General features: G+C 34.3%; 9 protein-coding genes and 3 long non-coding RNA genes across 17 annotated transcripts; 2 read left to right on the top strand and 10 right to left on the bottom strand.

Annotated features, from left to right (window-relative positions):
- Window positions 1-315: 315 nt before the first annotated feature.
- LOC143459633 (sodium-dependent neutral amino acid transporter B(0)AT3-like) lies at window positions 316-13,052 on the bottom strand. The gene is made up of 15 exons (XM_076956850.1): window positions 12,293-13,052; window positions 11,502-11,597; window positions 11,165-11,377; window positions 10,281-10,419; window positions 10,012-10,193; window positions 4,819-4,929; window positions 4,489-4,730; window positions 4,243-4,399; window positions 4,098-4,151; window positions 3,670-3,865; window positions 3,285-3,444; window positions 2,610-2,776; window positions 2,374-2,484; window positions 2,122-2,214; window positions 316-1,563 (listed from the first exon to the last, which is right to left on the bottom strand). Exons 1-14 carry the CDS (start codon window positions 12,377-12,379, stop codon window positions 2,147-2,149), a joined length of 1,983 nt encoding a protein of 660 aa, XP_076812965.1. The 5' UTR covers window positions 12,380-13,052; the 3' UTR covers window positions 316-1,563; window positions 2,122-2,146.
- Window positions 13,053-16,388: 3,336 nt separating this feature from the next.
- Window positions 16,389-18,497, top strand: LOC143459659 (uncharacterized). Its single transcript, XR_013117768.1, has 4 exons — window positions 16,389-16,755; window positions 16,864-16,941; window positions 17,051-17,117; window positions 18,234-18,497. It is a non-coding gene; the product is annotated as an uncharacterized LOC143459659 (long non-coding RNA).
- A 37-nt stretch (window positions 18,498-18,534) lies between these two features.
- LOC143459651 (beta-parvin-like) lies at window positions 18,535-25,817 on the bottom strand. The gene is made up of 10 exons (XM_076956874.1): window positions 25,561-25,817; window positions 22,887-23,044; window positions 21,061-21,189; window positions 20,653-20,770; window positions 20,442-20,542; window positions 20,272-20,345; window positions 20,163-20,185; window positions 19,911-20,041; window positions 19,529-19,703; window positions 18,535-19,264 (listed from the first exon to the last, which is right to left on the bottom strand). The coding sequence occupies exons 1-10, from the start codon at window positions 25,649-25,651 to the stop codon at window positions 19,191-19,193; spliced, it is 1,074 nt and encodes a 357-aa protein (XP_076812989.1). The 5' UTR covers window positions 25,652-25,817; the 3' UTR covers window positions 18,535-19,190.
- Window positions 25,818-26,941: 1,124 nt separating this feature from the next.
- LOC143459668 (uncharacterized) lies at window positions 26,942-27,202 on the bottom strand. Its single transcript, XR_013117769.1, has 2 exons — window positions 27,090-27,202; window positions 26,942-27,014 (listed from the first exon to the last, which is right to left on the bottom strand). It is a non-coding gene; the product is annotated as an uncharacterized LOC143459668 (long non-coding RNA).
- A 1,737-nt stretch (window positions 27,203-28,939) lies between these two features.
- LOC143459676 (uncharacterized) lies at window positions 28,940-30,831 on the top strand. Its single transcript, XR_013117770.1, has 2 exons — window positions 28,940-29,545; window positions 30,638-30,831. It is a non-coding gene; the product is annotated as an uncharacterized LOC143459676 (long non-coding RNA).
- Window positions 30,818-34,725, bottom strand: LOC143459642 (serine/threonine-protein kinase Chk2-like). Its single transcript, XM_076956862.1, has one exon. It carries the CDS (start codon window positions 33,108-33,110, stop codon window positions 31,356-31,358), a length of 1,755 nt encoding a protein of 584 aa, XP_076812977.1. The 5' UTR covers window positions 33,111-34,725; the 3' UTR covers window positions 30,818-31,355.
- Window positions 34,726-40,594: 5,869 nt separating this feature from the next.
- On the bottom strand, window positions 40,595-61,683 carry LOC143469850 (uncharacterized). Its single transcript, XM_076967707.1, has 78 exons — window positions 61,677-61,683; window positions 61,337-61,497; window positions 60,774-60,915; window positions 60,569-60,658; window positions 60,198-60,340; window positions 60,032-60,077; window positions 59,759-59,868; window positions 59,611-59,685; window positions 59,464-59,509; window positions 59,235-59,321; window positions 59,016-59,161; window positions 58,842-58,875; window positions 57,970-58,094; window positions 57,647-57,739; window positions 57,387-57,432; window positions 57,194-57,280; window positions 56,852-57,075; window positions 56,666-56,711; window positions 56,321-56,398; window positions 56,086-56,175; window positions 55,863-56,008; window positions 55,636-55,669; window positions 55,394-55,552; window positions 55,156-55,289; window positions 54,939-54,984; window positions 54,652-54,746; window positions 54,449-54,526; window positions 54,239-54,284; window positions 53,856-53,936; window positions 53,486-53,632; window positions 53,061-53,194; window positions 52,881-52,949; window positions 52,727-52,772; window positions 52,453-52,584; window positions 52,198-52,304; window positions 51,874-52,015; window positions 51,671-51,760; window positions 51,281-51,429; window positions 51,114-51,159; window positions 50,798-50,907; window positions 50,650-50,724; window positions 50,520-50,565; window positions 50,193-50,282; window positions 49,965-50,110; window positions 49,743-49,776; window positions 49,497-49,658; window positions 49,267-49,406; window positions 48,972-49,052; window positions 48,790-48,835; window positions 48,501-48,581; window positions 48,179-48,307; window positions 47,764-47,897; window positions 47,592-47,654; window positions 47,433-47,478; window positions 47,198-47,307; window positions 47,055-47,115; window positions 46,833-46,936; window positions 46,527-46,644; window positions 46,324-46,413; window positions 45,967-46,121; window positions 45,791-45,836; window positions 45,480-45,589; window positions 45,334-45,408; window positions 45,187-45,232; window positions 44,939-45,028; window positions 44,710-44,855; window positions 44,476-44,509; window positions 44,235-44,396; window positions 44,000-44,148; window positions 43,760-43,805; window positions 43,280-43,372; window positions 43,085-43,191; window positions 42,822-42,870; window positions 42,636-42,727; window positions 42,316-42,361; window positions 41,935-42,065; window positions 41,007-41,251; window positions 40,595-40,845 (listed from the first exon to the last, which is right to left on the bottom strand). Exons 2-77 carry the CDS (start codon window positions 61,442-61,444, stop codon window positions 41,021-41,023), a joined length of 7,371 nt encoding a protein of 2,456 aa, XP_076823822.1. The 5' UTR covers window positions 61,445-61,497; window positions 61,677-61,683; the 3' UTR covers window positions 40,595-40,845; window positions 41,007-41,020.
- A 325-nt stretch (window positions 61,684-62,008) lies between these two features.
- LOC143449304 (uncharacterized) lies at window positions 62,009-75,061 on the bottom strand. The gene is made up of 42 exons (XM_076949450.1): window positions 74,822-75,061; window positions 73,993-74,109; window positions 72,633-72,832; window positions 72,340-72,546; window positions 72,005-72,138; window positions 71,680-71,804; window positions 71,481-71,526; window positions 71,257-71,328; window positions 71,016-71,138; window positions 70,754-70,840; window positions 70,554-70,669; window positions 69,395-69,529; window positions 69,246-69,291; window positions 68,964-69,118; window positions 68,426-68,590; window positions 68,226-68,274; window positions 67,997-68,112; window positions 67,802-67,906; window positions 67,641-67,686; window positions 67,430-67,530; window positions 67,302-67,347; window positions 67,071-67,151; window positions 66,833-66,957; window positions 66,609-66,695; window positions 66,370-66,418; window positions 66,204-66,295; window positions 65,950-65,995; window positions 65,727-65,813; window positions 65,549-65,632; window positions 65,206-65,354; window positions 64,343-64,388; window positions 64,160-64,240; window positions 63,974-64,054; window positions 63,788-63,894; window positions 63,582-63,680; window positions 63,419-63,461; window positions 63,243-63,346; window positions 63,129-63,179; window positions 62,945-62,990; window positions 62,472-62,596; window positions 62,293-62,341; window positions 62,009-62,133 (listed from the first exon to the last, which is right to left on the bottom strand). The coding sequence occupies exons 1-42, from the start codon at window positions 75,014-75,016 to the stop codon at window positions 62,009-62,011; spliced, it is 4,143 nt and encodes a 1,380-aa protein (XP_076805565.1). The 5' UTR covers window positions 75,017-75,061.
- A 3,228-nt stretch (window positions 75,062-78,289) lies between these two features.
- Window positions 78,290-83,962, bottom strand: LOC143468971 (UDP-GlcNAc:betaGal beta-1,3-N-acetylglucosaminyltransferase 7-like). The gene is made up of 2 exons (XM_076966471.1): window positions 80,469-83,962; window positions 78,290-80,094 (listed from the first exon to the last, which is right to left on the bottom strand). The coding sequence occupies exons 1-2, from the start codon at window positions 80,623-80,625 to the stop codon at window positions 78,809-78,811; spliced, it is 1,443 nt and encodes a 480-aa protein (XP_076822586.1). The 5' UTR covers window positions 80,626-83,962; the 3' UTR covers window positions 78,290-78,808.
- A 3,647-nt stretch (window positions 83,963-87,609) lies between these two features.
- LOC143452097 (protein Aster-C-like) lies at window positions 87,610-113,332 on the bottom strand. 6 transcript variants are annotated; one of them, XM_076952970.1, is made up of 23 exons: window positions 113,194-113,332; window positions 101,092-101,205; window positions 99,275-99,404; window positions 98,905-99,004; window positions 98,555-98,748; window positions 97,746-97,859; window positions 96,590-96,613; window positions 92,662-92,746; window positions 92,421-92,524; window positions 92,002-92,181; window positions 91,718-91,826; window positions 91,570-91,640; window positions 91,234-91,362; window positions 91,047-91,128; window positions 90,654-90,797; window positions 90,381-90,508; window positions 90,140-90,279; window positions 89,855-89,958; window positions 89,461-89,634; window positions 88,976-89,168; window positions 88,775-88,894; window positions 88,502-88,664; window positions 87,610-88,360 (listed from the first exon to the last, which is right to left on the bottom strand). In XM_076952970.1, exons 1-23 carry the CDS (start codon window positions 113,217-113,219, stop codon window positions 88,316-88,318), a joined length of 2,673 nt encoding a protein of 890 aa, XP_076809085.1. In that variant the 5' UTR covers window positions 113,220-113,332; the 3' UTR covers window positions 87,610-88,315. The 6 variants fall into 6 exon arrangements, 5 of the variants coding, with proteins under 5 accessions (XP_076809085.1, XP_076809064.1, XP_076809057.1 ...); XM_076952949.1 differs by lacking the exon at window positions 113,194-113,332 and adding an exon at window positions 107,242-108,331 and having other exon boundaries at window positions 98,905-99,001; XM_076952942.1 differs by lacking the exon at window positions 113,194-113,332 and adding an exon at window positions 107,242-108,329.
- A 950-nt stretch (window positions 113,333-114,282) lies between these two features.
- On the bottom strand, window positions 114,283-116,013 carry LOC143452240 (protein FAM200C-like). The gene is made up of 2 exons (XM_076953131.1): window positions 115,565-116,013; window positions 114,283-115,503 (listed from the first exon to the last, which is right to left on the bottom strand). The coding sequence occupies exons 1-2, from the start codon at window positions 115,753-115,755 to the stop codon at window positions 115,374-115,376; spliced, it is 321 nt and encodes a 106-aa protein (XP_076809246.1). The 5' UTR covers window positions 115,756-116,013; the 3' UTR covers window positions 114,283-115,373.
- Window positions 114,396-115,122, bottom strand: LOC143449311 (SCAN domain-containing protein 3-like). The gene is made up of 2 exons (XM_076949463.1): window positions 115,038-115,122; window positions 114,396-114,838 (listed from the first exon to the last, which is right to left on the bottom strand). Exons 1-2 carry the CDS (start codon window positions 115,120-115,122, stop codon window positions 114,396-114,398), a joined length of 528 nt encoding a protein of 175 aa, XP_076805578.1.
- Window positions 116,014-119,198: the final 3,185 nt, after the last annotated feature.

A 119,198-nucleotide genomic window follows, 5' to 3' on the forward strand; every position in this document is an offset into this window, starting at 1 on the left:
TAGAAAGTTTAGTTGCAACATCCCACCAAGTGAGAAGTGTTAGCCACCAAAAATTACATGATCACAGTTTAATCTAAGAGCAAGACTAGTTTGCTTCGAACCATTTATCTCTGGGTTATGGACTCATGGCATTCTTTGTCTCTCGGCGTTATTTCGCTGCCTGCAATGCCAATAGTCTACACTTGTTGTGCGATAGAATAACCTGTGACAATTTGATTAATTAGAAAAATAAACTGATTCAGCAAACATGTTTTCGTTTTTAATATTTACATTACGTACCCTTTGTTCTGCTGTAAATCTAATACTGTACGTAACTGTGTGACATACATTTTATATTTTTTGCATGTCATCCAATTATGCATTCACCAGGAAAAGCGAAGAAAGCTACACAACAACAAATGTTCAGCGAGAATTAAACATGAAATGAGCTGTAGAGAAAGCAAGTGACCACTAATAGCATATGAGCAGAGAGCCATTACGAACAAAAACCAGCAAACACAATAAAAAATATTCCTCATTAAAGTTGAAACGTGAAAAGGTGCTTAAAACTGATCAATTAAATAAAGTCGTTTTTAACCAGGCGGCTCCATTAACCACACAGACTATATGACTGGTGAGCAACGTTCATTTCACTCACAAATCATAGAGAGGGTTAATGCGAATCGTGATATTCGATGAAGGTAAATGAGTTTAATACGGTAAAATGTCGAAACTTTTTATGAGCTGTTTTTTAAGGATAATGTTGAGGAAATTTATGAGGACTAGAATACAGGGCACATAGTCGGATCGACGGCTTGCATTTCAGCAGGGCTAAATCGAAAAAGCTTATTTTGAGAAAATAGCAAATACGCATCGGATAACCCTATGTTGAGGTGCGAATCACAACAATAAACCTATACGTAGTTAAATAATAAATAGCAAACAAAAGACAAAAGAAAACTAATAAACAACGCAAGCAAACAAAAAAGCAGCAAATAAATAATAAATATTCAAAACCATTACCAAAAATTTTGGCGTACGTGAATTTGCAAAACGCCATAGTATCGTGACAAAGCAGGATTTACGTGAAACTGGATGAAACAAAGTGAAACTGAAAAAGTTTGTGAGGTATTAAAAATGAAAATAACGCCAATATGCACAGATATTAAGTTTACATGATAGCAGCATGTACATAGTTTTAAAATGTTTTCTATACTAACATTCTGTAGCTGCAATTAAGATCTTCAAATAAATTACGAGCTTTCAAAAAGAACATATTTTATGCTTCTTTTATACTTTGCATCTTATATACAAAACCACAATGCAACTTATTTTGCAGTCATTCGGATCACGTCATGGACACTACTTCCAACAACGAAGAGCGAAAAAGGCGCATTGATGAGATAAGCATATACTACCAAAGTAGGCTACTAACCAGGCTCAACAGAACAAGCGTCTGTGGCAACACAATTAAAAGGGGACATTTGTCCTGCAGAATAAAAGTTAAATCTATGTGTCGTTATACCTTTTTTTATAATAAAGATGATAATTTCATTCGAAGTTATGAACGAAACAATGAAACACTTAACCCTATTCTAACTAGGCTTGGCTTCTCCCGCACACTGTCATAGCAAAACGTGGCGTACAGTTGCATTGTTTGCTGTAGAAACTTGAAATTTGGTGACTTTTCCTAAAAAATGTTCAGCTATCTGTCCATGTTTGTTTGATAAAGTTAGATTTTGTAATTTTTAAGATATTGCGATATTTTCATAATTTTCCTCTGCTTTGCTCTGCTCTCCGCATTGAAGCGTATTACTCATTTACGCACCAATAACTCGACTAACTATTCTCTTTCGTTCTCTTCTCGCGGTCAGCTGGTTTTCAGCACAGCGGGGGCGCGGCGTAACAAGAAGAATTTCTAGAAATGTGTCACTTTTAGAAATACTTAATTTACACTAAATTCACTTTCTTTAGTTTTACAATTATGATGTATACAGGAAGCCAGATGATTTTTCTACTAACCTGTCAAAATCCGATCAGTTTACGACGTATAGTTTTCTAGTAATTAACGATTGAAAATGTGTGTGCGGGGTCGGCCACACCTAGTTTTTTAGTAAACTCGCGAGCCTGGTTAGGATAGGGTTAAAACAGAAGAGAAATACATATTTTATGCATATGATTTATTGGTAGGATGTGCTTTCGACGACGAATCAGCAGGAACATATTTTAGATAACCTGTTTAAAAAAATGAATACTGTAATGAAAGTGAACGTATTTATGTGAGGCTAACCGCATAAAACACATAAACTAAGCCATAGCAATAAATATATATAAGCTTTAAAAATCTTAGTAAATTCTTCTGTGCATATTTTATTAATGAAAGTGAAGTCTTACCTTTCCATCGCAAAAAAGCTATGATTGGAATCCATGATATACTGAGAAGTATCAAAAAGATGATGAAAGCTATTGCCCATGCTGGATAATCGACTTTCTCGTCTCCACTTGCTGCACAAACAAGGTTATACTATTATACCCAGTATAACTTGCCTATATTTATACAAAAACGGTGACGATAACGAAAAGGTTGACGTTAAAGATAAAAACTATAACTAAAATTATTTTAACTGTACCTTCTTCCGCATTGTAGTGTTTGTACTGTGGTGTTTTAATGACAAGTTGTACAATTGAAGCAATAAAGAGCACAGCCATAAGCAGAGGGGATATGAAGCACCACGTAATTCTCCAGAAAGGACCCGGGCCGCTTTCATCTAACATGTAAGAGATGTCCTTCGAGAACCTAAAAGGCAACAAAAAATTTAATATTAGTCTGGCATAACCTGTTTATATTTTTGCTAAAATGTAGTTGCAAAAAAAGATATTCCTATCATGTAGAACGAAAAGCAAGCAACAAGCCAGCGATGGAAGCGGACCTGTAGGGTTCAAAGGTTTTAGTTCCAAACTGAAAACATAGCTCAAACCAGGCCCAAAAAATCAGAACGTTACATTTAAGAAACCAGCCAAAGACATACAATGCAACGTAACGAAATCCTTCAATTGACTACCCGCTGTGATAGAAGTCAAAAAATGCATCACCTATAGTCCTATACTATACCTATACTGTGGCTTTTTTGTTTGCAATAAATAATATGTGGTTGCAGAGCCGAAACGTTTGCATATAATCTTTGCAAACAAACTTATAGTTTTTCGCAGATAAGATTTCACAGATTTTAAGATCGACCCCGAGCCCGGTCCGACTTCCATTTTTGCAACAAACAAAAAACTTTAGTTCAATGGTAGACGCTTACTTGGAAAATTTGTACACCCACGCAACTCCCACTGTTTCAAAGAAAGCAATCATGAGAAGTGGCAGTGTTCCAGCGTACGTATCGAAAATATCTAGAATGTACATGCCTGACCTCAGGGTGAAAATTTGACCCACTCCCAGCGAAACCAGGCACAAAATGGCTGCAAACATAGTACACAAGCAATCATATAACGCACCGAAAAATAAAAAAGACTTAAAAAATAGTTGTTCAAAATCAGCATGTAAGACGTTTTACGGGTAAGATTGGTTATTTAATTAAAGCAACATATCTGGACCTTTTTGGGCAGAAAACAGCGTAAAGATGTTGAATTACTGGTATGTATTGTTGTATTGTATAATGTGCTGATGTCACAAGTTATGCTTACCAACAATGGCTTCTTTTGGAATCTTTAATCCCAGGTCTCGTAAAGGTGTTACTATTCCTTCCAAGGTACCAAACATGGAGCCAAGACCGAGATTTATCAACATAGCAAAAAACATTACACTCCAGAATGGACCTCCAGGCATATGAATCATAGCTTCAGTAAAAGCGATGAAAGCAAGGCCAGGGCCGGATACAGCCTGTTCACACAAGCATTACAATAAATTTCAAACGTGGCAATCTAATAGTTAGTCGGTAATTTTAAAATTAAAATTTCAAACTTCGCTTTTACAATATTTTAAATTTGCTTTGAAAAAGCCCTTGTATTCTACAGTATACTATGATTTAAAACATGATTCGTAACATTTAGCAAAACATGAGCCACTCGTTTAGCTATTTCATTAATAAGAGCATTGCTAATTTGCTATTCACCTCCTTCAATTCTTCTTCGATCGTACAATTTGAAAGGTTGACACTTTTCCAATTCTGTAGAACGATATTTTGAGTTAATAATAATTCAATGAAAACAAACAGACAGATTTTCAAATTAAGTTCATATAAAATCTTCTATGCTCACTTCTAAAATTGAAGGTTGTGTTTCATTATGGTTTATTAGCGTGATATTAATGCCATCCAAATAAGGATAATAATTCTTTCGATCCATGTTTGTAACAAAATGTATGACGTCATGATCAGGATAGTCATTGAAAAAGCCGTGAATTTTTTCAATATTCCTGAAAACACATAAATTATTGCTTTAACATTGAATTCTTGGTTAATCAAATCCAACCTACTTCATAACTTTTAGACTCAGTAAAATTACCTGTCAATGCAGATCTGAGATTTGTGATGTGCCTTGAAGCCCAGCACGCAGAAAATTACCAAGGAGGCAAACAAGCTGCTGGCACAGTTAATGATGGAAACAGTTATGGCATCTTTCTTGCAGTTGTTTTTCACATCATTATAAGATGAGTAAGCGATTACTCCACCAAATCCCAAGCCAAGGGAAAAGAATATCTGTGTCGCTGCATCTCTCCACACATTTGGGTCAGCTAATTTAGACATCTTGAAAAAGATGATAATTTGCATGAAAAAGTTAAACTGAGTAAAATCGAGTAAAAAAATCACAAACGTCGTGCCCTATATAACTTACATCTGGTGTGAACATGAATGCCAATCCGTCAACAGCACCATCCAATGTTATTCCACGAAAAAAATAAATTACTAAGACCAAATAAGGAAAGGTTGCACTAAAATAGATAATCTGCAAAAGAATGAAATGCTTGGTTCAGATCCCAAATGCACAGTTGAATATCGCCTTGTAGATACTTGAAACTACTTTACTATCTGTTTCCATAAATCAAACTTGGATACTCAATATAGTAAAGGCAGTGATGCTTTGTTATGTTATCCACGTTTATCCTACCGTCATAAGTTATTTTAAATAGTACTGTATAAAAACTATTGAATTTTAAGTAACCTAAGTATAATACAAGGCTATATCTATATATAACTGCAGTGTAAAGCTGCATGTTCTATATATTTTAATTGCCTGAGAGGTGAAAACAAATCCTACTAGGCTAATGTACAGTGGCCATCGAGGTATGGTATGGCATAAAAGTTTTCATAGTTCATAGACCATTAGGACGGGAGAAATGTCTTTGCACGACTTAAACTCATGATAATTTCGCAATAAGAGCATCTTGTTGTAACCATCTTGATTTTTTAGTTTTAATGTGTTGTTGTTCGAAAGGTTCGAAATTGTTGCTATTTTGAACAATTAAACGCATGTGTACACTGTACAGTGAAAAAAAACAAGCTTGTCCATATAAAGAAGACCCTTTCTTGACAGCTTCCTGTGTTAAGGTGTAACTTGCCATGGAAATAATTTTTACAACTTTTTCAAGCAAGATCGGATTACTGACTTCCTGTTTCGAAAAAGATAACGTATAATGAAGACACACGACCACGTGACTACTCTAGCGGGAAGGTTAGCACGTGGTTGATCTAGGATACCATGGCGATCGTAGTAGATTGCTTGTTTTATGTGGGACAGGGCCAATAACAATGCTTCAACAACAGTTTAATGACATGGTTAGTCAACGCATAGCACAAAGAATACCATAAAGTGATATCATCAGGGGTGAATTCAAACATGAGCAATCTTTTGAAATTTAAATGAAGTGAATTCCTTTCATTGTGACTTCAGTATAAGTGTTATAAAAGCCAATGTTTATACGGCAACGCCCCATTACTATCGTCTTTAGACATGTCATAACCACAATTTCCTCTCTTGAGACTACATTTCTGGAATGTTTGTCTAAGCAACTACAGTACACATAGAAAGAGTAAAATTTGGCTAGTTCAACTAGTTTCATAATGCCATATTTCTGTATATTTCATATTTCAAAATGGAAATCTGTAAATATACTGCGTTAGTGTGTAGCCAATTCAAGGTTTTCCAGAAACAAATCGCGCTTTACTTTATAACGTCAAGAGGATTAAGGGATTATCGAAATTATGGGAAGCGAATTCCAGTTAGGTACTTTCCATATCGAAGAGGGGCGCCAGATACTTAAGCTTTGTATTGGTATCACCACGTGCTTAAAAAGAACAATTGGTAGTAGAAAGCTTAACTGAATGACAGGAAGCTTTACTTCCAAAATATTGCCTTCTACTCACCATCTACCAGAAAAGAAATTGGCATAGCGCAATAACACACTGTGAAAAATAAATTATATTTATCTTTAATTTTGGTTTATGTCATCTGTTTCATTCAAGAATGATCAGAATGTTACACACAAAGACAAACGTGAAGCGTGAAGGGACGATCGTTGTTCAAGCGTTGCTGGCATTGCCACCTGAACCTTACCCTACAACACAGTTTATTTTTACTCGATCAGCAAATAACCAGTAATAAATCACAACCACAACACAACACAATCACAACAGCCACAAACGATTAACGATTCTGACCACAAGATAGGTCGAACAACAAGAGACCTAGCAAGATTTACATAGTGTGGGAACAATTACCTTTCTTATACAAGAAAAAAGATTTTCTGTTACTAATATTAAAGAGAAAGTTCTCGACCATACGTTCAACTTGCTGTGTGCGTCATGATGTTAGACGTCATTGGAATATTTTCAACCAGGTCACCATACAAATATGCAGCCTATAGTTATTTTAGGAGCTACTCATTTTTTCCATCCTAGGCCAATACAAAATAAATGTATAACATCGCACAACTTCGTGTAGTTCTGAATGATTTTCCACGCCTCAGAGCTACTATATAGAAAGAGGTGGGTCGCCGAGAATATTCCCAACGATTTATTTACAAGCACAACGAAAAGTAAAATACTCAGGAAAATCAGAGGTCAACACCTCACAGTAGCCTACAGCACGTACATACTTTCACAAAAAATTATGGCAAACCATGGCATCATCACGTTGTGGTAGGCTATGTGCTGTATTTGGTGATGAAGATATCCGCAGGGTAAGCGAAGCTGGCACCGTACTTGGCCTGTTAGATTGTGCTAAAAACGATTTGCAACGTAGCCCAGGGGATTATACTGGTCAACGGCGTCCAGAATAAAGGACAGGATTAAATAAAAATAACTGCCAAATGAAAAATGATCACTTTGTGATTGTGATAACCTAACTTGTCACGTGACTGATTGGTGTCATTGTACGATAACACGAAGCTTATCAGTTTTAAATACTTACAAGATAATACGATATTCATAACTGTCGAGGATCCATATGAAAGCAAACGTACGTGCTTTTATTTAGAAGAAAGTCTTTATAACATTTCCAGAGACGTCCAAAGTTTACATTCGATTTGACTGTACGCATTCGGTATGGTGAGTCAGAAAAATCACTACGAAGGTCCATCGCTTTTAAAGTTATGTAATTTTGCACATTCTTTTGCATGTAAAGAAAGTGACGTCATTTAAACTTAAACATGCTTGTATAATTGTTAACTATTAGTCTTCTCGAAGGAGGCAATTTATCAAGATTTACTGCGGAAATAGCTTGGCGGGAGGTGGAAAATTGTTGAACCCTTTTATCAATCCGGCGAACAAATAGTGTTTTCTACGACTGAGCTACTGTGTACTACTTCTTTCACAACTCCATTTGAGAAAGAAGTACAGAACATTGTTCTGAAAACAATTTTGCGTTCTTGTATTTGTCACGTGATTTATTGAAAAGATTCAAAGAAAGCCTGCTTCAATCATTTCAATAAAAAATCCGGCGTGTTGTATTTAATAATGGCTAACAGAACTTCGGTTTAAACTATAAAGTATCAAGTTGCAAACCGTTCGTAAGCTACCTGTGACATAAAGACAAAAAAATTACTAAAAGATCATAAATGCAAAGCGTTTTTATTATGATATACGTACAGTAAAATAGGCGTGATATGAGCAGGGTACAGCAAACGGACTAGCAGGTTTAAACTTTGATTAAAAATGTTTTCTTCCTTATTTGAATATTAGACTGTTGATAAAGTTATGAATTGCAATGAATCAAAAAATATACAGTACTGAGAACTTGCACTTGAACTCCTTAATTGTTGTACAGGTTACACGTTTAAATGCAAATTATCATGTCGTAATCATGCAGTACAACGGGGAGTTTCTTCGAAATCAACACTCTGCTTTCTAGCTTATTTAAATAAAACTACTGAGAAACTACAGCCACAGCGTCTACACAACTGTTGTACTGACAGGAATACATGAGTTTGAGCATTACTGATGACATTTCTATTCTTTTTACGTAAAAATTAGGAAGAAAGTCGGGCATGCAACCGTTTCTTTTAAAGCATAAGGTCTACGAACACTATTTGTTCCCATCAAACCTAATCAGTTCAGAAATTGACGCTTCCGACAGACAAGCAGGACCGCTGTTTGGAAGCGCAGTTGATTTGGGTCTTCCGCACAACATGATATCGGCAAAAAGGTTGGAAACCATACCAATGTACTGTAGTTCCAAGTTTAAAAAGACCGCAGACAGACAAAGATGAATTCGCAATACCATAACTGGATAATTTATTAACGCAGACCATACCGAACCGTTTTCACCTTTGATAAAGTAATTAGAATGATTGAAAATGATGACTGTTATAATTGGTTGACTGAAATTGGTACTGTACTTCTGAAAATTACTACGTTATTGCCAAATACCTTTGCATAACAGATAAAAAACATTTTCTGCGTTTTAACTGTAATTGAAGTCCATGTTTGCGGGTTGTCTTGATTTGATTCGTTCAAATCGGTTATGGCATGAAGTAATTTACGAATAGCGTGAGCAAAAACTCAATCAAGTCTAGTCTGTCAGCCCGGGGGAAAATGCCATCACGTCAGTTTTAAGAAGTTTGTGGCGCAAAAGCTTCTTGATTCTCTCGGCCAAGCACGATGTGAATTGGTACAAAATTTTCTTTCATTTACTTACTGTTTGTACTTCTGGGAGGTCGTTGAATTACAGTAGGTATTTGAATTGTTTTGTTACCTCGCATGTTTACAAAGGCTTCTTGTATCGTAGTTTTTTGAAGAGTAACAACTGTTGCCAATCAAGACATAAAAATCTTATACACAACAATCGAACTTAAAAAAGCACAACCAGGTAAAACTAGTATCGAAACTTCGCCATATCCCTGAACCCTGTCCCTTTGTTACAAGCCATCCTAGTGGTGTTTGAAACGTTTGTATAGCTCGGGTTTACTATTTCTGAGGTGAGATGTAGTGAAGCATGACACTGACAAAAGAATACCATAACGGAAAAAAACAGGTTCGTAAATGTACTTATGTTTGGAAGTGGACCAGCGTAATAATAACACAAACGCCATCGTCAAATGCCATTAAAGCGCTAACAATTTAAAAGAATTTGAAGTGTGAGACAGTGAGACAAAACTGTGTGCAATATTCCACGAATCAGGCAAGTACGGGAATAGCACGAAACTAAACAAACCACTGTATACCTATTTTTGTTACGACCCATACAAGCAAAGCTATGTCGATGTGACGAACAAGCATAGCAACGATCGCTTGTAATCCTGGATACGATACTCAGCGGTCAAATTTAAACACAACAAATAGGTTCATCGAGTGGGCCATGTAGATTTACACATCCTGTTCTATTGTTATCTATTCAACGCCTAACGATCGGTTCGATAGGGTAAATCATATCAAACGAACGCATTGAAGGGCTGAAGTGGTCCCAAGAACGAAACATGACAGTCAGGCATCAGGTAGAAATTTTAAAACAAAAGTAGCTTACAGATTAATGCGTAAACCATAGCAATTGTATAATTGATCGGACTGCTTCACTATACGGAATCTAACTCACTTTTCCCGACGACTTAATTCCTTTGAACATCCCAATGAACACGACCAGCCAAGCCACGACAAGAACTAGTGACAGTCTCCACACCACATTACCAGGTTCTTCAATGGACGACGAAATATCAAGAGTATCGCGATACCAAAAGTACGATGTCGCACTAGACTTTGAACATTCTTCCAATGGAACTGCAGATTAAATTGAGTTGTTACTGTTAAACTTGAAAGGGGTAAATTCAGCTGCAATATATTTCGTTCAAATGATTTTTCGTTTACCTGATTTGTTATTCGTGTCAGTTAGGTTAGGATAAGATGGACAATCCGACCACGGTAGTGAACTTTGAAAAGAGTTGAAAAAATAGTATAAAGCCCAAGCTATGATCATATTGTAATAGAGAGCGATGAGAAAGCAGACCTGTAACAGGATAATTTTGGATGGCTGTAAATACATAACATAGCAACGCCCATTCATTGTATCCGGGATCGCAGCTGAGTGTTGACGAACAAAAGTACTATTCACAAGTAATGATGACACAAGCACGTTTGTGATCTTGAGAAAACTTTTATGAATGAGCGTTTCAATCATTGCAGATTTCAAACAAACGAGTTAGGTTATAAAGGCAAAACGAGAACCAAAATAGGTTAACGTGAGCATACAAAAAAACTTTGCCATAATGACTCAACAAAACAAAATCGATCGGGAATCAAGTTTACATCATGATGATTTGCGAAATTTTTAATTTTCAAATAGTCTTAAAACTGGCCTTAAAACCAGTTTAACCCTCTATTGAAAACAGTTAAGTTGTTTATAGGAAGACATCGTGCATGACTCATAAGTACCACAAAAATACTAAACATTAGCCTTAAATATATTTGCAAACCGTTGCAGTTACAACCATGTTGATGTTGTCTGAACTGTGTTAACCAAATTTTTAAAGTAAAATAAGAAACAGGTTATACTTTGGCACCATTTCACAGAACAACTGAAGAAGCAAGCTTCTGCTTGCGAAAGCTCATGTCAAAAAATATAAAGGTAACCTTAAGAGTGTCAAAACTATATCCTGTTTCTTATTTTAGTTACAACCATGTACGAGGTGGTCTGCACTAATACTACATCAACGAATAACAGCTCCAGGGAAAACTGTTATTAACTTACTTACCACCATACTAGCGACACCGACTCCCCCAAGATAAGGATGGATGTGGTTCCAAACTCCTACGCTCCCACGTTTCAAACGTTGACCGATTGCAATTTCCATATAAAAGAGAGGAATACCTTCCAAGATTAACATGATAAAATAAGGAATAAGAAATGCCCCCCCTCCATTCTTCTGACATAGATAGGGAAAACGCCAAACATTTCCAAGACCAACCTTCAAACACAAAGGTCGATTTTATTCAACTAATTAGTTCAAATCTTGCATATTATATTGTTGGTACTCTATAGTCCATGCGTACATTTCTTACAACATATATAATAGATCGCTTTCGACCTACCGCAAAACCGATTTGGGCCAGAATATATTGAACTTTGTTATCCCAACCGTCTCGCTTCTCAACAACGTCTTCAGATGAAGAATTCGAATCATCATCCTGTGACGACAAAAAGAATTAAAATTAACAATCTACTTCAATAATAGAATTAGGAGAGCACGTAACGGGGATAAATTTGAAGCACATCAACTATTTCTTTGTGAGTTGATATATCAAAGGCACAACATATACTTATAGGTAACAAAGAGTTGCATGAAGTTTGATCGAAAAAATTCCGGCTAAACGCGACATTAACTTTTTGCCTGGTTTGGTGTTTTACTGTAAATGACCAGGAAAGAGAGCAGAATAATAATTAGCTAAATGTAATTAACCCGCTCTAATGGGGCAGTGTACAAATATCTGTGCTGGAATAAACAGACACGACAGAAAAAATGGCATCGAAATTCAAATTACTCTAGCTTTGGTGACAGTTAAGAATAAAACCCAAGTAATTGGTACAATTGCGTTCAGGAAAGATTGTTGTTATATAGCTGGTTTTGGGTTTTCTACAGACTCTTTTTCTTAGCTTACTTTGTGTAGCCTGCGGTCAAAAACGACGCCAAACATCAAACCATCAATAAAAATTACATTATGTCTAAAGACGACGTCATCTGGCTTACTATGCTGGAAAAATTTGGACTCAGACAAAATGAATAATTAAAGAACGTTAATAGACGTCACTGGCAATTTAAGCATTTGAAGTTTGGCCTATACGAAGCACACAACCAAGATACAAACCTATTTGCTTGACTTACGTTCATATTCCTCGCTTCTTCAGCATTTTCCATTCGGTTTACCAGCGTAGCGGAAGATTCTGTTCCTATCGGTTCTGTTTCATCCATTTTTTCAAAACAAGAATGTCGTTGTAAACGGTATGCTCTTAAAGCTAAGCTTTATCAAAACACACCAGCCTATAAACTACATGTAATGCGGCAATGGAGAAATTGTAAAAAATAATTATTAGCGAAATTAAAATATGACATATTATATTTCTCAAGATATCAAAACGCTATACACAGCCAACAGAATTACGTGGGACGGTTTGTGCTGGCAATATGTTCAACACAAATTTGTGAATGAATTGCATGTACGCTTTACTAGTTTAGTTTGTTTGATACCCAACCAGACAGGCTCTACTACCGATTTCCTGCCGTATAATGGCGGGAAAGAGACGACGAGTAAAATTGTAAGTTACACTACTCATGTTTTTAACACGTATTGCCTTGCATATAACGAGTAAGTGCGAAACTGAGTACGAAGTGTGTGACCATCTTAAGGCAAAATGTAAAGAATTACTTAAAACTAAGCATGTTTTTAATTAAATATTAAAAGCAGGCTAACCACATCTGCCTTCACACAACTTGTCTTTTATTAACTTGATGAAGTCTTACTCGAAAACGAAAAATTAAGCGAAAAGCAAACGTTCAACATCAAACCAATACAAACAACAAACTCCTAATTCCAGTCAAAACACGATGAAGGAACTACTATACCGCCTGACTCACGTTTTTGTATACATATTATCGATTGGTGTACTGTAGTAAACTGGGAGCACAATATAACAGCTGCCCTCTTTTTTCTGTTTTTATTGCGAGGAGAAAATGCTCTCCTCCTCTTAGTGTTTTCTTTCTAATTCTTATCCATTGCTCTTTCTCTCTCCTCTCTGTGTCTCTTTCTCTCTGTCTGGTTCTCCCTTTTATCTCTTAATGTAACCTAGTACTTTAGTCAATGTAAAATTGCTCAAGTGTCTCGTCGAAGACGACTCGTCACATAGTTGGAATCGAAAATTACGTGCCGTCGCCTGTTGGCCGTAGGGCATACTTAAGGTTACAAGAGCTATCCATAGAAAACGTGTATTGCAGGTAATTTTCCATTCTTTCTTTTCAATCAATCAATCCATATCGGAAGCTAAACAGGAGTATAAGAGCAAACAAACACACAAATAAAAACTAAAAAATCCCATAATCAAAAGCAAATCATCTTTAAATTTTGACTTCTATACATTAAAACTTTTCATACACACAAAGCTTTTACTTACTCTTAAAAAGTAAGTGTAACGCTAAAGCGAGTATATCTTAAAGTATAGGCACAGTTAATTTTTCCACTCTGGTTTATTCAAAAACTAACGCAAATAGCAGGCAACAAAACAATTAAGAAACTTTTCACTCTCTGCACCATGATTGTTCACGTAGCCCGCCAGGTACTTTCCAGTGTGAATAGAATTAACGTTCGGGTCACTCAGGTGGAAAATTTCTGTTATATGACGTCAAAGTTTTGGTGGAGCGTGTGGAAACTTCAGTGTTTATATTCATACTACAAAAATGCGTGAATATATTCACTACACATATAGGCTTCTATTTTTTGGAAAACTTAGCGTTGCACTTGCACTATGTCTATAATATTGTCTATTACTATATTGCGTAACATTATAACACTACACAATTACTATTGCCTCTATTCGTCATATTTCCTCTGGTTTAGCTTTAAAAACCGAACCAGACCACACTATGTAAGGATTCTAAACATCGCGTGAAGCAACGTGTGTAACTCTACTACTAAGTACTGAGTTGAACTGAGTCTACAGCGTCTTATATATAGTAAACAATAAACAACTTTATTTTAAGACCATAGCATCCGTTTTCGTGCTATTGAACCACAATTGATACTTGTATAGGACTGAAAGTTGAAAAAATGAAGGGGACGGGGTTGATCGTCGATTAGTACTCGTAAATTTGACCTGACATATTATAGGCTCCACTCGCAGTGGGTATATGAGTGACGTCATTCCGGGTAAAATCTGCTCCAGAGTTAATCTATTTTTGCATAGTATCAAAGAAAAATATGTTTTTACAGTATAAATGAATACCTGGTTATTAAAAGTAGAAAAAAATCAAGGAAAAGAAAAAACCTATAACACTATACAATAAATAGCAATCAGCTCCTGTTTGCCATTGTTATTTATGAAATCAGGTGCTGGTTGAAACTGTATGTCCTTGAATGATGTTCAGGTGATCTAATCTAAAATATATTTGTAAACATCTCAGTCCATATTTAATCACATCACTTAAACACTCCTTCCTGACACTCCTTAATTCGCAGGTCTCTGATTGGCCAATTAGGAAGGCGAATACATTGCCCTTTTTGGCTACTTCCTTACAACAACACTTCGTTAATGCTTATGTTAAATATCGTTAATAACAAAAAACGGCGATAAAAAATCACACTATCTCAAATTCAAACCAATTTTTAATTTTGGAGCATGAGAAAATGGTCGTTTATGTCACTGTTTTAAGGAAATAGCGGAAATGGTGCTTGTTTACTAACTTCGGCTACACACTTTGACAGTTTCATAGAACTATTTCAATACAGGCTAGCTTGAATAAAACAAAGAAAACATAGGACGCACCAAACTGCCTTTTCATTCATTTAGTTCTGCTTACAAACTCAGGCTGCAACCTTTTTTCCAAGATGTAAACAAATGGAGTAGTCAAGGAAGTATACCAGCATTTTACTCCACGTGGAGTGGACTTAAACTGGTATGGAATTTTGCAATTACGTCACCATATAAGGTTTTGGAGTTTTCGTTCTAGTGTTTGCTTAATATACAGCCTAGCTATTACCTTTGCCTTATAAAGATGATGCAACTTCGCGTAATAAACTAGTGGTTTATTTTTTATATATATTTGAAAATATACTTTGTTAAAAGCAAATCCCAAAAATAATTTCGCAAAAAACACCTTATGACGTGAAAAAAAGTAGTTAAACATCTTTAAGGTATTTAAAAAGTTACCTGGCTGCTTGTTTGAAATCGACGTTTTCAAATTTCCATATGTAAAACCTACTGATAATTAATTGGGGTTGATTTTCTGCAAGTAGCTGAAGCTGAAAACAGAGGTTAACCGAAGCTTTAATTTTTGTTGGTTGCAGAAAATATGAGCAAAAGCAGGTGATGTTTCCAAGTGTGCATTACAAGTCTCAAATATTGTGATGCTTTTAGATCATTTATTATGCTATATCACATAGAAATCCTTACGCAGGAATTTTTTCGTCAACCTGTTTATAATTTCTTGTGTATTCATGATTTATTGGCTCTGTCTCTGCGATCTACTGTAATTTTTACACCACGGTCGATATGAGACGCTTAGCCAAACATGGGTATCGCAGCACACAAACTAACAGCAGCGTGGAGCGGAAAACCAGGAAGTAGTCAATAGTAGGTCTATAGAACTGGAACTGCTACATGGGATGCCTCATTTCCGGTTTATGGATATTCTCAACAGCTAACAACGAGAATAAAAGAGTGACGTATCGTTTTGTTATTATTTACGTTAGACTTTTTACTATATGCGTACAGTCTGCATGTGTAGGTGAAAAGATTTGCGTACATGGGTACGGACTGTATATGTACATGGGCAAAATGAAAACATTGCCAACCTCATGTTAACATTTTTCTAGTTTATTAACCCGAGGTTATCACCTCTTTGAATGTGAGAATGGCAAGGTAACAAATAGGACACCAATCTGTGTTTTCCATCATTTAAAATGGTAATGTAAAGCAACATTTTAGGCACCCTTCATATTAGGAATTGTTATGATATATTGAAAAGCATTTATCTTTACTGATTTGTCTACGTTTCGTGTTGTATGCAATTTTTCATGTAAATAAAATGACTAATCACAAACCAGTAAAGAGCGGAAAATTAAATCAAACTTCTCTCTATAAACATTCAAAAACTTCTTAAGGAACTAATAAAGGCTATAAAAAAGCATAAGCGTTTTTTGAAATTAGCTTCAGGAGTACCCGCAGAATATTCGAAATGGAACGAACTAAATTTTTTTGTGCCAGTAAATGATACAATTGTATTATCAACCTTGTAGCCAGGGACGTCGATTTTATTTTGAAAGCTTGGTTTGACATTTACACGTTTGCCTACAGCCCCCAAAATGTACCAACAAAATTTTGGTTTTTTATGGTTGAAAACGCTTTACAACGTCTCAAAAAGAAATGTGTTCTCATATTTTACGTACAGTAGCTGCAAATTTATAGTTTACATTTTAGAAACGCGGTAGGTATAAACATTTTTCTAACTCTGTATACCCGTTCGTTATTTGTTTTCCTATATGTGACAGCCGAAAAGTTGTCGCAAGCAAACAAGATAATGCGATGAATGAAAAGAAATAAAGACGTATAAAAAGACCTATGGACCCCAAAAAATGGGTTAGTGAGAGGGGTCATTTCCCAATGAGCACCCTATATGCTAGTAGTTTTAATTATTAAGTATTATTGTACAATAAAACCTCTTGATTTCATACATTTTTCATTTAGGTTAGCCAGAATAAATAGCAATCAAATGGAACGAGTACGGTAGCGCAATACATTTGTAATGGAAGTTATACAAACAAGGTACTGTAGTTACGAATGACGTATTCCGTCAGAGGTGATCAATATGACTCTGAAACCAACATTGTGACAGCCTGAAAGTTTTCAAATGTAATTGAGGGTATACTTTCAGAAAAGAGAGCTGAAAAATGGTACTGTACGTGTATGCGCTGTGTGGATCCATGATCATTCTTTATAAGGTAATAATCTAAACCAGGTATTGTAGGCCTATATTGAAAATTTATTTACCTTAACAGTAACAGTTTTAATCTCAAAATTAATTCGAACTCTCAAAATTATAGGTTTATTGACAAATTGTAATTTGTAATTGTAAGTAATGCTTTTCATTAAATCGTTTTTGCATTCCTATTTCTTCTAGCACACTGTGGGATTTTTCGCTGCAAGACAATTTACGTGCTCCATGTCAAATTATAACAGTTAGGTATCTGGGTACTCGCTGCACTGTCAGTAAAATGGAGTCGTTCTTGCTGGACGTTCCTATCTTCATAATACTTTTAGAGTCTGAGAGTACAGCTTACGCAACGCTTTCGCTGGCTTTTACTATAGAACAAATTTTTTGTTAAAGCTGTACTTTTCATGCGTCATACTGACGTTTTTATACAAAATCTCAAAACGGTTGGCATTTGCTAAACCCACAAATGCGTCGTTGGTTTCCAAGACCATCTATTGTTAATAACGATTTAGAAAAATGTTTACTTTGTTCCCACAATTTCACCTACGTGTGTTAATAAGCTTATGAAAAACACTGCAACAACTGTCATCTCTTAGCCAAACCAAAAGGAAAGTATTAACCTTTCATCTATTCTAAACCAACAACACGTAAATTAGTCCAAAAAACACTCACATAACCAAAGAAACAAATTTGTTCTATATTGACTGTTTCTAGCATAAGCCGACTGCATGTTCGATTGATCTGGCTCAACATTTTTCACAGATAACCTTCTTGATTGCGGGTTATAATTCTTATCGAAGCACAACTTTAACCTTTAGATACAGCAAACACATTGGGTTTTAAAAGCTGAAGCATAAATATATTAACTTCGGTGTAAATATAAATGTTAGTTACAGGCTACTGTCAATACTACACGATGATAGCCTATATCCGGTTTAATTTAATATGTACATCAAATACTCTTCAAACTGCTAACACATAACTTGGCCATAGAATTAGAACTTCAGTTTAGCTACCATACCTAAGATACCTCGCCTTACAGGTTTACGTTTTAATAGGAAAGGTGTGAAAAAACGCATAACGCTTGAACTCGTAATAATAACATGAATTTATTTGAATGCAGAATACACTGTTGGAAGACCAAGTCAAGCTTTCCACAACAGTCTCGACCAATCTTTTGATCACTGAAGCATTGAAAATGACCTTGGTCATTTTTCAATTTTTAGATTTAAGTTTTCCCAGCTTTACTCTGTAACCATAAACATTACACTGCCTTATGATTCTAGCAAAAGCACTCCACCGCAATGTGAACCTGTTCTACGTACGCTAAAAGCATTAATCGAAATGTAACATAACAGGAAACTAGTTCTTTATCAATGCTTTCACATATCAGTATGCAGTGTAAATACCAGATGCATTCGCTATCACATGCAAATAGGTTTATTGCAGGGTTAGTATTGCGATAAATATAATGTATTGAATACAAACCTATACACTGAATACACAAAACAACAGAAAAAGCTATGTGGTACATTTATCTGTATGTCAAATGACTGATAACAACGTTGAAGTGTCAATTAGTTAATACAATGCAACTTCTTCTAGCATTTTATTTTTATTTAGCATTTTAATCTTCAGCGTTTTACGGGGCCTAAATACGACCAAAGTACTAGTAATTTTATACAAATTTTATTTCCATGGTAATTGTTTGCAGCTTATTTGCACTTAAGATTCGTAAAAAATTTCCGCATACTATTTGCTGTCAACTAATATTATGATAAGATGTATAAGGTTACACAACAAAATCAATTATAACACGATAAGAACAGGAGGCGCATAGGTTAAGTCATACACTAACTCTAACCGTGCTTAAATACTAAAAATGCAAAACAAAATTTCATATTTTACGTGACCACAACCTAAAACCAACAAAATGGTTTATGTGAGTAGTATTTGGTGAATAGCTAGTTGGTCTATCGATTGAGCGTTCTTCACAAGTAGGCAGTCTAGACTTACAAGGCAGCCTTAGAAAACGCAATGGTTAGTTTGGGAGGTCGACGTTAAATGGTGACTGAGACCTTTACACCCGCTTGTACTTCGTAAAAAGGTTATACAGGACTCTCAAGGTTGACTTCAGCTCACAATTAGCCACATCTAAAAATGTACAAAAATTCCAAAAAAATTAAAAGCATACTTAAGGTAAGCAACTTGCTGCTTGCAGTTAACACTTTTATTCGCTTTCTGTGTGGTTTGCTTTATTTCTCTGTCATACCAAACTTCAAATTATAGCCAACTTGCAAGTTCTAAAGCCTATCAAAAATGAATGTATAGCAGTCGGCACAATGTTCATAATTGTGCCCGTTGGAATCGAAACAAACATTTTTTTAAAAAAGTATATGCACCAGCTTACATTCTCACCTTCAGGCCTCGCTTTTGGCTTGGGTAAGCCAGCATCCTGCATTAGTTCAAATGCAAACTGTATATTGTGGACTTTGTCCTCAAAAGTCTCTGGGGTAAGACTGAAACTGTACAATGGAACAAAATAGCCTTCTAACAAGCCCATTAATAGGACAAGATACACTCCATCAGCAAACTAGAAAAACATAATAAAATCATTGAGGAAGGTTTAATTAAATAGGTCCAATATATATCAGTAAACAGCACAATGCTCAATTTCTCAAACTATAACAACACTTCATTAGAAATGAATATAAGTTGTATTTAAAAAAAACATCGCTAGATATGAAGCAATACAAGTTATTTAACATAACAGATAACAAAAACAAAAGGACACACGGACCTGGGTATCTAGATCGGTCACTGTTAAATTAACTTTTTCCAGGTGGCGATTGGCAAACTCTATTAATGATCTTTTCACAATACTCAATTTATCAGGAGCATGATCAAATAACGTGTCAAAGGCATCTCGCTCTGCAAAAGAAAATTAATTTTAAAACCGGCACATATGAACATATAAATCATTCCAACACAGTCCATAGCAAGAGCCATTCATCATTAATTAATACATGAAGTATCACTGCCTAGTGCATACCAAATCTTCCTCCTGTCATCTCCCTGCAAAAATGAAACTGATGAGACTTAGCTTCCAAAAACGTTAAACATAGTTGTGGTAATGGTTCAATGCTTTCAAACACACTTACTCTAGGGTGGTCGTAATTTCTTCACCGACAATTTTGTGATCCAACTTTCCATCTCTTTTTGTGATGACAATAACCTAAATAAAAGAAAAACGACAGCTGAAAAAAGTTTTAAGGAACAAAACTGTATACAACTATCCTGTGTTTTGAGACAAAAAGGTACATCAATCAACCTTTAAGGAAACTCTTTCTGGCAAACGTATGGGAGCTCGGTAATGGGTTGCCATGGCAACAAGGAGATGCAATATCGCAGTAAGGTTTTTGGTGTGGATACCTATGAAATATATGCATAGATAAATTACGAAAATTTTGCTAAATATCGGTAAACGTCATTAACCCAATTGACTTAACCTAGCACTTTTAGCATAATCTTAACAAGCTTACTGTCAACACTCCATTTTGATTCATCCCATCTTGGAAGCTGTAACTGTTCACTGACTTTGTTCAGAACTGCCCTGAGTTTGTCTTTTTGACCCTGAGCAGTTTGAGTTACTTCTGGAACCTGGGCGAAAACAGTAAAATAGTAGCAGAAAGCCACCAACTTTGTACTTTGTTACATGAGATTGACTTTGATACTCAAATTTTGGTTCCGTTAAAAAAATGTTTTTCGGTTGCTACGATCCATGCAAAAAAACTTAGTGAATTAAACTTTTTTACCATATTCAGCAAAGTTAGAAAACAATTGTTCGAATGAAAGCGATTTGCCAGGAAATGTATATGGCTCAAACTAGCACTTAAACTGTCCAGGCAGTTTCATTTGATGTTTCAAAAAAGGACTGATTTCATAGTCACCTGAAGCTTGACATCACCGAGCTTTTCTAACAACTTCTGCAATACTTGACCATCAAAGAGATCTTCCTGTATGTCTTTCACTATAATACGTTGTTCCACCAAAACATTATTTATCCAATCCATTAAAACCTAAAAGATGGAAAACAGATTAGCATTCAATTTCTACTTCATAAGTATTAACCAAGGTTAACAGAACAGATTTTTTTTTAAATACACAACAGATTAGATTGGGTATTTCCATTTAATGTCATCTCAATCTCAAAAGGCGCTTATTTCTTGGTTACCACAGTGCATTGTTATGGTTTGTAACAAAAATGTTGACCCAAAGGAGGAGTTAGGACCATCTATTGAAATGATTTTAGCCAAATTGCACTGTCTGTGCTTAATTAAGGGTTATTTTGTTGTTACTCCTTTATTCTGGCATTAGTCTTTTAATACAGCACTTTTAGAAACAATTCAATTTACAGTCACAGTGATACAATAACTAATGGCATTTCATGACATTTTTTCTCAGATAAACAATCACATTCTACTCCATATTCCGGCAAAAAGACCTTTTTTTGCTCTTGGTGGACTCATTGCTTATTTAAAAAATTCAATCTTTGAAAAATGATTAATGCTGTAATCAATTTTACATGTAATGCATTTAACTAACATTTGCATATCACTAAAATACTACTAACAACTGCGTATCATACTTGCAACTATTAGTGATGGTTTAATCAGAAGTGGTAATGAAGTAGGTTGTGAAGACTTTTTATGTTTCAAGTTTATATCGTGGTTGAGAAAGAACAGCATGGGTTAACTATTAACCCTTTGTACTTAATGGACTTTCTGGTTATGCGGTAACGTATGCATTAAATGGCAGTGTCGTTGGCTAAGAAATGTTTTCTGTTTTCATCATTTTCAGTTTTCACATTTTACAGAAATCGATGAAAAAACAAAAAAAAATGAAAGAAGCAAATTCGATTAACGGTACAAAGGAGCAATCTGCAAGTTACATAAAATCACCTGTGCAACCTGTAGAAAGGTGCGCTTAAGCACTAACAAGCATTTCTGTTCTTCTGATAATGATAGATGTAGGGGAGACCAGGGAAAATTGGAATACAAAAATGGAATCCAGTTATTTTCTAGACCAGGGTTTACCCCTGGGGGGACACGAGCAGATGTCTCACCAGTGAACTATAGTGTAGTAGAAGGGGAAGACGAGGCAAGAACACAAATTTCTCACGTTTTTGTGCTTTTTATGCAAAATTAGCGGTGCGAAGACTAACTGCACACACAGTAGTGAAGTAAAAAGTTTTTTGCAATCAAAAATCTGCATTTTTTATTGATGAGCAGGGGGCATGGATTTTGGGGGTCACGAACCATAAAAGGTTGAAAGTCATTGTTGTACACTTTGCATTAAAGCATGGTGACTTATAGGATTGTTTCTTGATCATCAAAAAAACAAAATTGATACTAGCTTCCAGAAAAACAAAGACCGTTTGAGAGATAACACTTCGAACAGGTCATTTATTACCACAAGGATAATCAAAGATACAAAATTGGTGGTATAAGGCGTTTGCAAATCGTAGACTACAGATTACTAGTACCAGACGTTTTTTACACTAAGGAGCAAGTTAGCATTTTTAATAGTTACTGCAGTTTGAAATAAACCACTTTTTTTTAAATAATATAACCAATTGCTTGAAACATGATATGGTAGGTTGGGTCTTTTCACCAAGACTTTAAATCCTAAAAAATTAAGTTTGCCCTAGAAAAGGTTAAGAACTATTAAATATACATATAGATATTTACAAATTTTCCAGAAATTTAGTACTAACTCTTTGGAGCTCTTTAACTTTTGGATCTTCTAGCGAAATTTTATCTATCATCGACCTTTCTTCGTTTTCTTCCAAATGGAAACTACTGGGATCATAATCGACTGGAGCACTGGAACCACCATCAATGGCATCTCTCCCTTCTTGCTCCAAATCACTCACTAAAACCATGTGCAAAGTTGTAATAAGGATACACATTAAAGGTGAAATAACATTTTCAAATAAAGATAATTTGATTAAAGTTAATCTATAGTTATAACTTAAATAATGGTGTTTAAAATGAAACAAGATTCTTTCATACGGTACAAAAATCCAAGTTTAACAAAGTTGTACAAGATTAAAACGACTAATCCTATCAATGAAAACCCGAGGAAAACAATATCTTTTTTAAATACAGTAATAATAATAAAAATTGCAGGATAAAACCTTGCAAGCTGCAACACACAATTTTTGTGGCTGGAAAAACTAAAAAAAAGTGAAAGATAAATGCCAATAAAAAATATTTTCAACCTGCTGCTATAGCAGATATCTAGCAAATCGGAAATTTGCTTATGAAGTCACCAAAACTCTTTTAAATATAGCTTGTTGAAATAACGTTTGAACGTACCTAGCTTAATTTTGTGAAAATGTGTACATATGCTACATTATACCATGAAATATATCTACACATACTTATCCCATAGCATATATTTAAGGATTGAGTCATAATAACGTATATACTGTATAAATACCACATAGGCACATACACTTTACACAACTTACAAATTCCTATCAAAAGACATTCAACAAGTTGGAAATGTTGCCACGTATTGACGAGAAATTGTGCAAGCAAAGGCACAAATTTTGGCCTGACAATGTGCACCAAGTTTTTTAATTATTTATAATTAAATGGCACTCAAGCAACCAGCGTTTAATAGTTTGTACGATATATTATAAATCGGTGTTAATATGGAAAAAGCTAGGTCTACATGTTGATGAGTCGCATACATGCATGTGCAACACTTTCCATAATGAGAGAGGAATAAAACACATACAATATTTTTAAAGAAACTACACATTAGTTTCATCCTGTTGTTGCTTGCCGACACAAATCATGTGAAGTTTATGATAGCTGGACACCTTTGTGAGCAATTAACAAAGTTAAAAAATTTCTGGATATATCTGAGGAACACCACATTAATTTATTGAAAGTGATAAGTTGTGGAAAAAGATAGAAGCAGAGGAGGGTATGAGCTCTCAAGTTTCAGCATGCTCCGTTTTTAGGAGAAATTTTGAGAATGGCACTTTTTTCAAATTAGGAGTGGAACCACGTGTGAACTCTTTTCAAAGGATTATCCGCTCATTGCTTTCTCTTTTTTTTCAAACAATGAGCACTTCGAATGCACAAAATAGATAAAAGCGTTTGGATAAAAAGAATCTTGAGTTTTATGACTTCTTTGAAACTAATTTTTTTGTGACAACAATCATTAGACATTTTACTAGAGCTGGTAATTTTCTTCGCGCTGCCATTACTTTTATTACTTTCAGAAGTGATTTAAGTCTTGGAAGTGAATAATTTTAAATTAAGGAATGTGCAAGTATTTAAAATTCCAGAAGGTTGTTAATATTCACTCCTCTATTGATCATTCGTTGCAGATGTAACCAAAATAAACTCTTCGATATTGGTTCCCTTGAAACTTCATAACATTTACTAGGTTGCCAGCTAGACGTAAGTTCTATTAGGCAAATTTGCAACATATGAACGCGATTGGTTTGGAATGCACCATCGTAAAAATATTTTTGCATTTTTGAAAAAGAGTGAGAGGGAGCGTTAAAACGAGCAAGCTCGTTTTTCATAGAAGAGCGAAAGCACAAGAAACATATTTCTCACCGAGGAGTGTAAGCAATGCTTATTTTATGAGCTATAACTTAAAATAATACAAAAAACAAATAAAAAATGTGCCTCGGTCGAAACTTGCACAAAAGATAAGCTCAATATGCACGTTCAAGGGGTAAGGAGCTTGATTGGAAAGCATGGCAGTTTTTGAAGAGAAATCATACATGCAAAGACCCTGTTGGAAATTTGGTATGATGAGCCGAAGCTGCTCCTATCTTCTAGCACTGATTTGCACTATTTTCTGACGTTGATATGACGCAAATTATGTTTATTGGCACATTTAGCCAGCGCACTAAAGGCAAACTTTCTTGTTAGGTGTATATGAGGTGTTAGGTATATGTAATAAGCCTTAGTTCTTATTTTATTTATTATAAATTGGCGTGCAAACAAGAAATAAAAAAACAGCTGCTACACTTTCCACTATGAGTGAGGGGTCGCAGAGTTTAATTCGTGTAAAGATGTTTCTCAGTCCGATAATAAGGATTGTGATATCATACCGGCATACCATAACAAAAAAATTTAGAAAACAATCAAGTACAGTACTGAAGTAATTTGAAAGTTTTAATTACATTCAAGAACCTTTTTGGCTGGTATGGTATGACTATAATTTAAAAGGACGTGATTATGACGTAATTTAAAAACATACGAAAGTGTAATAACTTTATAATAATACCTCAAAAACCTTAATAATAATCTTATAAAACAGCCTCTTAGAATAGCTTGGTTACGAAAATGCATTGGCTATATCCTAGGTTATGTAAGCCTAGGCATACACGGCTTATGCTCGGTAGCATACAGTACCTTCTTTAAGCTTTTTCTTTCTGCCAAGGGTTAATGAGAAAAAACCCTCTTTGTTATCAGTGGCTTTTGGTGATCGTGGATATCCAGCCATAGTCAACGTTTAACTTAAAAGTTGGTCATACAACGCAATAACTTCAGTTGTTAACTACTTTTCAACCCGGGGATGGAACTTAATTCCTCACCTAATATAGATCTACAGTAGGCCCAAAAGTGGATGCAAACTTTTAGTTTGGTGATTCCCCTTTTAAAGTCTTGTGACGTTTTGATGAGAACTTAATTAGAACATCATATCATAGATTAAGCTTAAAGTAATAATCAAAGCTTCTATATATACAAACTTGGACAATAACAGCATAGCGGATAACCAGTCAGATCCGCCTGACCCGTCACGCTTCAGTTACTGTATAAAAAATGACGTCTCTCGGCACCTGGACTTGATGATCACGTTGTCGAAACGTCATCAAACCGTGAAGTTTGAATACGTTTACGGCTATTTTTCGATACTAACGAATCTTATCTCAAGACGTGATTATTACTGATTAGTTATTGTCCTGGGAATGATTTGCATATGGTCAGAAAAACACATATTAATTTTCCTGTTGTTTTGTTTGTTCGACCGTCGGATCTAAAAGCTCGACATATAAACGTGGTCAATGCGATTACTATATCTTGAATTGACTGTTTAAAATTTCCATCTAAATACGGGCATCGTAACGTAATTAAAGCAATCATTGTAACGGCTACATCGCACTTGAAGGCCAAAGAAATAAACACAAAAATATCTCCGGTATTTTGTTTTTTGAAAAATAAGCAAATTTTATCCATTCTACGTCATTTTAGACTATGTAACTTCAAAATTTTCGGCGGAGCATTCCCCCGGACGCCCTTTGGGTAGATTGTTTTACGTTTCTCGCACTTTGAGTTTACTGCAATAATTTCCACTCGGCAGTCATAGACAATGAAACTTTTTTCAGTAGAAAAGTATTGAATCTAAATTACTCTGAATTAGACCATTTGACTTTTCGATAATATCATACAGGCTATTTCTTTGAAGCCAAGTTGGTCACCCTAAATTAAATGTTAAATAAATGACTGTAGACAGCGACGTTATATAAATTGGAGAAAGGGAGCATGGATACCGATCATATATGAAAAGTGACATAAGTGAGTCATGCTCAAAAAAGGGTTGGGAACCAAGTTTGAGTGCAGGCATGTGTAGAGAGTTTTAATAATTACAGTGCAAGTTATTGGTACTGCACTTTTCATTGCATAAAAATGTGAAAGTTGGCAATTGGCAGCTCTATAAGACATTTGTAGGACTACCATAACTTTGGGGCCACTCAAACTTATATAGCAAAATAAATGAATAAATTGTCATACTTCAGTCACGCGATACCTCGTCTGGAGCTCCCAAAACCAAGGCAAGGCACAGCATGTCCCTCCAATATTTGTCACTATAAATAAGTTTGGAAGTCGGAACATATTGTAAATTACGACTTAGGCTATCTCATTTAATTAAAATGCTTTACCTAAAATAAGTCAGCATATTAGTTGCACTTGCGAGTCTTTTGATGAGAGTAGGACAACCTTCTTGGGAACTGAAGTAACTTTTCAATCCCTCATACATTTCAAGTATTATTTGCAAAGCTGGTAGCAAAGAGAGAAATCTGGTAGGCCTATTTCCTTGTTGCAAGATTCGCTGATATTCAATTTCAACAAACTCACAAAACTTTTTGAGCTCAGTAACTCAAACGGTGTAGGCTTATACATGTGGAAAAATTTGTAGATTTTCACAACAAGACATTCGACGCATACGGGGAGAGTATCCACAGCATGTTGGAGGCAGTTGTGAACAATATAAGCTGCACATCATATCCCTGTCAGATCTCTTTCAATCTTTTCTTTCACTTTGAAGAAAACATTATTTTGCCCTCTTCTTTCACACCTCCGAAATTAGTGTTGCAGTTGTCAGAGCAAAACCCAACAACTTTTTCTTTAAGCGCATTTTGCTGAAGAACAGAAACCAGGTATTCGCTAAGTATTTCTGCAGTTTCACCTGCAAGTGATTTAATTTTTTAAAAGCTTTACTTTCACACCAACATCAGGTACAAAGTAGCGAACCACAACAGGAACAAGTTTAACCTCTTTCCTGTTCGAAGCATCAATAGTTACGGTGACAAAGTTCGCTACGCCCAATTCTTGTCGTAAATCAGCATGTACCATCGGGGCAATGCATTTTACAATCACTGCTTCACATTTCGTCCTTGCTAGAGCAAATTTAGGTTCAAAAAATTTTGAAACTAGCTTTGAGGTACAATCGGAACTCTTAAAGCTCTGTCCGTGAATAGCTGTGTGATATGCAAACGTAGCTTTCTTTGCTGCTAAGTTTATAGATTGATCAGAATGAGCCGGTTTAAAAAAATTTGTCACGCGAAACGACGACGCTACTGCCTCAATAGAATATTTGTGTTTTTTGGTTTCCAAGTGTTTGTCAATATCTGATCGTCCGCTGTGACTAATTGAAAAAATAGACCTACAATAATTGCAAAGCACTATACCATCAACGCTTTCTTTCAAATATGGGTATTTTCTTTTTATTTCATTTGTAAATGTACATTTTCTTTTGGGCATTGTAACTTTTAAATTTAGCACTGCTTTTTTTATTCAAGTTACAGGCCTAAGCCTAAAGACTATAAGGTAAAGAAATATCACTTACTATTATTTTCGGAGTAGCCTAATTCAATGAATATGGCTTCTGCAGAAAGGAAATGCAAACAATTAAGGAATAAGTCTATTCAATAAACTAGCGACTCAAGCCTACAGCCCTGCAAGCCTAATCTACTAAAAGGACGCCTTATACTTCTATCAATCTATCAGCTACTACAATGTTAGCTGAATTAGCTAACAATGAAGCCACTAGCCTAGGTAACAGGCTGTACTAATTATCCGCTAATGATGACGAAACAATAACATTTTCATCCAATACTATGAAAAAAATAACAAACAAGATCACAAATTCTTCTTCAACTAGTAACGGTACGCCGCACAGCAAAAACCATACCTAGAACATGCTAATGTTCGTGTATGGCTACTATGCGGTAGGCCTTTGAATGCCATAACCGGGACGTTTGGCCGACCGATCGGGGTGCCGGGAAAAGACGTTAAAAAGGGGGACTATTCAGGCTAAAATGAGACGTATGGTAAGCCTACGTAACCACCAAATAAAGAAATTATTATAGCCTAATTATTAACAACATAGTATCCAACTATTTAAGAATAAGCTTACTGTGTTTACCCTACACAATGAAAAAGCTACGTTAAGTTTGCTTAGTTTAGTAAACTGCAAAAAGGCTTGTAACGCGAATATTAAAGTCAGTTAGACTGCATTCTGTAGCCCTCAAACAATAGCAACATTAAAAAGTGTTCTTTTTATCCACGTATGATCGAGCTTAAAAAATTTATTATTTAGCTACTTAGAATGGTACGTAGGATAATTAGCAAAATATTTCGTTATAAACGCTGTAATATGTAAGTTATAATAGAGTATATGTATAATATAGTTTGTTGTTTCGAAATTATTTTCTATACGTAAGGAGTATAGCCACAAATACGTCTACGAATGGTCGTCTGGATTCTAGTAGACAAAAATATTTATACAAACGAAAATGGCTGGAAAGAAATCAAGAAAATGTTATTATTGGAGATCTCCACTTGAGCGCACGCAAGGGGTGGCAGTTTAAACTACTGCCTACGTGGGTTTGTGATATTTTTAATTAAAACAGTATATTACCGAGTTTACGAAGACACAAATGCTTCCAAACCACAATAAAAGCAACATCGACAAATAGATCTATACACTGTCCTAATTACTCATTTATCGATTTATGAGAATTTGTTTTGTTATTTTCGTAGGTTCCGAAAAAACTTACCGTCTGCAACCATATTTCCCCAGGTATTCCACGGATTTGCAAAGGACATCTTCAAGGTATTAACATAAACTTATTAAACTCGAACTTTCTAAAATCAATTAGTCTGCAATTTTGCAAATAAAACAGTGTAGGCCTAGGAGCCAAAAACAAACGCTTTGCAGTTCGACCTCAGCAGACCTAAATTCATAAACAAACTTTCTGGATCGCTACAGTTGACCACAAAAGTTTTACACTAGTCTGCGAGAAAAAGGTGATCTTCTCACCATGTGCAGTAATGCACTTATTGAATGCACTCACAACTTCCGACTTCTGTCAATAAATTATACATACAGTAGCTTATAGAAAAGGGTTACGCTACTTGCATGCTTGCAACGTTGCTTCTAATGTGAGATTTATATAGCACACCAAAATAATAAATAACTTTGTCAGCAGCCACTTTGCCAGAAAGAAAAATGCAACCAAATTGGGCTGGAGCAGTAAGGAATCATTGCTGAGTTTAAGTCACGCAAAGATTTTTCTCAATACGGCGATAAAATTATTATGATACCATCGAAAAAATACTTGAAAACGCTAAATACTTAAACGTATGGTAGCCGTAAGAGATAGCCTATGTTTCGTGCTAAAACTAAAACACCGCGCTGCTTACTTAGACCCCCCTGACTTTAATCTCTTGCTAATAAATTGTTAACGTGTTATCTTAACCTACTGGTTAAGAAACTTCGCCAATTTTCCTAAATTTAAAAAACGTGCAATGTGCTGTACATTTCTGTAAGATAACTTTCACGCGTCCTTCTTTCATACTTAGCTCACAATAGATACATTTTGCCGAAATTTGAATATTAATTGATATTTTTCTTCGCTTCAAGTGGCAAAGTTTATTCTAAGTAACTGAGTAACATTCCAAAAAGTCAAGTAAAATCTTTAAAACATCTTTAGCAAAACAGATCTCGTCTAAATGTTGCAACCGTCTGATGAAAATAACTGCTTTTTTCAAAAGAAATCCTCAAAGTAGTTTTACCGGTCTTACATTATTATTTGCCACATGTATTTCGTATTTACTCGCGTCATCAGTCACAAGATTTTCGGTGTAGAACTAACATCACCTTAGTTTGACGGCAACGGATAACTGTTTATCAATTTTTCACCAGCATACTTGCATCTATCTGTGAAGTGCAAGCCATTGCCATATTGGCACACTGCCTAGGAACTCAATAATGCCCGCTGCCCGAATTTGCCTAAACATATACCATGACCAAGTATTTATGGAAACTGCGGAAATCGTTCACAAAAACAGGTCACCGATAAGGACCACCATTACGTCACTGGTCTTCAAGGTTGATTTCAACAGCAGAAATTGTTATTTTATTCACTATTATCATACATAGTTTGCAGAATGAAAACGGTTTTCAGAAACACGTTGATCAAAGTGCAATGAAGTATCAAAAGCATAGCACCCTTACAAAATTGTTCTTGTAGCATTCAACAAAACAAACATGATCAGCACTCATTAAAAAGAAACTAAAGAATTTACAAAATTAATTGCTTCTAAATAAAAAGATTTAATTTTCTAATAAACTTAATCACTATTCAGAAAAAACTTTCAAAACGCTGAATCAATAGCAGAAAAAAGCAAAGAAATACAAGGTAGAAAATTAATGAGAAATTATACATATCTATTATATAATTGGCAGTTTGAACTTTCCTATTTAAGCGTTTTAAGAAAGTTTAATAGAATAATTGCATAATTGAAAGATAAAGAAAAAAACTGTTTGAAAAATTAAATTGGTAAGTTCACATGACAATTGTATCATTACAGCAACTATGCAGAAGTACACCCTTACAATAACTTGATATATTATATATACATCAGGTATGTCTTGGTTGCTTTTCCAAAACTGGTTCACAAGAAGTTTCCTGTGCACCTTCAGATGCAGACTTATTTTCTTTTTCTGCATGTCGCTTGAGTGGTTTCCGTTCCGAATCATCAACATCCTCCACATGAGAGATGCGACTATTTCCATCATCATCTGTAGATATTTTTCTTGTACTATCAGATGTGCCACTAAGAGATCTCTCTGCCAAGAGCTCAATGGAAGTGGTAAATTTATTTTCCTCAACCATCAATCGTGAAGCTGCTTCTTTCATCTGAGCATCATCTAGCCAATTATGAACCATTGCCTGTGCCGAAGTAAGACGAGTCTTTGTATCCACCTTCATCAGATGCTTTACTAAATCTTTAGCATCATCAGAAATTGTTTTCCATGGAGATGAATAAAATATCACATTCCCACTTAAAATCTGTTTTTCTAAAGTTTGACTAGTACCAATACGGTTATCTGCAAATGGAGGATATCCTGCTAAGCACACATACAAAATAACACCTAAACTCCAAATATCAACAAGGTTAGTATACCCAGTAGGTGAACTCCCAGTATGGGTATGGAGATATTGAACTATTTCAGGAGCTAGGTATGTCTTTGTACCAGCTATTGTACTCATGAGTGCCTCATCTTGCAGAAGTCGTGAGTAACCAAAGTCAGTAATTTTCAATAAGCAAGGTTCTTCATTTGACATAAGCAGAACATTTTCGGGCTTTAAATCTCGATGTGTAATTCCATTGCTATGTAGATAAGCAACAGCACTCAGCATTTGATAAAAGTATAACTTAGCCAAGGGTTCAGGAAGCCTACCATGCTTCACCCGGTCGAACAGTTCCCCACCTCCTGCGTACTCTAAAATAATATAGAGGTTGTCTGGTGTGTCAATCACATCGCGCATACCAATAATGCATGGATGTTTTAAATGTTGCAAAATCTTTACTTCATCCATAAGATCTCTTACTCTACCACCAGGAGCTCGGGTTCCAGCATATAATGACATACGCTGTTTATCAAGGATTTTTGCAGCATATCGCTGACAGTCTTCCATAAACCACACTTCATACACTTCACCAAAAGCACCTTTTCCAAGCAGATGATTGAGGATGTACTTGCTCGAGAACTCCTTTGGTAAACCACTCTCAGTTTGTGAGGTCATATCAAAGTAGACAAATATGTTGTTGTCATGGTAGGCTAACGAAATATTATCCGCAGTTTTGAGTGGGCGACTTCGCTTTGATGGAATTTTTTCACCATTTACGAAAGTGCCATTTGTCCCACCCAAGTCTTCAATATACGACTGATAAGTTTTATCATTTTGAATTGAACGTTGTATTGCAAAATGCATCTTACTATAATTTCTAAAAAATTTCGTTGTTTTTATGCGTGGGTTGTCAAGATTGTAATCACATTCATTTGATCTTCCAAAGGTGTATCTCTCATCGACTAAATCCAATGGATAAAATTCATTCTGCTTTGGATAAAGCACACCCCATGCAGGAGGTTTTAATTCTGTTGGCTCAGCGTCTGGATTTTCGGTAACTTCTTGGGTGCTTGCAGGGACTGTATCTCCACTAGAACCAGTGCCACCTCCTGATGAAGTGGTCTGGCTTCCAGAAGTCCTGCTTCCACTACTTTCATAAGATGATGTCTGAGAGTCAACTGATGCCTTCTGAGAGACTTCAGAATCTTTTTGAGTGCTTGATGCTGGACAATCACCACTTTTCTGGGATTGTTGACTCATTTTTATAGTGCTAAATAGCTCAAAATTTTTTTATTATTCATTTCTTATCTTATGCATTTAAATGTAGTATAGATGACCTAGGATTCGAATATGTTTAAGTCTGTATACATCACAATACATTTGAATTAACTTTTGAAAATTTTTCTATGATTTTATGGTTATGTCATAAGAAGGCTAATGCCGTAAGATACCATCAACTTTTACCATGGTTTGACATGAGAAAGCAGTATGAGTTTACAATTTCTGACCTGAATTAATATGGTCAGACAGTTATGAACAATGCAATAATTTTCATTCAGTCAAGCATACTTGTTTATTAGGTATTGCACAAACACATTCTTACATACTTTTCCCAGTGCTCCTACTTTTCACTTTTTCTGTAAGCTAAGCGTAGTGGGTACTGCCCATGGCCTAAGAAAGATCTACTTGCAGGTAAAGTCCATCACATACAGATACATTTAAGTTGAAAACTTTCAATTGTTATAACAAATGCTCATGCAGGGAGTTATAGAAAAGTATTTTAACCATACAGACTGCAAATTTATGAACTTTTGGCTATTTATGGGTTGAAAAGGGCAAAATTTAGTAAGGATGTGCTATGAGGACGATTATTCGGGTTCTTGCGAATCCGAATATCATAAAGGTCAACCCAGCCAGGAAAATAGATCATTATTTCATACCAAACTCAATGAATTTTTAAGTAGTATAGTATTTGCATTCACCACAGTTAGTATTCGCGTTCGCTCGAATTTTCCACACAGGCGATATTTGGTGAATCTATTCGTGTTTACGTTGGCCCATTCCTAGTATTTAGTTTATATATATTTCTCCAGTGCAATATCTGAAATCATTGTTCATGTTAGGTGGTGACGAAGACTCCTTTTTTGTATTGATTAAATTTGTAATTTGAAGCTAGGCTACTTATATGCTAAGATAGACTTAGAAACTTTGGCACACACATATCGATAAACTCATCAACAGGCAGCATACACATCAATATTTTACACGTTCACAGCAAATTATTACAAACAAGGAAGACAAATTTAGTTGCTCAACAGCGATTTGCAATAACGAAAAAATTGTATTTTTGCATTTTGCATCATATTTTTGCACGCATGATTTCCTGTCAAAAAATGCCTTCCTCTCCAGTCACAACTAGAAGAGTAACCTAGAAAAAAATTGCACCTTTGCGCTCAAAGAAACAAAGTGAATATTTCAGAGGTAAATGGCTTAGCTTCAGACAAGCAAATGACTTTTAAAAATTAGTCTGTAGGTTAAAAGGAAAACAGGCAAAAAGATAAATTACGTAAATAATATTAAGATAATTGTAGAGTAAGGTTAGAGATGAGTAAGTTGCAGCCAATGAAGGTCCTACAGAATTGTTTATTTTTCACCATTGACTATGGTGAGCGAAAAGTATGGTGCTAACCATTGTTGCAATGACTCAAGTAATTAACTTAACTTGAGTCCCGTTTTCTTATGATTTGATTTGAAAACAACTTTAGGTAACAAAAACAGATGTTTTTCTTAAAAAACTTACAGGTGTAGCGCCAAAGTGCTCAACCACAGGATGCATTTGTATAACAGACCCAAGCTACTCAAATTGTGACATCATGTGGTTGTGCAATTGTGCACTAGACCCAAAATTACAGCTCTCCATAAAACTATCTACTGGAATAATTATTCCAGTAAATAAGAATTAAATTATAATTAGATAGGCATGAAGTTAAAGTTAATTAATTTAATGCAACGCATAGAGTAAACTCAGAATACTTTTTAAGTTGTGCGCTATTGGCATTGACTTGAATAACTTGATTCAAAGTTTAAACTGACTCAACTTGAGTAGTGTCACAAATTAAATTGACTTGACTCACTACGCCAAATGACTCGAGTGAGAAAAAAATGGCTTGTTTATAATCCTGTGTCTTAAACCTTAAACCTGGTTGTACACTTGTGTCTTAAACCTGAAATATGCTCTCAAACAATCAATGAATGGGAAAAAGTGGCAAAGCTATTGAAGGCAGTAAAGCTTAACGAGCAAGTTGTAAATTACAGTGGTGCTACAACAATGGAAGGTTAGCTACCAAACCCAGAATGCGTTTGTATTAAATCTAACCAAAAAAGGGTTCCATAGGGAACACGTTCTCCTCACAACAAAAGCTTAGCGACAAAATCCATGTGCTGTTTCCCAAGTCAAAGTAAATTTAAGTGACATATATGTTTTCAAATGCGAAACTAGACGAAGCAAGCCAGTAAAAAGTACATTTCGAGAACCTAATTTTTGAAATAAACTACCAAACAATATAAAAAAATTAAGTCTCATAAATAATTCTCATGTCAATTTAGAAGTTGTCTTGTGCAAGGGAAGTACTGTTCGAATAATTATATATGAAGGCAATAAATGTACGGTATTAATTTTTTTTGCGTCATATAATTCTTAATTTGGTTAAAAGATTTTTTATTCTCCTGTTAGTGCTGTAGTGGGTCTCGAGTCTCAGTTTTTCTATCCGCTTTAATTGTTTTTCTTTTGCAACAGAATCTAAGGCAGCTAACCTAGATGATCGTGAGGTCTTTTCGCTGCCCCGCACCCATCAATTATGTTAAAATTATATTATGATACAGTTATATTATCTATTATACAGTTATACTATAAAGTTTATTTTAAATGCTGAAAATAAACTGTCTCTCTCCCGGTACCGGTATCTCCTATATTTATTGAATTGTTTGACTAGTCAACAGCATAGTTAGCACCATACTTTTCGTTACCCTCAGCTGCACAGCCAATGGCGAAAAATATACAACACAAAGAAAAATACAATCTCTGGAGCATTTGATTCCGAAAGACAGGAGATCTTAAAAGATCAAGGGATTGCATTTTTTCTTTGCAATCCTATCGCGCCCTACATGGAAAAAAGTTATAAAGCAATAAAGAAGTTATGACGTAATAATTCACAATACTCGATGCTGACATTTTAGTGCCAAAGTAAAGTAAACCTGATTTTGCATTTCATTTTTAGGCCGCATCATTAAGTTTAACCTAGTTAAGTTGGTTGCTCTGTGCCTTGTAAAAACGGTAAAAACGCAATCTTCAATCGACCATGTGGTCAACATCATGGATATCATATAAAAAGAAATACTAAGTACTGTAGCTACAGTATTAGCAAATTAAAGTGAAGCCAGCAGGGGCATAGTCAGAAAATATATTTGAAGGAGGGAGGTTTTTCATTCATTCATAACACCATGTAGCTTTTTGAGTCACACAAAAGATTTTACGAGCTTTCACTGCCTAACGACCTCAATTTATTTATAGGAAATATTGACATACAAGCGATGACAGTTTTAACATTAAAAAGTTGAAAACACAAGGTAATCTTTGCTAATATCAACGCTATTACACCACAGTGATTTACTATGGCATATTGCCAGCGGAATTTACGCCAACTAAAAGTGCTACTTCAACGTTCGAAAAATCAAAAACCATAAAACGAACTTCTTTGAAACAGGTGCACAACTGCACATGAAACTGAATAATAAAATTGAACGCAAATAAGAACACGGAAGGTCACAAAGAAGTAAAAATGAAAGGTGCAGGTGAAATTTTATCTTTTAAAAACAAATTAATTTAGGTGTGGGATATTTCTGTGGCACTGACCACCACAAAAAAAAACAAATATTGCGAAAATGTATTTAACCAAAATTTTCGCGAGTTAGGGTAAAGTAGGCTGTGACCTAACCGTCTCAGTGTTTGCTTTAATTACATTACCATGCCCGTATTTGGTTGTAAATCTTACTACTTTCATAACGTTTACCCTCGGGTAAGTCATGCTCAAAACTAGTTTCACAAAGTATTTTTGCTATAAACGCTTTGATTTCATCGTGTTTAAAAGGATGGTATCTCTATCTCAGACACACCTAATTTTGTTCAACAAATCGTACTAACCATTTTTACATGTCGAGTTTTTTCTAAGCTCTGATGTTCGAAATAATAAAACAACTGGAAATTAATATGAATATATCTGACCATATGCAAGTCATTCCTAGGAAAATTACTAGTCACCAATAATGACGTCTTGAGATGAGATTCGTGAACATCGAGAAATAGCCGTGAAACGTCATTAAACTTCACCGTTCATCTTGCTCGACTAGAGGAATTACAGAAGCCGACATGTAACATAGAAGTCCGATGTTATTGTAATACTATTACGTCTAGTACTGCAGGACACATCCCAATATGTTAAAATGCTACATTCCATAAGAAACTGAAACAAAAACAACACACAGCTAGTATGAGGTGCGAGATATAGGTTGCAAGAGGACGTTGTATGCATTTGAAAAACTCTATAGTTCTTTTTACGAGATTTATTGAAAGATGATAGAGTGTGCTAATTGTCATAATTAGCCCTTATTCCTACGGAATTCTCGTTCAGATCTGATGATATTATAATGTTATTTGTGTTTTATTTCGTGTGTTTAACAACAAGCCCTGTACTATATTTTGGCCGTGTTTAGTATATACGACCCGGTTTTGACTACTTTCGAATTGCGTCATTCGTACTACAGCGCTCAATAGTTGGTTCTGATTTTATAGTCTGTAATTTGTAGTCTATCGATTCTGTGCTCTGAAAACAGTAACCGTTTCGTTGAGAACCTATAAAAAAAGATTATTTCAAGACATTGACAGATTGGTTCTGGTACTGTGATGCATAACTGGCTGTCAGGGGTAAATGAATGCGCTATCAATGGAGACAGATTAGCGAACAATCGATCAAGCAATAATTTACAACTATTCACAACCCCAACAATACGCCCAGTTAGCAGAAGTGACAATACTAAAATTTCAATTCTCTCAGTCAAAAATGGCCGCTATCTTCAAGTGGCCGCATAATCCTTGCTACACACTTCTTTAAATCTTTGACTCATTGAAACTTGTTTCTTGTCTATATACCAGACATCAGAGGGTTAAATAAATCAACTTATTTTGTAAAGCTTGAAACGTTGTGCACCGGCTTCTGCTTGAACTCAGAGCAAGGATTCCGGGATTCACTTATTACAGGTTAGATAAAAATTCACATATATACTGTAGCGGCCGTTGGGTGTTTGTTTAGTTTGTCGCTGGTTGGCGCCCTCGGGATGTTCCCAGCACGTGTTAATTTCCGCACTGCACGTTCGTTTTACCACCCCATTCGTTTTTGCATTGCCTACGTTCAGGACATCAGTTCGAATAAAGCATTCAACCAAGAAGGTCGTGTTCTTTTCCTTTAATATATGAGTGAAAGTAACAGACAACTGAAGCTGCAACCTTCTGAGTAAAAGAGTCAACAACGCAACAACAACCTACCTTCGCCATAATACATTTCTTTATTCATTATTCCACTTCCATATAAGTCTGCAAAATATTTAATTACAATGCCATTTACTGTCAACATTTGTCGTTTGTTAGTGTTTTAATATCAGGATTTGTAAGTTTGGGTTGGTGCAATTGCATTATTTCACCCCATTCGTCTACTTTCCGCCCATTGAAATGGTCCAGAGTACGGGAACATTTTCCCATTCCAATGGTTGAAAGTTTGCCTTTCTTACCCTAGAGTAAGATATATGCCTTTGGAATGGGGAGAATTTTACTTCGGCACAAGTATGGTTTGTGAACCCCATTCGTCTATTTTTCCGCCCATTAAAATGGACCTGCTTTCAGCAATGGGGTTTCCCATAAACCATATTTCTGCCGAAGTAAACAACTCTCCATTCCAAATGCATATATCTTACTCTAGGGTAAGAAGGCATGCTTCCTGCCATTCGAATGGGAAAATATTACCGCATTTTCACCCATTTTAATGGGTGGAAAACAGACGAATCAGGTGATTATATATTTATAGAAATACTATAAATTTAGGAATTCAGGAAATGGTCCAATTTCTTTATACAAAACTAATTCCATTTAACTGTTGGTAGTAATAAAGCTTATTCGTAAAACTGCAAAAGCATGGAGGTCAACTTGAATCCATTGATGGTTGGATTTTACTTACCACTTTACTGAGACTTACAAATCGTAGGTAACAAGTCTTTATTTTTATAACGTGGTCTTTGTATGCCATGTGCAGACAAACGGGGAGCACGACATATGGCCGCGGGAAAGTGGCCGCGAACAAACTCACCGGGGTCAACTGAACGTGACGTAAATTGACCGCAGACAAACTGACTGTGACATAAACTGGCCGGCGATCAAATTAACCGTCGATAAATTGGCCGGCGATCAAATTAACCGTCGATAAATTGGCCGGCGATCAAATTAACCGACGACAAATTGGCCGTCAAAAGGTCAAAATTTTAAACTCGGTAGTATATGATATGTAAAGTAAATATTTGTTTGTAACTATTTCCTTTGTTTTTAACAAAATTGTTTTTTATTTCAATACACATTGAAACGTTTATTGAAATAAACAGAAGTGACTAGATAGTGAATTAGAATTTTGACCTTTTGACGGCCAATTTGTCGTCGGTTAATTTGATCGCCGGCCAATTTATCGACGGTTAATTTGATCGCCGGCCAGTTTATGTCACAGTCAGTTTGTCTGCGGTCAATTTACGTCACGTTCAGTTGACCCCGGTGAGTTTGTTCGCGGCCACTTTCCCGCGGCCATATGTCGTGGAACCAGACAAACGACCGTTAAATTATTTGGTTTCATACGTTTTAGTTTTTACGGGCGCCCACTGCCCACTTATAAATGCAAGATATGGCCTGGTTATCCATATCATTCTAAAAAGTGATAGCTTTGAAGCGCACAATGGAAAATGCAATGTTAAATCGTTGAAGTATTTAAAGCGGTTCCACGACATATGGCCGCGGGAAAATGACCGCGAACAAACTCACCGGGGACAACTGAACGTGACGTAAATTGACCGCGAACAAACTGACTGTGATGTAAATTGACCGCGAACAAACTAACCGGGAACAGACTTACCGGAATGAAAATTGACCGGGAGGTAAATTGACCGTGCAAGTGCTGAATTATTGTGTTTAAGTTGATGGTAGTATATGATATGTAAATATTTGTTTGTAACTATTTCCTTTGTTTTTAACAAAATTTTTTTTTATTTCAATACACATTGAAACATTTATTGAAATTAACAGAAATATTTCCGGAAATACGAGAAATACGAGTAACAACAACAACCTTGACTGCAATACACATACTGGATAGTGACTAGATAGCGACTAGATAGTGAATTAGAATTTTGACCTTTTGACGGCCAATTTGTCGCCGGTTAATTTGATCGCCGGCCAATTTATCGACGGTTAATTTCATCGCCGGCCAGTTTACGTCACGGTTAATTTGATCGCCGGCCAATTTGTTGCCGGTCAGTTGTCCACTACCAGTTGTCGCCGGTGAGTTTGTTCACGGCCATATGTCGTGATCCCATTTAAAGCTTATGCAATTTTTAAATTTTGAGGTGACGCAAAATAAATGCGCCCAGCACTAAACATATTATTGTAATTAATTTTTATTTGAACAAAGCAAAGCACAAAGTAAGAAAAGTGAAAGTTCAGTGTACAAGTGCATATGTTTAGTCTTCTTGCCAAGAAGAAACCAGATGTTCATTTGCGGCAATTTCAAATTGCAGGCACTTGAGTTTACAACCGTGCAATTCATAACAATTCTGTTGTCGTCATGCATACATTAAATTAGCTTCTGCAGTAACGGATATCTGAATTTTCATCACCGCCCGCTCATTACCTCTAAAAATGTTTACAAATATTTTTATACATACAACATCCATAACTATTATTTCAAGTTTTCAAACATTACCAATGTCAACACCAAGCAATATGGTTACCATTCTTTCCTTTTTATATTATAATATGACAAACATCTACATAAAGGGTAATCGCAGTTTTACCTTCTGTGTCTGGTCTATTTATTTGTAATCTTCATTTCAAGTTGGCCAACTCTTTCATGCAAGCTTTTAACAATGGATAGCAATTCTTTTTTCTCATCAAATGCTAGTTGCAGTTGTTTTGCCATAAGTTGGTGCACTTGTAGAAGTCGCTGTTGTTCCATAATCTGTGCTTCATATTTGTCTCTCATTTCCAAAAAAACTTGTCTGTAGTTGGATAGACCAGAACCACAGTCTGATGATAATGTCTACATAGATACAAAACAGATTCCATATGAGTTTCAGACATCAAGTTTCAGGAGTTTAATTTACAGCTTTAAATTACTGTCTGTGCTTCAAGTTTTTGTGTTCATTGTCTATAAGTAATTGGTACATATTGCTGATAAATTTCTTTTTTAATCTAATATATTTCTTTATATTAGTTATCCTAACAACTAGATCAATTATTTGCAAATTAAGTTTATTTTGCCATATATGCAAGTCCAGTAAATGATGATTTGTAAATTTTCATCTATAAAAGTCCAACAACTGTTGCCAACCAACTAACATGTTTAATAAGGAAAGCAAGAGTTTTTAACGTGATATCCTAAAAATTATATTACTTTTAGCAAATTTTATCAAAGCTAAGTTAGATTTTAAAGTACTATTAAATGTTCCACGTAGTTTATACAGAAGACCTGTTGTAATTAACAAGAACCAAGAGAACGAACCCAGCCACATGAAACCTAATTTTTTACCTTAGTATTAGAATCTTGTATCTCATACATGTATACTAGTCTTACTTAGGCTCATTAAATTTCATACGCCCCTCGTAAATGTATTTGAAAAATATAGTAACCAACAAATAGCTTCGACGTCCACAATAAATAATAAGCTAAAGTTTCCCTGTTTCTGAACTAAATCTGTCTAAATGATGATGCTGCTCATCTACCTGACAATCTAATCCTGACTGTTTACTAAACTGATTTTCTTTCTGGCTGGAAACTCCATCTGATATACTGCTCTCTGTACCTGACCTTCTGCAAACTCTTTTGAATGGTACTGTACTATCATTACTACCAACTGAAAAGCAACAGATAGACTACTTATTTACCATAAAAGAACTTCAAGATGTGTATCGTACTATATGCCATGGTTAGTTCTTTAAAATATAAAAAAAGTTTCTGGATGCTGCTTGCTCTAAAGTCATATGGATATTAGAACAACAACATAACAACAAGAATATACTGGAACCTATTGCATGGGGTTGACTCATTAACAAAAATTATTTAAAATGTGTTGATCTGGTCACAGCACGTCTATTGCTACATACCTTCTTTTAAAGCAGCATCGATAATGGTTTTCATGCTTTGAAATTTCTAAAAATTTGCATAAAACGGATTAGTCAGCAAAATCAAGGAAAGTACAACATTATTGTACAGGTTTTTGGAAAAAAAAGTAAGCTTAGACATATCCACTATCTGGACATAAAAAATTGCAAAGATGTTCAGTACTGACATACTCATCAAATGAAACTGATTTCTCATTATAGCCACAGTGTTAGCAATACGACATTGTGTAATTCAAGGTGAAGACATTGGTTAAAACTTTTGTAATCTAAAATTACTTGATGGAAGCCACTTATATACTCACTCCATCATCAATCTCGGAATTATCTTTCAGCATGTAAGGTACCGACATAGTTCTAGGCTTGCTTTTTTCATCCATATTACATGCTTTAACAGCTACATAAATAAGACAACGTATAGTTTGATAGATATACAATCAATAAAAATTATTTGAATAAAAAGTATGTAGGTTAAAAGATGTAATGAATACCTAAGTCGTTTTCTGTGACAGATAATATTTTACCAGATTCTTTAGGTTCCTGTAATTAATAACAATAAATTACCAATAAATGACCGAAAATGGAGTGAAGCACAACTATAGTTAACACTACATACTGCGGTGATGTAAACATATTAATAATTAAGTATTGGCATATGAAACTGTCACTCTAAGCTGTCTTTATTGGTACCTTTTAAGGTAAAAGTAGATTTTGTAAAAGAAGTAATACTTTATGGCCAGAAATATTAACATACCTTTTGAAGAGTCTTGTTCTCATCAGTAACATCTGGTACTGTTTTACTTGGTGAAAGTGTTTTCTCAAAATTATACTTGTCAGGAATGCTTCCACCACTGGTACTCACTACGTTGTTAAATTTTTTCATTACAAAATTTTGCATATTTAATATTCATATTGCTCAGACAGAATATGGAATGGTACATTTACTAACTTTGATCACTAATCCGTTGATTTTTAGCATCTGGTTCCTGGATTTTGTCATGATCATTTTCTGATCCATTACCGGAATAAGTAGATGCACGCTCTATATGAAATTTATCATATTCATAATTTGCTTGCATGAGTGTTAATGTTACAAAGTATGCACGAAACAAATTCCCAAAATAATGGTAATAAACAGTAATATTATATAATGATTCTATTATTATTATTATTATTATTATATATTCTGTGCTCTGATAATTAATTGTAACCGTTTCGTAGTTTAAGTTTCCTAAACGCGCATAATTAAATAAAAATTTTGACATAATTCACTTTCTTGACTGAAAATTTTCTATGAAGAAACTGGAAAGTCAAACAGAGTCAGAGTCAAACCAAGGTTGTATTTAATGAAACTTAATAGAACTAGTGAATATTTTGTATGCAAACTTATCAAAGCAATTTTCTTGATGAAAGAACTACAAATATATACCTTTTATTAATGCTTCTTTTCGAGATTTTTCAGTAATTTCTGAAGGCTAAAATATGAATGATAAATACTACGCTTAAATTCTTTTAGAATGTGGTTATTTTAGAATACACAAAAAAGCAGCAAACTGTAAGAAACAAACTAAACTTGACATTTCAAATAATGAAAGCGGTCTCAATTTATGAACTTCAGTAATAAGGGAATTCAGAGATGAATTTTAGTTTAACAAAAACTGAAACTTACATTTGCATCTGAATCATGTTCATCATGACTGGCACATTCTTCTTCAGCTTCACTGCAAGTTTCCTCTCTGAGAAAAACAAGACTACTCATTGAGTCTTCACTGCCATCTTCCTCACATTCGGGGTCACTTTGATTTTCGTCCATGTCAACTGGATTTGGAAAAATAACGCTTACTTTATGGGTATATATACATATTATAGAAATTATAATTATTAGCATTGAAAACATTACGCACCTTTTTTTCTAATAACCTCATGTGAATTTTCAGGTATTTGACTTTGATCTGAATTAGTTAAACAATCATTCCCGTTTTCAGCACGATCAATTGAGATCATATTGCATTCATGTCTCAATTCCTTAGTGCATTCTTCTGGAATATTCTCATTATTGTGGTGTTCTAAATACAAAATAGTCATGGACACAGAGTGGTGATTGCAATAAGATTAAGTAAAAAATATTTAATTGTGTAAACAAACCTTCCATCAATGCTTCTTCATAAGCTTTGTAAGCCTTTGAAAATAATAACATTATATTGAAGCTTCTACTACTGTATATATATATTATAATTAGATATCATACCTATATGCAAATCTACAAAAAGTTATTAACTGTATTTCGAACTTATGATATTTATTTCAAAATAGTTTTTCATGTGGAATTACCAAAATCAAAAATGATAACTGAACAATCTAAATTTGTAGAAAATTTACTTCTTCAGATATTTTAACATCTGCACAACAAGTTGATCCTTCCTCATCTTCTGTGCAACTTTCTTCGGTGAGAAAATTAATGAGACTCATGTTCATTGACGAGTTGCTGATGACATCATCGCTCTCTATATCACTGACATCAAAATCTGTGACAAAAACTGATTGATGTTTTGAGAGTTCTTGAATTGCAAAAAGTGATGTTAGTAGATAATTTAATCATTTATCTAACCTTCCTCTTCATATCCATTTTCATCAACGGATTCGTCAAAAGGATAGAATTGATCATATTCCTTAACATTGTCATCCATTTTTACATCAGCTAAAGATTTGGTGGCATTTATTTGTGACATAATGAAAACATGCAATGGCCAAAAACAACATTTCAAGGTTTTTACATCATGTATAAAATCAACATAAAGCAATTTTGGTAAATTATTGATTCAAGTGCATAGACATTTGTAAAAAAACTTCGCTCACCTTGCTTTGAAGCAGCATTATTCAAATTATTTGATTCTTGGCATGACTGTAGATTATTAAAAAATTATTTTGGTTAAAATAAAAAAATGATCACAAACTTTTAAACACCTACAAGCATCTTGTTAAATTTGATGTAATGTAACACACCTCTTGGTAGTGATGACCAATGTCATTAACATTATCTTCAGTGCAAGGCTTTGCAGCTTGGTCAGATGCTTGTGACTGTAAACATAAAATGTTTGTAATACCCAAGAGAACATTGGTTGAAGACTTAGCTAATGCAAGTACATTACCTGAATATTTACTCCTCTGTCGTAGCAAAACTTCAATAACTCGGAAGGTTTTCTTAAAAGCTCTTCCACAAAATCATCAGGAAGGTCTTCGTTAGCGAATATCTCCAAACCTATCAAGAACAAGAAAAATTAGTAAAACTAATTCTTAATCTATATCAATTAGTCATCTACTTAATTAAACAACTATAAGAATAGTTTTCTATGCAATATTTAATCTAGAAAACCTTAAACATTCAGAAAATGTTAAAGAATCAATTTCATTAGTTCTCAGGCATAGATATAACATAAATCAATGTATTCAGCTAAATTACCTTTCATTAAAGAATGTTGGCAATGCTCCTCAACACTTGCTGGATGCTAAGTGATGAATTTGTTTCATTTTAGTAACAAAAAGTATAATAAAAGTATAAAAAGCACAATTAAACAAAGGGACAATTACATGTACCAATACAAACAAAACACATAAAAAATCTAAAATAAAACACACCTCTTCATTTGTGTCATGTTCTTCATAGTTGGTGCATTCTTCCTCTGCTTCACCGCAACTTTCTTCTTTAAGCAATCCATGACTGCTCACGCTCATTGATTCTTCACTCACAACTTCTTCTTCTTCACATTTATCACCATCAGTGTTGTCATTATCTGTTTGTATTGAACACTATAATAATAAGTATCATATGATCATTCAACGTATCATAAATCTTAAGAAATAAAAAGATGTTTGTAAACATTTTGACTAAAAAGGAGCAAATATATAATCTATATTGAACCTTTTAAAAATTTGTTGTAAAAAACATGTAATTATATCTACAGTAATATGTTTGTGTTTAAACTTCACGTTTACCTGTCTCGTAGACAGCATTATTTCTTGGGTGTGATAAGTTGAAAGGAAGCAAATCATCGACTTCATTCAGTACAGTATTTACATCTAAAGCTGTATTAAAATCAAACAATATAATAACATAAAAACTGTGTTAAAACTGAAAAAGTTTTCTGCTTATTGACAAAACAGATGCACTTGTCAAACTCAACATATTACATAAGTACCTTCTTGCAAGGCTTCATTGCAAATAGTGTCAGTGATTTTTTGATAATTTTCTGTTACTTGATGTTTATTAGTACTTGGAGCATCCAATTCTGCCTCCCAGTTACATTTTCCACACTCCTGGGTAATGTACAGAGTATTTAAAAATATTTTGGTTAAAGTTAAACTAATCATACAAAACAAAAAATATCTATTAATAAAAATAATAGTATTCAAATATATATTAATAATAATAATAAAAATGAAAATCTAAAATGGAATTAAAAGTGTATTATAAAAGTGGAAGTATGTCAGACAAAATCTCTCACATGTGCAGATGATTGGATGTCATCACTGTTTGAAGAAGTTCCATCTTTGTTTAAACAATTTAACTTTTCTGTTTTGTTCATTTTTTCATATTTTTGCAGTTTCACTACACAACAAAAATCAACATTTGGTAAATTAGAGTGTATGTAAAACTATAACAAAATCTGTTCAAACTAATCAGTGTACTTTTAACAAGCTTTTCTAAAAACCATGCATAATTTTACCTTTCTCGTTTCGACAACTGCCATTGCCAAGGGATTCTTGGGACGAAGATTGCTCACATGACTAAATATGAAACAAATAACTTTGTGTAAAGCAAAGCAAAAATGTTGATTTGCAATCATTGTTTAAAGTAAGACAAACAAACCTGGTTATTTGCCTTCAGATCTTGCCAGAAACTAAACAAATCTCCAGGTCTTGATAATATTTCATCTACAAATCCTACTGGTAAGTCTTCAGTAGCAAACTGCTCTAAACCTAAAGTAAGGAAAAACAATGTAATAGGCAAACAATTTATGCATTAATTGGTAGATTTTTATGGTAATACACAAGCTTAACATTAAACATTATAAAATTGATAGTAAATCATTCAACATTCACACCTCTCATCAGTGCTTCTCTGCATCGACTCTCAATGTTTGGTGGAGGCTAAACAACAATAATATCGTTTGGATATCTTAAAAGCGATGAAATGGAAAAATAGAACAGACGTTTTTATTAGATTGAGTACTAGATAAATGAATACTAAAACAATAACTTACTTTTGCATATGGTTCATCAAAATAGGTATATTCTTCCTCTGGTTGACTTTCTTTTGTAGTTGACTGAAAAATAACATAAATATGTTTTAAACCAATGCAAGCGCAGCACTATAAACAATCAGATACTTAGCAAAAAATAGATATTAAACCAATCGCCAACTTGAAAATACACCTTTTCATGTGCATCATTTTCTTCGTTTGCTTTAGTTTCCTCCTCTGCTTCACTGCAACTTTCTTCTGTGAGAAATTCAAGACTGCTCATGCTCATTGATTCTTCACATTCATCCTCATCAGTGCTTGTATTATCTTTTTGTAATGAAAAAATCAACAGTATAGTTAACACATTATTGGTGTGAAAACATGCATTTAGCACATTTAGAAACAGATAAATAACAATAAACAAGAAAAAAGTTAGTCACATTTAAGCAGGTTTATTTCATTTTTAAACAAATATTTTCATGAAATAAATATTATTTTTATTTCATACTTCCAGACTCACATAATTACAAGTCTTGCAACCACTACCAAAATGACTGAACATTTTATACTTTTGATGGTTTCACAATGAAATTGTAAAAAATTCTTACCATCCGTAACTAATACTTCTTCTAATTTCTTTGTAGTTTTATTTGAGTCCATTATTTTATCTGTTTCCTTTAAAGCTGATAATTTTTCACCGATGCAATTTTCAGCTATATTGTTTTCAACACTTTTACCTGAAAATAAATACAACTATTAAATCACAGATCTTTATATATCTTATGCATATGGTGTTGTCCATTATATTCATTTCAACTGACTTTATACCATATCAACAATTAAAATAGTTTTACATTACAAGTAGTATGACTTTCATAAAACAAGAATTACTTTGCCTTGAAATAAATTATGCTTAAGTAGCATAGAAACCTTTCTCCTTGTCATTGTTTCTTGATGACATTGAAGTATCAGAAGCACATTCATCAAATTCATTCATATTGTACTCATATACTACAAGTGAAAAGTTAAGCAAAGCACTTTAGTATAAAAAATCATGACATTTGATAAATTTAATAATATAATAAATATTATTTAACTATTAATGTAGTTTATTACAGCTATATCTAATGCTAGAACAACTGTTACAAGAAGATTGCAATCACATGTATGAAATGAAATTTGTAATCATAAATGATTACTGAAATTCAAATGAGTTTACCTTCGGTTAATGTTTTTTCACATATTTTCTTGGTAAATTCGGAAGGCTTAACAATTGTAAAAACGTATTAAAATAGTTATCTAATATGCTTCAGCCATAGCCAATTAAGGTTGAAACTACCATTGATCATAACTATGTATTTAATAAATTCAGAACTTGTCTCATCACAAAATATGACTTACTTTAAACTGATGAGAAGACTCCTGCTTTACTTCTTGTACATTTTGCTCTAATACGAGTATGCTTCCCACACCATTATCACTCTGTGAATGTCCAAAAATAGCATGGGTAATGCGGAAGATAAAATACTAACAATCTGTATTACAACTAAAAATTCTTCAAAGTACAGATAAAAGCAACATGCTCCAATAAACAAACTAAAGTAATACGTATTTCACAAAACGTGATTTATGTCACAAAGTTCAGTGGTACAAAAATTCGGATATGAATTTTATTTTAACAAAAAATGAAATTTACCTCTGTATCATGTTCGTCATGGCTGATACCTTTTTCTTCAGCTTCCCTTCTTTCCGCTGTGGTTAAAACAAGACTGCTCATTAAGTCTTTATTGACAGCATACTCATATTTGAGTTCACTTTGGTTTACTTCCATTTCAACTGAAAATGGAAAAAGAACAAAGTTTAAAATCCATGAACAAATAATACAATTTAATTACAACATACAGCGGCATTGCAAACATTATGCACCTATATTAATTGCATCTTGCAAATTGTGAGGTGTTTGGCTTTGATCTGATTTACTGAACCAATCATTTTTGTTTTCAGTGCGATCATTTGAGATCATATTGCATTCGGGTCTCATTTCGTTAAAGCAACCTTCAGGAAACCTACCTTCATTGTTTTGGTGTTCTAAGTATAAAATAAAGTAGGCAGTCATTCAGTGTTTTGATTGTAACAAAAGGAAGTTACAGTTATTAAATTGAGTTAACAAACCTTCGATAAACGTTTCATCACAAACTTCTGAAACCTTTAAAAATATAACATTATATTGCAGATACTTTTACTGTATTTGAATTTCATTCCTAAAAGTAAATCTACAGAAAGTTATCAAAAATGTTAGAAACTTATCAAACTGTTGCTTTTTCAAAACATTTTTCATGAGGCATTACCAAAAAAAACATAAGAATAAATCTATTTAAACTTTAAGAAATTTACTTCTTCAAACATATGAACAACTTCACAACAAGTTGATCCTTCCTCTTTTTCGCTGCAACTTTCTTCAGTGAGGAAATTGATGGGGCTCATGTTCATTGACGAGTTACTGATGACATCATCGCTTTCTATATCACTGACTTCAAAATCTATGACAAAAACTGATATTATGACCATGAGGGTTCTTGAATCGCGAAAAAAGTGGTAATAGAAAACAACCATTTATCTAACCTTCCTCTGCATATCCATTTTCATCAACTGATTCATCAGAAGGATAGAATTGATCATAATCCTCTGCACTGTCATCCATTTTTATAGCATCTAACGATTTGGTGGAATTTATGTAGGATTGAATGAAAGCAAGCAACAGACAAAAACAAAATTACAAAGATTCTATATTGGATATTGAATCAAACTATTATATTATATATATTTATAAGGGTTATATTATATATTTATATGGATTATATATTATATACTGTATCAAACGAGCACAAAGCAATTCTGATTAATTATTTATTGATTCAAATGCATAGACCCTTGCAAAAAATTCCTTACCTTGGTTTGAAGCAGCATTGTTCAAATTATTTGAGTCTTGGCATGGCTGCAGATTATTAACAATTTGTTTTGATTAGAATCAACTTTTAAATACCTAACTGAGTAACTTCCTACATATGTTGTAGCAAACCTCTTGGTAACGATTATCGATATGATCAACCATCTCTTCAGTGCAGGGCTTTGCAGCTTGGTCAGATGCTTGTGACTGTAAACATAAAATGTTACCAATACTCAAGGAAGAATATTGGTTCAAAACTTAAATCACTCGAACACGCTACCTGATTATTTACTCCTCTTTCATAACAAAACTTCAATAATTTTGAAGGGTTTCCCAAGAGCTCTTCCACTAAATCATCAGGAAGGTCTTCATTAGCAAATATTTCCAAACCTATCAAAAACATGAAACATTAGTACAAAAAACTCATAGATAATATTAGTTGCTTAATTGTTTAGTTAATTATAAGAATATTTATCTATGCAATCGTTAAGCTAGAAAACCTAAATCGTTTTTTAAATGCTACTCACTCAATTCCATCAATTGTCTACTATAAATATAAATTAAATTATTATTTTATTTATATTCAGCCAAAATACCTTTCATTAAAGATTTTTTGCAATGCTCCTCAACGCTTGTTGGATTCTAAGTATTAACAAAATATGTGTCATTTTGATAACAAAAAGTACTTCACAGCAAAACAAAGAAACAGCTGCATGTACCACTCTACAAACAAATGTCATGAAAAATCTAAAATAAAACTTACCTCTTCAGTTATGCCATGTTCTTCAGAATTGGTGCGTTCTTTCTCTGATTCACTGCAACTTTCTTTTTTAAGCAATCCAAGACTGCTGATGCTTATTGATTCTTCACTCACAACTTCTTTACATTTATCAACATCAATTTTGTCTTTATCTGTCACAACAATATTTGTTACCGTATAATTTTTTAACATATAATATCAAAAAAACGTTTTATGTAACATCTCACTTGAAAAATATCAAAAATATATATATATCAAACCTTTTAAAATTAAATTAATTTATTTGGGTTTTTAAATGATTTTAGAAAAGAACACATAAATATATGTAATGTGTTTGTGTTTTACTTCATGTTTGCAGACATGAATAATTGCAATATTCTAACAAGGATTTACCTGTCTCGTAGACAGCATTATTTCTTGGGTGTGATAAATTGAAAGGAAGCAAATCATCGATTTCATTCAGTTCATTATTAACATCTAAAGCTGTATTAAAATCCAATAATATAATAGTATTAAACTTGTGTTAAAACCTGAAAGGTTTTCTGTTTATAGACAAAACAGATGCACTTGTCAAACTCAACATATTACATAATTACCTTCTTGCAAAGCTTCATTGCAAATAGTGTCAGTGATATGACAATTTTCTGCTAGTTGATGTTTATTTATACTAGGAGCATCCAATTCTGCCTCCCAGCTACAATCTTCAACTGATGGATGATCAGATGAACTTGCCGTTAACTGCACACAAAATAAACTTCTAAGTTTAAAGATACATCAGTACACCCCTAAGTAATGTACATAGTACTCGTAGATAAATGTACAAAGTACTTGTAGATAACACAAATGACAACAAAAATGAAAACCGAAAAAGAAATTGAAATTTTATTATAAGGGAGTAAGTATGTCAGAAAATGTCTCACATATGCAGATGATTGGATGTCATCACTGTTCGAAGAAGTTCTTTCTTTGTTTAAGCATTTTGTTAACTTTTCTGTTTTGCTCAATTGTTCATGTTTTTGTAGTTTCACTACATAACAAAAAAAAATCAACATATACTAAATAAGAGTACATATAAAACTATAAGCAAATGTTTTAAGCTGATGAACATAATTTTGATAAATTTACACTAACACAACGAAACATTTTATATTTCTCGTTCTGACCACTGCTATTACCATGTGATTCTTCGGAGGAAACATGGTTATTTGCCTTCCCATCCTGCCAGAACTTAAATAAATCTCCAGGTCTTGATAATATTTCATTTACAAATCCCTCTGGAAGGTCTTCATCAGCAAACTGTTCTAAACCTTAAATAAGAAAGAAAACCGGTTAATAACATACAATTTATGCATAAATAAGCATACAATTTATGCAATAAATTTTCTTCGTAATACACAAGCTGACCATTAAACTTTGCACAATTGACAGCAAAATATTCAACATTCTAACCTCTCATCAGTGCTTCTCTGCATCGACTTTCAATGTTTGGTGGAGGCTAAAAAACAATAATATCGTTTGGATATCTTAAAATCAACGAAATAGAAAATAGAACAAACGTTTTTATTAGATTATGTACTAGGTTACACATCATAAAATAACTTACTTTTGCATATGGTTTATCAAAATAGGTACATACTTCCTCTGGTTTACTACAACTTTCTTCTGTAGTTGACTGAAAAATAACAAAAATATGTTTTCAAGCCATGCAAGCGCAGCACTATAAACAATCCAATTATCAACAAGGAAATATAATCTTAGTCCATTGCCAACTTAGAAAATGCACCTTTTTATGTGCATCATTTTCTTCCTTTGCATTTGTTTCTTCTTCTGGTTCACTGCAACTTTCTTCTGTGAGAAATTCAAGACTGCTCATGCTCATTAATTCTTCACCTTCATCCTCATCTGTGCTTGAATTATCTTTTTGTATTGAATACATTAATGATATATATAGTTAGCACATTATTTGTTATCTGTGTGAATACATGCAATTGGCATACATACACCAATTCAGATGAATAACATTAAAAAGTTAGTCACATTCAAACAGGTTTATTTGATTTTTGAATAGATCTATTTACAGAATATATATTATTTTTATTTTATATATCTACACAGACTCAGACAATTACAAGTCTTGGAACAACTAACAAAATAGCTGAATATTGTATAATTTTGATGGTTTCACAAAGAAATTGTAAAAATGTTTACCATCTGTAACCAGTATTTCTTCTGATTTACTTTTTATAGTAGTTGTATAGGTAGTTTTATTTGAGTCCATTATTTTATCTGTTTCCTTTGAAGCTGATAAATTTTCATTGATGCAAGTTTTAGTTATGTTCCTTTCATCAATTTTACCTGAAAATTAACACAACTGTCAAATCACAGATCTGTATAAATCTTATGCTTATGGTGTTATCTATTATATTCATTTCATCTAACATTATAATATATCATCGATTAAATTTTTTTAAAGATACAATTTGTATGGCTTACAGAAAATCAAAAACACAAACCATTTTGCTTTCAAACAAAATATGTTAAAATATTAAACATATTTAACATAAAATGAAGTTCTAACCTTTCTCCTTGTCATTGTTTCTTGATGACATTGAAGTACCAGAAGCACATTCATCAAATTCATCCATGTCATATTCAGATACTACAATGGAAAAATTGGGCAAACTGCGTAAGAATATGATAAATCATAATGTCTACTAAGCTACTAACATAAAAAGCATAATAGTTGCAATTAAAGGAACAAGGGCAGGAACTATATTTGTAAAATTATTATTATTGAGTTGTTAAAATATGGTTTCTGCATTTGTTGCTTTAACTGAACCATATGGTTTTTAAACTTGACTTGGACTCTTCCTACATTGTATAACATTTTAAAAAAGATTACAATTGCATACCAACAAAATTTGTGATTGTGTAGCCTTACTAAAATACAAAAAAGCTTACCTTCCGTAAATCCTTCTTTACACATTTTGTTGGTCATCTCAGATGGCTTAAAAATGTAAGTATGTACTTTGTTAAAATAGTTGCTCAAAATATTTTAGCTTATCAACGTGGTTATGTGTGGCTATCCTTTGGTTATGTGAAATTGCCATTATTCATTAATACTTTTTTTAAATAAATGCAACATTAGTTTCCCCACAAAATACGACTTACGTTATACTGTTTGGAAGACTCAATTAGTTTTTTTATATTTTGCTCCATCTGGTGTGTGCTCTCAACACCATTATCACTCTGTGAATGTTCAACAATAACATATACATAATGTTGAAGTAATACCTTATGCAATTATACATGTATAGTTAAGTATCATCGTTAATACTATAAAACATAATTATACACTTTATCATGGTACATGCCTGATTTACATTGCATACATTCGCTAAATTTTCTGCTTTCAGTATCTCATCGACATATTTTTTGGGTATATTGTCATAGTTTAAGTTTTCTAAACCTGCATAAACAAGTAAAATTTTATAATCAATCACCTACACTACAAATAAATCACACACCTGTGGACAAGCCAAAATGTTTTTTACAAAACAGTTCTAGGTTTGAGCAGTTTTTCATATTTTATCACACCTAATGTAATTTTGTACACTACATAAAAACACAAGTTTTTTATTGATGAAGCAATTACAGATACCTTTTATCAATTGTTCTCTTCGAATTCCTTCAGTAACTTCTGAAGGCTAAAATGAAAATGATAAATACAACAATTAAAAAGGCTTCAAAGTATAAATAGCAAACTACAGCAAACAAACAACTTAGAATAATATCTAACTTGAAACGAACATTTTATATTATAAGAGTCAAATTTTTCGAATTTTTAACACAAAATTTGCTCTGAGAAAAAAACTTACATGTGTATCATGCTCACTATGACTGGCACATTCTTCTTCAGCTTCATTGGAACTTTCCTCTGTGAGAAAAACAAGACTACTCATTGAGTCTTCACGGTTATCTTCCTCACAGTCAGAGTCACTTTGATTTACTTCTATTTCAACGCAGAAATGAGAAAAACAAACTTTGAATCACATGAATAAATAAGTAAAATACAACTTAATTACCACATGCTTTAATGTTGGAAGCATTACGTACCCGTACTTATTCTATCATGCAAATTGTGAGGTAATTGATTATGATTTAAATTAGTTAAACAATCATTTCTGTTTTCAGTGTGATCATTTGAGATCAAATTGCATTCTGGTCTCATTTCTTTTATGCATTCTGTTGGAATATTCTCATTTTTGTAGTGTTCTATAAAAATCGTAATGTGTGATACAGTTATTGTAAATATTGAAATAAATCCTAATATTAGAATTGAGTAACATTGAACAAACCTTCTATCAATCTTTCATCACAAACCTTTGAAACCTTCAAAAGAATAACAGTATGTTGCAGCAATTCCTACTGTATAAACTAATTCGTTTGAATGTGATAGCTATTAAAAAGCTTACAAACAATGGCAAATTATACAATAACTAACTACATATTTTCGTTTAAATATAATTCATGTTGATGATGAGGCATTAACAAATACGAAAATCTAAACTAAGAAGAAATTTACCTCTTGAAACATTTCAACATTTTCAAAACAAGTTGATCCTTCCTTATCTTCGCTGCAACTTCCTTTGGCGATAAAATTGATGGGACTCATATTCTTTGACGAGTTACTGATAAGACTATCTCTCTCTATATCACTAGTTTCAAAATCTGTGACAAAAACTGACGTTATGAGAGTTTTTGAATTGCAAAAAAATTAAATAATAGAATATGATCATTTATCTAACCTTCCTCTTCATACCCATTTACATCAACTGATTCATCAGAAGGATAGGATTGATCACATTCCTTGGCATTGTCGTCCATTTTTACATCAGCTAAAAATTTGGTAGCATTTGAGTGTGATTCATGCCATATCATAAAAAATACACCAAAATACAATACAATAATAAAATACAATACACACAAAAATAACACTATAAGATTTTGTTATCATGTATTTTAAACAAGAATCAAACTTACAGTTATTTGTAGCCTCAATAGGAGATAATTTTTTCAGCATGTGTGTGGCTGATATATCATTCTCTGAATCGTTGATCTCTGCAATGCAAAACAGTGATGATAATAAAAAAAGTAAAATGTTCACTTGCCAAGCTTTGACACAATTAATGACCATTTTATTTTCCATGCAACTGTTTATTATCAAAGGATCAAATGACGAATAGGATGAACGAAATTTAAATCCATCCACATTAAAATTAACAAATTTAAATTTGATTAAGTGATGTAAACAACTAAAAAACTAATGCTATTAAGTTTAAGCTTAAGCTTAACTTGTACGTAAAGCAGGGAAAAAATAAATTGTACCTGTTTTTACTGCTTCATCACTGCTATTTTTAGCAACATTTAGAGGCTGAAAATAAAAAAAAAACAATTAATTATACATAAAATGTAAACTCCATGCACGGATTTCAAAGCATGATACATTAGACTGTTTCACTGAAACAGCTTCATTCTCCAATAGTCGTTGGCCATATTTCAGTATATACTAACCTCAACATTCTTTATGCATTTTTCATTGCTTGTGTTGATGACATTTAAGCCAGATGTTGAACAAGTTTCACTTAAACATACTTTCGGAATAGTTTCCTCATGACACTCGTCTGAACATTCAAGGAATTCTTTTTTTGGAGACTGGATTTTATCTGTTTTCTGGTCTTCAGGAAATGAATTCAAAGAACATGTTGTAGTTTGCAAATGTTTCTCATTTTCATTGTCTGCAATAAGCACAAATTTTAAGTCAACATTAACTTCCAACTGTAACAACACAAAGTGTTACATGTTATGTTAAGTGTTATAAACTGTCTTGAGCAAATTGCTTTGTAAAGTCTGTACCTTTTCCACTTTCATCATTTAGTTCTGATATCCTTTGACAAGAGGATGGTGTTTTAAATCTTCCTACATTATAGTCAAAGTCAAAAGCTGTAAAAAATATTGGATCATTTAAAATTTTGAAATATTTCATTGTCCTTATTAATGGTGATTAACCCAGCAGGAAAATGCATTTGTGAACTAAAAACATGTGTACCTTCTTGTATTGCTTCATCACAAAGTTGCGGAGCCTTATTTAGAGGCTAAAAGAAAAGCAACATTCACAGTAAACAAGTGATATCATAAGTCTACATCAGATAAACTAGCTTTAATAAACATGCAAAGAATTTATAATCTGGCGAAATTAATGTAATCGTAATACCCCAAACAAAAATGTCCATGAATAGGTAACAATTGCATACCGACTGAAACAAACCTTTAGTCTATAAGCAAAACCATTTATAACTTATTACTTACTGGTAACATCCCAACTGAGTTAACAGATTGATTTTCTACACAAACTTCAATTTCATGACTTTTGGTGGCTTCCTCATTTACAGATTGTACAAGCTATTAAATACAGTTAAAAAATGCAGTTATTGCATCGTTTCAGTTTAGAATTGCATAAAAACAGAAATTTCTAATTGTGAATTAATTTGCCCTTATTGAATTGAAATTTACATTTTCAACATCTTGCTTTTGATCATCAACATAATATTATAGTCAGTACTAATAGCATAATAATAATAGCAACTGAGCTACAGTATGACAGTTCAATGTTGATACAAAGCTATAGTTACATTTGCTGGTGGATGGGGATGTTTAGTCGATGTGTCAGACTTAAGCTTTTTATATCTTCTATCAAAACGTTTATTTGAACATGTCCTTTCATCTTGGTTCTTTCTATTAATTGGTGGTTTTGGCACTTTGAAGTAAATAAATAAAACATTATTAATTAGTAAACCATTACAATGGAATGTGACTGTAAATTACAATTGAAGTCATGGTTATTGTGGAAACTTTGATCCATTTTCCAAATCGTCAGACTAGGTTTTCAAGTATTATTTATGTTAGCAAAGAAGGATAAATCTATCTTGCTGTGTTTAAACAAAATAGAATACAGCTAAAGTAAAGCTAATTTAAGCAAATAACCATTGTTCTTATATTTCATGAAAAGCAATACTATAATGTTACCAACAATACCACGATAGAAACATTTAAAAGTAAACTAATTATTTTGATTTTCTTCGATTGTCAAAACGAGAATTAAATCCTAAATGAAAAATTGAATATGTGAAAAAAAGCATCGATCATGAATAATTTGATATTTACTCAAATTTATCCATACTTGCTCACATTCTATGAATCACATAAGAAATGCAACCTGTCGCTTTTCTCCTACCTTCTTGACAAGGAAACTAGTGCAGGCACAAAATATTTCTTCTGTAGTTACTTTCTATTTTGAATATTTACACCAAAATGCGACATGCGTTTGGTTCTTACAATCATCTTTTAAACAGTTATGTGAAAAACTAAGAGTTATTTTTCACCTAATTTTTGATTGTTGGTCGGGTAATATTATTAAGAACTCTTTGAAAAACTATTCTAACAAATAAAATTTTTTTCAACTTAAATATACAGTACATACTATCTTCAAACAGCATAAACAAACCTTCCATCCTTGCTTCATCATTCAGTTCCGGAACCTTTAAAATAATAAAAGTATGTTGCAGCTACTTCTACTACATACTGTATATAAATCTCCTAATATTATTTAAATTACTATAAAAAATTTGGCATTACAAAACATAAAAATTAAAACAAAATGAACTTGTAGAAAATTTACTTCTTCAGACATGTCAACATCTTCAAAACAAGGTAATCCTTCCTCATCTTCTCCTAAGCTTTCTTCGGTGAGAAAATTGATGGTGCTCATGTTCATTGCCGAGTTACTGTTGACATCATCACTCTCTATATCACTGACCTCAAAATCTGCGATAAAACTGGTGTCATGAGAGTTCTTGCATTGCTAAACACAAAAGAGAGAAAACGATCATTTATCTACCCTCTTCATATCCATTTTCATCAATCAAATTTTCAGAAGGATGGAATTGATCATATTCCTCAGCATTATCATCCATTTGTACAACATCTAAACAGTTTAGCAACATATTTCAAAAATAAAAAATGTACTATGGAAAGCAACATTGGAAAGTTTATGTACCAAGAGAACTGACAGTAGTTTTGGCAAGTGTTTCATGCAATGCATTAATACTAGATAGCTTGATAAGTACCTTGGTTTGAAGTGGCAGTGTTTAAAGTATTAGATTCTTGGCATGGCTGTAGATTATTAAAATAAATGTTTTGATTAATACCAAAAGTGTTACAGAATATTTAAAAGCCTACAAATATCTTGCTACTTTTAAGGTATGGCAACAGACCTCTTGATAATGATGACTACTTTCATCAACAATTTCTTCGGTGGAGGGCTTTGCAGCTTGTTCAGATGCTTGTGACTGTAAACATAAAATGTTAGAAATACTCAAGGAAGAGTGTTGGTTCAAAACTTAAATCATTCAAACACATTACCTGAATATTTACTCCTCTTTCATAGCAGAACTTCAATAATTTTGAAGAGTTTTCCAAAAGCTCTTCAACTAAATCATCAGGAAGGTCTTCATTAGCAAATATCTCCAAACCTATCATGTACAGAGAAGAAGTAATAAACTCATAGTAGTATTAATTTATACATTACCCATACACTAGTGAATCTAGAAAACCACTCAATCTCATAAGTTATCAATTATTGATACGAATTACAGTTGTAAACTATAAATTTAGTTCAAAAAACAAAACTTTTACCTTTAATTATAGATTGTCTGCAATGCTCATCGATTCTTGTTGGAAGCTAAGTAATAATAAAACATTGTTTTTTATAAACAATAATTAATAAATAAAAACAAATAAACAACTACATCTATTAACCTACTGGAAGCAAATGTCATGAAAAATCTAAAATGACATATACCCCTTCTGTTATGTCATGCTCTTCAGAGTTGGTGCATTCTTGCTCTGCTTCACTGCAACTTTCTTCTTTGACCAATACAAGACTGCTCACGCTCATTGATTCTTCAATCACTACTTCTTTACATTCATCATCATGAGTGCTATCTGCTTGCATTGAATGTATGAACTGTTGTTACCAACATGTCCACTTGAAGATACATTATACAATTTTTTTCCTTAATGGAAACATCAGCAAATATATTGACACTTTTATACAAATAAATTAATTGATTTCATTTTTTAGTTAATTAACATAAAAGAAAGATGCACACATAAAGGGTTACATATTTTTTCATTGCACTCGACATTTACAGACAAGTGAAAGATTCTAACCTGTCTTGTAGACATCGTTATTTCTTGCTTGCAATAAATTGAAAGGAAGTATATCTTCGATCTCATTCAGTTCATTATTAACATCTAAAGCTGTATTCAAATCAAATAATATAATAATATTAAAGATGGAAAACATGAAAAAATTTTCTGCTTGTTGGGGAAACAAACCATTACCAGTAACTCAGCATATTACATTGGCAATTACCTTCTTGCAAGGCTTCATGGCAAATAGTATCAGTGATATGAAAATTGTCTATTGCTTCATGTTTGTTAGCACTAGGAGCATCCAATTCTGCCTCCCACTTACAATTTTCAATTGACTGACGACTAGATGAACATACTGCTGACTGCACACAAGATAATTATGTCACGTTTAAAGATGCATCAATACACCCCTAAACAATTCACACAGTACTCAAGAATGTGATGGCAAAATTGGACCAAGCATTTCAAATAAAAATTCTAGATTAATTATAGTTTTAACAGTATGGAGTAAATATTTTGCAAAAGAAATGCTTTTTTAAACAAATTTTTATACAGTAAAATAAATAATTTTATAATTTATAAATAGTAGAATTTTATAAATAATTTTACTATTTATAAATTTTTAAATGTGGTCCGCAAAAACAGGAATAATTTGCAGCTGGTATAATTTTTTTTCTGTCTACAGATATCTAAAACCAATCTCGAATTGATTGGCTTTAAAGAAAACTCAAACAGTTATATTAAACCATAAAAGTAAAGCAAGTGTTAACTTAGAAAATATACCTTTGCATCTGAATCTGTTTCATCTGCATAATTTTCTTTTGAATGGTTCTCTTCTTCATCCTCACTGCAACTTTCTTCAGTGAGGAATTCAAGACTGCTCATGCTCATTGAGTCCTCACTTATTACTTCTTCACATTCATCATCACTGTTGTTGTCATTACCTGTTTGTATTATAATTAGAGTGAAAAGTTTCCAAAGAACATAATTTGAAATATTAATGTTTGTTATATACTTCAGTATTTACTTTGAATTAAACATTCAATCTTTATCTGTTAGTAAGCTCTCATATTGAAATGTTATGCAACAACTGTTTACGGAAAAGATGACATTATTTACATACCTATCCTATGGACCAGGCATGCACAACATACGGCCCGCGGGCCGCATGCGGCCCGCGAAACCTTTTCGTGCGGCCCACGAGATATTCCGTGATTTCGCTCATTCAGGCATTTTCTCCACGGTTACAGTTACATAATCAACGAATCCGATGCTTTACCGCCGATAAGCGTTAAAAACAACTACATACTGTAGTGCGAGAGGCAACCGTCTCTTGACAGTAACCATCTTCTCAATAATATCTCTTGTTCGACGGTTAATCGGTCACATTATATAAAGTAGGCTACACGTTAGTTACAACAATGTTAGCACGCGGCCCGCGAAAATTTTTTTTCCCTAAAATGGCCCGTGTACTGTTTTGAGTTGTGCATGCCTGCTATGGACAGTACCGATTATGTCACCAGCAATTTTCAAAGAAAATAAGTCATTAATCTCATTCATTTCATGGTTGATGCTGACAGCTGTGGACAATATGAACAACGGTTACCAACAAACTTTTAAAAAAACAAATGTAAACACTGCAGTTGAAAAATGAAATTGAAACTGTATGTGCATTTTGTATATAATGGTGTGGACGGAAATATACAGCAAAACATGACAGAGATAAAGGGAAAACTTACTTTCATTTAAGGCATCTTTGCAAACAGTATCAGCAATTGCTGCACAACTCTAAACAACAACGTAGAATAACATGGGGCAGAAAAAGTGAGCATAGATACAAAAATTCAATATATCAAAATCTATTTCAAATGGATACATAAAAATACGTTTTATAAAGTGATATGATGATTATACCAACCTTGATTTCTTTATCACATTTCTTAATTTGATTGCTGGCGTCTGCAACACCCAGCTGGATTGGGCTGGATACTAAAGATGCTTCACTTATACACTCTTTTGGTATGTTTTTCTCACCACAAACATCTAATTACACAATACAAATTAAATCCAAAAAATAAATCATTGAAAACATGATTGAGCATTATGAAATTAAAACAGATAACACTTACATTAACGTTAACTGAGCTTCCTTTAATACTAAAGATCTTTATTAATAAATCTTTTTGGAAACAACAAAAAATTCTGTTAAGCTTAAAAGTGCCATTTACTGTTTTGAATCATATCATATAAACATCTACTTCATAGCCAAACTGTGTAACTGCATCGACAAATGTAATGTTTTGGAAATATGATATTTATGGAGAAAATAGGATATCACAGATACAATAATTGTCATATTGAATAACACGATTTAAAACAGGCATAAAGCACCTTCTCTGAATTCATCAACACAGAGCTTCTGGGAAACATTCAATGGCTAAAAATTTAAATCAGCAGTTAAATATATTAATGAAATTTAAAGACAACACAAAATACAAAGCTACCTTTTTCATACTAATTTTAAATCAATGTTATTTTTATGTATCTTATAGTAGACCAATACGTTTTCACTTACGAGTAGTGATCCAAGTAAATTCTTTGACGTGTTATCATCATTACTTCCGTTCTGAAGTATATCAAAGTAATATTTATTGATATTAACAAACTAACATATTTAGTCTAGATATACCTTTGGAGCTGTTTCAGATTCTTCTATTTCATTATCAACCTCTTCTCTAAACAGAATATCAGAGGTGGTTTTTGATTTCTCAGTTTCATTTTTATTGATAATTTCTGAATCAAAACAACAAAAGCAAAATTTGAATTACCTTTGCACATGATTTCATCAGCTTTTTTGTACCTTACCTTGTTCGGTTTCAGATGAAAACTCTTTTAATGCTTGAATAGCCTGTAGTAAACAGATAGAATAAACATAAAATTTTCACACATTGATAGAGTATTCAAAAAAATAGTTTGCAAGTTTAAAATATCATTTTCTGTGAATGCGTGAAACAGAAATAATACTTACAAGAAAATGTTTGCTCCGACAAGATGTCTTCTTCTCGGTACACGAAGATTTAATTTTCTGCTCTTGTCTAGCAATGTCCTTCTCACATTCAGGGGAAGGCTGTTGTTTTAAGCAAGCACATTATTTAAATAAACACAAAACTCAAATAGGGAAATTGGAATAGCATATCGCAAAGTGATATCAATCAAACTCGAACTCAAATTCACTTTTATATCAATTTTGCCGTGAAGATCAACATTTAATGGACAAGCTTCTGATCTGGATGACTTTCCACAAGAAACTTTTTCTATGGTATGTTCATTGCCACTTTGATCTGAAAATAACCATAAATAAATAAGCACAGAAAAGTTCAGCCTACTCGAATTTTATTGTAAGTATACTAAAATGGTTACCGTCTTTCTCTTTGGTCTCATTTGAAGCTTGAATGGAAAAAGAAACATCAGCCGATGTCTTTTCATCCAGTTCTTCCACAACTATTGGTTAATGTAATATAAAATTTTACTTTCCAAAAATAATGACAAAGTTTCTCAAATTTCACTTTACTTCTTTTGTTCACTACAATTTTTAATAGTTTTAACCTTTTTCATGTTTGTAAAAACCGTTTGATGTTGACTCATCAGAAATAAAGTCATCAAATCCATTCACATCAGAATTGAAATCTGTAACGAAACAATTTCAAAATCCTGTTAACCAATGACAGTTTACCACAAACATATACACAGAATAGTTAGTCAAATATATAAAAAAATTAGTCAACATACCTTTCTTTACCGTATCACCACAAGGTTTTGAAAGAGCTTTCAGTGGCTGCAAAAACATAAAGAGTATTTATAAATTTTCGAAATACAAATGGAGAAAGTTGCAGAAATGATATTTGTTTTTAAACCCTGGGTTGTGATCTGAAATTAATCCGAAATTATGAAATTCAAACTAATGTCTCTTGTTGTGTACATATTATACAATAAAGGATCCATGTCATAATCATTTGTAATGAAATAAGAGCTAACAGAAGCTGCTGTCAAGTTTTGCTATACTGCACTGAGAACTAAACCAATTCTTGTAGAAGATGGAATACATACCAGTACCAATTCATGAACAATCAAATGCACTTACCAAACTAAGTGGTTAATGCACAAATATATACTAAACACAGAATTTGGCCAAATCACATAAACCTATTAAAACAAATACATCATAATGGAGCACTATGCGGTGTTTCAAAATTGATTAGAAAGACTCAAACTTTCAATGTTTTCTAGTTGTATGTATATTTTAATTTTGTGATTTGATTTAAATGTAGAAAAGTAAAAGTACAAATAACTTTACTTCTAAATATCAAATTAAAACTGTGGCTTAAATCAACATAGTAGCTTGAAAAGTGGTGCAGGAAGTTGACTAAGTTTGATTAAGTTTTAAATTTAATTTGCACTGATTAACGTTGAGCACACTCTTCGTGTATCTCAGAAAATTTACTTCATCAATTACACTAATTACAAGTAGTGAAAAAATCAAGTTTGTTTTTAGGAAATTTTCAATTTTTCTATTTTTATTTAAGCCCGATTTTGAATATTTTTATTATTTAAAATCATAAAATTAATAATAAGATAAAAATCAAACATCCTACCAAGAAGGCTGCTGATGGTTCATCATTTTGAGTTGCTATTACATTTCCCATATTTGAGGTTCCATCAGAAATATCTAATAAGCAACCCTCTGACCCTGACAAGTTTTCACTGGTGCATTCTTCTATCACACTTTCTTCACCATATGCATCTGAAACAAAACGAAGTTTCTTTAAAAATAAATCACTCTACTGTACAATCAACATACTCTAAAAATATTTGCTGTGTTTAAAGAAGTCTAATTACCCATCTGAAAATATATTAAAAGTTGATAAAATATGAATATTAATTAATTTAATACTAATATCCAGATGGTGAAACAAAAAATTTAATTGCCATAGAAACCTTTGTCACTTTGATGCTGATGATTTAATTCAACAGGTGAAATTTCATTGCTGAAACTCTCCATTTCATAGTTAAAATCTTCATCTATAAGACGACACATGGAAAAATTTTACTTTTCGTACTACAGTATTTCAATGTTTCGTATTTCAATATAATTCACATATAAAACGTTAACTACCCTGCTCAACGTTGCTGCAACTGTTGGATATGAATGCATTTGAAAAACTATCATCATATTGATCTATTTTGTAATTAAACTGTAAATCTGCGGCATTAAAAGGATAAAGATTATTGACTGATGAGGAAAACTTTGCTAAAATACAAAGCATAGAGAAGAAATTAAAGCATTTAATATTATTGCAAACAGTACCATGAAATGTTAGAGCTATAAATAAACATACCAGTGTTTATTGCTTCATCAGAAAAGTTTGGAGGTGCATTTAGCGGCTAAAAGTTAAAGTACAAAATTACAAACAGGCATTCAAGCCATATTGGCACTTTAAAATATGAAACGAATAATTACTAGAACAACTTTTTCATGCTGATATTGTTAATTTATTCTTTTTAACTTACTATTTTAATACATCGATACATCATATTAACTACATAACAATATATCCACACTTTACACATACAGAACATGACTTCAACAAACCTTTGCATTTGTTGCAGGTTCTTCATATATTCTTTCCTCTTTGCTGAGTAAAAGTAAGCTGCTCATCGATTCTTCGACATCACTTTCTATTGCTGTTATATAGTGAAGAAGAGAAAAAAGTGAGGTTATTCTCTGCTTCAAACTTCGTTATAGTAAACATGTTTACCTTTTCTTGGTTCAAAAGAAAAAAGGAAGCACTTGGATGGTTGAATACCCTGAAGCAAACAATTAGCACAAGTAAAAAATATGTAGTAATTAAATAAACAAATCATTATATTTACTTAGATGAGTCACATGCTGACAAAAAAGAAGGAAAAAGGCTATATAGACAAACTGTTTCCAAAGGTATAGCACTAAGTTCTGTAATTATAGCGTAACGTAAATAAAAAATGCAATGCTTCTTACAATTACACTATGTGACATAGATTCCTCTTCTTCGTTACAAGATTCAAGCTTTTGCATATCAGTGGAAATAACATCTTCCAAAATAGTCTGAAAATGTTGTAAAGAAAATATGATAAGTTAGATGAAGGCAAACTTTAGACAGTTATTATATAAAAATAAAAGCGAAATTATTGTGGATGTTAAAATTTAAAACTTTGCAGGATCATGATAGAATAATTATTCACCTCATCTTTATTTGAATCTTCGAAACTTAATAGACAACGTTCTGATACTGATGAGTGTTCAATCATGTGGTCCTCAGGTATACTTTCAATATCAGAGTTATCAGTGCCATCCGCATCAGCGGTATCTAACATTGAACAAGAGATAGTGATAGTGAAATATTAAACAACAAAAGTGACACTTTAACATGTTACTTTACACTGAACAAATATTCATACATGCATTAACAGAAATAACCACCTTTCATTGTTTCCAAGTAACTTCCTGATGTGGACTCGTAGGATGAATCTTGACCAACTTCACTCACATTATATTCAAAATCTACAGCAGCAGTTACGAACAGTGATGGTCAATACATAAAAGCTTTTAAAATTGCAATTCAAATTGATCAGATAAAACATTCATTATGTATGGTGTTGAACATTTTGTGCTTGCTGTACTTGATATAAACCTTTAAAACTCCCTTTGTACCTTTTTTAAAATCTTCTTCACAAAGCACTGAAGTTTCATTAAGTGGCTAAAATCAAAACAGTGCAATGAATTCTGACAATGTAAGCATTTAAATTTGGTCAAAGTGTAGAGTTGCCAATTTACTATACCTCTTTGGTTTCACTTTCAGAGTCCCTGCTCTGAGAACAAACATCAGGTTGAGATGATGATGCAGCCAACAGTTTCGGTTTAAGACAACTAACATCCGCATCTAACAATATACAGAAAATAACTCAAGTCTTAGTTGATTAAATTACTTTCTGAGATCCAAAGTAAAAAACCTTGATTAGTAACTAAATCATACAAGAAATCTTGACATACCGTCACTAAATGTTTCTCCAAAAATTTCGTTGATTGCTGACTGGGACTGGAAGTAAAAACATTTTTTTTTTCAGTTAACCAAGGCCAAGATAACATAGATGAGATTTTGCAGGCAACAAAGATAAGTCAAAACTGATATAAAATCAGTCCAACAGCCATACCTCCCGAAGGTTATTGTAATGCTTAGAGCGATTTTTCTTGACACTGATTTGTCCAGGAAGACTTGGAAATCCAGTTTGACCAGGAAGGCCTGGGAATTCACTCTCCTGCAATAGACTTCTTTTTATACTTTAATGAACAAAACTTTGACAAAAGTAAAATTTATTAACTCCTATATGTTATTGTAAGTGTCCTACTTTATCTATATCAAATTTTTCAGGAGTAAGAGTTTCCGTTAAATCTGCAACCTGTTCTGATGGTTTTGCCTGGACATCTTTTTGTTTTAATTTGACATCTTCGTTCTCATTTACATCTGATGAAAGTGAATAAATTTTTTGTTTTAAGATCAATTAAAAGTGACAAAAACATTGATACTGCTAAATTTAAATGAAATAAACTATACAAAAGACTTAATAGTATTCATACCACCTTTAGAAAACTGATTGAAAAGTTCATTGTTCATCTTATTCTCGAACTAAATGAAAGAAAATAGTTGTGTAAGAATTTTACTACTTCTGTTGCTAACTGTGATTGATTAAAAATTTTAAGGGTCAAGTCTTCTACAAAAAATGATTAACTAAGTATTAGTTAAGGGCTATTATACTTTCCCAATGATAAAGACGCACATTGATAGTTAAAGTTTCCTCATCCAGTTCTTCAATATCTTTCAAAACAAATGTTTTTGTTTCATATTCATGACACGGAGAAATTTTCTCACCATCGATAAGAAATCTGACAAACTTCTTTTCTTTGGGTAACTTTTGATGTTCAACACATAAAATGGATTTCACCTTCAGTAGAAACATCATAGAAATTATTTTAATTAGACTAAGTTCAGAATTTCGAATAGAATATAGGTGTAAACATTGAACTAAGTACAACTTTGACATATTCAGGGCATGAATTAAATCTTGCAATTAAAGTTAATATGCAGGATATTATTGCAGTATAAGATCTCATTCAATTCAATCACTATTGAAATCATCCTAATTATGTTTTTGCTTAAAAAATTCAACTTGAATTTTTTAATAATTTTTTTTAATAATTCAACTCAAAATTTTATAGTTAAGCTTGCCCCTAAATTTCTGATATATATATAAATACTGTTTATTAACTTGAATATGCACCATAAGTACTAGTTTGTACTTTAGTATGAATATGTACCATAAGTACTTTTTCAGTGTGACTTTTAGTATCCTCGTTTTGTGGGAAACTATCTGGTTGTGGTGATAAGGTTGTTAATAAATCCTGATTGAATTTCTGTTTGGATTTCTTCTTTTTTGATTGGAGCTTTGATTTTGGGAAAATGTCATCATCATCTGAATGAGAATTGGTAAACAAAAGGCGTTATTATATCATTTCAATTGGTTACTAAGGTGCAATAAGAAAGCAACCAGATATGGAAAAATCGTTATTGAAAATAGGTAAAAACATTGATTAACTTACCGTCACTAAATATTTCACCATATAGTGAATCAATTTCTGACTGGGACTAAAAAAAGATAAATTCTAGTTTAATAACCATATTCAAACTTCAAATACTAAAATCATAAACACATAACTCATACTTCAAGTCAGATCAATATAGGCCATACCTGATGAAGGTTGTTGCAATATTTGGGCTGATCTTTATTAACATTGTTCTGTCCAGAAAGACTTGGAAATCCAGTTTGTCCAGGAAGGCCTGTATGCCCCATCTGTCCTGGAAGACTTGGAAATCCATTCTCCTGCTGGCAATACATATATATTTTTTACAGTAACTGCAACCAACAAATTTTAAAAATTATAAAAATGTTTTCTAATAAAAACATTTCTAAAAACAGCAATATAGTTACGTTCAGCAAGTCCACTTAATCATTCCGGATATCATATCATTTTTAGAAATTTCCAATGACATTGACATCACATGTAAGTATGACATAGTATAAGCTAAAGTTGATGAGTAGGTTATAGAAACAGTCTATAACTTGCTTACAGCAAAAAAGTTGGTAATAATTTAACAATAATAGTTAATAATTTTTTCCGAGGACACCCCGTATTCGTTAAACATTTGTACAGTTTAAACACATCCCAGTTAAATAAACTTAATGCTACACGTTGCTCCAGGTCAAATAAGCCTACATGTGATGTCGTTCCCTACAGTTTTATCAATGATTAATTTCCTGTAAAACAAAATAAAAACAAGACCTTAAAGTTGGGTAATTGATTTCAATTAATTATAAACTTCTAAATTATATTTAAAAATTCTCGTTTGAAAAACTAGGTTACAGTGAGTTTAAGCCCTTTTATACAAAAGGACTTGAAATATTTTCCTTGTGCAGTGGAAGCTGGTTAAGTTGAAGGATGCAATTAAATTGTAAATTATTCAAAGCTTTTAGTAATTTAAAACTAGTAAAAGTAATAGTAATGAGGTAACTTAACTTGGGGTTAATGGATGCATTTGGATGGAACTAATTAAATGTATTTGCAATGGAATCAATTAAATGTCGTTTTTGCTGTAGATCTTTTTAAATAGATTAAAATTGACTGAGTTCTCAGATAAATAGTACTGATGATTTGTATACTGACATCATTAAAAATTATAAAAGTTCTCCAATAGATATGAGGACTTAACTAAATTTTCTTGAGTATTAAACAGTGTGATAATATTAACATTACGCATAGCTTTGTAAATATTTAACTATTATATTAATGAATGCTATACTAAACCTATAAAATATATCATAGCAATGTGAGGTATCCAACCATAATTACCTTAACTGCATCATCATCTTGAAAAGTAAGAGTTTCTTGTAAGTCATCAGCCTGGATAAATGGTTTTGCTTGGACAAACTTTGTTTCCAATTTAGTGTCTTGTTTTTGATTTGCTGCTGTACATAAATAAGTTTATGACATTAACCATCCCATGAATGCCAAAGCACCTATGTACACATTGTTAAAACAAAATTGTTCACCATTTATGTCGTTTTTGTTTTCATTCTCAACATTTGAATCATCAGATGAAAAATATTCCTCGAAAGAATCAAATTCATAATCACTTTCTAGAATAAAATAAAAAAATGAATGAAAATGTTGGAAACAAATACTCAATTATTATAGTTGATGTTGTCTTACTTATTTCAATTATTTTAAAAACAGTATAATAAAATTAATATGTTCAGTCATAATTGTTTGGGACTAACTTACATATAATTTTAAACAAACTCTATGACATACCATTACTTGCCACAGACTCAATGCTCGAAGGTGGATGAACTGCTTTTAAAGGAGTTGGTATTTTTCCAAGTTTATCCTCATCTCTTGCTTTCCGTAAATAACTTTTCAAACGATCAGGAATATCTTGAATAAAAATACGCCGTTTTTGAAAACGTCAGAATCAATAACTAATCATGCAATCATTATAATCGGGAAATAAATCAAAACATTCTGACTTAAATCATGATAAATCATCATGCACCTTCGATGTATCTCAGATTCTCGGTTTTAGTACTGAGATAATTTTCCACATCCTTATGCCGAGCAACAAATTCTGTAAATCAAGGGAGTACACACAAATCTTTGGCCCACAAAACAAATATCAGATTACTTTGAAAGATCCGTAGCGTATAATATCTTACAAAATCTAATGTTGATAGTACAATAAAAATCTATTAATTATAGGGCCCAAAAATTTGTACACACCTTCATATGAAGATATCTCTGCTAGCTTCTTTGAATTTTCCAATGGCTAAGATTTTGGAATAGTAAAGAATTTGGCAATAATTCAATTTTAACTTATTTATTACTTAAAATAAAAAAAATATATGTATTTAAAATTTTAAAGTATTGCTATACACAAAGGTGTATTTAGCTACAGTTTTAGAAACATAGTTCAACTCACTTCCAAAGTGTAACCAATTGGTGTTTTATATTTTTGTACAGTCCATGAATGGCGCAAAGCACAATAAGTTGGCAATCGAGAAGATGGCTTTAATCTCAGGAGTTTGCAAACTAATTCTCTACAACCTAGAAAAAGATGCATTGCAACTACAAAGCAGGAGAGTTCAAATGACAGTTTAACTGGATTATAGGTAGTTTACACAATTGGGTCTTTTAAACTACACTGTAAGTGAATGTTTAAAATAAAAATATGGTGAAAATAACAATTAAAAGTTTGTATGAAAATCTATGAAATAGAAATGTTGGAAGTTCTTAAATAAACATACTTTCAGAGACATCTTCTCTAAACGTGAGTGTTTCTTGTCCAGCAAAATGCTTTTTGCAGGACTTGAGCACATCTGCACATGCAGTGCCAGCAAAAGGGTATTCACCATGCACAAGTTTGAACAAGATAACTCCTCTGCATAAAAGTAGGGATACAGTGGTAAAAAAGAAAATTCCTAGTTGTTAAAATGTAAAAAGTGACTCTTTTAGGGAAAGCAGGTCACACAACCTATTGCTAAATATAGGTAATTAGCTTACAAGAATATGATTTCAGTAATTTAGGGTTAAATTAAAGTTAGATTTAGACCAAAAAATATTAATAACTCTATTAACTCACAAGCTCCATAGATCGGCTTGAATAGCATCATATGGATGGTGACGCAGAATCTCTGGAGCTGCATATGATGGAGTTCCACAAAATGAAGTTTTTAGACTTAGTATGCCATCTTCCACACTAGCTTTGTGAACTTTGGAAGAAAAGCCAAAGTCGCCAAGTTTCACGGCAAATGATTTTGTGACAAACACATTGCTCAACTTAAGGTCTCTAAAAATATAACCATTACTCAATAGATGTTAGTTATAGATTTTACTAACTTAATTTTCCAGTTTTCATGGAGTACCGTGTATTACCTATGAGCAATATTCCTAGAATGTAAAAAGTTAACACCACTAGAAATCTTGTGAAAGTAGTAGCGGGCAAGGTCTTCCTGCATGTAACCACAACAATCCTTTTTAAGAGATTTCATAAGGTGAGCCAATGTTCCTCTTTCTGCAAGTTCCGTCACAAGAAAAACTCGTTCCGAAGCCACAAAAACGTCGAAAAGTTTAAGCTTAACAAAACAATATTTTATTTAGTGAATTACGTCTACTATATTAAGATATTAAAAAATGTAACAGACGTAAATTAGTAAACAAACAAAGAATAGGAGCAGAAGTTTGACGCCTGTTTTTAAAAAATATCCCGTTGTGTGTTCAATTTTCAGGTATGTAGCCATTGAAAATACTTTATTTACAGTAATCGTCACAGTGTCCGTAATTTGGGGCCGCATTACTAAAGCAGGTGAGTCCAGCAAGTGTTTTTAGAATTTACTTGTCACCGACGACGCACTTTTTTCAGCAATAATAACATTACGTCGTAGCCAATCCAAGTGAATCTAAGAATCCAATATTGCTTTGCAATCATACTTAGCATCTAAGTAAATTGACCACGACATTCATTACTCGTATTTAGATTTGGGATCGCAATTTCTACTCCTACGAATTTTTACAAAAATCTCTGATTCATTGAAACTGAGCAGCTCGATTTCTTGATTTAACTGTGGTATAACCTCTCCCTAATTCGAAGGAATTTTGTTACGTTAAGAAAACTTGTCTGTAACTAACTACTCAAATAAGCATTAAATCAAAACAAACTACAATCCCATGCCGCGTTTTTGTTAAGTCTACAAACAGAAATACATGCGATAACATTGTAACCACTCCTGCTCGTATGACAATCTCGCTGTCTGGAGATGATTATATTCTATCTCCCAAGTTAAATCGCTAAAACGAAAATTTCTATTTCAAAAATTGCAGGCAATACCCACATTTTGTAGCTTTATTGTTCTATGTCCACAATGTATCTATACTGCTACCTACTTCAATATAAATAGGAAAAAATCAAAGAGAACGTTCATTCACTGCATTCAACAAACCGAAAGAGCATACCGCGACACAATCATCATTATAGTAGGCGCCAATATTTGTTTCATTAAAAGAATAACATAAACATGGAAATAGCATCAAGAATACTGGAGAGTCGAAAAGAGACGAAAACTTATTGCCTTGATAGAATTATTTAATATTTTGGCGATTTTAAATTTATTCCAATATTGATTCTGTTCTTGATATAAAAACGCGTTTCCTTTCTAGTGGGAAAAATTACTAGCCAATATGAAGTTTTGAGGATTTTGTGCAAGAAATAGCAAAGTACATCAACAGAAAAACTTACTACTTGTGGACACTCGAAACAGCTATTGATCATCGCAATTTCTTGCGGGATAATCCTTGTCGCTTGCTCAAGCTTCTTGCAATTGCTACCTCCTACATCCAGGATCTTGATGGCGACCTTTACATCAAAATTATAAACAATTAGAAAAAACTTGTAATAAATAATAGATTTAAAATATTTTTATACACTGTTGCACTGAAAACTTCGCAAAAATATTCTGGTCCCACTCAGTGCATAAAATAAACCATTATTAGGACAAATACTTTTTGTATGACGTCATAAACAAACTTATAAGGATGGTTTTCTCAACATTTTTGGTAATGAAATATTTGCTGCATTTATTGAAAGTATGTATAGTTGTAAACAAAGGACATCATTTCCGAGAGCTCATTCATAGCACAATTACAAATAAACCGAAGTGTTTGTGAAATGCTGCCGTTCAAAATTTAACTGTGAAAAATACTTAAAGATTTCCTGGGTTATATACCACCAATGATCGTTACGTGATGGAATGTTATGTAAGTTAAAACCCATGGATAACTCTAAATAACAAAGTTGATGGTAGCTGAACCGTGTTAACCCAGTACCGCATATAACCAGTATTTAATAAAATAATAAAGAGGAATGTAAGATAGAACTATAAGGTTAACTTTTTTTTTATCGAGACAAGGTTTCGAAAACATCAGCTTGCTTTATCACTTATCAGGTGTACTAAGAGATGGTCAATTCTAATAACGTAGGTTTATAATTAACAAGAATGCTATTCTACCAAGAATAATCTTAGTTAAGATACTTATAACATACAACGATAAATAATAATAGAACTAACCCTTTTTGTGTCGTTGAGCAAGAGTTGAAGCTTTTCATTTTTGTGAATTCTTTCAGATTCAGCTTTTCCTTCGAAGACTCGGCCAAACGATCCAAAACCAAGTAACTTTTTCTTGAAAAGTTTGTACCCTTGTCTTTGACATGCTCTTGTCTCCTCTGGATCAGCTATTCGCTTGACTGTAGCCGCGTTAGACATATTTAAAAACACTTTCCGAGAACGCAAACAATGTGCTGTTATTAGTGTAACTCACACAGGTGAACACTTTTTGTCAAAAATGTGCCATTAGTAGCAATACTTGTGACGTCATAGTATTGAAATTGTCTACATCATCAGAAATGAGTCAAAATCTTACTTGATTATTTTCAAAGTTGATCGTGGTTAGAACTGTGTTAACCCAGTACACTATATTGTATTGTACTGTATTGTTTATTTTTTTCCATTAACTGTGCGGAGCGAAAGTTACGATGCTAACCGTTGTTGTTAAAGCACAATAAAACAACATGCTCGCGAACAGTTGAGGAGCAGCAAAAAGTGGCTAAGCCCAAAGGCTTAAATATGCAATATAGCAATAATGCAATTGTGCTATAAGATGGCAGGTAACCAAACCCACAAAATAATTCCTAATTTTGATGAATTTAAGGATAAAATAACATAAAACAACTACACTGTTGAAAGATGTAGCCTAGAGGACATATTTCCTAACATTAAAAACATGCAATTTAATAGCGGAAATAAAAATATAAAGTGACATGGTTAGATTAAAATGACAATGAATATCTTAAATGCACAAGAAATGGATGTTTAAAGAAAACCGCACAAAAGAAACTCCATCCTAGGGACCGGAATCGCGTTTCTGTGGCCAAGAGAGGGCACAATGTTGAGGCCCACAAGTGCACTGAAAGATAGGCAGTACGAATGAAACTATAACAATGTCTTTAGGAAATCATGTCTCTACATTCCCTTCAACTACAGTACATGTACAGATTATGGCGTATACACACTAGTGATTACGATAACTATGCTACAATAACATATCAGAATACACAATAACAGAAAAATGCAATGTCTCAAGTCAATTTTGCCCAAAGAACATCTTTGTAAGAGACCCGCGATTCAGAACGACAACAACCAGCAATGAGAGAGACCCGATATGACGATCACCCTCAGTTTGACCGATGATAGTAAAAATACCGTGCCAGCTTGAGAAGACGAATGTTTTCATCGAAATTTTGTGCAGCCCCGATGAATGAGAACTAACAATAGAAAGCAAAAGAAAACTCGGCAATCAACGTTCAAAAGGAGTGTACTAACCTGTATATAGTTGCGAGATTAGATCTCGTAAACAATGTTAAATAGACTAAAGAAATAGAAAAAACAGCTTATGGTTGTAGTTGTTGGTGGCTTTTTAAATGCAAATTTATGATGATCTTTTATCTCTTTGATTGGTTCAGACACAACTTCTAAAATTTAGCACCAAAAAAATTTATTGTATGCTGCGTAATGCTTTGGCTGCAATATGGTAAAAACAGTTTATTTTTATTTCCTGTGTCAACTGAGTAAATGTTTTTGTTAACTTCAAAGAGGTTGTCGAATACGGATGGCAAGTTTATATTGATGTATCTATGCATTAACATGTTGGTTTTCAGAGATAACAAGTCAATTATTGACCAAACACCAATATCTGTGCCTAAGTGTTTGATATAGGAAGATAGACTCAATACCATTCTACGAAACATATTACATACTTTATGCATACGCTTGTGACGATTACGTCACGACTCACGAGTTGTTTTGAGATGTTTGGAATTTAATTTGGGATATTGTAATTCAGTGTTTAGGATCATCCTCCCTTTTACCGTTTCACGTGTTACTGAGCGCGATGTAACATTCAGCAAGATTTGCCCAAAGGCAAAAGCCTTTGTGTTATAATAAATAAAATGGGAACTTTATAATTTAGTAATTTGTATAGACAGAATCAAGCAACTAACAGCATAGTCACGCAAATTTGAGAAATGAGAACTCATCCATCGAAGCAGAAGTAAAACAAGTTATCAACCATCAATCGTCCTCGCTCACATTCTAACAACTACCGCCAGCATACGCGGTCTTTATGACAGATATGTTCCTTGTGTAATACTTCACACGAGTAGTGCACAAGCGAATTATTTCTTTGTCATACGCTTTATTAAGGTATTTTGCCTATGATACCAAACAGTGATACAGTAACGTAAGTGAGATTCCACCAAACTATGATACAAAATAAGTAAGCTAGTACGATTTAAGTATTGCTTAATTTTTATCACTTCACCCATGTTGAGATTGATTTTCTGTAGTACAGAGGCCATATGGCATTTCCATGATAGGTTTTCACTCAGGTGAATGCCAAGAAACTTTGCTGTGGTAACTCGTTCAAATGGGTTGTTTATTCATTGTTAAAGGTATTGAGCTAAAATGTTTAGATTTCGTTGAGAAAATCATGAATTTGGTTTTTTAAGATTAAGAGTTAACTTTTTGGTGACAAGCCGATCAGTTGTTCTGGCCAATTTCATGTTTGCTTTCTTAATTAACTTGTCAATGCAATTCCCTTGAACAAAAATAGAAGTGTCGTCTGCAAACATCATAGCTTTTGCACCTTGCCAAATCATTTATGTAGATTAGAAAAAGTAATGGGCCTACAATAGAGCCTTGGGGAACTCCGTGCTGAAGGTTTCACACATTGGATGAGTATGTGTTATTAAATTGAACAATTTGTTTTCGGTTGTAACGATAACTTTTAAACCAATCAAACGCTGGTCCTCTAATATCAATAATGCTCTAGTTTACATAGCAAAATTTCATGATCAATTGTATCGAATGCTTTGCAAAGATCTAAAAATATTCCAAGAGTGATCCGATTTTTTAAAATAGCTTCTGTGATGTTGTTAGTAAGTAAGGTTGATGCTAATGCTGTAGTAAACCTTTTTCTAAACCGAAACTGATTATCATAGAAAAACTTGTATATGTATACAGTATGTATAAGTATATGTAAATATACTGAAATATAATATACTGAAATATAATATACTGAAATATAATATATGAAATATAAACTGGTCCAATAAAATATTGCAAAGGCTGGTTTTCTTTTTTTTTCTTTTGCTGTTTCTTTGGAAGCAAGCAAATTGTTAAAAGGACACACAAACCCGCTTTCGTGCCAAATTACCAAAACAAGAAAAAAGCTTAAAATTAAAACTTACTTTAAATCATAATTTACTTGCAAACGGAGTTTCTGATTTGATATGTAAACTTTCGCTCAGTCAAAATTAAATAGGCCTATTTTGGTTATTACTAGACCAATTTTTAATCGATTAGCATTTTTTTGAATAAAGATGATTTTCAAGTTAACAATAAATGTTTTTACTGCAGTTACACTTAAAGTGAGATTGAAACAAACCGACCTTGAACTGTTTGAAGCGATCAAGCTTATTTGAGCCATCTATAAGCTATACTAGTTCTCTAATGTAGGTTTACTGTATTGCAAACTTGCTGTTGACGACATTGCACGACATATAAGCAAATGTTTTACGGGATTGAATCTCGTCAATAAAATTAGAATTAGAAGAAAAAAAGTATTCAGAATAAAGATAATCTTAAACCATTGAATACTAATGGTGGTAACTACGTAATAAATCTAAGCATTAACGCATTAAGATAAGCAATACAACTTTAAAAAAGCGATATGAAAAGCACAGCTGTTGATGATTTAGTGATTAAAAATAAGAAAAACAAACTTTTATATGAAGATAGTCTTACGCAAACTGGAAAGATCTTGAAATGAGTTAGTCAAATTCTCGTATTACGTCTTCGGAAGCATCTCATAAAAGTTGTTTTGCTGCAGAAGCATTGTGATGCTAAAGCAAACTGGTAATAAATGCGAAACTTCAAAAAGACTTGAAAACAACAAGAAAGGCATATTTTCAACATGCTTTGCAACTTTCTATTTCCACTTCATTTGTGCTGTGTATTTAAAACGTCGTTTGTCTCGTCACTACATGTTGATATATCTAAATGTATAAAGTCTTTCCAAGTCTTAATAAGTTGCTCCGGCAACATTTTGTGAAATGTTTTAATTTTTGCCATTCGACACGGATCCGTCTTCTTCATTCCCCAACTCTTGAATCCTCTGTCGTTCTTTGGTGCCACACCAATCATTTTTAACAGAATTCCAAGAAATGCGTCGTCGATAGGAATAATTCTTCTAAAGAGAGATGCTTGAAAAAGTTTTACTGCAAGAGGAGTACTCATCACAAATCCGCCTCCGGATACATAAGGCGGATAGAATTTGTCGGGATATAAATTGTAACTAACATAGTACTTCCAAGATGGAATAAGAATGCGCGGACTTCCATTCAGAACGGATCCTACAAAAAGTTCTGACCGCTTTTCAAGGGGAAGATCTTTTAAGTGTTGCACAATATTTTTTACGTTTACAAACACATCATCGTCACCTTTGAAGATGTAAGGGACATTTTGGCAATTTCTGGTTATCCACTGAAGAAAAAGGCAATCCTTAAGAGTTAAATTTCTAAAGCTATCAAAAAAGTCCCATTGCAAAATGTCATTGTATTTTCTGTCTTCTGCTATTAATGTCCCTTGAAGTTTTTCGTCTTGACAAGCACCAAGTAAAAAGACTCTTCTTACATTTACATGTAAGTTTTCTTTTGCCCAGTCTTCATTTCCCCATGTCACTCTAATAGCATCTCGTCTTGATTTTAGCGCACAAGCGGATTTAACAACCAGCAAGAGAAAAACATCGTTTTCGTAATCAAAGTTGCTCAGTTTCATGTCTGAAAGCTTTTTACTGGAACCGCATTTCTCGTCATGGGAGATCAGCAGAGGATAATCACGCTTTTGACTGTAGTGCAAAATGGGTTCTTTGGAGTCAGCTCTCACTGGAACCGGAGGGGGAAGGCTGAGATCAGTGTCCATGCTTTTAATGCCGGGTATTGTGGAATTTTCCCATTTCTTTGGAGGTGCCGTTTCTTTTGCCACGGTTTCGAGTGCTGTTTTTGTAGTAGTAGTAGTGGTGGTGGTTTGATTGACAGGTTTATGTAGTTCATATCTTATTAGATGCACCGTTTTGTTTAGCTCTAGTTTTTTGAGACCTTTCTGGGATTGTGATGACGTGGCCGTGCCGGGTGTCGTTTGTCTCGTCTTATCTATTGGTAGTGTAATTGTTGACTGGTTCATGCCTTCACCAACAGTTTCACTGCTGTTCTCTCCAATTCGAATATCTGCAAGATATAAGTAAACCAATTCGCTATAGTTTGTCATACTTGCTACAAAAAGTAATGGGGAGAGAAGACATGATTACAGAGGGAGGTTTACATTCTTTTATCGCTAAATTCTTAGTTAGTCTAAATCTTGGCTATTGTAACGAATTCACTATTTGCAAGTAAATTATAGTGTTTAGTTGTGCAATTTACACGCAAACTGAATATAGGCCAGTGCTAGTCTATAGTTCATATAATACACATTTTTCATTATCAGCTATTACTATTATTAGGCCTACCTGTAGGCCTGCTTTACTATACGACCCTGCTTATTAAGTTACTACTGCGTAGTTGTTTATTTATCTATAATACAATGCTACCAAGAGAATACTTACGATGTTTAAATGGCGGTTCCCACTTAATCTTGTATGTGAGGATACCCATCCTAGCGTTGTAGCGTGTTGTCATGTCGACTAAAAAAAATACGGCCAGACAAACAATTATGGCAAGTGTCCATCGTCGAGAAAAAAATGTTAAAAATATATTAGCCATTTCCTATGTTTGATTTTTAATTTATGTCAAGAGCTACTACAAAAGAGCATAGTGCCCTCTTACAGGACTACCTCTCCCTATATATAAGCAAACAAATTACAGGTTAACAAAATAATTTACTCTTGCACTGAAGTTCAAATAGCTATAGAGCCATTAATTAGTAGCTGTATAATGGCCAATTTCAATTAATGCTAAGCAAGCAACATATAGTATTAATGCATTCTGTTAACTGTCGAACGACAGTTACTTACGCAACGCAAAAGCTGGGCTTCTTGCGACATTCATGTTTAACGTTTTGCGTTAAAGGTTTTCTTTAGCATGACTTTCCATGTTTGAATTGATGAACAGAAATATCGAGTAAACGACAAAATGTATACTTATCATGCTTAGAGATAGGGAAGTTTATTATTAATCAGCAAGAGGGTCCCAATTTTGATTTGCTTAATTACGTACAAGCTGCGCTTTTCAAGCTGATTAACATCGTATTAGAGCAACAGTCTCACACATGTGTTTTAAAAATCTCAAAACTGATGTTTTAACTTCTTCAATCGTAACAAAAGTCACAGCAATAAACAAAACATAAGCAATCGGCGTAAAGACGAATGTGATATTTGTAACAAGTATACATTAATGATTAACTTTCCCTAAACGCGGTAAGGTAAACTACATACAATCGGGCTTTACCTGGTACAATTATTTGCATTAATAATTGAAGGAATTGTGTACGGTTTCTCAACCCTGTGGCATATAAAATGATATTGATTTTTGCAGTGAAATTTAAGAAATTGGCAACAAACTTTGAAATTTGATGGATAGACGTGATTGGCTTTGCTATTTTTCATCATGTTGTCTGTCGCCGTTCTTCAATGTCTCTATAAGCATATAGCATTTGCGTCTTATGTGTATAGCCTTATATCGGTTAGCAACACGCCGGTGAAGCATTTTTATTTTGAGCCTCATTTCATAGATTCTGGCCGTTGAATACCTCTCTTCATAAACTGTTAATCTTCTGTTCCATTTTTACAATAAATTACGTTTATTTTAGTTTGGTGTTTTAGCTTTGCTTTAGGTAAATAAAGTTTATCTGTTTTCTACGTGTTAGCCAGTCAGCGGTCATTAATTCTATCGGAGAAGAATACGCTACTTTATACTACGAAGTCAGAAGCTCCCGAGTCCGCCAATTTTTAGTCTGAACGATCTCTCTCAGTCTCTTGTGAGGCTGAATCAATTCCTGTTAGCCGATTCACGAAACAACACTCATGATACCAAAAAAACTCGTCGGAGCCTATACTGAAAGACAACTCGTCACTCAGTCCCGTAGACGGCCACTGTCTTTTACTCGTGTCGACATGTCAATGCAACAATTTTACGGTATACTACCACCAAATACCTTGTAAAAACACCAACTAAATTGCGCCTAATTTAGCTATAACGATACGGTGCATGAGCAAGCGACAGCATTACTTTCGCTATCCATATATCTTTAAAATCCAATAACACCGGTTGATTTGTACAAGCTTATAAACTAAAAACGAGCCAAGGTAACCAGTTCACACTGTAGTGAATTGTTCGCCACAGATTCTTCCGCAGGAAGCATCCCTGTCCACAAGTGATTCCAATGTGCATATTTTTAACTATTGGCCAGAATTCTTTGGACATATACTATGTATTCTTGACAAAGCACCCAGCTCTCCATTTGTATGAAATTGCCCGAATGCTTGTTCACTTGAAAGGTTTGAATTTACCTTTCTTCATTATATGTGCACGAGTATATATAGCTGCTTGGAGACTAGCAATAACATAGCCACATAAAGAAAGGAAGCACAACCAAATTCTTAAGTATTTATACGGCCAACCTTGGGAACTTATGGCCACATTAACTATCTGATTGATGAACATTATAAATCTTGATGGTAGTCTAATATTTACGCTGTCATGCGTTGTAAACTATAACTCACATATCCTACAGCGAGTGCAATTAGGTCGCAGTTGTAAAAAGGTCAACTGTAGCCATGTTGAAAGCGATGTCATATCTATTGTGATTTAGGTCAGCATGAACACCAAATTAGTCAGAACACGAACCCTGAACAGTTGCTATGTTAACCGGGAAATCAAGATAACCCTACCCTTAATTACTTCTGGTCATTGATCGGGAAAAGTTGTACTTGAGCCGGGATGGATTTACAAAACACGCAGTTTTCTACTGACCAGACTGCTTCACATGAAGTATTCGTTTGAGTATTGCTTCGAGTTGTTGTGCATAACCTACTTGCATTCCTCCGAAAAGGCGAAAGGTTTTTAGCTATCATTTTCATAAGGTGGCTTGCTGATCTTAATATAGCGTTTGGAAAACGGATATAATGACGTGAGCAGAAAGGGAAAAACTGGTTCTAGCCCGATGCATAACTCACATCACCTGACAAAGCAATTACAAACGAAATTTGTTCAGAAACACAACTGCATTGTTGTTTTGACAAGTTTTGACATAAATTATATTGAAAAAACGGTATCTTTTAGAATTTTTTTTTTGTTAAACGTTGTGTTCTTTTCGCCTCAACTAATCCTACAAGCCCATTTTACCACCCGACAAAGTCAGCTACCAAGAAAGATTTACCAATGCTATCAACCTACATTATCAACCTTTGGAACCATAATCATTTAGCATTATCCGCAATGCCTTGTTGGAAACAATGAACTCATTTTTTTATACTGGGAACAAAACCACATCTTGAGCAAGCATATGAGAGGCGTATCTGAATCTCACAAAACTATATATAGTGTATATAGTGCTCAAACTTACTCAGGCTTAAACATGACTTCTTGTCTTTTCAGACACCAAACATTTTACCAGTTGTATTGTCTTTCAGCTGCAATAGGCCTATAGCCCAAAATCGAACATTTTCATTCGCACTATAATGAAAAGTAGGTTATACGGTTAGCACAAACGTGGTTTGTTAAACTTCTTTATGTAAATTTCGTCATTTGCCAAGGACGTAGCACTGTTATTAACTCCTGTATATTATAGCGTAAACTATATAATGAACAACAGATCTGATCATCTGACTGACTGGACCATCCGGCTGTTACAAAAAACGTTTATTATCACGTATTTTGCTTTAGAAAACATCTTCTCTGCTTTTATAGCATAAAGGGGTAAATTAATAGCCGAATCTAATGTTATATTTTCTACAAATTTCTATGATCTATACTTATCCAGTATTTGCTCATGTTCATCTAATCTAAAATGTCTATAATTGCACGAGATAACTGAACCATGTCAAAATGCTTTTTGCATTAAACTTCATAAAGAAGTCTGTCTCTGAGGATATAATCTTTCAGTTTGGAGACTAAAAGCTCCAGCATTTTATCGCTTGTTTTTTAAGCGTCCAGCAGTGAACAAATATTAACTTATCTTTGTTTTATTGTTTGTCTTTTGGGTGGTATGCCCCAGCTATTGAATAGTACAGTACAAGATCCTTCATTTACTTTGCTCTGTCTAAGAATTTATAAAACGTTTTGCTGACTGACTTAGACTTTTGGACAAAACAGTATCATCACAAACGATCACAATGAATAACCGAATCAACTACAAGTCATGCTAGTAATTTTAACTTAAAACAAAGTCTTCAATCCTAAAATTGTTGATAACATTGATTAACGACTATAAAACCTGAGCGAGGGTTTATATCAAGAACAGAAAAATGCCATCAACAGAATAAGCTCAAAATGAACAAAGCCATTCTATCAAAGCTACTTTCCCTAACTTTTCCATACTTAACTAAACACGGTCTTGTTCATATTCTATCTCTTGATGTAATATTCCCGTGTTGACCTTATTCCTTTGTTGAAATTAATATGGGTGCCCTTTTGAACCGCATAAGGAAAAGTTTATTCGTTGAATACACGTCACTACACTGAAGCTAGCCGAAAGTACATTACCATAAAACCGTGTATACAAAAGGTATTGTATTTTTAAACATATTTACCGCAACACGTTACTGGAAAAACATATTTGTATCAGATCACATATATCAGACATTTTATGGTATAGTTTAATTTCAAGTTAAAGGAGAATGTTTTATATCCCTATTTTTATTAGTGATGCGGTTTCAGAGGAAAACAGATATATTAACCCTTCCATGCGTTGTTTGCCTGTTATTTGCACTGTTGTGGGTAATCCTCTTATTGCATTTATGATTATAGTTTTTGTCAAATTTAACTCTAACGTGATCAGATATGAAGCAGCACTTAAAAGCTCCTTAAATCTGTACACAAAATCTATTAATGCCTTTTATACGGATGTAAGATGATGAATTGGCACTTGAAGCACGTGAGTTGTTTGCTTAAAACCCGGATTTTATTGCTAAGGGTTTATTCACTTAAAAAGCGAACGTAACTCATAAAATGATTTAAATTAATATCAAAAATATTTTTTTGTACACCTCTTAATATATTTTCTATTATTGAGAAGAAATACTCTATATACAGTATAATATACCTGGATAATTTATTTACGCTATAGCGATATATATTGTATATTATTGTAGACATTAGTTGGCTTATGAATTTAGAACAATTGTTGTCATGATCTTGAACAATTTTTTAAAATGAAATGTAAACTGTTACTCAATTAGTTTAAATATGATTTCTAAACATCTTTAACCCGTCAGCGACTTTTACAAATTTGGAAGATTTGTACCAATAGACTACTTTTTACTGCCTTTTGTAAGCAGGCACAAAAGTAAACGAACAGACATAATCGACAATCGTGAACGAATGTTTCTAGCTAATTCATCCTTAATTTCGGTGAACAAATGCATTATAAAGCAGCTTTGTTTCACTCGGCGCCTTTTGAAAACTTACGAGCTTTCACGATGCCAACAAAAAAACCACCACCACAATCACAAACACCATCAACACTGTAGCAAGAGATATTTTACAATAATAATTAATAATAAAAGGATGACTAAGGATCCATTACATATGCATGAGGACGTTAGTTGTTAGTTAGTTAGTCCTGCCTTAAAGGGATTGGAGAATTCATAAGTAATATTCGATAACAATAACGTATTCGTTGTAGACCAGGTTAAAAAACAATAATACAATACAAAAAACAAGGGGAGCTAAAATTTTTACCCGGTTTTTACCGTTGTCCGGTACATGCAAAACCTACATCCATGCAAATGGTCCAAACATCTTAGCGACTTAATTGCCAAATTACGGAAACGAAAAAGTACAATGTTACCCACAATAACCCCTTGAAAGAAAACCTTTGCTACCTGGTCATTTAATCGTTTGTTTTGGTAAGTGAGTTGTTTAGGTTAAACATTACAAACTTCATTTAATGACGCCATTGGGTGCTTTCCTCAATGTAGAATGTCTCCTAACACAAATATGTGTATTTTGCGATAAGTCTCTAGGCTATATATTATCTCTAAATCAACTTCCAAAGAAAAATCTGCTGTTACTTTTTTCCTGAAAAGTTTGATTGGACACACTAAGCGCTAGAAAGATTTTTACAATATTCACTACTCAAAAGTACAGGAGTAACAACAAAAGCTTTTCTGGTCATTAGCACCGGCACACTAGCAATAACAGACTAATTGAAGTGGGCTAGTTTCAATAGCCTACGCACAAAAGCTCTTTCAAAAATTAAGTGTCTTTCCGTACATGCATACAATATAGCCGTATGCGTAAACTTTAATGGTCAAAGTACATCCTGTATGGTCGCTTTTCAACTCGAATAAAAAAGCCTATTGAAACAGTCATAATTTATCGGTGTTAAACGCCTCTATAAGTTCATGACAAAAGAACAACTCAAGATGCACAAATTTTCAAAATTAATTACGGGATCAACGACTAAACAGCCGTCCTGTCAGCAATGCTAATCATGCAAAGAAGCCTTCTCCAATCACATGTAGATGTGTAAAAAATGCTTCTGGCTAATTTGCAAATTTACATTTTGTGAGCCTTGGTTGAATGGATGAGTTCTGTACAAGACCTTACTGTATTTAATTTAATGCAAAATGAATATGGACACACGTTACATGTCCGGAATAAAACAATGTTTGCGTATACTTTACCACGATTTGACTGAATTTTTCAACAAAATTGTAGCAATATAACTGAATGCTTTAGGCTTCCTATAGCTAGATACCAAACTTAATTTTTTCAGCAAAACATTCTTGATTGCACCAGGATTGGTGTAGTTCAATTGTTATGGCCGAACCCTGCAAACACTGCAGTGTAAAGCAGCAATTCAGCAATGATAATACACAAATTGAAATTGGGCTTTGCGTTGACAGTTGCCACTCTTTCGCTGCAACAAGTGCTGTATGCCAAATTTTTATATAAGCAGCTACCAAATCCCCAGACAACAATCTCATCCAATAAAGTCATTCAGTATTGGCCTATAAAGTATTTCATTGTCAGCAAATTATGAATTAATTCGTATTATGGCTGAGCAACAAGAATAAAAAAATTTTGAATCCACGAGACCACGACAAGCAAAAGAAACGGCCGAGGTCAACAAAGTTTAAACCAAAAACGGTCGCTCTTTTGGAATTCCAATATATTTTAAACCCATATGAGAAATTGCTTTTGTGTTGGTAATGCACCTGTAATGTGACGCATAATATACATCGCAAAAGCTTTAAAAGAACTGCATAAGCAGATCAGGGCTCGCAAGGTGTGAAAGCAAGCAATACGATAATAAATTAAACTAGTTAACTACTCTGATCTTTTTGGCGCATTTGGTTAATGAATTGGTCGGTTAAGCTTCATTGTGTATGTTGTTGACCGTGCTGCATATTAATTCCAGGATAAACTGAGAAATTTTACAGTAACTAGAGTGTAGACCATACCTTGCCAGGAGCAAGCAGGCAATATACGTTAGCGAGTTTTCACCATCACCTGCTGTAGTGCTTGCAACTGACAAGCGCACCTGTTGAAGTGCTACTTGATTGACCAGCAAAATACACTATGTCGATTGTCAAGCATCATCTGTTTTAATGAGCATCGAAACGTTCAACATATTGCACTACAACAAAACGTCGACCAGTGGAAATTAGGCCCAAAGCGCACTGTAACTGTGTCTTTGCACCAGTGAATGCTTACAGTTTAGACGATTAACGTGAAGCGAAGGTTCACATAAGAACAGTCTGACAACACAGTGAAGATTCGACAAAAACAACTGTCCAGCAAAAAGCTTGGAAAATTCATCGCTAAGTGGAGGCAATCCCAAGACATTTAGCGCGCAACAGCTCAGTTCACTTTGTTTTAAGTGCAAAAAATTACTAATTTGTTACAAATAAATAAACGCAACTAACGAAAAGTATTAATACACGCATCAACTACAAATTAAACTTGCATATCTCTACCAAGTTGATTTTAATTTGAGCTTGAACAAGGTACAACACCTACAGTTCGTATTATGCACCACAACGCGAAAGTATAAATAGAAGCAAAAAACATGTAACAAATGAAACAGCACAGAATATGTCGACGTTGGACAATGATCACGATTTTTTACGCTATACAGTGTCTCTGCCGGTAACAATACTGTAGATTGATCTGGAATGTAAGACGATGAACATGTTGAAAAGATAGTAAATTTCGCCAATCCCGAAACGTTATGACTCAGCACGATGACGTCACCATACAACACTGATGAAACTGACGAACGTCATCATCAGGTGTTGACGTGAGAGTTGACTTTAAGCAAGATTTCTTGTATCTAATAAAATTTTAGTTGACATGATTTTTAATAAATCATACATAGCATTTTTCTTTTACAGTAAATGTACTAAGACCAACTTATTTATGTGCAATTATCGCAATTATGAAGGAACATTTAATTATGATAGCATATTATTACCGTTGTGTGCAAAGTTTTCCAATCCGACATCAATTCCATCCATCGTGTGTCTGACGTAGACATATGAGTTTGAACAACTTTCTCGAGTCGCGCCAACCGATGGTCAAGATTTTCAAGACTTTTTGCAATGCTGTCATCATCGGTACGCGAAGGTTCATAAATACTGAAGAAAGACAATTAAACGTACTTGGTATTAGGCTACCTGTTTAAAGTTGTTGAAAATACCATTATACTTAGTTTCAATAAAGATGACTTTTATTAGCAAGTACTCACTTGTGCGCATTTGCAGTGGAAATACCAAGCGAATTTGTTGAAGAAATACGGGAATGCGAAACTTCCAGCGAATTGAGTCTTTGATACATCGTATAGTTGCTGAATAACAATAGCGCGAAGCTGGTGCAGAAAACAGCGTCGTTTTAACAAAAGCGAGAAATATTAGTGAAGCACAATGAGTATTTAAGTGTTATCACTTACAGAAGTGCAACAATTCGTGGAAACCACTTCCGGCTTCCAAACTCTTTGTGATAGGATTGCTTTAAACTGCTCTTGTTATTGTTTAAATCAAGAGAGACAGGAGCGATTGAGGTGGTGGACGGTGCAGCAATCATTTCCCGTTTTCGTAATTCACTGCGTGATGATGAAACATCTTCCAATAAGTAATTGTTATCTGTAAATTAATGATTATTTGGTTATATTCCATGCGGATTATTCTAACCGTTTTACCCACAGACACCAATAGCCCACCTGTAAGTTTGGACATGCTTGAAAACAAAAAAACTTAAAATTTAGTAGAAGTGTAACAGTACAGCTAAATAGCACCATCAACAATAATTGTGTCACTGAACAATTTCTATCTACCGAAACTCTGGGCTCTAGTTACAAAAAAAAACATAAACAAGACACGGAAACTTTCTTCAACAGTGAAGAATTTTCAACGCACAATCTGGTGCTTTACTCACCAGTCGACCGTCGAGGACTTCCTTCGTTGGATGATCGGGACTTCTTGTGGCCTTGCTTGCTCACCGATGACCCTGATGGTTGTCTTCGCGGCAAATCATTCCTCGGTTTCGAAACGGCAGGGAATTGAACTGGCAAGTGACTTTGACGAGTAAAATAGGCGTCAAGTTCCTTTTCTGGGTCAAGAAATTGGTTGTGTGAGGAACCTGTTGCACTATTACAATGCTGCACTATCATCGTTCTTTAGAGGCAAGAAGCAATGCTTTTGCGATTAACAAAATCACACATTTCAAATTACGCCCAACAATTAGCGAAATATTAATTAATCGGGTACAATGGTCTTTTTCAAGTATATATATTGTTTACAACAGGAAATTAACTCATCCCTAAACATACCAAGCAATAAAAAGTTTTCCTCAATTCCGCTGTAGGCGTTCTTTTCTATAAAACTCTTCACCAGACCCCACGGACTTTTAAGGAATTTCAGTTCAGCGGAGATTCTATACAGAACTTTACTGTTAATGGTCACATTGCAATAAAAGATCAAACATGAAATACAACAAGAGCCTCACTAAATACTGTAACTATTCTGTAGGCATCGCACACATTACACAGATTAGTGAACACGTGCAAAAAGTAACTCCAATCGACAATAACATTGCTACCAGATCGACGACATACTTTAATTCGCAGGTGCTTCCAGTGACTTTCCTTATGCAATACCGCATCACAGTAGCGAAGTAATCTGCGTACGGGATACCGAGAGTGCGAGCGACACAATCCACCGCATATCGGCCCAGGACAGACTCGTTGTACCAAACCTGTGTGGGAAAGAATAGGTTAGCGTAGAGCACAAGACAAAATGATGACACCTTTGATGTTTTCGCCAAATTTGAAAAATAACAAAGGCATGATCACTTACTTGTGTCTCTTCTACTCGGGACGACTTGGGGCCGAGCGGGTTGGTCAGAGTGAGGTTGTAATCGAGATATCGAACTTTATTCCCTCTATTCTCGTCAGTACCGTCTTGCCATTTGCCCATGTTGATATCTATCGTTAATCGACAACATTAAACAAAAAAGAAGACCAGTTCACGATAGTAACAGTAGTTCCATAAAATATAGAAATAAAAAACTACAAAGTTAAAGTGATCGTAAATTTATCAAGTTTTAGTAAAAATGCAATTATTCCAAACCGAAAGTTTGTTTGTTCATTAGATACTGCTTCCAGAAAGGACAATTGTCGCCGTAGATGGTGTCAAACATGGTGTCCGCTGAAACACCGAATTCGCGCCTCAAGTATACTCGACTAAGGTCGGGCATTACGTTCTCTACTGGTTCTGTGAAAAAGTTGTTATGTAATGGTAAAACACTTACTTTTATGATATTCATTTCATTATCATCTTTTTCTTTCTCATTAAAAATATACAATACATACGATTACAAAATAAACTACAAGTATTAATTATCACGTATAACAATAATATATGCACTGCATATGTACGTATACGTACATGATAATATACAATACATATCTACAGGTACATAACAGTAACAGTGTTCCAGCATGAAACATTAACAGGACCAACCGTCGTCATCTTGCTCATTGAATAACCTCCCATCTGTGGCCGATAGACCAACTTCATTTCCTAGTGATTCTTGCAATGATCCCTGCATTACCGGTTCAAAAACACGTTCAATCAAAATACTTCCATAAAAAATACCTCGACTTTCAAATAATGATTGAAACAATCTGGAAGTCGAGTACATACTAACCGACGAGGAAAATTTATCTTCTTCGCTAGACTGATCAATGCTTTCATCCAGTTTATTGTTTTGCGATGCAACGTGAGTGGACATCCCATTGAAATCTCCATTGACTTCTAGACGGTTGCCTTGTTTAACCTGAAATTAAAGATCGATTCTTTTAAACGACTGTCTCCGTCATTGATGTGTAAATTTAAGACTTGTAACAGGTGTCACTTTGCATTGACGTGACCATAGCGTTGTAGATATACCTACACTTGTATTTACACTTTGAATTATTTTGCCGATTTGCCAATCAGCATCAATTTGTTATATGTTCGGTGTGCCAGGTACCCATCACCTTACCTTTTTATGTTTCTTTTTCCGTTTAACTTTATTCGTTGTCCCGTATTCATAAACTTCACCGGTCGGTGAATCTGATAAATAAAGTAATCTGAACTTAACTAAGCGTCTATGAAACAGCAGACCTCTTTCGGCAAGAAAATGCACTCACCAAGAGTAACATTGAAGACTGGTCTCATATAGTCGTCGTCTGAACTACAGCCCAAGTCATTGCCGTACTGATGATGTATGCTGTTCCATAATTCCTGAGGTGTCATAGGCTGGAAAGCAAAAACGTAGGATCAGAAAAACCCAGGTCAAGTTGACTTGGAGTACTCATTAGTCTTTCGGTAACGTATAAGTTCAACCTAATGATTGATATACACTGAGTGCAGTGGTGGTTGTATACCTGCGGATCATATTGAGTTGCACATTACAAGCGGCTGCTGCACTTACTTTGTCAAGCAGAGCGTTTTGCCATAAACGATAAACAAGCTGATAGGCTCTGTCTCTTTGTGTAAAACTTGCAAAAGTCGACTTTGAGCGATTTTTTAACTGAAACTGGATAGCGTTGGGGATAAGCTTGGCTGTCTTTTCTTTTGTCACAGCAGCAATATCTTTGAAACTTATCATGACCTGAAACAAAGTATGATAAATAGAAAATTGAAAGACTACGATAAGCTATAGCGATCCATTCTTTCAGGAACATAGATGCAACTAATTAAGACGTAACACGACTTCGACGGCAACAAATTACATAAACCTATTAAGTAATAAGCTCAGAAATGCATTATGTAACAGAACGTGTCTCGGTGTTGGCATCAGTCGAACCATGTACTTTGAACATTTTGGGAAAGAAACGAGTTTCGACTTACTGCTGTTTGCCATTTCAAAATGGTGGAGTGAAAACAGACATAATTTTGCGACACGTACATCCTGCCGTGAACTAGAATGTCTTTCATCAGGGCGCAAGTATAATCTAGGCAAAAACCACCTTATTATGTTATGCATATTTGTATTCTCATCAATCAATTTGTTTGGTAAAAACTACTGGTAAAGCAACTCGATAAGATATAATATTTCGAGCTCAGTAATATAAATGTTCGTATATCTCACCGACAAGAAGACGTTCTGTTTCGGGCAGCTGTTTGAAGAATTTGTGGAAATCGTCATTTTTTTGTTTGTAGGAAGGGCTCAAAACCTAAAATCGGTAAGACTTTAATTAAATGTTTTTCTCAAACAATAAGGTATCAAACGAACAGTAACGATGAACCCGATTGACATCTCGCACCCTCAATGACTCATAAACAACCAAACACCGCAAAGCCAGCAGTACGCTATGTCTTACTGACAATCTGCTGAAAACGTTATGGTTCCGCGGCGTTATCATGTAGGAAACATAACCGACAAACACAAACGAGGATTCTATTAAAGCGTCGTTATCTATTCACAATACCTGGAAGTCGTTTGATTTTTTGGAAGTGCCACGAATAGCTTTTTTAGACTTTCCTACTTTTCGCTTATGTTTAGTATGGACGCGATAGTCAGCACGTTCCATCGCCTCCATCAATACATCACCGGATGCAGATTCTGCTTTCTTCCATTCCAAGTCCAATCGCTCGACATCAGGAGTTGCATCAGCGTCCGAAAACGTCTTTTTCAGCATCTTCTTCATTCTTTTTAGTTTTGTTGGAGCTTTCTTTGGCTTTTCGCTCTTGTTACTGTCGATCTGTTCAGCCACTATATCACTTTCAGCAGATTTATTGGTTGCCCAGCTTGAATCGCTATCGTAATCCCCGTCTTGGAATAAGCGTGCTGCAGTCGACTTTCTGGATGGGCTTGTCAGTTCCCCATCTGTATTACAAGCAATAATATCGGGAACTAATGGCAAGGACAGAGATTTTCGAGAATATGACTGCTTTTCGTCTGCATTTTCGTCCTTTGTTGTGGTATTAGGTTGGTTTAACGGGGCACCGCCAGCCGTATTCAAGCGATATTTGGTAGCTTCATCACCAGAAACACATTGCGTAGAAAGGTTGTCCAGACTGGTTGACTGTACTGTCACGTAACGAACGGGTGATTTTCTGGCTGCAAGCATTGTCAGTTTCGATCACGCTAGCATTACGACTACAAAAATTCCAATAAATAATCTGTGCCCAAACAAGAAACTCATTGGGTTTCACCATAAGGGTTTTCGCTATGACAGGTTAAATTATTTCGCCGAAATTCTGTAAGAAATTTGCTTGCAAACCGCAGATAGGTCTACAGAGCATAGGCATAAAAACAATTCTATCCCAGTAAACCACACTACTGCCTTCAAAAACCAAATATCCACAAAGTTCTCTCAAAAAAATCACTACTTTCCAGCACGAGTGCCTAAGACTGCTAGAACGACAATTATTCTGCCTATTGCTAGTGTAACAAACCAGTCTATCTGAATAACCACAGCTATCTCATAACATACATATGTCAATAACAAACACAACACACGCTTCAAGGCTTGCGCATCATTTATTGCAAAATCCTGTCATCTTTAAATTATATTTTGTTGAAACTAACTGGGCCACCAAGGGCGTGACTTAACAAATCTTTTACAAAAACATTTCTGCTGGTGTTTAACACAAGTTATGCCTTTCTCTGGTCTACGCCCTACGGCAAAAAATAACTGTGGTTTAACTGGTAAGTAGTAGTACCTTTAGAACAGTAACTTAGCAAACAAAGCATATAAGCCTTTGTAAAGCACAGATTTTCTTTGTTAGTTTTGACCAAATGAAATAGTTTCATGATACTAAAACTGCAGCTACTGCTTGAAAAAGAAAATCGATGTCTCCATTAACTCACTCATATAACAGCGGTTTAACACTTTCCATCTAACAAATCTCTTTGTTGTGAAAGTAAAGCACAAAAACCATTAATTTCCGCTGTAATTGTAAAGACAGTGACGACTACCGGCATATATGGTTCTATGGTATACTAAAAGGAAGCCTTGCGAATGCGTCATGGTTTCAACGCAAACAATCAGCAAGACTATCATGTCTTAGTGCTACCAACCACGTCACCGGGGAAATGATACATGAAACGGAAAATTACCAGGCTTTGAATTTCCAACATTCATGACAGATGTCACCTTCATTTTACCACAAACGAACCTAATCTAACATGCACCCAAAATACACTCCTAAAACTCAATGCTAACAACATTTAAATAAATGGAAAAAAAGCCGATATTATAGAGTTGGGGCGAGATATACTGCTAACAAGATAGCTTTCTCATCGAATACTTACGCAAACTATGAAGTTAACAGCTTGTGATTAACTATCTTGAACTGGCAACTAGTAGCGATCTGCGCGAAGCTATACCTGGCTTCGAGCAAAATATTATTCACCAAGACATATGTAGTCTGTGAGTCATCAATGAATCTCTGAAACGTGGTGTAAGGTAGAGATACAATACGATCGGGTTTTATTGGGCTGTTAGAACGCATGTAATTCATAATTCCACGCAAACCTCTGACATCTTGCGATGCGTAAGCAGAATTACGCATTGTACCAGATTAGGTATGCACTTTTTGTACTATATTAATGCATATTGAATAATAATCATCGCAACACGCCCTACAGTATAGGAGAAACCGGAGACAAAAGTAACACGGGTCAATAGTAACAGCTCAAATTTTCCTTGTTTAACTATATCATTGGACATCGAAACTTTAGACGACACATCGGTTTTACAATCAGTATAGAAAAAGCTAATCACCTCGATTGTAGTGTAAGCTAAAACGAAAATATCAACAAAAGTTTGATTTTTACACAATTGAGTGAATTTTTTTTAAATGTCTGTATCTACTAAAGAATTAAATCCGATTCTTGGTGGTAACGAGGAGGAAATAGGGGATAACGGCTATTATAAATTAGTCTTTATTGGTGCAATTGGCTGATAGAAGAGTAGAAATTTTGGTCACAAGGTGGAATGCCTTGACATGCTTGGGTCAATGGTAGCAGCTTGTCTTCACCAACGGTCCAACCATCAACTCTATTACTCACAACCGCCCTGATCACCCAGAAATCATTTTGATTTTGATGAATCTGACGACGAATCTTAAGCTTTGTAAAGTTTATACGCTGTAAGCGTGTAAATAGCAGTCGGCAAGGTGGATGATGGTTCAACGCATGGCATGGAAGCACTGGGCACATGACCGCAGTGTTAGGGAGTTCTTAACATGTTTATTTGTTAGATCTGTGTGAATTAAAATGACGACTAAAGCTATATTGTGCACTGAATAAGTTCCAAACTTTTGGAGCTTGTGTACAAGGTCGTGTCATTCGTATATTACCACCAATTTCTTTGAATCTGACGCACAACATTTTGAGTGAAACAACAAAATCTAAAGTTTGTTACAACTACTCCCGGTCTCCCATGTAATAATAAGCACTGAACAGTTCATGCGTCATTATATGCCATTTCAGAGAAATGCATGCCATTACCTGTTAGTTGGAAATTGCAAATAATTAAAACCGGTAATGACATAATATACATCTAATCTGTCCCTGTATACGTCACTTGTATATTCAATCCGCAATGAAAACTTCATAAAAAGTTATAACATCATACAAACGTAGTTTTATTTTTAAAACTAGGTGGTTTATAGAAAGGTCACATCATAATAATATTAAAGTACAGTACACAGAGTACTGTAGCACCATCACGCATTCGTGTTTATGACTCCTATGCAAGCAGTCTCCAAATATGAAACAAACCAGATACTAATGGTGGTGCATTTAAACTCAGCCAACAATTGAGCATTTTCATTATTTTTACACCGACAGACACCATCTATTTTTAAACCTCAGTAGATTGTTCCTAGTACTAGCTGAGAAATAACATGAACGTATGGTAAATTCCTTTGGTCGTTTAACACCACTACCAGCGCTACAGATACAAGTTACACGAGAGGTCAATACAAGATCATCGACTCTAAACTAACGTAAAGGTAATGGTGATTATCATTTAACTGTATTTCACGTTCAACATAAGGTTACTTACGTTCTGAACCCAGGAAGCAGACCTCTGAAATAAATAAAAAGAAATGTTAGAACAACGTTTTCTATTCAAAGAGATTTAGAAAAACAAAAACAGAGAACTAAATTAAAAAACTTCCCAATGCGAAAACGTTTAACAATAACACTGTATATCAGGTAATTTATCTTCTTAACCACCAGGTCATAGTAGTTATAACCAAGATTAACTGCAATTATCATGAGCAAGAAAACCAAGTATTGTAGTTAGGGTTAACTGATTTAGAACCTCCTTCGTCATGGATGTAATAATATTGACGAACCAGTGGAACAGGTACCGTATGTAAATAGAGTTTAAGTAAAACTCCTGGACCAGTCAATATAATTTCAATGTTACAGCAGAAAAATTTATTTCAGAAAATATCGACAAATCGCAACTTTTGTTTCTGCTTAAAATAAAGTTCTTATTCAAACAAAGTCTATTTGAGGTTTTATTTAAGAAAAAGTTTTTTATGCACAAACTGAAATTGCCGCTTTTAGAAAAATATATATGTCTGTTACGCCATTAAAAGTATACAATTAAAACTACAAGCAATTCCTGTTTATCCAAGTAAACAGTATACTATAATTATGGTACTAATCGACCGTGGATGTCAAGTGGTGGTGTCAACTTTCCGTGCAATATTGGTCATACTAAATGTCTGAACTCCAGAATATCTTTTTATAGCATACAATGGTTTTAAGAAGCATGTTGCCAAAATCTTCGTTTTCGACACGTCGATGTGAAGGGGGTCCGGTTTGTAGTCAATACCAAGCAGAACATTTTTTAATAACATGAATTTCTCGATTTTAATTTATATGGCATATATGCTGCTTAATTAAAGCGCAAATATACTTTTACGCGGCGGCAGCTAGCATTCCTTGCGTTTTCGATATTGGGCAATTTCACACACCACTTACAACTTACAGTATGTTGAAAACCAACTCCAGTAGACTAACTGATTTGCAGTCCCATACTGACCGATTTGGAATAAAAGTCGGAAAAACAATTAGATCTTTGAAAGCGTTCTTTATGGGTCACTACAGCATTTTCTGTGCTGTGCTGACTGAAAACCGAGATTTAGGAACAATCTAATTTTGACAATAAACTACAAATTATGTTAACACACACACAGCTCTCCTACCTTCTTTTTCTTCATGCTTTTCTTGGAACTGTTTGGAAGATTTTGTGACAGGGGTAAGTAGAGTGTAGTCGGGTCAGCCTTGAACGCAACTGTCATATCAGCCTCGCCACTCAACTGAAAATTGGTATAGATACGTTTAATTAACGACAAAATTTTATCAAATTCAATAAAATAACAATTCAAAAATGTTTATAACATAACTTCATGTACTAGTTAACAAAGAAAATAAAGACTATCGTCAACCAATATACTTGCACCCAAACAAACATGGATTTTGTAAAGGATTCTATTTTTCAAAAGTCACCATGAAATTGCGTTTACTTCTATACGCATATACTTTGTATAATCAACCCAACGCACTCATTCATAACAAAAGAATCTTGGTATTTGAAGAAAAAGTATTCTCATCAAAATGGTTCTTAACCAAAATTTCTCAACTGAACAAAATATAAATTTGTTCCAATTGACAAACTTAATCTAGAATGAACTTTAACGAAAGGTTGAATTTTCAAATTTGCAATCAAGAGAAGGAAACTGACATATTTTTCAACAAAACTCAACACATTACTGCATGTCACATTACAAACAACACCTTCAAAACAGAATGCTGACGTAATAGACCATATTTTTTAAATTTAACTTCAAATTTTAAAATTTAACCTGAGTTAAAGATACTATATTTTTAACTAGAGTTTCTTAATCTTTAGAGGAGACTGCTACATATTTTTTACAAAAAAATCTTATAAAAAACGGTGGTTTCTAAGGCTCATAAGATTCAAACAAGACACTTTGTCACTTATTTTACTCACGCGATAAGCTTCCAGGTTTGGGGAGGTTGGGAAGCCGTTCAAAGAATCGAAATCGTGGGATGCAGACTGACCATAGTTATTACTTGACTTGGACCACTGAGATACTGAGATACTGCTGCGTTTAACCGGCGACGACGTTCTACTCGAGTTCTTGAGGTTGGCTGATGGGGATAGTGCGACGGCAGGGCCCTCTCCTGAGATGAAATGCAAACGCAATGACACCATTGCAAGTATATCTTATTAGGTACGTCAACAAGTACGTTAATTAATATTTCATCAAATCGGGAAATTAACAAAACTTTGTTCTAGATTCTAGAAGTTGTCAGAAACTATGTACAGTTGTACACTACCTGGCAGAGAAGAAGCGACAGAGCTGGAAAATGCTTCCGGTGAAAACTCTTTTATAGTCGGTGTTGACGGATCACTGCGGCTAACTTGCTTTCCAGCCTTCTGAAGAATGTGAGAAAAATATCATCAATATCAGAAAATTGCCGCACTAAAGCCTAACCTATTAGTTGCTGCATTATTTATCGTTTGCAAAATAAAATGTTCCACTAAAGGAATGAAACGTTTTCAATAGGTACAGAACCCTTGTAACACGAATCTACCAAGATGGCAAGTGAAAAATATGAAATCCGTATAAAACAGTATATACCGATAAAAAATCCGCTGAACAAACCGTTATTTTTTTATGGATGACTAAATTTTGGTTAAACTTACGGATTTCGGTGTAGTTAAGGACGGCCTGACTTCCTCTGTCTCCGTAGAAGGCTTCTTTTCTAAAATCAAATAATCTCCCGTTTCGTCGTTGTATTCCGCAATTTCGCATCCATCAACATCAGACGCATGGCTAAAAAATATGACAAAAATGGGCTAAAAGTAAAAAAGCTGTTTTCTTCTAACATATAGTTCGGCTATACCCAACCAAAGTGCCTCACTAAGGCAAAAACAACCTTACTTCTTTAATAGGAGCCACACATTAAAGAACTTATTTCACATTAGTACATGACCAACACCAACCAACCTTTTGGAGAAAATCATCAAACAATGATAAAAATTTTTAGATGGCACTTTGGGTACGCTGATTAAAAAGATTTTAATAAAGCACGTCAACATGCACATCGTTTTGTGATAACATGGCTGTGTTTTGATGAATTCCCATCAGCCAAAGTTTTTTCGGCAGATCAAAACTAAGACTAGTTATCATCATACCGCGCTTGTACAAAAAATGGAACCTTTAACTGGGCGGCATTAAACTTTCATCAGGGCCGCCTGGGTCGGGCATAGGCTAGCTGATCTAGTTAGTAGCAACCATAGGTAACAGTTAATCCCAAGCGAACCACCGGAAGCCTGGCGTTGAGCACGTTGCGAACATAAATTATGTATAATTCTACGAGGCCAACAAACTATAATGTCAGCACAAAAGCTATTTGAGTTCATTTAAAACCCGCTATCGAAATAATAAGGAGCTAATAAAAAGAAATGGCATTCAGTTATAGGCTCATCATTGCTTGAATACGGCTTATAACATTCACCGAGCTTTGAAGTTAGACGCGTATTGAAGTGACTTGTGAGTTTCACATTTTACAACTATACATCATAATCGAAGAGAGAACAAGTAATGATTGCTGCTTGCACACATCAATAACAACTTCCTGTCTGAATATGCCCTATCCTTGCACCTGCTACTGCTAGTAATCATTGGTTTTCAACTTATCTGTAGCTATGGCTCCACTTAATTATATAGTTCATGTACTTCCACATTGTATTTTAAAAGTTTGGTAAGAGGGAAAATAATTAGTACACTATCCCACTTTTTTGTAACGTTTTCCATCTTTCCTCAACAGTGAACATTACTTCTTCTTTTCACACTACGTTTGAGCCAAACTTACTCAAACGTCGTTGTTTTTTTCATTACCACACAATAGGTCTGAGTTACGTTCGTCTATACCAGCGGTTCTTAAACTTTTTTGAGCGCGACCCAAATCTGAGTTTCATGATCACCTCACGACCCAAACCTATGTCGCGACCCATTTTAATGTCCTATAGACCTATATTATATTATATTAACCTATGTCGCGACCCACCTATGTCACTATGTCGCGACCCATTTTCTGACCCTCCGCGACCCATGTTTGGGTCGCGACCCATACTTTAAGAACCCCTGGTCTATACTCTATAGTCTATATACTCTAGTAGTCTAGTCTATATAGTGTGGGAGGGTGTAGAGTAGGTTACAGAATCGGCATGCAATAACAGTATTTAGAATAAACTGATCATAGATAAAGCTAGTTTAGAAATGATACTAGGATGTTTCGATCGACCTCTGCTCATAACAAATGTCCCCAGGGTTGAAAATTACTCATCTAATGAACAAAAAAATATGCACCCAAACCAAAACTGTTAAACCATACATGTAGCGTACGACATACATAACCTCTATAATATCAAAAAAAACATAAAAGAAAAATTGCTAAAAAGTTTGAGCGAATTCATTCAAAAGCGAAAACCATTACACAGAATTGTTCACAATTTACCTCGAGGTTCCAGTGCCACTAGTGGAGCGAGAATGTGCCGGGGTTACCAACGTTGTTCTGGTCAGTTGGCTGTCACCTGTGTGGTTCTCCTTCACTAGTTGGCTTCCCTCCAAACTAAAAAAGAAAAATTATAACGTTAACGCAACTAGACCAGGTTGCAAAATCGACGTCGCAACTGCATATGATGGAGTAATAGAGGTTGTTAGGAATTACGAGGTACTGTATTCATTTCTTTATTCAATATCGATCTTTGTCGTCGCACTTAATACCAACATCAAAGGTGCTGAAGACAATGCAGGGACTATACGACAAAACCTGAATGACGTGAATGTACGCGTCACATGATGCCTTCACATTTCAAGGATAAAAATGAATACATTCCTGACTTCAATTAGGTCAGCAGTAATGCTGGAATAGTGGGACATAGCCATGATCCATATTCCATGAAACAAACAGTTGAACAGCATACATTGATGTTCAGTATATATTTGCACTTACATCGTTTCGCATGAAGGCAAATTTCCTTTCAGTTTGCTATAGTGCTTTTGACTTGACATATTTCCAAACAAATGGCATCGCAAAAAATATTAACCATAAAACAGCAATAAATTGAATAAGACTACTCTGTATAGCAGAAATTTGGGATTACATCTATTTGGTTTCGATTATTACTATTCTTGTACAGACAAAAAGGACAATAAGCCAGAATCCGGCAAAAAACAAGATTGACAAGGCGACTATGACAAAATTCAAAACGGTTGAACTGAAACGAATAAGCAACGCGTTGTATTTCTCAATAAACAACTCAACTTAACAACATCTAACAGGGTAAACAGGATAATAAAATTATTAATTTTCCCCCTTAAAAATTGTATTTCTTTTGCTTAATTAATGAGACGCTATGTAATGTATAATTGTACTTGCATCTACTCATCCAGACATACAATCAAAAGGTTCAGATACAACAACTCGCCGATTCGTCAACCTGTTCGTAGCAAACACTTGAACGTTTCGGCAGATAGTTGACAGTCTGACATATGCTTATACTCAAAAACCTGGCATTCTATACCGAATGCTCTCCATAAAAAGTTTGCAAAGCCATAAACCTCATTCTGTTTCCAAATTGCTATCATCATAATCATAAAAGAGTTAATTGCAACATAAACCGCAACAAGCAAAAATAGTATGGTCACGTCAGTATGTTTTACAACTTGGAAAACTACGTTCCTAAATGTGTATAAGGATTGCAGCGAAAAACCTTTCACAGAACCTGAATAGATTGTGACACTGCCTTACCTACAAAACTTTTGTGTAAATAAAAATAAACATCCTTCATAAGTAGTTGTTATAATCTCATAAATTAGTCTAAATAATGTACAAATACTAGGCTCCCTTCCCCTTTGCCATAACAGCAGTGAGTGCCTGACATTACTAACAAATGTCAAAATGATTAATCATTGGTACCAGCAAAGTTAGACAAACTGAGTTACAGGCACTTTGAAAATGAAGAGCAATACTTTCATGCTTCATCCTAACTTATTGCGTTGGGCTAAATGAAAGCAAGGTCAAGGGATCGCATACCATTTTAAGTGGCAGTACATTCGTTTTTTATAGGAAACTGTAAAAGCCTTTTTCCGGAGAGATAAGAAACTACATGAATTGGTTCAACTAAAAGTTTTGTCAAACATCATTTCTTTGTTGCTAAGTTTTTAACGCGACATGTACAAACTGCATAGTTTTGTTCGAAGCTTTGCAGCAACCTCCAATTCTGTTGTTTTGAATTAAAAATTGCAAATTCGGCCTTTGCTCAGTGAAATTTCGTTTGAAAACAGCTTTGTCTGGAAAAATTAAGAAATTCTGTAAAAATTTTCTATAGGTGAGAAACCTGCTGAACAAACTGGCATAACGAGAATGTCCCAACGCAAAATGTGCCTAGTGCTTGCTTCATGTCATAAACCACTTTCAATGACACTAATTACCCTAAAGCTAATGAGTTGACAATATGAATGTCTACAAAATGCAATGAAAATGAGCAACAGAAAAGAACAACCTACAATTTTGCTGTTTCTATCAAAAATCTATAGTTACCTTTCTCCAAGCAATAACACAAAAAGGGGAAAATTCAATTTCTGTACGATTTTACGTAAATTTGGACAGCTGGGCTTGAAGAGCGAACTAACGTGACAAAGCAAAAGCTTGGAATTACCGGCACAATTCGTGTCGCTTCTTTTTGATTGTCCAAGCGATGATCGAGTTTCAGGCGGTTATGTATATAAATGTTTTAATATTTAACAAAGCTTGTAAAAGCTCTATCGGAAACATACCATAGGGCATAGAACAAATTTCACAACATTGTGAGGTGGTTGCGCAATTTTCATGAATTTTCGCTTTTTAGTAATCTACGGTACATTTAAGTAAAATCGCACGTAGAAAATACATTTCTGTGATATGGTTTGGACGGAAATCCTTTCAACGCCATTCTATGGTCTCTATCCTTACAAGGAGAGTTAACCGAACGACCTCAAACTCTTTATATGCTTGGACCTAATTGTAAAATCGATTGGGTCGATACCGGCTTTATGGAGTAACATAGCAAGCAATGCCGAAACAGTCCCACTAGCTTTAAGACGACTTTTGATTAAGGTTATATATAATGCACGTTGCAACAACTATTTTAGCCTTTCACACTCAAGGTTTCCTGCTCTTTGCGCGTAACCAATCATTCTTTGGTGTTGGCCTTGTCTTTGCCAAACAGTTGTGCAGAACACGCATGCAACTATTGGGCAACAAAATCTCCGCTATGGAGCAGAGTCTAATTCTAATGGAACAGTGCTTGCAGCATTCTAGAAGGTGCACTATTTAACATTTAAAAACTTGTTAACAGCAGATTTTCTGATCATTAAACTAATTCACGAAATGTGTCAACTAAGCGCTAATAAAAATCACCAGCGCTGCCAAGGTCGTCTTACAGCTAACAATGCTTAGCATAAATTCCATACATTATTCATAGGTCCTCACTAACAAATTGTATTGGACCTTAATGTTAAAAACGTCCCTTTAGCAACAGCGCTGAATTACAAGCAACGTGCTACAGCAAGTGCTACGTTAGAAGAACACCACATTGTCTGAAACTTGAGACAACAAATCGAGCAGTACCAGTGTAAAGCGTTGCATGGTTTTATCCGGCCTTCTGAGTACGATACAACACAGGAGGTACGTAGGGAAGAACTGGGCAAAAAAATAGTCAAGGTACTGTAAAGTTAGCTCAGATTTAGGCAAAAATGAAAAAGCACGACGATTTTCAATCCCTTCTTAGTGATTATTGACTACAAGCTGTCACACCCTATTCGCTCAGAATCAACTAATGTCAACAACTCGATGGTTTGATTAACCATTAACCAGAGTTCGCAAACACTTCAAAATTGTGAAAACTGACCATAATCGAGAGCTTACAAATCACGTCGCAATAGTAAAAAATCATATGAGGTAAATTTCAAGGGAGTTGCAAATAAAGCAGCTATACGCTACAGCATGACCCACCCTCCACAGCGGCACCAGTTAAGCGTTTTGTGCGGCCGATTTAAAGGTTTTTAACTTTATTGCTAAGTAAGCCGAGCATAATGACAACTACTCTTAATTTTGATTAGCAGCAAACAGTTGATGAAAAAAACTGGCCGTTGGAAATTGACTAAAACCACCTACTCAAATAACTTTTTTCAGTAAGCACAAAAGTGCCTGATGTCTAAAAGTTGCTTTGATTTGTTGATTTTTTCCCCAGAGAAATTGTATTACACGTTTTTTTGTGCAATTCAATAAATGATGGTAATAAGTTATTTAATGTACGATTATCATTACATTATTGACAGCATTTGTTGCAAAATAGAGTATTTCGGCTAGATATTGCTGAAATAAAACGCATTAAGAGCAAAAATGGGTACCGGTAGTGTTTCATTGTTCCGCTGTTTCTGTCTTTGTTTTAAATATATCTTTATAACGTAAATGCCCCGACCCGGCTGCTTCCTGGTACGTTACCACACACAAATGAGGTAATTTCACACAAGAGAGCAAATTAAGGCAACCAGACGGCGAAGTCCAAGTGTAAGGTTTGTTACTTGGCCACACTGTCCAAATGAAATTTCACCAGGCCAATAAGAGTGGCATAGGTCTTTCATTTTCACAAATCATTAACCAAACGCATGTATGGCTTGTTTCACCAAGGTGAATACAGAGGTTGAAATTGAAGGGGATCCTATTCCTTACTACAGTACATCAACTTCCTAACCGAAAGAATAACTGCAGGATATTAAAACAAAGTGAATATTGTCACCATACTAACTCTGTCATTAATCAATACGTAATTTAATTCGACACGTTTACCAGCAAAATAAATAACAGAGTTCATTTGTATGGTTTAAAGACTGTGTACGGTATGTACCTATAAGAGAAAAACAAAACATTTGCGTTAATATTGTGTAGTTAAATTCAGCATTAAAATGAGAAATGATACAATTGTTACGTATTGTGTCCGCTGACTCGTATTCAACAAAAACTGGAAGACACAAAAAAAATATAATGAGTAGTAACTTTTATTATATCGTCCTTTGAAAGCAGATATGATACTGAAATGGTCAATCTGTACAATATTTTCTGTGAAACTTAAGAATGCTGCGTTTATGAGTTTAAACAATGGACATAAACGACTGTAAGTAGAAAGAATAATCGGCAACACAATAAAACAAACAGGCTGAAACACGATAACCATCGTGCCGCCATCACGCGATCGCTAATAAACCAATCACAAGACCCCATTGAAAAAGCTTGGCATGACTGCGGTATCCACACAACATCACTTTACACACTGAAGCCAACACTTCATGGGCGTCGTATAAGCAGGCAGTGTAAACAAAATTATTCTATTCGGATGGTCCAACTGCACTCAGCCCAAGAACCTACATCAGGTGAAAGATCAAGTAAAACACACTGCTACCTTGGAAATTTTAATTTGGGCCTATCACATGCTGCAAGTGCATATTGAAATCAGTGCGGCTGATTTTTTGTGTTTAACTCCATCTTAATATCATCTCCATCTAATCATCAACTACCTTAGCACTACCTTGCACCAACTGGCGTCTGAAAGCTAGGTCTAACGCCAAGCGGTAACAAACAAAAAATAAATCATCGCTTTATACTGAACTTTGTACACCTTATTAAGGTCCGGATGAACAACAAACGGAAGTACAGTGGCGCAAATACAGTATATGCCAAATGAAAAACACAAGCTCGCTCTCGCACAACGAGTCAGGAGGTATCACGCAGCGCTCAAATTGCTGTTTATTATTAGTTCATGTCTGTTAAAGCCATTGGCATTTATTTTCGTTTTCCAAGCACTGACATTTTTAAATATAAAATTCTATTTTTCGGAGGTTTTCACTTAAAATAACAAACCAAGGTCCTTCTGAAATCTTGATGCAATCACCAATTAATGATAAAAAAGAGGATGTCCCGAACCGTGTTTTTTTGGATTCGGCCCGAAACCGATTTTTTGGAAAACGAACGGAAATATTTCGGCCAGATCCTGCGACCTACAGTAGTACTGCAAGCATTCGTATTGCAATAGAGAAGGAAATAGTGCCTATACACCGTAGCTCACCGTTTATCGAAATACAAGAGTTGAATTAAAATATACTTTAGTTGTAACTTGTAACGGAAAGGTACGTAAATGATATATTTAAATTTCCTGGATTTAAGTGCAACAACAGTCATATCCGCTTTTGTTGCAATTTTCTTGCGATGAAGGAATCTTTACGCAGATTTTTAGAAGGATCAGCATCATAATATTTAGTTTTCGGCCGAATCATGAAATAAATTTTGGGCATTTGGTCACGATTCAGCCAAACTTATTCGATCTGCCGAATATTCGTTGCATCTATAACTCCAACGAAAGCAGCACGCAGCCCATTTTTAAAGATGAGCAGTTAGAATAAGAGCAAGGGTATGCTAAAAGTTGATTTTAGCTATTTAGGAATCTGTCCACGGTCGTGTGTGCAAAATCAAGAATTTCAATAGCGGGGTTTTGACATAACTTCTATCAAATATAAATCTAAGTTAAAATGGCTGCGGTGATACTTTTACAATAAAAGTGAGACTTACGTAGGGTTCGCCGTAAAAGACGAAACAATCTTCTTCTGAATTTTCCTCAGCCGCAAGCGCACAGAATTTGAACGTCTACCTGCAACCACAATGACAGAAGTCCCAGAACCCGTTTCAAAAAGATCACAATCCGATGGATTCATTGTTACAAACTGGCCACATTTGCTGCAAGAAAGCGTTCTATCATTTCTACCATCAGATTTTGCCATGGATGGTAATAATGATATATACGGCAACGCCGGTGATTTTTGTGAACTAGATAATGGTCCGAGCAAATTTTCCTGATGAGAAACGTGGATTGCTTTGAACATTCCTGCCATTTTCAGGAGTTTTTTACATTTCCGACAATAGATCAACGGCTGTGCCAAGCGGTGTATTCTGTTGTTACATGACGGAATGTCGTTGGAAAGCCTCGTTCCTTCAAGTCGTCTGTCTGGTGAAAACAAACTTTTCGTATTTTGATAGTGGGGCGCAGGACTGAAACGGACCTTGCGAAATATGTTCGGGTCTGATCCTCTTTTAAACGGATTTAAAATGTCATGACTTCGTCCGGCCCAAGAATTTCTTCTTGAAACAAGTTGCTCGCCTGCAACTTCCAAATGTGACATGATGACGTTGTTTGGAAATATGCTCTTTTAACAAATATGATCGCTTCAGTTTATTATACTGTGAAACACTAAGTCTGTAGGCGGTCCATCATCAGGAATTCATAAGCTCTTCCCCTAATTGGTACATATAGAATTTATAATCACAACACGAGCAAATGTGCAATTAATGTTACCACATCCTCTGCGTTAATACAGCTTTGTTCAACGAATGAAGTTGAAAATAGCAACGTGGTTCATGCACAATAATATCTTTTCCAGAGCACCTTAATACCACAGTAATCTGCAATAAATCGTAAACTGGAAAATGGCGCCACAGGCAAGGCAGGCTATCGTGGTCTTTCGTACGTCTATGTTATCTATATTGCAATAGAAAAAGTATTGACTTGTAAGACTCAGACTACTGCATTTGACCTTCGGATTTTGTGTTCCAGAAAACATTTTCCAAATCAACGAATTGCTATACTAAATCTTTCAGTATTACTAATTTACAAATTCCGTTGTATGGCAGTCTATAAACTATCATCTTATACACTAGATAATACAGTTAAGACGTTGGCCGGATAAAATGAATGTTTGCTGTGTAATTCTGCCCAGCTGCTTTGAATCCCGCCCATTTATACAAACAACAGGCGCTTTGTTAAAGGCACGTGACCTGACTAAAAAGCACGTGATTTCAAACAATAATAACGCATAGTTAAACAAAAATAATATTACAAGCTGTAAGACCGTAACCTCAGTTCTCTTTATTAATTTTTTATAACTCGTGGAAAGAGAAAAACTGTGTAAATATGGGACCGCGATTGTGTTTGTCCAATACAATCACTATTGACGACAACAGTGGAAACAAATCAGAAAAAGATGACCTTATTATCACAACGGTCATGTGATATTTCCCTTAAGATACCAATGCCCTTTTCATGTATTCAGCTTGGATAAGTGTCACGCCACGGGCGTGTATCTATTGTTATTGTGCACCAAACGGTCTATCACACCCAATGCCCAAATAGTGCGTTGAATGAAAACCAAAATTTCGTTGTGGTTTTGCTTGTGGTTTTATGGTTAATGCGTATATCTTTACTACGCGTTTTCTTGCAGTCGAAATGAGCACACACGCTTCACAGAGAAACAAAAGGCGTCAAGTTAACCTTCACTGATGTTAAAAGCAACAGCGTAAAAGAAACCACGAATGTTTCCCAAATGAAAATTCTAAATTTGGCAAGTAGAAGATTAAATAATACAGCTGAAATACTTTTGTAGGCATTTTTTTCTCAACTAGAAATACTCTCAGTGATAAGCTGACCAACATAAACAGTGAGTGGGTCATAAAGCGTCACTAACCTACACACACTTTTTTATCATTAACTTAACTTGACAATAACAAGTGTAAAAAAGAGTAATAATAAAGTCAGAGATAAGGAAAAATGACAAAAATTTCGGTACCTTTACTTGATATCACCGACACATTTAGTTATGAAATGATGCAGATAAACGCATGAAACCGTTGGTGAAAACGAGCATACCTACCTTTGCTGCAATGAATCTCCACTGGCGCTGAGCTTGAAACGTTTGAACTATCAAGTTTTTTCTTTCGACAACACTGTATTTAATAGCCCTCTTTTAAATATTGTGTGGTAACAAAGATATTTATGCGTAACAACCAACAAATGAACTATTTATTTATTCATCTTCATACAGGATTTTGCTTCAAGCAGTGCAATGAAGGTGAAGAATGCAAAATAACAGCATTGTGATTCTTCTGCTGAATCGAAACTGGCCTAATACCTAAGAATGACGTCACGAAATATCACCTGATTGTGGCGTGCCAGCTGATGCGTAGCCAACCAATCAGAAGCGACAAAGCGTAGAAATGTCAAATATTTAAGTGATGACTGATACTATATCGTGCATGGAGAAAATTATCAATTAAGATGCTTACCTGGGATACAAAACGTTATTACAGTGTTCAATAACTATTTATTATCATTATTATTATTTATTAGCAGTTTAGCACTGATATAATACAGCATTCGCCTTTGGCGTATGACTACACACTGCCGGCTTTTAACAAAAGCAGCAGACTATAAAAGAATTGAAGCCATTAAGTAAATGTTTTTCTTCCTGTTCTTGGATTAAAAAATCTAATGACACTTTCAAATGAAAGCAACTTCCTTGGTTACGCTGACTGTCCAGCTTTCATAGGATCGCATTGTTGACAACGTCTCTAAGTTTGTATCTTTACAAAACAACCCGAGTAAATTAAAACGTGGAATGTTTTTATTCTTTTGTTTGTGAGCTATGATTCTCACGTGATACTGTACAGCAGGCATGCACAACTCAAAACAGTACACGGGCCGTTTTAGCGAAAAAATATTTTTCGCGGGCCGCGTGCTAACGTTGTTGTAACTAACGTGTAGCCTACTTTATATAATGTGACCGATTAACCGTTGAATAAGAGATATCGTTGAGAAGATGGTTACTGTCAAGAGACGGTTGCCTCTCGCACTACAGTATCTAGTTGTTTTTAACGCTTAGCGGCGGTAAAGCATCGGATTCGTTGATTATGTAACTGTAACCGTGGAGAAAATGCCTGAATGAGCGAAATCACGGAATATCTCGCGGGCCGCATGAAAAGGTTTCGCGGGCCGCATGCGGCCCGCGGGCCGTATGTTGTGCATGCCTGCTGTACAGTGTACTTCTCCTAGTATTATTCCATAAACATGACAAACGTAGAAATTTTTTTGCAAGTTTAAATGAAATCAATAAAAAATAATCTTTGCATTCACTTTGTAACGTTTAGTTTGAAAAGGCCTCACCCTGGATCCGTTAGATTTCGTAAAATATTTTGCAAGTAGAGAAACCAGTTTTAGCGTTATCAATAGAACAAAGGGAAAACAATTAAGAATAAAATAAAACAACCCGTAACATAATTAATAGTTCACAGTGTCTTCATCGCCTAAAACCGTATTTAAAAGAATCACGTTGTAACCCACATCACGGTGACAATCACTCTTGTAGCTTAGCATAGGATTACCAGCATTGTGCCGACTGCCGAAGCCTACATTGTGAAAACTTGATTGGGCACATTTGCATACAAAAGATATAACAGCAATGGCTTAATCTTTCAGCCTTTTATATACTTTTTATAAGCTTCTGCAAGAACAAGTGTATGTATAAGCATGGCTCAAACAAAATTTCAAAAAAAGATATTCTGAAATGTCAACGTATGACAAAATAGCAAATCTAGCGATCGCTCTTCGAAAAACGTCTTCATGCGTTCACTGATGCCACCTAACGTTTAAAAACGCAGGGGTTAACTCAATTCAAACAATACATTAACTATATTGACTCCATGATAAACGCACTTAACAGGAGATAGCGGCGCAAACGTAAGCTATGCCAAAACTCCCGGAAAACTTTGGTATGAGTTATCACCAAATGTAAGCCTCAACTGGTGAAAAACAGAACTTTATTTTCTGCCGACGTTTCGTTAACCCATTCGGGTTAACTTCATCAGGTTAAAGGGCATCGTTCTTGCCAAAACGACAAACTAACGTTCTAAAATTTGTTAGTAAAGATATTGAAATGTCCGTAATTACGTACAAAACTTTTTAGTGCCATTAGGTTTCAAGCACCATAAACAAATATGCTGCATAGGTGTATACATACAGATATATTTGATTCGAATCCAATGCACGTGCGTTATACGTTGCAAACAACGTTTTTCATGAATCGTTACAAGCCTTTTATTTCGATGCAATAAACACAAAACGTACTAATAACGGTAAGAGAAAAATAGGTTGAACGCAGAGCGGGAAAATTAGGTATCAATTGACCAAGAGAAGATTAACATAAATCGGACGAAGCAATAATCTCTTTCTAAAGAAAACATGTTTAACAGTATATACCTGTTTACGCAGAACTTTCGGAAACAAGGCAAGTGTCAAAATTAGTATCTACTGGCTGTTCAAAGGATGTTTAACTTAACAATAATGACACTATGACGAAATACCGCAATATGAAACGCAATACTGTAGTAGGCTTAATTTATCCACTGAGCATGTCAGCACTGACATACTTAAACAGGTAAAACCCTTCTACGTTGTAAGATAATTACTGTGCTGCCGATTTTGGAAGGGAATTACGTTTTTTTATTGATTCCATTTGTGTTGTGTAATTGGTATACTATAAATGCAAACAGGGGTTGAAATCTTTCACGAACTTGTTCTAAGAAAGTTGTTTTTCAAAACCTTATTTCACAAAACGCAACATGGTTAATTTACATTTAAAAATGAGACTTTTGGGTATGTAATGTACTGTTGGTCACACATTTCATTGTAAAAAAACAAGCCATAAATTTTCGAAAAAGTGTGAGCAAAAAAGCGATTTTAGCTGTTTAGAATTAAATTGAAGTTGGAATTAGATTCTTAAAATACATGGTATGTTATGTCTCAAAAAAGTTGGAGAGATCAATATAAAATCACTTCATACAATTATTGTACAATTTTTTTTCTGTTGAATTAATGACAGTCTAAAACTGATATAATCTGAAAACTTTGCTACAGGTATACCCTACCAAACCAGGAAAAATTAAATTGAGCAATTAAGCCAGATAATTTCCACAGCAAATGATGAAATGAATTTTCAACTGAGTGTGATAAACCAAAAAGATTTAGTTGCTGCATATCTTGCATCCATACTTTACAAGAAAAACATATTGCAAGTGAACGGATTATGGATTACTGATTTGACAAGGTAATACAAACAGATGGCTGGTATAAACCTAGATCTGAATAGATTTGCTGACTATCGGAAACCTGAGTGATCGATTCAGGCAAACGCAAATTCGAGCTTGTCTTACGTAGAGATAGACACAATATTCCTCAAAATAAATGTAATTTATCGTTACGAGTACATACTGTAAGTTTTCAATACCATTTCATCATATCTTTTGAAACAAAACAAATTGTTCAGTGATTGTGTCCAGTTACAAGCAGAATTGGACGGTAGAGTGATGAACTTGTATCATTTGGTCCTGGTACAAATAGATTTGCGATCCATTCGTGTCGCTCTGCATGATATTTCTGATTGCACAAACCCAAAACATTGACACACTACGATTTCACTGACTACCAGCAACAGCAACCTTTTGTTTTCATTTTCAAGTGTAGTGCGAACATGGTGATGGTCAAGGAGTAGACTAGGTTACCATACATAATGTAAATGAACTATACAATATTATCACAAATACTATTAACTTTAAACTAACACGACAATTCTGAGGTAGCTCATGAGTTTTAAAAAAGAAGCAATGGCAACCACATGCAAATATATACAAAGATCTCACCTCAGTCCTTCCTGCAGAGCATCCATGACCAAAAATTATTTCGTCATTGTTTTCTTTCTGCTGGTACAGCAAAGTTTATGATCAAATACAACAAAACTGCAACAATCAATCATTTTCTTTGCATGTATACAAATAAAAACTGAAAAAATAAATAATTAGTTTTGTAATACCACAAAAATTCTGTGGTCTTAGGGAACAAGATCATACTAGCCTGATTTAAACTGTAACTATGTCAACACACTTCTAAGAAATAGATTAACTCAATTAAAAACTTTACTAGGTGGGCAAAAAGGGTTCCTGTGATCTAAATCAGCGTGGTCCAACTTCTTTTCATCGCGGGCCAAAATAAAAAAAAAATTTTATCTTGCGGGCCAATGTTTTTAAATCAGAACTGAAAAAATGTGAAATTAGAACTGAAGAACAATGTGACATTGATATTAGAACTGAAATTAGAACTGAAAAAAGTTCTCTTTTTTAATTAAAACTGAAATTAGAATAGTTCAAAATTTTTAGCTATTAATGCTGATCAATGTGACATCTGCGGTCGAGGTTCTTCCTCGACAATAGCGACTATCAAAGCTGACTATCAGTTCGCGGGCCAAAAAATCGGTGCTCGCGGGCCTGCAGTTGGACCACGCTGATCTAAATGATGAGTGTTCACACCATTACTGTTGGATGGTGGGATAACACATGGATATTGCTGTCGACACGGAGAAACAATAGGCCAATTTACATGATTGTTTAAAACGAATATAATCACTGATCTGACTGTTTCGTTTTTGGCAAAAAAGGAAATCTACATCAGATTTGAAATGCATTTGCTTTGATCCAACAAAATGTGTGGTTCGATGATGCGGATTATGCAATTGGGTTGTATAAAAGTTCTACACTAGCCTAGTAGCCATACCGGTAACTAGACTAGACCTGCCCCAAGCCAACCAAATAAATTACTCCATATCTTTCTCTAAAAACTAAGAAGTGAGAATTCCGTACCTGCGTAACGAAAAGTTCACATGACACTTTTGAGGCACTTGTGTAACCCAGTTCAGTAGCCTAGATCAGTGGTTCCAAAGTTTTTTTCAAAGCGACCTAAGTTTAAAGAAAATATCAAACTGGTACTATCTTGCGACCCAACCATATTCATACAGATATTAAATGCCATGTATTGAAAACTTTTATTAAAACACTTCATAATAATCAAATTAATGAGAAAGCTGTGCTTGTTTGCCGTCAGTGAGTCTGTGTAATCGTGGCGTTACTTTACTTAAGCACAGCCGCAGGTCATGTTCAACTTCCAACCGATTTCGATGCTTTGTTTTCAATACACACTTTGCACTAAACCCAGTCTCACAAAGCCAAGTTGTCGGAAATGGAATCAGATTTTGAATCACAAACTTTGAAACGGTCGGATACACTTTATACATGGAAGCCCAAAAATGAATGTTTGCAGAATTTTTTGGATATATTTTTTTGAAGGACCCAAAAGTAATATGATTTGTTGCTTCCGCCGCCATGTCCCAAAACTCTTCTGTCACATAGTGGGGTAGTTGAGGCAGATCTGCGCTACCATATGTATCAATCATCCAACTATTTTCATTGGTAGGCACCAGGGTTTCACCATAATAGTGCACAACTTTTGGACAAGCTGTTCCAGGTGTCAGATTATGGTTTGCTTAATAGTAACTTCTTTGTCACATGTATAGTGTGTTAGTTCAGGGAACATATCGTATTCATCTCGAGCCACATAGCTTTTCCAGAGAATGAGTTTTTTGTCTAGTAAGCAGCAACTTTAGCGGAGTGATCAATTAATTTAAAACCAGTGCCTTGCATCGATAAATTCAGACTGTTCAGAGAGCCAAACATATCAGAAAGATGAGTAACCTTTGCATTGAAATCTTTTTGACAAAACTTTTCAGCTAGTGCAACCATATTCTCTTGCCTCAAGAAGATAACAATTTCTTCTTGCAGATCGCAAACACGTTTCAGAACATGACCCCTTGATAGCCATCGCACTTCCGTGTGCAGCAGCAGTGCTTTATGATCAGCATCCGTGTCAGCGCACAAAAACAAAAAGCTTGCTTTAATCAAATTCACACATTTTATAACAGAATTTAATACTTTGTGCAGTCCTTGCGATATTTTTTTGCAGCAAAGGTTTCTCTGTGGAGAAAATAATGTGTTCATTCAACACTTGGTGCTTTGTCTTTGATTCGTTTTGCTACTCCAGACTTGAAGGCAGTATATGCCGCTGCACCATCAATGCAAATTCCAGCACATTTATTCCAAGGGATGGAGTACTCTGTAAAGAAACTATTCAGGCATTGAAAAATATCCTCACCCTGCAATTTTTATGTTTTGCAAAACAACAAACCTTCTGATAAAGCTGCACTGTAGATGTAGCGAATAAAGACAGAAACCTGAGGCAGACCAGCAATCAGCAGTGTCTGTAGATTCATCCAATTGAATGGAATAAAATGGAGGCTCTTTCACTTGGGATAAAATCTGTTCAAATGGAGGCTCTTTCACTTGGGATAGAATCTGTTCAAGAACATCATCAGACATGTCTACTATGCGTCTTTTCACTGTGTTATTTGACAAAGACACTGCATTCAATTTTTAACTTTCTTTCTCACCAATCATTATTTCAACAACTTTTTTCATAATAATTGGCATTAGCAAATCCTCACCAATTATATGAGGTTTTTTCTGCTTTGCAACCTCGTAGGAAGCAACATATGAAGAGTAGACAGTTAATTTATTTTCTGCTGTGAATGCTATCATAACATTTTTCTGTCCTTAAATCGATTTTAACTTACGCTTAAAAAATTCAGCAGGCTTTGATTTTTTTTCTAAGTGGCATTGCAACTTGTTTTTCTTCATGGAATCTGCAGAGAGAACTTTCAAACATACCAGAAATTTTGGTTTACCGTTCAATTCAGTAAAACCAAGTTTAAGAAAAGATTCATTATATGATCGTTTTGCTATCTTCCTTTCAGTCTAAAATCAAACAATTAAAAAGTCTATCTGCTGGAAGTCAAGGGTTTGCTGAAAAGTGAAAGCCAAAATACTTGCAGTTTAACTTTCAATAACGTTTTCAACTGTGCGTTATTGCCCTGGTCTGTCCAAGTGCTTTATATGAAATCACTCCGCAGTCTCCACGTGCTCAAAACTTCTCCTCTTCAAGAGTTCGATGTTGAATAAAATGCAAGTATGAAGTAATAAAATAATAATAATAAATCGGTAATAAAAATAATAATGCGACATATGATACACGTCACTTTTACCAGCTTTCCTCGATAATGCTCTGTCGATAAGACGCCTATGTACTTATTTTTACAATTATCTGTGTTGTTGAACTTTGTAAGTCTCCAAAGGCTTTTTCTATAGGTCTATTGGTTTTATTGCTTAGGAAATATTTACAAAAAACAGGCGACCCAGAAGAATTATCAGGCGTTGGGTGGCGACCCACACATTGGGAAACACTGGCCTAGATCACTCTATCTATTGTACCGTATATATATTTTTCATATCAAAACCAGTTGAGTTTCTTCTAATTTTCTTACTCAAACTACCAATATATATCTGCAATTGTCATGAATAAATCTTTTTAAAGTAATACTAAGGTTAACCAAAAAATTGGTTGTTCAAGGTTATTGCCTTGAGTTATATATGTCAATCTTTTTTTAAAAAAATGGCTTGCACAAACAAAGTCAATTTTACTGTTAAATGCTTCTGGCATCTGTATCTAAAGGGACTGGGTAAAACCTGGACACGACGCAATCCGCGGATCGTCCATGGACGGTTGAAAATGTGCCGTATCTAAAGCTAAAGAGGTCAGTGCATATGCTACTCTAAATTAGGCCATTAAAGTACAATTTTTATAAAACAACTGCAAGCTACAGCACGAACACCCACTTAATCCTCCAAACTATAAATGTTTAACAATCTGTCAGAATTTACATCAGAAGTTGACACGGAGTAACCCAAGGTACAGGTAACAAAAAACAGACTCATAGCTTTAAGCTAAATAAGTGGAAAGTTGACCTTTTGCTATGGCTGCCCAGCCTGCATAAAACTTTGGTTACACATCGCAGTTTGGTCAGCAACTGGCTGACTGGCAATATATTTCGGTATTAAATTAACCAAAATTACTAGGCTAGCTAAAAAGTTGAATCAAGCCCTATGTAAGCTCCCTGGGATGGTCTCAGAATATTTTCTGTGATTAGGTGTTTTTTCATTGTTCTGTAAACACGCAATTGTAGCATTACTGGTTGGAAATTTCAATTGGTAACTTTGTTTATTTTGCAAATGTTACTTCATGTCAACACCAGCTAACACGTGAAACCACGCTACATTTTTCACTAGGAATTCGTTTATAAACAAAGGAACAACAAAAGCTGAGCGCAGGGAAATAATTTAAGTATAAACTTTTAAGCTATAAATGCATACAACCATACGACTAATGTTATTCTCAAACTAAACCTAGATCATTACCAAACGAAATTGTGTCCGTCTAATAATTATATAGCACTGTTAATAATATACTAGCCTATAGAAACTTTGTTTTCTAGTTGAATGTAAGCTAACTAGACACCATCATGGTAAAATTTTCACATACCCTATGATTATGATATAGCAACAGATTTATGAATTATGATACAATAAAGACAAGGAACATTTCAGCGAAAATAGTCTCTATTTGTGGATGTTAATCTGCAGTAACGTTAATAGCATATTTTAATACATATTCATGTTTATATAGGATATTTTAAGTTTACGCTGAACCTGTCATGAAGTTAAACCTTGAGCAAGTAAGATTTGTTTTTCTCATTTCATGGGAGTAAGTAAAAGACGGACTACGTACGGACTTTTACGGATTTCGTAAAATAAGTAAAAGACGGACTTTTAAACGGATTCCGTAAAATAGGTAAAAGACAGACTTCTATGGACTTTTACGGACTGACCAATTTGGTCGGCTAAATATTCAAATGATTTTTTTGAAATTATGTAAGTTGAGAAATTGGGTTTATGTTATTATCACAAGGCTCAGCTTTCTTAAACGTGTCGAAAATGATATACAGCAGGTCTACACAATTTCATGTCTTATGCAAAGATGTGCACGGTTTCGATGTGTTTCATGATACAATTATAAGCGTTCACCTGAATCATCCCTTTCAGTCTAATTTGGACTTTCATCTTTGGACTTCTTGTACTCGAGCCTGTGTCTCGTTGTGGTATTTGGTCTTGATTGGAATTGGAATATATTACGATGTCAATAAAATGAACATTAATATGGACAGAGTCTGTTGAGTTGAATGCAAGTTCAATGATATCAGAATACTGGCTGTGGTATATTTCACGACCGACATAAATTCGAGACACTTGAATATGGCTACAAGTCCATCGCTTATTTTATCAACGAATTGTTTACGGACTTTATCTATACTGTGACAAACTTGGTTGAGTATAGCTACGGACTTTTTCATACTGAGACGTTCAATATGAAGTCCATCGCTTGTTATATTATACGGATTTTCTTACTTTTAATCAACATTTTATTATTCCATACTAACTACTACGAAGTATTTTAATCAAACTCTCTGTCTGGCTGTTGTGACAGTTATTAAACCTTGCAATTTATTGCCTATTGACCGAATACTCTACACTACAGTCCAACTGAAAAGTATGGCAGTTTTCGACCATAAATCATGTTATCATCATCATCACAAAGATGCAAATTTTGGCTTGATGGTGTGGCGGTCGTGATAATAAATTTAAATAAGTTCTATAATTGGCATTTTAAAAGCGATTGTGTGTTCTCCGGTTAGATGTAAATTGAATATTTAAACAAGTGTGTTATGCTTGCTTAGTTTGTTATTCAAATATTGTAGCGCTAAACCGACATACCACCTATAGTTGAAATGTTTCAAGTAGCATTGTATTTTACGGCGCAAAGTTGGATGGTACTTTGGTGAAAAGATTAGATGACGTAGAGTCGTAGAATA

This window comes from Clavelina lepadiformis, chromosome 1, assembly GCF_947623445.1.
Source record: "Clavelina lepadiformis chromosome 1, kaClaLepa1.1, whole genome shotgun sequence".
Lineage (NCBI taxonomy): Eukaryota > Metazoa > Chordata > Ascidiacea > Aplousobranchia > Clavelinidae > Clavelina > Clavelina lepadiformis.

Coding starts and splice junctions, on each gene's coding strand:
- LOC143469850 (XM_076967707.1), bottom strand. CDS start 61,444: ATGAGCATGAGCAGTCTTGAATTCCTCACTGAAGAAAGTTGCAGTGAG. Junction 57,433..57,646: donor ACTCAGTTGGGATGTTACCA/GTAAGTAATAAG, acceptor CTTTTCTTTTAG/CCTCTAAATAAGGCTCCGCA. Junction 51,160..51,280: donor AACATGGCATAACTGAAGAG/GTAAGTTTTATT, acceptor GTTAATACTTAG/AATCCAACAAGCGTTGAGGA.
- LOC143468971 (XM_076966471.1), bottom strand. CDS start 80,625: ATGGCTAATATATTTTTAACATTTTTTTCTCGACGATGGACACTTGCC. Junction 80,095..80,468: donor GGAACCGCCATTTAAACATC/GTAAGTATTCTC, acceptor TATATCTTGCAG/ATATTCGAATTGGAGAGAAC.
- LOC143452097 (XM_076952942.1), bottom strand. CDS start 107,849: ATGTCACATTTGGAAGTTGCAGGCGAGCAACTTGTTTCAAGAAGAAAT. Junction 98,749..98,904: donor TGTCGCTTCTTCTCTGCCAG/GTAGTGTACAAC, acceptor ATTTCATCTCAG/GAGAGGGCCCTGCCGTCGCA. Junction 89,635..89,854: donor GGAAAACTTTTTATTGCTTG/GTATGTTTAGGG, acceptor TTCTTGACCCAG/AAAAGGAACTTGACGCCTAT.
- LOC143449311 (XM_076949463.1), bottom strand. CDS start 115,122: ATGGTTGCACTAGCTGAAAAGTTTTGTCAAAAAGATTTCAATGCAAAG. Junction 114,839..115,037: donor TATGTTTGGCTCTCTGAACA/GTCTGAATTTAT, acceptor CACCTGGAACAG/CTTGTCCAAAAGTTGTGCAC.
- LOC143449304 (XM_076949450.1), bottom strand. CDS start 75,016: ATGTCTAACGCGGCTACAGTCAAGCGAATAGCTGATCCAGAGGAGACA. Junction 66,419..66,608: donor CTATGTCACATAGTGTAATT/GTAAGAAGCATT, acceptor TGTTTGCTTCAG/GGTATTCAACCATCCAAGTG. Junction 63,681..63,787: donor ACGGCAAAATTGATATAAAA/GTGAATTTGAGT, acceptor TTAAAACAACAG/CCTTCCCCTGAATGTGAGAA.
- LOC143459633 (XM_076956850.1), bottom strand. CDS start 12,379: ATGGATGAAACAGAACCGATAGGAACAGAATCTTCCGCTACGCTGGTA. Junction 10,194..10,280: donor TGACACGAATAACAAATCAG/GTAAACGAAAAA, acceptor TTTAATCTGCAG/TTCCATTGGAAGAATGTTCA. Junction 3,445..3,669: donor TCCAAAAGAAGCCATTGTTG/GTAAGCATAACT, acceptor CTATGTTTGCAG/CCATTTTGTGCCTGGTTTCG.
- LOC143459642 (XM_076956862.1), bottom strand. CDS start 33,110: ATGAGTCAACAATCCCAGAAAAGTGGTGATTGTCCAGCATCAAGCACT.
- LOC143452240 (XM_076953131.1), bottom strand. CDS start 115,755: ATGTCTGATGATGTTCTTGAACAGATTCTATCCCAAGTGAAAGAGCCT. Junction 115,504..115,564: donor CAGTGCAGCTTTATCAGAAG/GTTTGTTGTTTT, acceptor ATGCCTGAATAG/TTTCTTTACAGAGTACTCCA.
- LOC143459651 (XM_076956874.1), bottom strand. CDS start 25,651: ATGGCTGGATATCCACGATCACCAAAAGCCACTGATAACAAAGAGGGT. Junction 20,346..20,441: donor CAGAAAGAGTTTCCTTAAAG/GTTGATTGATGT, acceptor TCTTTTATTTAG/GTTATTGTCATCACAAAAAG. Junction 20,186..20,271: donor GAAATTACGACCACCCTAGA/GTAAGTGTGTTT, acceptor TCATTTTTGCAG/GGAGATGACAGGAGGAAGAT.